The sequence below is a fragment of the Heterocephalus glaber genome, unplaced genomic scaffold, assembly GCF_053883595.1.
Source record: "Heterocephalus glaber isolate CG9 unplaced genomic scaffold, H.glaber_assembly_v1.0 deba00001613, whole genome shotgun sequence".
Taxonomy (NCBI): Eukaryota; Metazoa; Chordata; class Mammalia; order Rodentia; family Bathyergidae; genus Heterocephalus; species Heterocephalus glaber.
In genome coordinates this window covers 28,113,946-28,258,124 of record NW_028258384.1, presented here as the reverse complement: position 1 = coordinate 28,258,124, position 144,179 = coordinate 28,113,946, and the positions used below count along the sequence as shown (strand labels likewise).

General features: G+C 37.0%; 1 protein-coding gene and 1 pseudogene across 1 annotated transcript; both read left to right on the top strand.

The window, feature by feature from the left end:
* The first annotated feature begins 34,237 nt into the window (after positions 1–34,237).
* LOC101696516 (AT-rich interactive domain-containing protein 1A pseudogene) lies at positions 34,238–77,476 on the top strand (annotated as a pseudogene).
* Positions 77,292–129,912, top strand: Zmat1 (zinc finger matrin-type 1). Its single transcript, XM_021250480.2, has 7 exons — positions 77,292–77,574; positions 95,431–95,537; positions 100,612–100,713; positions 100,788–100,962; positions 102,479–102,724; positions 122,645–122,744; positions 128,433–129,912. Exons 1-7 carry the CDS (start codon positions 77,511–77,513, stop codon positions 129,715–129,717), a joined length of 2,079 nt encoding a protein of 692 aa, XP_021106139.1. The 5' UTR covers positions 77,292–77,510; the 3' UTR covers positions 129,718–129,912.
* Positions 129,913–144,179: the final 14,267 nt, after the last annotated feature.

The window sequence follows — 144,179 nt, the reverse complement described above, 5'->3', positions numbered from 1 at the left end:
ATGAGGTTTTGTATGCTTCAGTTGCACCTAAACTTTCAGTCTTCATTCCACAAACTAATTATGTAGATTTTTAATGTTTATGAACCAATACTTCTATTTTCTTTCTAAATCTGCTAACAGAATATAGCCAAAAATTCACGACTATGACAATGGATTCAATATATTAAAATACTTCCTCAAATAATATAGTAATGTATTAATAGTATGCAAAAGTAACTTTGGGAAAATATTTGTATGGCATATTGACAAATACAAGCATTTTGAAACAGCCAATGAAAATGAAGTGAAATATCAAGTTTTACTGAGCTTGTGCATGGTTTTACTCTGAATATGCGTTTTGACAAAAGCCTTTGATTTCCAGAAATTTTGCTGCAGAAGTGTAAATCAACCTAGTAATACTACTCTAAGGACTTTGTCTGCCAATAATTTTAATGTGTTTTTGTTCAGTTCCCTTGAACTGAAATATTTTTTTCAATTCATTTAATAAAATATATCTAAAATTACAGAATAATGATGAATAATTTCCTCATAAGGCTTATTTGTTCTTAATTCTGACCCTAATGATGATTATGTTATTATTTCAACATGAAAATTATTTTACAATTTATTATATAATAGCAACAGAATTTAAATCATCTACTGATAAATATCCCCAGATTTTCTTTATTTTCATGCATCAAAGTGAATTATTTTTCTATTTTAACAATAGTGAACTGTTTATATATTATTGTAGGGACACTGGGTAGTTTTTTAATGTTCATTTTTTTGTATTAAATTCTTTTATTGGTACACTGTAGGTATACAACACAATTACATTTCTCATTGGGAAATTGTACCTTTACATGATGCATCTTGGTTCTTATTTTTTCCCCATTCCTAGCCCTCCCTTCACCCCCTCCACCCTTCCCTAATTACAAAGACTTTATTTCCATTTTTTCCATTTCTCATCATTTTTCCTTTCCCTTCTTTCCTTTCCCCTGCCCCTCCCACTAACCCTACCCCTTTGCACCTTTTCTTCCTATTTTACATTATCGATTATTCATTCTAAGCATTGGTACATTTTAGGTATACAATATAATGACATTCATCATTGGAAATTTGCACCTTTACATAGTCTCTCTTGGTTCTTATTTTTCACTCTTGCCCAGCCCTCCCTTCAACCCCTCCAGTCTTCCCTATTTACAAAGATTTTGTTCCTATTTTTCCATTTTCTCATATTAATCCCATTCCCTTCTATCCTTTCCCCTAGCCCTCCCACTTCCTTCCCCCTTGCCCCTTTTCTTCCTATTTCACATGACCTATTATACATTTAGTCCTTATTTACACTTTCAGTTTCTCACACCAGAGAAACTATTCAGTATTTACACATGTGTGTCCTATTTATTTCACTTAAGAGTATTGCCTCAATGTGCATCCACTTAGCTATAAATGTCTCTAATTTCTCATTTTTTATGGCTGAGTAGTACTCCATTTTATTAAAAAAAACACATTTTCTTTATCCAGTCTCCAGTTGATGGGCATTTGGGCTGTTTCCAAGTTTTAGCTATTACAAACTGTGCTGCTATGAACATGGGTGCAAATATATCACCTTGGTATGATTCTTTTAATTCTTTGGGGAATATCCCCGGCACTGGAATAGCGGGGTCAAATGGTACTTCCAGTCCTAGTTCTTTGAGGTATCTCCATACTGATTTCCACAGTGCTTGCACCATTCTACACTCCCACCAGCAGTGGAGCAGGGTTCCTCTTTCCCCACAGCCCCGCCAGCATTTGTTATTGGTTCATTTCATGATAGCAGCCATTCTTTCTGGAGTGAAGTGGAATCTCAGCTTTGTTTTCATTTGCATCTCTTGAATGACCAGTGATGTTGAACATTTTTTCATGTATTTATTTGCTATTTCTACTTCTTTATCTGAAAAATGTCTGTTCATTTCAGCTGCCCATTTTCTGATTGGGTCTTTAAATTTGGGAGGTCTGATCTTTTTAAATTCTCTATAGATTCTAGATAGTAGACCTTTGTCTGAGAAAAAGCAGGTGAAGATTTTTTCCCACATTGTGGGCTGTCTCTTCACACTGGTGGTGGTTTCTCTTGCTGTGCAGAAGCCTTTTAATAAAAAGAGATCCCATTTGTTGATTGTTTGTGCTAGTTCATGGGCAACTGAGGTTTTGTTCATAAAATCTTTTCCTACACCGATGTCTTCAAGGGTTCTACCTAACCTCTGTTCCAACTGGTTCAGAGTTTCTATTTTAATATTTAGATCTTTAACCCATTTTGATTTTAGTTTAGTGCATGGTGAGAGACACAGGGCTAGTTTTAATCTTTGGCAAGTTGAAACCCAATTTTTCCAGCAGCATTTATGAAAGAGGCTATCTTTCCTCCAGTGAGGGTGTTTGGCGCCTTTGTCGAAGGTGAGATGGCTGAGTGTGTCTGGTGTTGTTTCTGCATCTTCTAATCTGTTCCACTGGTCCTCGGGTCTATTTCTTTGCCAGTACCATGCTGTTTTTATCACAGTAGCTTTGTAGTAGAGTTGCAGGTTGGGGATTGTGATACCCCCTGCCATGTCTCTGTTACCTAGAATTGCTTTTGTTCTTCTGGGTCTCTTCTTGTTCCAAATGAATTTTTGCATTGTTTTCTCAAGGTCTATGAAGTATGTTGCTGGGATCTCATTTGGATTGGCATTAAATCTATATAGCAGTTTTGGAAGTATGACCATTTTCACTATATTAATCCTTCCTACCCAGGAGCAGGGGATGTCTGAACACTTTCTGATATCATCTTCAATCTCTATTTTCAGAGTGCCATAGTTTTCAGAGAAGAGGTCTTTGATTTCTTTGGTTAGGATGATTCCTAGGTATTTCAGTTTTTTGGATGCTATTGTGAAAGGAATTATTTGCCCTATTTCTCTCTCAGTGAGTCTGTCATTCGTGTAGAGGAAAGCTCTTGATTTTTGTGTGTTGACCTTGTAACCAGCTACTTGACTGAATTTGGTTATTAAGTCTAGAAGACTTTGGGTGGAGTTCTTGGGGTCTTCTATATAGAGTATCATGTCATCTGCAAATAATGACAATTTGACTTCTTCATTTCCTATCTTTATTCCTTTTATTTCTTTCTCTTGTCTAATGGCCATGGCTAATGTTTCCAGAACTATATTGAACAAGAGTGGTGATAGTGGACATCCTTGTCTTGTTCCTGATTTTAGTGTGAAGGATTTCAGTTTTTGACCATTTAGTATGATATTGGCTGTTGGTTTTTCATAGATGGCTTTTATCAGTTTGAGGTAGAGACCATCTATTCCAATTTTTGTAGGGTTTTTATCATAAATGCATGTTGGATTTTGTCCAATGCTTTTTCTGCATCCATGGAGATAATCATATGGTTTTTGTCCTTGGCTCTATTGATATAGTATATTACATTGATTGGTTTTCATATATTGAACCATCTCTGCAACCCTGGGATGAATCCCACTTGGTCAGGGTGTATGATCTTCTTGATGATCTTCTGCATTGTTTGCCATTATCTTACTAAAGATTTTTGCATCTATGTTCCTTAGTGAGATTGGCCTATAGTTCTCTTTTTCCGTTGGGTCTTTCTCTGCTTTGGGGATCAAGGTGATGCTTGCTTCCAGGAATGAATTTGGGAGTATTGCTTCCCTTTCAATTTCATTGAAGACTTTAAACAGCAGTGGCAGTAGTTCTTCTCTAAATGTCTTGTAGAATTCAGCAGTGAAGCCATCAGGGCCTGGGCTTTTCTTAGGTGATAAGTTTTTAATTACATTTTCAATTTCATTGGTTGCTATTGGGTTGTTCAGAATTTTTAGGTCTTCTTCATTCAACTTTGGTAATTCATATGTATCTAGTAATCTGTCCATTTCTTCTGTGTTGTCCATCTTATTGGCATATAGGTTCCTGAAGTAGGTCTTGATGATCCTCTGGATTTCTGCTGGGTCTGTTGTAATTTCACCCTTTTCATTCCTAATTGCATGGATTTGGGCCTTTTCTTTCCTTTTTCTGACAAGGTTGGGTAAAGGTTTGTCAATTTTGTTGATTCTTTTGAAGAACCAACTCTTGGCTTCATTGATTTTTGTATTGTTCTCTTAGTCTCCATTGCATTGATTTCTCCTCTGATTTTTATAAATTCCTCCCTTGTATGAGCTCTGGGGTTGTCCTGCTCTTCTTTCTCTAGAAGCTTGAGGTTCAGCATCAGGTTGTTTAATTGGGCCCGTTCTGTTTTCCTAATATGCATATTCACTGCTATGAATTTCCCTCATGAGACTGCTTTCATTGTGTCCCATAGATTCCTATATGTTGTATTGTCATTGTCATTTAATTGAAGGAACTGTCTGATTTCTTCTTTAATTTCCTCTGTGACCCATTGGTTATTCAGAAGTGTGTTGTTGAATATCCATGTGTTTATGAAATTTTTTGAGTTTCTTTTGCTATGGATCTCCAATTTCATCGCACTATGGTCTGATAATATACAGGGGATAACTTCAATTCTTTTGCACTTACTTAAACATGTTCTATGTGTGAGTATGTGGTCTATTTTGGAGAATGACCCATGTGCAGCTGAGAAGAATGTGTATTCTGATTTTGTGGGGTGGAACACTCTGTAAACATCTGTTAAGTTCATTTGTTCAAGAGTTTGATTGAGTTCTAGTATTTCATTACTTATTTTTAGTCTAGTTGATCTATCTATTTGTGACAGTGGGGTGTTGAAGTCCTCCACTACAATTGTATTAGTTCATATATGACTTTTCATGTCCGTTACTATTTGTTTTATATAGTTGGGTGCACTAGTGTTTGGTGCATAGATATTTATGATTGTCATCTCTTCCTCTTGGATTCTTCCCTTTACAAGGATGTAGTGTCCTTCTTTGTCTCTCTTAATCAGTGTTGGTTTGAAATCTACTTGATCTGCCAAGAGGATTGCTACTCCTGCTTATTATCGGGTTCCTGTCGCATGGAGTATTGTGTTCCACCCTTTAACTTTCAGTCTATGAGTGTCCTTTTGAATTAAGTGTGTTTCTTGTATGCAGCATATTGTTGGATTTTGCTTCTTGACCCATTCTTCCAGTCTATTTCTTTTGATTGGTGAATTGAGACCATTAACGTTGATGGTTATAACTGAAACATATTGACTTGTCATTGCCATGACTTTTTCTTTTTGTTGCATTCTCCCCCTTTATATTTAATTTCTTGTCATGCCAGATGGGTTCATTCTGCTTTGCTTCCTGGGGTTGTGGTCCTCAGTGTCTGTTCCTAGGATATTGTGTAAAATTCTTTGGAGTGCTGGTTTGGTATTCATGAAGTTCCTAAAGTGCTCTTTGTCATGAAAGTATCTTATTTCTCCATCCATTTTGAAAGCTAGTTTTTCAGGGTACATCAATCTGGGTTGGAGGCTGTTTTCTTTTAGGGCTTGGAATATGTCCCTCCAAGCTCTTCTTGCCTTGATGGTTTGTGTTGAGAAGTCTGCTGTGATTCTGATGGGCTTTCCTTTGTATGTGATTTGTTTCTTTTCTCTGACTCCTTGGAGAACTTTGTTCTTCTGTTGTGTTTCTGGAATCTTAACAATTATATGCCTATGTATAGATTTTTTTTGATCAAGGCTATTTGGAGTCCTATATGCCTCACTTATCTGTATGTCAAGCTCTTTTCCCATGCTTGGGAAGTTTTCTGCCATTATTTCTGTGAAGAGATTTTTTTACATCTTCTCCACTCTCTCCTGTTTCTTCATTGAGCCCAGTCAGTCTTATGTTATTCTTCTTTGCATCATCTAGCAGCTGCTGGATTGATTTCTCATGTTCCCTTATAATTTTGAAGCAAGTTTTCTTTTCCTGGTCACTAATTGCAATCTTATCTTCTATATCTGAAATTCTGTCCTCACATTGGCTCATTCTGCTGTGGAGACTTTCAATGGAGTTTTTCATGTCCTGGAAATCTATTTGCATCTGTTTTATGGATTCCGTTTGTTTCTTATGTTGGGATTCCATCATGTTCCTGAGCTCCTGTCTAGATTTATTAATCATGTCTTGCACTAGGGGCACAATTTCTCCTGTTATCTGAGAAATTATTTCTGATTTCATTTTTTCCAGATACCCTTTTTTTGCCAGTTCAGTGGGTCCAGGTGGTTGAGTATCAGAGTGTTCCATCTCATTTCCCTTTGGGGTTGCTGTAGGTGATCTGGTAGTATGGTTTTGAGACTTACGTGTTTTCTCGTTTCAACTGGGGCAGGGGGCTGTTAGCGCCTGCACGGACTACCTCCTCCAAGCTGGGAGAGGTGGGCCAGGGGCCAGGAGCAGTGGTAGGGATGGTGACCCAAAAGCCCTTTCCTATGGGCTGCGAGTAGCCAGAGGGATGGTGGCCGGGAAGCCCCTTCCTCTGGACCCAGAGTGGTGGGAGGCATGGTGGCCTGGAAGCCCCTTCCTCTGGGCCAGGAGGAGCGGGACAGAAGGTGGCCCAAAAGCCCTTTCCTCTGGGCTGGGAGCAGTGGGAGGGATGGTGGCCAGGAAGCCCCTTCCTCTGGACCAGGAGCAGTGGGAGGACGGCTCAGAAGCCCCTAGCTCTGGGCCGGGAACAGCGGGACTTAGTACCTTGTTCTGGTGGTCTGGTGCCCTCTGCGTCTTTGTAGTGTGGAACCAGGTGGCTGCCTGTCTGCAGCAGGGTGATTCGGTGTCTTCTGTGCGACTCAGGACCTCGGTAGGGCAGGCACAGACCTTCCTGTGTGCAGCGGGCTGATTTGGCATGTTCTGTGCAACTCAGGACCTCCGTAGGGCGAGCCTAATGTTCATTTTTTAATAAATGAAATTATATTGCTAATATTTTTATGTTGGATTACTGTGTGCTTATTTATAAATACAACTGGTCAGAACTTTTTTCTAAACACTCTTTTCATTAATTATATTATTATATTTTTTCAAATAAAATTTTGATTGTTTTCTTCATAATTTAGAACTATTTAATTAGCAGTGGAGACACATTTTTTTCTTTAATGGTCTGACAGATAATATCCCTGGAATCCTCGATATTTGTGATGGTAGCTTATTAGTTACCACAATTTCTTCTTTTCTTCTTATTCTTTAAATTTGTTAATTTTTATAGTTTTTCCATAAATTCATACATTTTATCAATATTTTGAATGTGTTATTATAAATTTCCACAGTGATATCTCAGTAATTTAAAAATATTTTCTATTATATTATTTTATTATCCCTAAGTAGTTTACATAGAGATAAAATTTAACAACTTTCCCCCCAGCCAATAGGTTTCATTTATTCACAAATTTGGAGGTTATTTTTCCAGGACCTAAGCATTATAATGCAAAAATTGTATCTTGGTAAATAGTTAAGGATATAATACACACACAGCCAGACCTTTGTACCATATAATGTTTTATTTATGAGAGAGAGAGAGAGAGAGAGAGAGAGAGAGAGAGAGAGAGAGAGAGAGAGAGAGAGAGAGAGAGAGAGAATTTGTTTGGAGACTGGATTTTGCTATTTTTCCATACCAAGTCAGTGAAGATTTCTTTCTTTCTAACTTTTTTTTAAAAGAACTGAAAGTAAAGGCTCATAAGCCAACTCCCTTGTTTTATAAAATGACCATGCTCCCCCACGTCAGAGTGATACTCCTCAAGCAAAGCTGGCCAAAGACTTAGAAAATAGCAAATTCTGGATTGGAAGACAAATATCCCAAATGTAGCCAGTATCATACTTCTGATATTATGGACTAGGGCTATGAAGGCTAGAATCTTTCAGAGGCCTGAACCTTTCATCTCTACAATGTTGGTGAACTGAGGGCATCTTTTCAAAATGGTTTTTAGCAGAGGCCAAAGGAAGCTTCTAGACTTCTTGTTTTCTAATCAGCTCATGACAGAAGAAAGACTTTACAATGACATCTAAATGACGTGCTTTATTGATTTCTTGTTGAGTGCTTTAGTCAGTTTTCCCATTGCTGTACACAATATCTGATACCCACAACTTAAAGAAGAAAAGATTTGATTGGCTTGTGTTTTCAGTACATGATGGGTTGATTCCAAGGCAGGAACACCATGGTGTAAGGACATGGCATAGCAAAGCTGCTTAGTTCCTGGGAGCCAGGAAGTACAACAGGTAAACAGTGCCAGAGAGGAACTAGCAAGGGACCATATAATAGTAGGTTACATTTCCATGATCCACCCAGACACACCCAGTAACATACTTTTAATAATCTGCTAAGCATTTCTTCATCCAGTGAAGTTGACATATCAGTATTAATGGTCACAATCCACCTCTTGTCAACTTTACAAGGAAACACATCTCCTTAAACCACAATTAATCTACCAATGAAAGCAATAATAAGTTCATAATTATTCCTAATATAATACAAGTAACCCAGGTACAACCAAAAACACAAGAATCCCTTGCCCAAAGTCTCAACATTTCCAACAGTTTTTCAAAAATCCAAGTCCAACTCTCTTCTGAGATGCAAGGCAAACTCTTAGCTATGAACCTCTGCAAAAATAAAAAGTGTTACATAAACCCAAGGTACAATGGCACAGCATTCCAATTCCACAAGGGAGGAATAAGGAAATAAGAAAAATTGGACCAAAGCAAGACTAAAACTCAACAGGGCAAGAATTAAGAGTTGTAGCTCTATATCTGGCACTTGGGGCACATGGTGTTAAAATGTGAGATCCAAAGGACTTAGGCAGCCCCATCTATATGACATTCCTAGTTATAGGCCACATGCCCTCTCTCTTGGGCTAGTTCCACTCACAACCTGTAGCTTTCCTTGGCAGACTTTCCACATTCCTGGCATTCTGACTTTCTGGTGTTTCCACTTCAACTTTGGCTTCATTCCCAAAGTTCCCTCTAAAGGATTACCTGGACTTCCTTTGACTCCACAGCTCTTGCGTTCTGCATGCTGGTAAAACCAGTGTTACATGGATGACACCAAGTGGAAACAATAGCCAGGCTCCCTTGGACCATGGCTGCAGAAGACTCTGGGGTGCTTGAATGGCTCAGCGGAGTGAAATGATTCCTGAGGAGACAATTCCTTAGGAGGCCCTTCTGAGACGGTAGCCCAGGAACTCTTCTTAAATGAAATGTTTACACTTTTGCACCTTTCAGTCTTCAGCGTGTGGTTTCTTGCTGATTCCTGAAATGTCCTCAAGGAATCTTCTTGTCCTTGTACACAGTACTTTGCTTCTTTCCAATGGTGCTAATCTCTTCAGCAACACCTCTTTTGGCTTCATCTGAGTCAAAATTCAAGTTTTTCAAATTTTTCTGCTCTGCCTTTTCCCTCCAATTCTCACTTTAAATCTGGCTAGAAGTAGCCAGCAGTAACCATGCCACATCCCAAATGTTTGGCTGTCTTGAAATTTCCTCCACCAGACTGATTAGTTCACTGCATTAATCTCTTTCTCCTACAAAGTCGCAGGACAGGGGCAACATGTAGACGGATTTTTTTCCCAGAGTGTAACATTCCTGGCCTCTAGTCCAATTGCCATTGGAATCTATCCCCAATTGAAACTGTCTGAGCCTGGCCTTTACTCTCTGCATCCCTGTCCACATTCTGGTCTTCTGACTTCTGATCAGAGTCACCCATCATGCTCTGATTACACCATTCTAGGGCTTCTCTTGCTCACATCTCCAAGCCTTTCTAGATTCCTCCAATAAATCAATTTCAAAGTCTTTTAAACTACATGAACAAGTACAGTCAAAACAACACTTCACTTTTCTGGTAAAAATTTTCGTATTAGTCAGCTTTTGCATTTCTGAACACAATAGAAGACACTACAATTTGAAGGAGGAAAGATTCATTTGCTTCATAATTTCAGTCTATCACTGGCTAGCTCCAAGACAGACACCATGAGGGAAGGACATGGAGGATCAAAGATGCTCAGTTCATGCCAGAAAGGAAACAGAGCAAGGTAACAGTACCAGAGGAGAACAGGTGAAGTACCACATGTAATATCCAATATCAAGCCTCCATGGCCCACACAGACACATCAAGGTGTGTGTTTTACTAATCTGTTAGGTGATTTTTAATCCAATAAAGTTGATATATCAGGATTAATGGTCACATCGAGTTTACTCAAGACCTTACTGAATATAAGGCCTAGAAACAAGCCCTATTTCTTTACAGCCATTATCTTTTTCCTAAAGTGATGGATAACTGAGCTGTTTCGCCCAAGGTTGAGGGAATAAAAGGTGTAGACAGTCCCTTGGCCACCAAGGCAGACACTAAGCTGAATTACACCTGAGACTCACAGACACAGGGATCTGTGGAGTCTGGTGTGTGTTGAGGGAGATTCCAGACTCATTAAAAGGCTGGCAATGATAGAGACAAAAACTTAAGTGAGTCCCATCAGCACACAGGTCTGTGCCTAATCCTGAGGCAAGTCCACAGGATCTGTCTGTGAGTTCTGGCCTGCATACAGAGGCTATGATTTGTACCTAGGGCTGGATTTCTCTATGATATGCCTAGTACTAAGTTCCAAGAAAAAAAAAACCCTATGCACTTTTGTTCCCTGCTCCCCAGTAGGTATAATCTTTCTCCTCCTCTGCTGCCTAAGTAGAGGCTGTGAGCCCCCTGGCTGATACCACTCTAAGAAATGCAGTCTACAGGTACCGGCATGGAGGTAACAGTTGGAATTGGGGAGCTCTTACCAGAATAAATTTTCACTATAGCAGGTTCGGTGCTGAGTTTTAAGTCTAGGATCTGGACTTAATTATCTTTCTACACCCTAAGCAGGAGGTGATTCTCTCCATAGTACTTGTATTTGGGATATGAGCGATACTGGCCATTCTTTCCTTTATGCCATCTTCAATGTGTCTTTTTATCATACTGAAAGCAGGGACTATGATCTCTCATCTGATGTTCTTAGCTCTTGTGAAGGTAGTCTGGTACACTAATGCTACTCAACTTGGTGTGCCTAAGGGAAGATGGGCACTGAAGGATCTTACTCAGCTGCCATCTTGTTCTACCTCCCTAAATAATTTTTGTATTACTAAGTTGCATGCAGTATTTGGAATATACTTACACTAAAAATTGTATTTATCATTAGTAGCATAATTTAGCTGAGTCTCTCATATTTTGAGAATTCTAAAATGTAGATCTCCAACAACTTCTATAGGGCATATTACCAGCAAGTTCCAATTAGTCAATAACACATTGACCTCTGTGATTTTTGGTGAGCCATGGTTGTGTTTTCTCCAACAAGATCCTGATATCAGCCAGAAGAGATGCATATCATATAATATTACTACATTTACTTATTCAATATTTAATGATCCTCATACGGAAGGTCAGGATCTGCCAGTATATTTTATTCTTATGACCATGGTACATGTCTCTACTGACCTCCAGACACTGCATCATTCATAAATATCTCTGCCCCTACACACATGTATTATCATGTAAGAATATCTGATCAACAGGGAAAGTGGATACAATCTAAGCATGATATATTCATATATGGAACTGTCATAGTGAAAGCCATTAATTTGTACAATTAATGTGAATTAATAGTTATAATAAAATAAGAACTATCTGACTCATCTAGTTTATTTCAGCCAGTATATGAGCCTTACTTTCCAACTTCTAAAAGAAAAAAAAACCTGTAGAAGAATGGGAGAACAATGGGTTTAAAGTCAGAAGTGAGTTAGAATTCCTACTCTAACTCTCCTCAAGTTGTCTTTGGAAAACAAAGCTAACATTTCTGACACTTTTATCATGAGATTTTTGTTCAGATTTCATGGGATCATCTGTGAGTGGGCCCGATCCCCTGTGGTTCATTTTTACTCCTTCATTTGCCTCGTCTCTCAAACCTAATGTCCTTAATGAGTACTTGCAAATTCTTATGTAAGTAATATGAAGAATAAGGAAGAAATATGTAAGCATGTATTAATTTCCCAGGCTGGTACTTTGTTTTTCATAACAAAGTACCACAAAATAAGCGGGTTATACATCGAAAATATAGTGTTCCACAGTTCTGAAAGCTAGAAGTCAGAAATCAGGATGTCAGCAGAGTTGGTTCTTTGTGAGGGTTCTGAGGGAAAGATTTGCTCCAGGCTTTCTCATTGGCTTATAGATGATCATCTTCTTCCTATGTCTTTTCATATTGTCTTCCCTCTATTGATGTCTCTGTATCAAGATTTGCCTCTTTTATAAGGATATAAATTATGTTGGATTAGGTCCCACCCTGATAACCTCATTTTATTACCTCTGTAAAGACCTTATCACCAAATAAGTTCATGCTCTGAGGTACTGAGGGTTAGGATCCCAACATATCTTTCCTGAAAGGAAAAAATTCAACTCATAACAAAGGATGACTGCCAGATTTTAGATCATAAATGGTGAATGAGTAAAACAATTTAACACTACAGTTCATCTCTATAATCTTTATAGATGGAGGGGCTCATGAATGGGAGGAAAAAAACATGGATCCTTACCTATAGAACTTAAAATTAGTATTCTGTTGATGTTATACCAAAGAATAATAGGACAATTATCACGTTGCATCTTATAGATTTATAATTAGCAAGCAAGAGACTGAAGAGTTAAGATAAACGTAGGAAATTTGGGGTTAGACCTTGATACATGTCCCATTTTCTCACTCTAGGATTTTATATAAAGATGTAGGATCTTAGAAAAGGGAAACCACAGATCTGATTCTTAGAAAATAAAGATGATAATTTTCACATCTCATAGTACTTTGGTGAAATATTAGTGTGTTTTAGTCACTTCCTCAAGCACCAGGCAGCTGCAACTTAAAGGGGAAGACATTTATTTTGACTCGTGGTTTCAGTCCATGGTTGGCTGACTCCAAGGCAGAAACAAGATGTCAGAGAGGCATGAAGGAGGAAAAGGTGCTCAATCCATGGTAGCCAGGAGGCAGGGGGAGAAAAGAAGAGCCAGGGAGAAGAATACACCCTTCCAGGTTTCACCCCAGGTGACCCACCTCCAAACCAAGTCCCACCTCCTAACAGACCTACTTCCAATCAAGCCTCATCCCTTAACAGCACATTCAGCTACTGAACTTTTTGGTGGACAAATCCATTGATGAGTATGATGTCCCCTTGATCCAACTACCTTCAAAACATATGAGACTTTTGGGGGGACATTTTAGATCTAATGCATGACACTGAGAAGATCAGGCACACAGAATTCCTTGACAAGGCAGAGAATCTTGTGAACATCCACTGCTTTGGAGGCAGTATCAATGGGCTTTATAAAAGCAGTCTTAATAATAATATTGATTGTGATAATTATTTCATACAAGCTTAAGTAAACTTTGATACAATTTTAAACTATAAAGTCTATATCAATTTAAAATCATTCCCTGTTTAATGAGACTCCATTCTTTCAGTTACAAGTTCATTTTATTGCTTATACTTATGGTGCTGTATTATACTCAAGAATTCATTCCTTTTAGAGTTAGGTTGTGATCTATTCTATGTTCAATATAATTTCATTATTGTGTATGTGAATATACAATAGTTTCAGCATTATTTGTTGAAGAGATTACATTTTATATATTGAATGATCTTCCCAATCTTATCAGAAGTCCATGGATTGCAGGTGTATGCATTTCTGGAATTTCAGTTCTATTCCATTGGTTTATATGTCTATCCATATGCTAAAATCACAATTTTGATTGCTGAAGCTTTGTAGTAAGTTTTAAAATTGATAAGTGTGAGGCCTCTGACTTTATATTTTTCAAAACTATTTTTGCTATTTGAGGTCTCAGTAATACTTTATGAATTTGAGTACTGACTTACATTTCTGAAAAAAGATCACTGGAATTTTTATAGAAATTGAGTGTATAAATTACTTTGGCAGTATTTGTATCATAATAGTAAATCTCTAATCCATAAACCTGAGATGCCTATCCATTTATTTAGCTGTTCTTTAATTTCATTCAATGATATTTTGTAGCTTTCAGTGTATGTCTTTCATTCCAATTAAATTCATTCCTAAATATTTTATTCATTTGGGTGTCATTCTACAGTGAATTTTCTTTTTAATATCCTTCTTAGATTGTTCATTGTTGATGTGCAGAAACATAAGTTATTTTGATATGTTTATTTTTTGTATATTGATCTTCTCCCTTGCAAATATGCTGAAGTTGCTTATTAGGAATTGTACATTTTTGTGGATTATTTGCAATTTTATATATATATATATATATATAGGATCATATCATCTTCATATAGAGATTATTTCATTTATTCCTTTCCAGTTTTACCCCTTTATTTCTTTTTCTTGTATAATTTCTCTGGTTAGAACTTCTACTACAATATTAAAAAGAAATAGTGAAAGCAGAAACCTTTATCTTGTTCATATATTAGAAAGAAAGCTTTCAAGCTTTCACCATTTACTATGATGGTATAGCTGTGTGATGAAATATTTTTAAATGTTATAGTTGATGGGAGGTAAGTGTTAGCTCTCACCTCTTATTAATGAAAATAATAAATATTTTGACATTTATTGGACAAAACATCTTGAAATATAAAGCTTTACCTGGATTTTAAAAATCAGCTTTCAGAACTTTGTTCTCAGAAATGGATAAAAATAGGTACAAAGAGTGTATTCATTATTATATCCATAATGTCATGCTATTGTTTACTTTTTTAGGTTTTTGGTGAGATCATGAGCTTTTTCCCATTTATACCCTCATAAAATGGCTTTTTAATGCTCTTAAAGATAACTTTTTAATATTGAAAGAAAACTGACCCATAATAATAGATCCCTCTTTAAAAGGAGCCAGCTCAATTTCACAAAGGCCCAGAGAATCCATACCTCTGCAGCACTGGAACTCAGCCTTCTCAAGGGACAATAGTGATGCAGAGATTTCATCAATGGAGACACCACCTGGGCAGAAAAGTTTTCTTTCCAGGACTTCTATTTTGCCTGGAAGAAAGAATTAAGAAATATCTTGGGTCACCTTTTTCAGAAAGTTCTTTCTAATGTATCACTTAAATTAAGCAATGAATATAGTGGGTTTTTCCTAGACAGGGAGTCAAGGGATAAGCTTAGATCTTTATGTTCATGATTTGATGCATAACATTTATATCACTTCCTCATCTGTACAAAGGATAGACATAAAATGGCTTCATGAGTAGTGTTATGGTTTGGGTCTAGATATCCCCCCAAAGCCTCATGTGGTCAGGGGTGACTTTTTCAGAGGTGGCTGAATCTAGAGTGTGTGATGCTGGGGATTAAAGGTATGTGATTTCCAAACCAGAACACTAAATTACTAAACCAGTACACTGATGGGTTTGGCACCATCCTAATCCCGTAGCCTAGTAGTCTAGATAAGATAAAAGGGTCAGAAAGATGCTGTTAAAGCCTTTTGTTGCTTTTTCTAACTTCTGCCTGTCTGCCAGGGCATCTTGCCTTGGAGAAACCAACTACAGACTGAAACCTCTATGAACTGTAAACCAAATAAACCTTTCCTCCTTAACTTTGGGTGTCAGGTATTTTGTCTTAGCAATGAGAAAAAAGTAAATAAGACGGGTAGTATAGTGAAATACTGTATAGATGTGAACTACAGATGCATTTAAAAATATCTGTTTTCTTGATTTAAGATTAAAAAAAACCTCTGTCTTTGGTGCCTTTGAGGTATACTTGGGAAATACCTATATGCATGAAGAAAGCCAATTAACTTTCTTAACAGAATCTACATGACAGAATTCCAAAGGTTCCCAAACTTTAGAGGCTATTAAAATCACATTCCTAGGCTCCATCACAGATTCACTCAGGTTATCTGAGGGTTGTCCAGGAATCTGGATACTTATAAAAATCCCAGATGGGCCGGGGATTTAGCTCAGTGGCACTGTGCCTGCCTTGCAAGTGCAAGGTCCCGAGTTGGATTCCCGGTACCAAAAAAGAAAAAAAACCTGATGATTCTGTTATTGTGAGATTATGAGTATTTGCGAACCATGCATCTAACCATGCACCCTTGTCCTCACAAGCTAGTGTTTATGGACCCTTCACAGAAGCCTAAGAAAAGACTATAAGCAATGGACATTCATGAAAGCAAATTATTATTTTATTATTATACTTATTCGTGTTTATTAATTTTACAGATTAATGGGTTTTATTGTGACATTTCCATACATGTTTCCTTAGTTACTTATCTCATTGCTAGAACAAAATACCAGACATCCACTAATTAAGGAAGGAGAGGTTTGTTTTGGCTCACGTTTCAGTCCATAGTAAACTGGCTCCAAGGCAGGAAAGCATGCCAGAAGGACATCGTGGGGGAGAGCTGTTCATAGCATGGTAGGGAAGAAGCAGAGAAAGTCAAAGAAGAAGCCAAGAAAGGAGATATACTCTTTTAGGTCACACTTAAAGTGACCCACCTCTTCCGATCAGAACTCACCTTTTAACAGGGAGTCAGCTGTATTGCCCCATAATTCAATCACCTTTCAAAATCCCCACCTTTGAGTGCATGAGGCTTTAGGGAGACATCTAGGTATAAATTATAACATTCTTCCCTTAGGCTCCAAAAGATTCATGTGTATCTCTTTATGCAAAATACATTTAGTCCATCTCTAAGAGTTGCCAAAAGTCCTAACTTTTCCAGGGTTGCTGAATAATCCAAGTCCTCTGAGATTTAAGGCAAACTCTTAGCTATGAGCCCCTGCAAAAATCACAAAGTAAGTTAAGCACTGTTAACATATACTGGCACAGAATAAGCATTCCCATTCCAAAAAGGACACATAGAGGGATAGAAACCAATGGGTCCAAAGGAAGAAAGAAATCTAGCAGGGTAAACATTAAATGCTGTAGTTCTGAGTCCAGCACTTGAGGCAAGTTGTGAGGACATGTGCACTCCAAAGAACTTGAGTGTCCCTGCCTTTAAGTCATTGCTGATGGTTATAGCTCTCACAGCTTCTCTCACAGGCTGGCTTTGTTCATTCCTTGTGGCTATTCTCAGCAGATGTTCAAAGTTCCTAGCATTTCCAACTTTCTTGGATCTACACTGTGCTTTTGGATTCATTGTCACAGTTTCAGGCACTGTCCTTTCAGGGGCACACTGCATGGAATCCCATGCTTTCTTCTGAAATCTGGGTGGAAGCCTTCATGATCCCACAACTCTTGCATTCTGCATGCCTATAAAACTGGCACCATGGGGATGACTCTAAATTCTATTGCCAGCTCAAGCAATAGATAGGACCTTTTGCATCATGACTGCAAAGGCCTCTGAGTCCCTGTGAATGGAATCCCAGGGAACAAATTCCCTAGATTGCCATTCTGGAACATGGTGCCTTGGGGATCCCTTCACAAATGAAAGCTTTACAGCTTTTTCCCCTTGAGCCTGGGATGAGTAGGGTCTTCTGGATTTCTCACAAGCATTCACGGCATAATTTTTATTGTCCTGATGCAAAGTATTTGGATTTTTTTAAATCCTTGGCCCAAGTGAAACCTCCTGGGCCTCTCCACCTGCCTTTTGTTTAAAACCAGCATTCTGGTCTTCCAAGCTCCAATCAGAATTTCCCATTAAAGTCAGCTTAGAGTATTCTACGGCTTCTCCAGCTAGCATCTCCAAATCTTTCCAAATGCTGCCCATGAACCAGTTCAAAAGGCTTCTGAACCTTTTAAAAACTTATTTTACTCACCTTAAAGTTTAACTTTTTAGTTGGTCAAATATTACTGCCCTTTTTTGGTATGTGGTTAGTGGTGTTTATAGATATGGTTTTTAACAGGTTTTTATTGTATGTATATATCTGATTATTTTAAGTTCTTACTGGTACTACTGGTGGTTGATTTCTCCTCCTCTCAAACTCATGCTGGGAATGGAACACATTATCTGGAATATCTCTGGTGAGTTCTTTTCCACCAATCTATTCCCCAGCCCAATTGAGGGAAATTGTATTGTACTACATTCAAGACTTAGTCCTACTCAAACTTTGATGATACCTCAACTTAAAAAACAAAGACAATAAAACTCTGCTGATAACCAAACCCCAAGCAGGCACAGATTGGGTAGGGGAGTAAAGATTTAATTCTGGACATTCAAGGACTTAGTAACAACAGATAGAAAATAATATAACTGTTACAGCCATCCCATTTGTGAGAGACTCGAGCATAGCTTGCTCCCAACCCTCTCAGACTACATAGTGCTGACAAATCTGGAGGAGAAACCACATAGAATACACTTTATATACCCTACTGTTTATATCAGTTACTTGAACTGGCAGAGAGACCCTACTTACAGGAGTCCTAGAGAAAGTGAGTCCTCAGGTTCTGACACAGTACACACAAAGTCAAACTCATAAAACACAACCTAGGAAGGCTGGGGATTTAGCTCAGTGGTGCCCCACCTGCCTTGCAAACAAAAGGTCCTGAGTTTAATCTCTGGTACAAACAAACAAACAAACAAAAAACAAAGAAAACCCCTACAACCTAAGAAACCATAGAGAAAGTAGAGACAAAAACAGTTTGAAATTAAGTTCAGCACTACACAATAAACCAGTATCCCAGGCATATTACCAAGAGAAGGCTGTGCAGTATGAAAACCCTTATACTAAAAGTAAAAGAGTCTCCTGTTTGTTGGGGCATGTGTATGTGTGTTTGGGGGGACTGAGGGGTCTGTGGGGACAAAACCGAACTGGCCATGGCAGCAGGAGGACGGGACCCCTAAGGGCCAAACATGAGCTGGGTGGGGTGGGCACGACCATTGAATGTAATATATGTTTGGAGACCACTCGGGAAGCTGTGGTCAGTGTGCATGGCCACCCATACTGTTGGCCCTGTCTGCATCAGTGGCTGGAGACACGGCCAGATCGGCAAGAGTGCCCAGAGTGTAAAGCCGGCATCAGCAGAGAGAAGGTTGTTCAGCTCTATAGGCTAGGGAGCCAGAAACCCCAGGATCCCAGACTGAAAACTCCACCCATCCCCAAGGCCAGCTGCTGGCTTCAGAGAGCAGTGGGGGTTCCAGCCATTTGGTGATACCTGGGCTTTCACTTCTCATTTGGTGTTGGTGATTTTCCCTTCGACTTTTTTCACCGCCTTCTTCAATATCCACGAGCCTTCCCACGGGGATGCAGGTGTGGATCTGGGACAGGCTCACCCAGCCCCCAGCTGGCAGGATTCCCTCTTCCTGTTTCTCACCATCTTCTTTTACTGGATGCTCAGTATTTGAGCTGTGTCTCCTTCTTGCCCACCTCCAGCCAGAAGAAATCAGTATTGGGTGTCTCTGCTGACCCTTCATTACTTCTAGAACCCCATCCCCAACCCTCCATTTTTTTTGGTCAAGGCACTCCCTGGGAGTGCGTGGGGAGAAGGGTGACAGCTGTGTAGAAGAGAAGAGAACCCAGTGCTCTGAATCGCTGACCTGGACCCCAGCCATGGCAAGGAGGACAGACAGAAGGGAGTGTCTCTCTGTTCTCTCTTCTGTCCTCTCTCCTAATTATTTTTCTTTCCCTCAGATTTCTTGATTTGATGTTGAAAGGTGGGGAAATCTCCTTCTGCTGTCCCTCCTCTTCCTCTTGTTGATTTAGTTTAATTTTCCTCTCCCCAGTATCTAATATGGGTTGTGATTGCAAGTATTCACCCATCCCACTACCTGTTTATTACAAATTCAATAAAAAATGTGAAGTGTAAAAAACAGTGAAAGACATGTCCATCTTAGATGTGCAAATCTCAACATAGAAAGACAAAATCAAGACAAGACATGAACAAAAAAAAGATACAATGACTTCTCCAAAAGTTTATAATTCTGCAATAGTGAACCAAAGATATAAAGGTAGATGAAATCTCATTGAAAGAATACAAAAAATCAATTTTCAAAATTATGAATGAACTCAAAGAAGATGTTAATAAACTGTTGAATGAATTAAGAAAGGCTATGCAAAATATAAAAGAGCATCACAATAAAAAGATAGATTCTGAAAAAGAAAAAAACTGAAATCTTAGAAATGGAAAGTTTAATAATTTCAAATCAAAATCTCAATGAAAAATCTCTCCAATTCACTAGAGAAAGGAGAAGACATTATTTCAGAGCTTGGAGACAAGGCTGATGAATAATCACATTCAGACAGTAGTGAGGAAAAAATAAGAAATTATAAATAAAATACACAAGATTTTGGAACAGGATTAAAAGAATGAAATTATGAATTTCCAGTATGTAAAAGGGCCTTGAAGCACAGTCCAAAGACATAGAAAATCTACTCAGTGAAAGTATAGCAGAAAATTTCCCAAATCTTGGGACAGTTAAGGACATCCAGGTACAGGAAGCATTTAGAATGCCAAACAGACATGACCAGAAAAGAACCTCTCAAAGACATATTACAGTTAAACTACCAAAAGTACATAAAAAAGAATATTAAATATTGCAAGAAAGAAACGTCAAGTCACTTACAAAGGCAAATGTACCAGAGTAACAGCAGATTTCTCTGCAGAAACTCTAAAGGATAAAAGGTCATGGAGTGATGTATTTCAAGGCCCGAAGTAAAATAAATGCCAACCTATCTTATTAAATCCAACACAGCAATTAATCAGAATCTAAGGAGAAATAAAGCCCTTCCAAAATAAGTGTAAAATAAAGGAATTCGTGACCACTAATCCAGCACTGTAGAATATAAAGGAATCCTATATACATAAGCTAAAGTGCAAGTAAGCAAGTGGGAATTAGGAAAGAATTAAACATTTAAAAAACAGCAAGAATTGTACATACCTTTCAATAATAATGGATTTAATTCTTCAATTAAAAGATACAAGCTGGAAGACTGGAATAAAAAGCAAACACTAGTTGTTTGCTGCCTACAAAACACACATCACTGGAAAAGACAGATACAGACTAAAAGTGATAGAATGGAAAATAATATTCCTTGCAAATGAAATCCAAACCAAAGCAAGAGTAACCATACTCATACCCATCAAAACAGATTTCAAGAAAAAATTGGTCAAAAAAGATGATCTGTATATATTGGTGAATTGAAAAACCCACAATGAATATATAATCATTATAAATACATATGTACTCAATGTCAGTGCACCCACTTTGATATAAAAATCACTACTCCACATAAAAAGACAAATAAATTCCAATACAATAATAGTGGGTGACTTCAATACTCCACTCTCACCAATAGGTAAGTTAACCAGACCATAAAATATCTGAATTAAGCCACATTCAAATGGACCTAATAGACATGTATAGAACATTCTATCCAACAACTTCAAAATACACATTTTTTTCAGCAGCTCATGGTACTTTCAAATGAAAATGGAAACAAAATATACAATAATCTATGGGATAAAACAAAGCCACTTCTAAGAGGGCAGTTTACAGCTATAAATGCCTACATCAAAAAATCAGAAAGACTTCAAATTAATAACCAAATTATGCATCTTTGACTTTTAGGAAAACAAGAACAAGCCAAACTCAAATCCAGTTGAAGGAAAAAAATAAAATCAGAACCAAATTAATGAAATAGAAACTGAAAGAACAATATAAAGCATCAGTGAAACAAAGAGTTGGCTATTTGAAAGATATGACCGATAAACTCTTAGCCACACTAATCAAAAGAAATTGATAACCCAAATTAATAAAATTAAAGGAGATATTATCTTGAGGATCATTAGGAAATATTTTGAAAAACCTACATTACAATAAGATAGAAAATCTAGAAGAAATGTATAAATTTTGAGGCACATATGACCTACCAAAACTGAAACAAGAATATGTGAAAAACGTAAAGAAATCAACAACAATCAAGGAGATTGATGCAACATCAAGGTAGACAAAATACCATAAAAAGTCTCCCAACAAAGGAAAAGCACAAGACCAGGAAAGCACAGGATCACATAGATTCACTGCTGAATTTTACCATACCTTTAAAGAAAAACTAACTCCTGTATTCCTCAAAATACTCCTTGAAAAATAAAGGGAATAATTGCTTCCAAACTCATTCTACATTAGTATCATCTTGATGTCAAAACTGGATAAGAACACAACAACAAAAGAAAATGACCAGTATGCTTGATGAGCATAAATGCAAAAATCTTCAATAAAATTCTTTGTAATAGAATTTAATAACATTTTAAAAACATTATACACTGTGACTGAGTTGGTTTCATCCCAGGGATATAAGAATGTTCCAACATATGCAAATCAATAAATGTAATACCCCACATAAATAGAATCAAGTATAAACATAACAGGATTGTAGCACTGCTACCACCCTAGAGGAAGAGGCTTCTATACCGCCATAGCACCCCTTCCAGTGCAGAGGAGGAGGCTTCCTGGCTGCTGTACCACTGCTCCCAGTGCAGAGAAGGTTAGCTGCATGGGTACCAGCAGCACGCAACCCACCCTCCTCCTTGAAATGAGAAGACCCGTATACAAAGCAAAAAACCAGACTTCCAGATCACCTAAAGCAATGCCAAAGGGAAACGGGAACACTCTGATACTCAACCACCTGGACACCCTGAACTGGCAACAAAAGACAATCTGTAAAAAATGAAATCAGAAATACTTTCTCAGATAACACCAGAGATTGTGCCCATAGAGCAAAACATGATTAATAAATCTAGAGAGGACACAGATAAAAAACAGAGGACCTGAGGAACATGATGGAATCCCAACACAGGAAATAAATGGAATCCATAAAACAGATGCAAACAGATTTGCAGAAAATTAATAACTCCATTGGAAGTCTACCCAGCAGAATGAGCCAATGTGAGGACAGAATTTCAGATATAGAAGATAAGATTGCAATTAGTGACCAGGAAAAGAAAAATTGCTTCAAAATTGTAAGGGACCATGAGAAATCAATCCAGCAGCAGCTGGACGATGCAAAGAAGAATACCATAAGACTGATTGGAGTTAATGAAGAAACACGAGAGAGTGCAGATGACATTAAGAAAGCTGTTCACAGAAGTGATGGCAGAAAACTTTCCAAGGAGGGGAAAAAGCAGGGGACATGAAGATAAGTGAGGTATATAGGACTCCAACTAGCCTTGATAAAAAAATAATATCTACACATAGGGATATAATAGTTAAGATTCCAGAAACCCAACAGAAGAACGAAATTCTACAAGCAGTGAGAGAAAAGAAACAAATCACATACAAAGGAAAGCCCATCAGAATCACAGCAGACTTCTCAATGCAAACCCTCAAGGCAAGAAGAGACTGGAGTGACATGTTCCAAGCTCTAAAGGAAAACAGCCTCCAACCCAGATTGATGTACCCTGCAAAACTATCTTTCAAAATTGATGGAGAAATAAGACATTTCATGACAAAGAGCACCTTAGGAACTTCATGAATACCAAACCAGAACTCCAAAAAATTTTAGGCAATATTCTAGAAAAGGGCAATGAGTATCACAACCACAGGAACCCCAGCACAATGAATACATTGGGCATGACAAAAAATTATACACAAAGGGGGAGAATCCAACAGAAAGAAAAAGTCATGACAAAGATAAGTCAATATGTATTAGTTAGAACCATAAATGTTCAGGGCCTGAATTCACCAATCAAAAGAAATAGACTGGCAGAATGGGTCAAGACGCAAGATCCAACAATATGCTGCATACAGGGAACACTCTTGATTAAAAAAGAAACTCATAGGCTGAAAGTTAAAGGGTGGAAAACAATACTCAGTGTGACAGGAACCTGAAAAAAGCAGGAGTAGCTATCCTCTTTGCAGATCAAGTGGATTTTAAACCAACACTGATTAAGAGAGACAAACAAGGATACTACACCCTTGTAAAGGGAACAATCCAAGAGGAAGAGATAACAATCATAAATATATATTCGCCAAACACTAGTGTGCCCAACTATATAAAACAAATACTAACCTACATGAAAAATCAAATAAGCACTAATACAATAGTAGTAGGGGACCTCAATACCCCACAGACACAGATAAATCAATTAGACAAAAAATAAGCAATGAAATACTAGAACTCCATCAAACTCTTGAACAAATGAACTTAACAGATATATACAGAGTATTCTGCTCCACAAAATCAGAATAAACATTATTTTCAGCTTTTCATTCCCCAAAGTAGACAACATACTCTCTCATAGAACATGTTTAAGTAAGAAGCGCAAAGGAATTGAAGTTATCCCCTGTATATTATCAGACCATAGTGCAATGAAATCAGAGATCAATAGCAAAAGAAACCACAAGAATTTCATAAACACATAGAAATTGAACAACACACTTCTGAAAAACCAAAGGTTCACACAGGAAATTAAAGAAGAAATCAGACAGTTCCTTCAATTAAATGACAATCACAATACAAAATATTGGGATCTATGGGAAACAATGAAAGCAGTCTTATGAAGGAAATTCATAGCAGTGAATACTACTATTAGGAAAACAGAGCGAGCTTAATTAAACAACCTGATGCTGAACCTCAAGCTTCTAGAAAAGGAAGAGCAGGACAAACCCAAAGCTCATACAGGGAGGAAATTATGAAGATCAGAGCAGAAATCAATGCAATGGAGACTAAGAAAATGATACAAAAAATTAATGAAGCCAAGAGTTGGTTCTTCAAAAGAATAAACAAAATTGACAAACCCTTTGCCATACTTGTCAGGAGAAGGAAAGAAAAGGCCCAAATCCATCCAATCAGGAATGAAAAGGATGAAATTACAATGGACCCAACAGAAATACAGAGGATCGTCAATACCTACTTTGAGAACCTATACTCCAATAAGATGGAAAACACAGAAAAAATGGACAGATTCCTAGGTATATTTGAATTACCAAAGTTGAATGAAGAAGAACTAAAAACTCAATATCAACCCAATATCAACCAATGAAATTGAAAATGTCATTAAAAACTTACCAACTAAGAAAAATGAGGATCCTGAAGCCTTCACTGCTGAATTCTACAAGACATTTAGAGAGGAACTACTGCCACTACTGTTTAAAGTCTTCAATGAAATTGAAAGGGAAGCAATACTCCCAAATTCATTCCTGGAAGCAAGCATCACCTTGATCCCCAAAACAGAGAAAGACCCAACTGAAAAAGAGAACTATAAACCAATCTCACTATTGAACATAGATGCAAAAATCCTTAATAAGATACTGGCAAACAGAATGCAGAAGATCATCAAGAAGATCATACACCCTGATCAAGTGGGATTCATCCCAGGGATGCAGGGATGGTTCAACATATGCAAATCAATAAATGTAACACACTATATTAATAGAGCCAAGGACAAAAGCTATATGATTATCTCCATAGATGCAGAAAAAGCATTTTACAAAATCCAACATGCATTTATGATAAAAAAAAACCCTACAAAAAATTAGAATAGATGGTCTCTACCTCAATCTGATAAAAGCCATCCATGAAAAACCAATAGCCAATATCATACTAAATGGGCAAAAACTGAAATCCTTCACACTAAAAATAGGAACAAGACAAAGGTGTCCTCTATTACCACTCCTGCTCAATATTTGGAAACATTAGCCAATTAGACAAGAGAAAGAAATAAAAGGAATAAAGATAGGAAACGAAGAATTCAAGTTGTCATTATTTGCAGCTGACATGATACTGTATATAGAAGACCCCAAGAACTCCACCAAAAGTCTTCTAGACTTAATAACCAAATTCAGTAAGTAACTGCATACAAGGTCAACACACAGTAATCAATAGTTTTCCTCTACATGAACAACATATTCACCGAGAGAGAACAGGGCAAACAATTCCTCTCACAATAGCATTCAAAAACTGAAATACTTATGAATCAGTCTAACAAAATAAATCAAAGACCTCTTCTCTGAAAACTACAGCACTCTGAAAAGCAAGATTGAAGATGATATGCCAAAATGGAAAGACATCCCATGCTCCTGGATAGGAAGAATCAACACAGTGAAAATGGCCATATTTCCAAAACTGCTATATAGATTCAATGCAATCCCAATTGAAATCCCAGGAGCATATTCCACGGACCTTGAGAAAACAATCTCCAAATTCACTTGGAACAAGAAGAGACTCAGAATAGCAAAAGCAATTCTAGGTAACAGAGACATGGCAGGGGGTATTACAACCCCAATGTGAAACTGTACTACAAAGCTACTGTGATAAAAACAGCATGGTACTGGCAAAGAAACAGACCTGAGGACCAGTGGAACAGATTAGAAGATGCAAAAACAATTCCAGACACACTCAGTCACCTCATCTTTGACAAAGGAGACAAACACCCTCAATGGAAGAAAGATAGCCTCTTTAATAAATGGTGCTAGAAAAAGTGGGTTTCAGCTTGCCAAAGATTAACACTAGACTTATATCTCTCGCCATGCACTAAACTAAAATCAAAATGGATTAAAGATCTAAATATTAAAACAGAAACGCTGCAATGGCTGGAAGAGAGGTTAGGTAGAACTTTTGAAGACATTGGTGTAGGAAAAGATTTTATGAACAAAACCTCAGTTGCCTGTGAACTTGCACAAACAATCAACAAGTGAGATCTCTTCTTATTAAAACTTCTGCACAGCAAGAGAAACCACCAACAGAGTGAAGAGACAACCCACAATGTGGGAAGAATTTTTCACCTGCTGTTCCTCAGACAAAGGTCTACGATCTTGAATCTTTAAAGAACTTAAAAAAATCAGACCTCCCAAATTTAAAGACTCAATCCAAAAATGGGCATCTGAAATGAACAGACATTTCTCAGACAAAGAAGTCAAAATAGCAAATAAACATGAAAAATGTTCAACATCACTGATCATTCAAGATATGCAAATGAAAACAATGCTGAGATTCCACCTCACCCCAGAAAGAATGGCTGCTATCATGAAATCAACCAATAATAAATGGTGTCTGGGGTCTGGCGAAAGAGGAACACTACTCCACTCCTGGTGGGAGTTTACACTGATACAACCACTGTGGAAATCAGTATGCAGATACCTCAAAGAACTAGGACTGGAAGTCCCATTTGACCCAGCTATTCCCCTGCTGGGTATCTTCCCCAAAGAATTAAAAGAATCATGCCACGGTGATATATGTGCACCCATGTTCATAGCAGTACAGTTTGTAATAACTTAAACTTGGAAACAGCTCAAATGCCCATCACTTGCAGAATGGATAAAGAAAATGTGGTGTTTTTTTTTAATAAAATGGAGTACTACTCAGCCATAAAAAAAAGAGAAATTAGACATATGTACGGCTAAATGGATGCACATTGAGGTAATACTCTTCAGTGAAATAAATAAGATACACATGTGTAAATCCCGAATAGTTTCTCTAGTGTGAAAAACTGAAAGTGTAAATAAGGACTAAAAGGTATAATAGATAATGTGAAATAGAAGAGGTCAAAGGGGAAGGGGAAGTGGGAGGGGTGGGGGAAAGGAATGAAGGGTATGGAATTAATATGAGAAAATGAAAAAATGGAAACAAAGTCTTTGTAAATAGGGAGGGATAGAAGGGTTGAAGGGAGCGCAGGGGAAGGGGGAAAAATTAAGAACCAAGAGAGATTATGTAAAGGTGCAAATTTCCAATGATGAATGTGAATGTCATTATATTGAATATGTAAAATGAACCAATAAAATTAAATTTAAAAAATAAAATAAAATAAAATTTAAAAAATCACACAATCTCAATAAATTCAGTAAAAGGCTTTGACAAAATTCAACATACTTTGTGATAAAATCCCTGAGGAAACTGAATATAGAATGATCTTATCTCAACATAATAAATTCTACATATGAGATATCCACAGCCAACATCATTCAGAATTGGGATAAACTAAAAATGTCTCCTCTAAAATAAGATACAAGACAAAGCTTATCCACTCTCAATACTCTTATTCAATATAGTACTTGAAATTGCAGCCTCAGCAATTAAGCAAAACAATAAAATAAAATGAAAACAAACATGTAAGGAAGAAGTTGAAATATTTCCACTAGCAGATAATATGATCCTATGTGTAGAAAGCCCTAAAGACTCTTCCAGAAGACTTTTAGATCTCCTAAACATATTCAGCAAAGCAACAGGATGGAATATCAGTGTAAAAAATTAATAGATTTTCTGTTTACCAATAATGAACCTATTAAGAATGACACCCGCACTCAGGCTGTGGATTTAGCTCAGTGGTGCAGCCACCTGCCACGCAAGTGCAAGGTCCTGAGTTCGAACACCAGCACAAAAAAAAGAAAAAAAAAAAAAAGAAAGAAAAACATCAGCAAAACAATGTTATTCACAATAGATTCAAAAAAATAAAATAAATTACTGAGGAGTAAACCTCACCAAGGGAGTAAAAGATCTCTACAATGACAATTACAAAGCACCAAAGAAAGATCATTGAAAAAGATGCTAGAAGATGGACAGACTTCCCATGTTCATGGACTGGCACAGCTTTTATTGTTAAAATGGTCATATTATCATTTAATACATTCAATGTAATCCCCATCAAAATATAAAGGATACTCTTCAAATAATTTTTAAAAAATTGTAAAATTCATGTAGAAGGACAAAAGATCTAGAATACCCAAAGTAATCCCAAACTAAAAGAGCAATGCTGGAAGTATCACAATATGCAATTTCAAAATACACTACACACCCATAATAACAAAAACAGCATGGAATTGCTGTAAAAATAGACATGTAGACCAGTGGAATAGGGTAGAGGACACAGAAATACATCCACACAGCTACAACCATATAATTTTTGCCAAACTGGCTAAAACCTGATGAAAAAGAGTCTTTTCAGTAAATAGTGCTGGGAAAATTGGATAGCCACATATACATGATCAAAATGATCTCTTCACTTAAATCTGTACAGAAATCAACTAAAAATGGATCAAATACCTAAATGTAAGACCTGAAAATCTGAAACACAGGGGAAATACTTAAAGATGTGGGCACAAGCAGCAACTGTAGTAGGCTCCCAATAGCTCAGTGAGTAATAGCAAGAATCAATAAATAGAATTGTATCAAATTTAAAAGCTTCTGCACAGCAATGAAAACAACCCAATGAAGAGACATCCTACAGAATAGGAGAAAATCTTTGTCAGCTGCTCTTCTAATGGAGGATTAATATCCAAAGTACATAAGGAGCTCATAAACTTCACAATGAAAGAACAAATAATCCAATGAATAAGTGGACAAATGAATGGAACAGATGCTCTCAAAGGAAGTACAAATGGCCAGTTCCACCACACCCTAGTTAAATAGCTATCATGAATAATACAAAAAAAAAAAAAACAAATGCTGCTAAGGACGTGGCAAATAGGGACTCTTACACTGTTGATGGGAATGTAAATTGGTATGGAGCATCCTTAAGAAACTAAAAATAGAACTACCATATGATCTTTCTATACCACTCCTTGATATATACCTGAGGAAATTAAAGTCTTAAAAGCAGACAGTTTCCAACCCAGATTAATGTATCCCTGAAACTTTCTTTCAAAAGAGATGGAGTCTCAAGAGGTTTATGACTACTAAAGCAGCACTCCACAAAACACTCAAAAATATCCTAGACAGATTTGCTGAAGTTAAAAGAGGCCAAAGATTGAGATGGAATGACTACATCAAACAAGGTGAGTAGATAAACAAAAACAGGAAAAGAAAAACAAGAGTCATCAACAGAGAAAGAACACAATGATAGGAATTAATCAACACCTCTCAGTAATAACTGTCAATGTTAATGGCCTCAACCCCCCCCATTAAAAGACATAGATTAGCAGACTGGATCAAAAAATAGAATCTAATAATCTGTTGCATTTAAGAAACTCACTTAATCCAAAAAGATATCCATAGACTAAAAATCAAAGGCTGGAACATAGTATTTCAGGCACCAGGACCCTATAAACAAGCTGGGGTAGCAATTTTACTCTCAGAAAATTTAAATTACATACTAAAGCAATCAGAAAAAAACAAAGAAGGTCACTATGTACTAGCTAAGGGAATAATCTAACATAAAAGGATAACACTTGTAAATATATATGCAATTAATATTGGATCACCTAGCTTCATAAAACAAATACTGCTGGACATAAAAGATGGAAAAACCACTAACACAACAATAGTGGATGACCTCAAAGAGATACTTTTGCAAAGAGATAGATCAACCATATAAAAAATAAAGAAATATTAGAGCTTAATCACAGCCTTGAACATATGGAACTAATAGATATCTACAGAGTATCCTACCCTACTACAAAAGAGAACACATTCTTCTCTGTAGCACACAAAACTTTCTCCAAAATAGACCACATGAGTCCACGAAACCTGCTTAAATAAATATTAAAGAATGGAAACCACCCCCCATTTACAATGAAACTAGAAACCAATCACAGAAGAATTTTAAATCACAGAAATTTTTAAAACACCTGGAAATCTAATAAAATGTTCCTGAACATGCAATGGGTCATAGATGAAATCAAGGAAGAAATTAAACAATTTCTAAAAGCAAACAACAATGTCAGTATAACATTCCAGAACCTATGGGACACAAAGTAGTCCTAAAAGGGAAGTTTATTGTTTTGAATATTTTAATAATCAGCATCTTTCATTTTCAGAAAAATAGTAAAGTCAGTCTAAATAATACATACCAGTAGGTGTATATTTTTATTACCACTATTACACCAGTAAATTAAAGCTCAGAGAATTTGGAGAAATTGCTCAAAATTCTACTAGATTATTGGAGCAAGAATTTGGACCCATGTCTGATTTCAAAGACCACACATTTTCAAATACATACATCCTGTCATTGAAAAGGGGAAGTAGAAACCTAAAGATGTGCTCAAACCTCATGCTATCATATTCCACAGTATTTATAACCTTCCAAACCTAACTGGAACCACATTTTTTATTTTCAATTTTTTAACTTTAACAAATTTCTTGCAAAATTTAGAAAAATACAGAGAATTTTTGTATGTTAACTAGATTTTCCAAATATTATCATGTTTTATATCCACAGAAAAATTACATAATTCAAACCATTAACATTGGCACAAACTTCTTTAGGGACTCTGTGATAGTTAATTGCAATATATCTACCTGAATGGATTAAAAATGCCTAGCAGATTAGTGGAGTACAGCTCTGTATGCGTCTGTGGATGATGACATGCAGGCAGCAAACTGAGGAGGAAAGGCCCACGCCAGATACAGTCTGTACTAACCAATAGGCTTGTAGCCTGGATGGAATGAAAAGGGAAAGAAGGGAGTCTTACATTTTGCCTGTTTGGAAGAGCTCTAGTCTTCACCATTGTCTTTGGATGATTGCCTCCAGTTCCTTTAGGCTTCTACTGCAGACTTTTACAGCCTTCCAACACAGACCCAGACTGACACTGGACTCTGCAGTGAGCTCTAGGCCTTCGACCTTCAACTGGATCCTACAGCTCTCCTGCTTACAGACATCCATTTTGTATTCTTCCACCCTCGATTCTGCAGGTGGCCATTGTAAGCCTACTTAGTAAAACCACTATGTATCACATTTTTATATTATATTATATCTGTAAATCTGTACCTCTCATGAACCCTAACTGATATAGACTCCTAGGATTATTCTAGTATATCTAGTTGACACTTAGGTTAAATAGCGTATGATTAAGAACAAAAGCTCTGTTACTGGACAGATATGGGTTCTAGTCCATATTCTTTTACCAGATCATTGTGTGGCCTTTGCCACATCATGAAACTTCTCTGAAATTCTGTTTCCTAAACTACAAAATAGAAATATTAAGATCTCTGTATTGAGCTATTATAAAAATTAAATTCGATAATATATGGGAATCTCTGGCACATGGTAAGGACTCAGTAGATATGAAGCATTATTGTTGCTATAACAATCCTCCTGTCTCAACCTAGTTACTAGCATTGAGGAGAGGATCCTGTCCTGCTCACAAGAAGACAACTACTACTACTGTAACAGGCACTGCAAAATGGAACTTTAAATGTTAAAGTTTTTTTTCCTTTAGAGACAAGTGGCTTCCTGAGGCCTAGGGTACAAACAGCTTCTCTAACCTCTCTTCAGCCCAAATAAATGAACAGAATATACAGGCACTGACATCAGAAAGTCTGGAGCCCAGTTTCCTTTTCAAAAGAAAGAGGACAATGAGATGAAGATGGCTAAAAGTGATAAGGCAATTTTGGAGATATGCATTATCTCTCTGTGCTCCCTCTCTCCTGCATTCCTTACTATAAAAACGTCTTTGCCCACATATACACAGTGAGATGGTGATTTGATGCAAATAGGCCCCTCCATATCCTCAGAGCTTGCTTTGAATAAGTTCTTTTTTTGTTTTTGTCTAAATACAGGGCCTACCTTGATTTGGTCAGCAGCAAGCAGATGAACCTGAGTGTATGAACCCAAGTGCCCAAACACTACCACATAGCAAAAGGCCACCATTATACCTCTTTTTCATCACCCAAAGTAAGAGGGATGATAAGGCATCTGGCATTGCAGCTCCAAGGCAGGGCCCCATCATAAAGCATTGGCTGTCATCTCCCTGGCTTTCAAGACAATATAGCTGACACCCTTGCATTTTAGCTTGGGTAAATGAAGACTCATTTGCTTCATGTGCTAGATGGGTTCCTTATGGAAAAATTGTCACTTCTTAGGGCACAAATTTTCTTCAAGAGTGTTAACTAAGGAACAGGTGCAACCTTCAAAAAGGGGAAATAGGAAAGGAGAAAAAAATGGAGAGTGAAAAATGGATGACGAATGAAATGATGAGGAATATGATTCAAAAGAGAGCATGACAGCAATAGAAATGCACCAAATCAAGGTTTCTTTACTATATTTAGTCATGACGCTTAAAATTATGGTACCCCGAATGGTATAAACAGTCCAGGTACAATGCTATCAACTCCTGGATCTGGGCACTGTCCCTCCTTTTAGCTGTTGTGCACATTAACTTCTTCAGCAAAACTTCATACTAATTTAAGGACCTTGTTATGGTTTATATCTAAATGTCCCCTAACAGCCTCATGTGCTCATAGGCAGGGCTTTTGGAAGGTGATTGTATTATGGGCACATTGTAGCTCACTTTGCAGTTAGGAGGTGGGGTCTTGTTAGAAGAGACAAATCATTATGGATGTTATCTGGTAGACTGTGTCTCCCTCCAAGATTCCTTACCTCTACCTGCTTCATGCTATCATGATCTAAGCATGTTTCCCCTGTCCAGGCTCTTACACCATGCAGTTTCTGTGTTTGATCCTGCAGGACATGGATGGCAACTTTTAAAATGTGAGCTGAAATAAATCTCTCATCCTTTAAGTTGCAAGTGTCTGGTATTTTGTACTAGCAGTGAGGAAAATGACTAAGACATGCTGCAAATATAGTAAGTTAAAATCTCCATGTCATACTGGAGATTTTGATCACAGGCACTGCTGCCTACTCACAGCTTTCCCAGATTGTCTATATTGCAATGATTTTTTTTATAAATCTAAAATCGTATCTTCACCTTTAGTCATGTTGGGTTGCTTTAAGTCTGAAGTGTCAAAGTCAGGGTCATTTGGATTTTTTTTTGGTACTGAGGATTGAACTCGGGACCTTGCGCTCATGAGGCAGGTGGTGAAACCACTGAGCTAAATCCCCAGCCAGTTTTTGATCATGCCATCTTTATATTGCTATACCAAATTTTGAGTCATCTCCAAATATGAGAGAATATAAGTTAATGAAAGTAAGGACAAAAGGTGCTAGGACCTATGCTAAGACTATTATCATAAGATAGGGAAGAAAATATGAGTGTCAGAGAGGAAGTAGTTTGAGAGGAAGTATGCATAATCATACTAGCTATCACTGTAAATCTATGCCCACACTCACCTCCATTTTATCTACCCCAAAGTGAACTATTAAACAATCTTGCACTCAAGCAGCTCTAATATTTGATATCCACAACTTCTACCATTTCTATCTACAGTTTCCCTCTTTATGCTTCAAGATTTCACCAGGAAACCTATACTTCCTATTAAGTAGCATTCTCCATGCCTGGGTCAGAGAAAGACAATACTCAGGTGCTAGACCTTACCTTCTGGCTCTCACCACTTAAATACACATCTAACAAGTCCTGATTCTTTAATAATTCACCTGGTATTAACTACAGCTATATTAAATCTGTATGAATAAGTTCCCTTGTGCCTTAAAACATACAAATAACTGTTTGGAACAGTAGAAACTTAAAAATAGGACCCACTAGTACTACAATAGTGACTTCACCATGGCTTGGTTGACAGGAAGTCTTTTAACTACTTTTAATATAGTTATTTATCTGGCCTTAATCAACTCACAAATCATTTCAGTATTTTACCATCTTATCAAGAATGACATCATCAGCCCCTCCTCCCTCCTCCTTTCTCCTACAGCAGAAAGCAGAGAGTCACAGCGGGGCCAGGCCCTGGGGAGCAGAGCCTCCACTGCCCCCCTCATTCCCAGCCATCCAGTCCAATGGATCAGATGGGCAAGATGAGACCTCAGCCATACAGTGGGACTAACCCATACTCACAACAACAGGGACCTCTGTCAGGACCGCAGCAAGGACATGGGTATCCAGTGCAGCCTATATGAGTCCCAGACTCCACAGTGGTACCCAATGACCATGCAGAGCCGGGCGCAGAGTGCCATGGATGGTCTCTCTTATGCACAGCAGATTCCTCCTTATGGACAACAAGGCCCCAGCAGGTATGGTCAGCAGGGCCAGACTCCATATTACAACCAGCAAAGACCTCATCCCCAGAAACAGCAGCCACCCTACTCCCAGCAACCACCATCCCAGACCCCTCAAGCCCAACCTTCATATCAGCAGCAGCCGTAGTCTCAGCCACCACAACTCCAGTCCTCTCAGCCTCCATATTCCCAGCAGCCATCCCAGCCTCCACATCAGCAGTCTCCAACTCCATACCCCTCTCAGCAGTCTACAACACAGCAGCGCCCCAGAGCCAGCCTCTCTACTCACAGCCACAGACATAGTCTCCCTACAAGCAGCAGCAACCTCAGCAGCCAGCATCCTCGATGCTCTCCCAGAAGGCTGCATATCCTCAGCCCCAGTCTGAGCAGCCCCAGAAAACTGCCTACTCCCAGCAGCACTTCCCTCCACCACAGGAGCTTTCTCGAGATTCATTTGGGTCTCAGGCATCATCAGCTCCCTCAATGACCTCCAGTAAAGGAGGGCAGGAAGATATGAACCTGAGCCTTCAGTCAAGACCCTCCAGCTTGCCTGATCTGTCTGGTTCAATAGACGATCTCCCTATTCTAACAGAAAGAGCTCTGAGTCCTGGAGTGAGCACATCAGGGATTTCCAGCAGCTAAGGAGAGCAGAGTAATCCAGCTCAGTCTCTTTTCTCTCCTCATACTTCCCCTCACCTGCCTGGCATCCAAGGCCCCTCCCCATCCCCTGTTGGCTCTTCCGCCAGTGTTATTCAGTCAGGACCACTTTCACCTGCTGCAGTGCGAGGCAACCAGATGCCACCTCGGCCACCCAGTGGCCAGTCAGACAGCATCATGCTTCTATGAACCAATCAAGCATTGCCCAAGATCGAGGTTATATGCAGAGGAACCCCCAGATGCCCCAGTACAGCTCCCCCCAGCCCAGCTTGGCCTTATCTCCACGTCAGCCTTCCGGAGGACAGATGCATACAGGCATGGGTTCCTACCAGCAAAATTCCATGGGGAACTATGGTCCCACAAGGAGGCTACCCCAGGCAGCTAAAGTATAATGCCTTGTCCAGTGCCAACTATCCCAGTGCAGAAATGGCTGGAAGCATAAACCCTATGGGTGCTGGAGGTCAGATGCATGGGCAGCTTAGCATCCCACCTTATGGCACACTCCCTCTGGAAAAAATGAGTCACACCTCCATGGGCAACAGGCCTTATGGCCCTAACATGGCCAATATGCCACCTCAGGTTGGGTCAGGGATGTGTCCCCCACCAAGGGGCATGAATCAAAAAACTCAAGAATCTGATGTCTCCATGCATGTTGCTGCCAACCCGAGTATGAATCAGGGGGGCATGATGGGAACTGGACCTCCCTATGGACAAGGGATTAATAGTATGGCTGGCATGATCAACCCTCAGGGACCCCCATATCCCATGGGTGGAACCATGGCCAACATTTCAGCAGGCATGGTAGCCAGCCCAGAGATGATGGGCCTTGGAGAAGTCAAGTTAACTCCAGCCACCAAAATGAATAACAAGGCAGATGGGACACATAAGACAGAATCCAAATCCAAGAAATCCAGTTCCTCTACTACCACCAACGAGAAGATCACTAAATTATATGAGTTGGGTGGAGAGTCTGAGAGGAAGATATGGGTGGACCGTTACTTAGCCTTCACAGGGGAGAAGGCCATGGGCATGACAAACCTGCCTGCGGTGGGTAGGAAGCCTCTGGACCTCTATTGTCTGTATGTGTCTGTGAAGGAGATTGGTGGATTGACTCAAGTCAACAAGAACAAAAAATGACGGGAACTTGCAACCAACCTCAATGTGGGCACATCGAGCAGTGCTGCCAGCTCCTTGAAAAAGCAGTATATCCAGTGTCTCTATGCTTTTGAGTGCAAGATTGAATGGGGAGAAGACCCTCCCCCAGACATCTTTGCAGCTACTGATTCCAAGAAGTCTCAACCCAAGATCCAGCCGCCCTCTCCTACGGGATCGGGGTCTATGCAGGGGCCCCAGACTCCTCAGTCAATGAGCAGTTCCATGGCAGAACAAGGAGACCTGAAGCCACCAACTCGAGCATCCACACCACACAGCCAGATCCCCCCCTTGCCAGGCATGAGGAGCAATTCAGTTGGAATCCAGGATACCTTTCCTGATAGAAGTGACCCCACATTGCAAAAGCAGAATTCCATGACTCCAAACCCTGGGTACCAGCCCATTATGAATATCTCTGACATGAGGGGCGCATGTCCTACGAGCCAAATAAGGATCCTTATGGCAGCACAAGGAAAGCTCTAGGGAGTGATCCCTTCATGTCCTCAGGGCAGGGCCCCAATGGCAGCAGGATGAGTAACCCCTATAGCTGTGCTGCTGGCCCTGGACTCAGAAATGTGGCTGTGGGACCATGACAGCACTTTCCCTATGGAGGTCCTTATGACAGAGTGAGGACGGAGCCTGGAATAGGACCTGAGGGAAACACGGGTACTGGGGCCCCCCAGCTGAATCTCATGCCTTCCACCCCAGATTTGGGGATGTATTCTCCTAGCCGCTACCTCCCACAGCAGCAGCAGCAGCAGCAACGACATGATTCCTATGGCAACCAGTTCTCCACTCAAGGCACCCCTTCTGGCAGTTCCTTCCCCAGCCAGCAGACCACAATGTATCAGCAGCAGCAGCAAAATTATAAGCGGCCAATGGATGGCATATATGGCCCTCCTGCCAAGTGGCACAAAGGGGAGATGTACAGTGTGCCATACAGCACTGGGCAGGGGCAGCCTCAGCAGCGATTGCCCCCAGCCCAGCCTGCCAGGCAACAACAAGCTGCCCAGCCTTCCCCTCACCAAGATGTGTACAACCAGTATGGCAATGCCTATCCTGCTACTGCCACTGCTGCTACTGAGCGCCGACCAGCAGATGGTCCCCAGAACCAATTTCCATTCCAGTTTAGCTGAGACCATGTCTCTGCACCCCCTGGCTCCAATGTCCAGTAGAACATGCCACCGCAGATGATGAGTGGCCCCATACAGGCATCAGTGGAGGTTGCTCAACAGGGCACCATGTGGCAGGGGCGTAATGACATGACCTAAAATTATGACAACAGGGAGAGCACAAGCTCTGCCCCGCAGGGTCCTGCATATCATGGTGTTAACTGAACAGACGAAATGCTGCACACGGATCAGAGGGCCAACCATGAAGCCCCATGGCCTTCTCATGGCACACACCAGCCTCCATATGGTCCCTCTATCCCCGTACCCCCCATGACAAGTCTCCATCCATCTAACTATCAGCCCCTGCCATGCAGAATCACATTCCTCAGGTATCCAGCCTCACTACCCTGCCCTGGCCAATGGAGAATCGTACCTCTGCTAGCAAGTCTCCATTCCTGCACTCTGGGATGAAAATGCACAAAACAAGACCACCAGTACCTGCCGCACATATAGCACCTGACCCTGTGCAGCCCCCAATGATTCGGCGGGATATCACCTTCCCACCTGGCTCTGTGGAAGCCACACAGCCTGTGTTGAAACAGAGAAGGTGGCTCACAATACAAGACATTGGAACACCAGAGGCACAGCGCAGGTAATGGCGTCCCTTGAGTCTGGGCTCCTGGCAGAGAGAATGTGGGCATTAGACACCATTAACGTTCTACTATGTGGTGACAACAGCATCATGACCTTCAATCTCACTCAGCTCCCAGGGTTGCTGGAGCTCCTTGTGGAATACTTTCCATGATGCCTGATTGAGATCTTTGGCATTTTTTTTCTTAAATTCTTTTACTGGTATATTTTAGGTATACAACACAATTACATTTCTCATTGGGAAATTGTACCTTTACATAATGCATCTTGGTTCTTATTTTTTCCCATTCCTAGCCCTCCCTTCACCCCCTCCACCCTGCCCTATTTACAAAGACTTTCCATTTTTTCCATTTCTCATCATTTTTCCTTTCCCTTCTTTCATTTCCCCTGCCCCTCCCACTACCCCTACCCCTTTGGACCTTTGCTTCCTATTTTGCATTATCAATTATTCATTCTAATCATTGGTATATTTTAGGTTTACAATATAATGACATTCATCATTGGAAATTTGCACCTTTATACAATCTCTCTTTGTTCTTATTTTTCACCCTTGCCCAGCCCTCCCTTCAACCCCTCCATTCCTCCATATTTACAAAGATTTTGTTCCTATTTTTCCATTTTCTCAAATTAATTCTATCCCCTTCTTTCTTTTCCCCTAGCCCTCCCACTTCCTTCCCCTTTGCCCCTTTTCTTCCTATTTTGCATTACCTATTATACATTTTAGTCCTTATTTACACTTTCAGTTTCTCACACCAGACAAACTATTCAGTATTTACACATGTGTGTCCTATTTGTTTCACTTAAGAGTATTGCCTCAATGTGCATCCATTAAGCTATAAATGTCTCTAATTTCTCATTTTTTATGGCTGAGTAGTAATCCAGTATATTAAAAAACCCCATATTTTCTTTATCCAGTCTCCAGTTGATGGGCATTTGGGCTGTTTCCAAGCATTAGCTATCACAAACTGTGCTGATATGAACATGGGTGCACATATATCACTGTGGTGTGGTACTTTTAATTCTTTGGGGAAGATCCCCAGCACTGGAATAGCGGGGTCAAATGGGACTTCCACTCCTAGTTCTTCCAGGTATCTCCATACTGATTTCCACAGTGGTTGCAACAGTCTACACTCCCACCAGCAGTGGAGCAGGGTTCCTCTTTCCCCACAGCCCCGCCAGAATTTGTTATTGGTTGATTTCATGTCAGCAGCCATTCTTTCTGGAGTGAGGTGGAATCTCAGCATTTTTTTTCATTTTCATCTCTCGAAAGACCAGTGATGTTGAACAGTTTTTCATGTATTTATTTGCTATTTCTACTTCTTTGTCTGAGAAATGTCTGTTCATTTCAGATGCCCATTTTTGGACTGGGTCTTTAAATTTGGGAGGAATGATCTTTCTACATTCTTTATAGATTCCAGATAGTAGGCCTTTGAGGAAAAGCAGGTGAAGATATTTTCCCACATTGTGGGTTGTCTCTTCACACTGGTGGTGGTTTCTCTTGCTGTGCAGAAGCTTTTTAATAAGAAGAGATCCCACTTGTTGATTGCTTGTGCTAGTTCACGGGAAACTGAGGTTTTGTTTATAAAATCTTTTCCTATACCGATGTCTTCAAGAGTTCTACCTAGCCTCTCTTCCAGCCCGGTGCAGCACTTTTATTTTAATATTTAGATCTTTAACCCATTTTGATTTTAGTTTAGTGCACGGAGAGAGATATAGGTCTAGTTTTAATCTCTGGCAAGTTGAAACCCAATTTTTCCAGCACCATTTATTGAAGAGGCTATCTTTCCTCCAGTGAGGGTGTTTGGCTCCTTTATCAAAGATAAGATGGCTGAGTGTGTCTGGAGTTGTTTCTGCATCTTCTAATCTGTTCCACTGGTCCTCAGGTCTGTTTCTTTGCCAGTACAATGCTGTTTTTATCTCAGTAGCTTTGTAGTGTAGTTGCAGGTTGGGGATTGTCACACCCCCTGCCATGTCTCTGTTACCTAGAATTGCTTTTGCTATTCTGAGTCTCTTCTTGTTGCAAATGAATTTGTGGATTGTTTTCTCAAGGTCCGTGAAGCAGGCTGCTGGGATCTCAATTGCAATTGCATTGAATTTATATAGCAATTTTGGAAGTATGGTAATTTTCACTACATTAATCCTTCCTACCCAGGAGCAGGGATGTCTGTCCATTTTCTGATATCATCTTCAATCTCTCTTTTCAGAGTGCTATAGTTTTCAGAAAAGAGGTCTTTGATTTCTTTCGTTAGGTTGATTCCTAGGTATTTCAGTTTTTTGGATGCTATTGGGAAAGGAATTGTTTGCCCTATTTCTCTCTCAGTGAGTCTGTCATTGGTGTAGAGGAAAGCTATTGACTTTTGTGTGTTGACCTTGTAACCAGCTACTTGAGTGAATTTGGTTATTAAGTCTAGAAGACTTTTGGTGGAGTTCTTGGGGTCTTCTATATAGAGTATCATGTCATCTGCAAATAATGACAATTTGACTTCTTCATTTCTTATTTTTATTCCTTTTATTTCTTTCTCTTTTCTAATTGCAGTGGCTAATGTTTCCAGAACTATATTGAACAAGAGTGGTGATAGTGGACATCCTTGTCTTCTTCCTGATTTGAGTGTGAAGGATTTCAGTTTTTGACCATTTAGTATGATATTGGATGTTGGTTTTTCATAGATGGCTTTTATCAGTTTGAGGTAGAGACCATCTATTCCAATTTTTTGTAGGGTTTTTATCATAAATGCATGTTGGATTTTGTCAAATGCTTTTTCTGCATCTATGGAGATAATCATATGCTTTTTGTCCTGGCTCTATTGATATAGTGTATTACATTGATTGATTTGCACATGTTGAACCATGCCTGAATCCCTGGGATGAATCCCACTTGAACAGGGTGTATGATCTTCTTGATGATCTTCTGCATTCTGTTTGCCATTATCTTATTAAGGATTTTTGCATCTATGTTCTTTAGTGAGATTGGCCTATAGTTCTTCTTTTCGGTTGGGCCTTTCTCTCCTTTGGGGATCAAGGTGATGCTTGCTTCCAGGAATGAATTTGGGAGTATTGCTTCCCTTTCAATTTCATTGAAGAGTTTAAACAAGTAGTGGCAGTAGTTCCGCTTTAAATGTCTTGTAGAATTCAGCAGCAAAGCCATCAGGGCCCGGGCTTTTCTTAGTTGATAAGTTTTTAATTACATTTTCCATTTCATTGGTTGATATTGGGTTGTTTAGAATTTTTAGGTCTTCTTCGTTCAACTTTGGTAATTCATATGTATCTAGGAATCTGTCCATTTCTTCTGTGTTGTCCATCTCATTGGCATATAGGTTCCTGAAGTAGTTATTGATGATTCTCTGGATTTCTGCTAGGTCTGTTGTAATTTCACCCTTTTAATTCCTAATTGCATGGATATGGGCCTTTTCTTTCCTTTTTCTGATAAGGTTGGCTAAGGGTTTTTTAATTTAGTTTATTCTTTCAAAGAACCAACTCTTGGCTTCATTTATTTTTTGTATCATTCTCTTAGTCTCCATTGCATTGATTTCTCCTCTGATCTTTATAATTTCCTCCCTTGTATGAGCTTTGCGTTTGTCCTGCTCTTCCTTTTCTAGAAGCTTGAGGTTCAGCATCAGGTTGTTTAATTGGGCTCATTCTGTTTTCCTTATATGTGTTTTCAATGCTATGAATTTCCCTCATAAGACTGCTTTCATTGTGTCCCATAGATTCTGATATGTTGTATTGTCCTTGTCATTTAATTGAAGGAACTGTCTGATTTCTTCTTTAATTTCCTCTGTGACCCATTGGTTATTCAGAACTGTGTTGTTCAATTTCCACGTGTTTATGAAATTTTTCAAGTTTCTTTTGCTATGGGTCTCCAATTTCATCCCACTATGGTCTGATAATATACAGGGGATAACTTCAATTCCTTTGCACTTACTTTAACATTTTCTATGAGCAAGTATGTGTTCTATTTTGCAGAATGACCCATGTGCAGCTGAGAAGAATGTGTATTCTGATTTTGTGGGGTGGAAGACTCTGTAAACATCTGTTAAGTTCATTTGTTCAAGAGTTCGATTGAGTTCTAGTATTTCATTACTTATTTTTCGTCTAGTTGATTTATCTATTCGTGACAGTGGGGTGCTGAGTTCCCCCACTACAATTGTGTTAGTGCATATATGACTTTTCATGTCCGTTAGTATTTGTTTTATATAGTTGGGCACACTAGGGTTTGGTGGTGCATACATATTTATGATTGCCATCTCTTCCTCTTGGATTGTTCCCTTTACAAGGATGTAGTGTCCTTCTTCATCTCTCTTAATCAGTGTTGGTTTGAAATCTACTTGATCTGCCAAGAGGATAGCTACTCCTGCTTTTTTTCGGGTTCCTGTCGCATGCAGTATTGTTTTCCACCCTTTAACTTTCAGTCTATGAGTTTCCTTTTGAATTAAGTGTGTTTCTTGTATGCAGCATATTGTTGGATTTTGCTTCTTGACCCATTCTGCCAGTCTGTTTCTTTTAATTGGTGAATTGACACCATTATCATTGATGGTTATAACTGAAATGTATTGACTTATCATTGCCATGACTTTTTCTTTTTGTTGGGTTCTCCTCCTTTACATTTAATTTCTTGTCATGCCAGATGGGTTCATTCTGCTTTGCTTACTGGGGTTGTGATCTTCAATGTCTATTCCTAGGATATTGTGTACAATTTTTTTGGAGTGCTGGTTTGGTATTCACGAAGTTCCTATGGTGCTCTTTGTCAGGAAAGTATCTTGTTTCTCCATCATTTTTGAAAGATAGTTTTGGAGGGTACATCAATCTGGGTTGGAGGCTGTTTTCTTTTAGGGCTTGGAAGATGTCACTCCAAGCTCTTCTTACCTTGATGGTTTGTGTTGAGAAGTCTGCTGTGATTCTGATGGGCTTTCCTTTGTATGTGATTTGTTTCTTTTCTCTGACTGCTTGGAAAACTTTGTTCTTCTGTTGAGTTTCCAGAATCTTAACAATTATATGCCTATGTGTACTTTTTTTTGATCAAGGCTCGTTGGAGTCCTATGTGCCTCACTTATCTGTATGTCAAGTTCTTTTCCCCTCCTTGGGAAGTTTTCTGCCTTTACTTCTGTGAAGAGATTTTTTATGTCATCTGCACTGTCTCCTGTTTCTTCATTGACTCCAATCAGTCTTATGTTATTCTTCTTTGCATCATCTAGAAGCTGCTGGATTGATTTCTTGTGTTCCCTTATAATTTTGAAACAATTTTTCTTTTCCTGGTCATTAATTGCAATCTTATCTTCTATATCTGAAATTCTGTCCTCACATTGGCTCATTCTGCTCTGTAGACTTTCAATGGAGTTTTTCATCTCCTGGAAATCTATTTGCATCTGTATTATGGGTTCCATTTGTTTCCTATGTGGGGATTCCATCATGGTCCTCAGCTCCTCTATAGATTTATTAAACATGTCTTGCACTAGGAGCACAATTTCTCCTGATATCTGAGAAATTATTTCTGATTTCATTTTTTCCAGATCCCCTTTTGTTGCCAGTTCAGTGGGTCCAGGTGGTTGAGTATCAGAGTGTCCCATCTCATTTCCCTTTGGGGTTGCTCTAGGAGATCTGGAAGTCTGGTTTTGAGACTTATTTTCTTGTTTTCTTATTTTGACTGGGGGGACGTGGGAGTGCTGTTGACATCCGTGCGGCTCACCTCCTCTGAGCTGGGAGAGGTGGGTCAAGGGCCAGGAGCAGTGGTAGCGATAGTGGCCTGAAATCCCCTTCCTCTGGGCCGGGAGTGGCAGGATGGTTGGCAGCCCAGAAGCCCCTTCCTCTGGACCAGAAGCAGTGGACGGCAGCTCAGAAGCCTCTACCTCTTGGCAGGAATTCTTCAAATGCTGAGAACTTGATTAGCTTCAATACAGTGGTCTAGTGTTCTGGTGTCCTCTGAGTCTTTGTAGTGTGGATCCAGGTGGCTGTACAGAGAAGAGGCCAAAGGAGTGGGGGGGGGCAGTGGATTGCTGCCAGGGCACAGGCTGATTCGGTGTTTTCAGTGCAACTGGCGACCTCAGGACCTCATCTGCAGACCTGCCTGTCTGCAGCAGGCTGATTCGGTGTTTTTGAAATCTTTATACTATATGTTCTACATGTTAAGAATAAATGTACATTAAATCTTGGTTAAAAAAATGACATCATCAGATACTTTGAAGTTGCTCTGTTCTTTTTGTTGTTGTTAATGTTCTAAAGATTGAAACTGGAGCCTCTGTACTGAGGTATATCCCGTGTCTTTTTTTTTTTTTTAAGACAGGGTCTTGTTAAGTCACTAAATTGCCCAAGGCTCATTCAAACTTGCAGTCCTCCTGCCTCAGCCTCCCATAGTGCTGGAACTGTAGGCATGTGTGACCACACCTGGCTGAAGTTGCTCTGTTTTAATAAATATTTACTTAATCAAAAATACTATGTTTTGGAGGATACTATTTTTATAGTTGAACTCAGATACATTCCAGATATAAATTGTTCAATTTTTTTCTACAGACTCACAAGTCTGTTTTATATTTCAGTCTAAATTTTTACTAGTAACTGAAATTGAGCATTAAAATAGAAAAATTATGGTAACATTATAGAAATGCTTTATAATCTTGGTTTATTAATACCTTGATTTTTCTCATTTCTCATGCACTGCAACTCCAAGAGCAACCAAAAAAAAAAAACCGGTAAGGATGGTATGATGTAGTGAAACACAAATACTATCTGAGTTTAATCTTGGATTTGTCACCAAAGTGACATGAAATTTTGATAAAATTTCTTCACCTTGTTGGGTATCTCTTTGAAAGAAGAAATAGTGACCGGGTTATAGGTTCTTGTTAGATTGTTTACTGAAAGTGGTCACTTAAACTGCCTGGGCATGTGTGTTACTTCCCAATTTATCAGTTGCTTACTCATTACCTCAATGCATTTGGAGGAGGGCTGCCTTTGTCTAAGATATTTTCTTCAATAACAGACTCTTGTTTTGTGTTTCACAGTATATCCAATTCAGCCTGTCTGTGAGGTTAAAAAAAAATGACTCCTTGTATTCTTACAGATGCTTTCATCAGCCCTTGGCATTCACTGTCTGGGTGATCATTCACCCATGATAGGTGAGGCCTTAGTGTCTTGAACAGACCCAGAGCCACAAAGATCAAGTTTCAAGGACTCATTTGTTGTTTTATTGAGCTTACCAGGCTTTTGGATTACTAGGAAATTGATTACTGGGAATTGGAGTACTGGAAAGACTATGGACTGATTTCCATCTTGTTTACCTTAAGTTGATTGATAGTAATTCTGTTATGGCCTTTGTTCTCAGCTTATGCTGTATTTATTACATGTATTAAAAGAAAAACTTTGGGCAAACTGAAATTAATATTTTATTTGAGCAAAGAATGATTCATGAATCAGGAAGTACTCAGAGCCAGAAAAGGTTCAAAGATTTCACTCCATAGGGTAAGCTTATAGGCAGAGCATGGAAGAAAAGTAATCACTTGGCTAGCTACAAATAGGTATTTCCCTCCTTTAGGCATAATGTGATGAGGCATTTGCTTTATTTGAGCATGATGTGATCAGTTGACTGTCTATGAGTGTCTGAAACTCAGATGTTTGTTATAAAATATACTTCTAAATTAGTTATCTGTGTGGCTCATTATGCAGTAACTCAAACTAGGAAGACAGCCTCAGCCCAATGGCTTGATGTTTTTTAAAATTTAACACATGGCTAGATGGGTAGTTAGAGAGTTAAACTTGAGCAACTAATATATATTTGCTCTTGGAAGCCAACTTCAACCAAAATATATGTCTCCCAACAAACACAAAACTGAATAATGTGTTAATATTGCCAGTCTTTGATTACCGCTATTAAATATAACTATTCATTGGAGAGAGGCATGAATCACTAGACTTAGTTAATAGTTTTAAAGTCAAAGGTTTATAATGATAAATGAAGCCTAAAATGGCTGCACTTCAGTTTAGGCTGTGGCAGAGTGATTTCTGTGGACATTAAGTCTAAGTTAACAAAATTTCAGTGCAGGTGCACCTTATCAGTCTCAGTGTAAATAACTGATATAACCAAGATCAGTGCTGGCCAGTATAAATAACTTATATAACCAAGGTCATTACTGGCACATAACTACTGGTGTGTAGACTCCCACATATGGCTGGACTGCCATGAGGGCTGGAGGGCAGGCTAGAGTCCTGAGGACTGGTTTGAGTGTACACTGGCTGGGGGCCTCAGGAGTGGCTAAACCGATGGACTAGATGGACTATGGCTAAGCAGTTGATTAAAGATGTCTAATCCGTTCTATGGATTCTTTGTGTCTCTTTGGGCTGCCCGAATCTCAACTTAACCTCCCCAGTCTGAACTGGTGACAAGAGAGTTGGTATAGTTGGCAGAATTCGTCACAGCCTGGGCCAAGTCAAAGCCTCCTTAAGAGGAGGTACCCACAGCAAAGGGTTAAAAGAAGAGACCAGACTGCAGCAGAATGTTGAAAGAAGAGATATATGCTGCTTGTAAATTGTGTCCAGAAAGAATGCATGCTGCCAAGATAACAGAGCTCATTGACACAGATAGCTCAGGTATTGAGGAGATCAGATCAAGGCCTGCCCAGTGATGATACAGAAAGTGAAGCAGTGAGCCACAGCTTACTAAGGTCATAAGGTAAAGAAGTGTGGCAGCAGGGCTGAGATGAGGGCAGAGCCCAGGATCTAAATTTGAGTCCATATCAGAGCTGGAGGCAGCCCCAGGACCCAGACTGGGGCCACTATAAGGAAAGCAGCAGGCAGAAGATTCTACCCAAATGACTGAGTTATGGCTCCTGGACCCAAAGATAGACTGGCTTATGGCAACAGCATAGAGAGACTAGGAAGACTTCTTCAGCCAGAGACCATGACTTATCATGGTCTTTGGAACAGACTGTATCCTGATTTATGGTACTCCTGATACATTCCTGGGTAAGACAGTCTACACAGATGACTGTGAGGGACATACCATCAAAGTGAAACCAATGACTGTGACTCTAGGTATGGGCTATCTGCCACTTCAAGGCTATACCTTGCACATCTCCCTGGTACTTGAATTTATCTTGGGAATGGACATGTTCCAGGGGTTGAGAGTCAATAACTGTTTGCCCTTATATGGGAATAAAGCCAATGTATGTTCACTGTGTTGCCACAGGGTTGGTTGCACAGCCCAACTGTGTACCACGGGCTGGTGGCAAAGGACTTGGGTGCATTTGCCACAGGATATGCAGTTATTTCATTATGTTGATGATTTTATGTTACTCTCTGATTCTCTTGTAGTCCTGGAGCATGCTGCAAGTGGTTTCCACCAACACCTAGCAGTATGCAGATGGGCCATCAGTAAGGCTAAGCTTTAGGGACCTGAATTCTCTGTCAACTTTTTGCAAACTGTCTGGTTATACCAGAGGCTATTACTGATGAAATGTAGAAGTGTCTTCACCTACCACACTGAAACAGTTACAGACTTTCCTAAGGCTTCTGGAATATTAGAGGGCTTTTAGTCCCCATTTTGCCCAGATCTTAAAACCCTTGAAAAACCTGAATAAAAAGGGCATAGCCTGAGATTTGACAAAAGACACTGAGCAGGCATTTGGAGCAGCAAAGTGGGCTTTGCAGCAGGCACAAGACCGACAAATACCCAGCCCCCAGACACCCTTATGAGCTAGATGCTCATATAATCACCAAGGGCTTCAGATGAAGATTGTAGCAGCATACCAAATGGCTACTAATGCCTTTAACATTTTGGTCACAATTATAGAAGGAAGTGGAGATCCACTATTCTCTCAAAAAGAAATAGTTCACCAGGGAGGAGCCCATGAAGGTGTGAACCACCTACCTATTGGCCAGGTGGCTATGCTCATAGATATCTGTCCCCAAGATCAGGGTTATTCAAGTTCCAAGACTGGCCAGACAGAGAGAATATTTAGAGCAACAGAGTGCAGACCACAAGCTCCTTTTCTGTTGAGTTACAACAGGTGTTAGGGCCAGTGCAATATAGACAATGCTGCACCATCATTCCACCCACTCGAGGAGCCAGAGAAAACACCCTACAAGGAGGGTCAGCTACGGATAAGTGCCTGATATGCAGATAGGTTGAGCCATGTGCCAGCCACCCAGTACATGGCTGTTGCTGTGTAGCCAAAAACAGGCAGTATTTAGTTTGATACTGGTACTAGGCAGAGTAGCCAATGGCCTCAGCTGAGGGTAATGATTACCTGAGAGGAGGACCCTCTTACCACATGTACCGACAGTTAGGTGGTATATAGAGGCCTGATGTTGTGGTTTTCTATGTAAAGGGCCACAGGGTGGCTAGTTGGCCATCAGCCTGTATGGCGGTAAGCTATGTGGTAAGACGTATAAGAGGTAGGCCACACAAAAGAGGATAAATAGTAAAATAGGCCAGAGCATGGCCAGCACTGGACCTACAGAAAGGCCAGCAGGGTCACCTTGTATAGTTTTCCAGATTGTATACTGCACCAAAGTCCACAAGAAAAAAAGAAGGGCTTGACCAGCGGGGAGAGCCATTTTCTATTCCACACAAAGACTCTATCCAGAGCAGGGACAGCCCAACAGGAAAAAGGCCCTGTGTTCAGCTTCTGAAAAATCCCAGGGGTTCTGGGCCCAGGAAAGGGAATAAAGAAATTTTCAAGGAGCTAGAGAGCTAATTTGGCTCCCAGTCTTGGGCCACCTGAGTGTGTGTGCCAGCCTGGCCCCCAAAGATGACTATATGCATGGGCATACAAGAGAAAGGGACTCTATTATGGCCTATAATAAGTTCTCCTAGCATTGCTGTTAGGATATATGGGGACAGGATTGGCCCTGTGAGCCTGCATACCCTCTATGCAATCACCTGAAAGCCTGAAAGCCTGAAGGGGATGGATGGTAAGGAAAAATGGCTACACTTTGGATCAGGCTGGATTGGGGGGGGATGATTTCCTGTCATTTACTATACCTTTGAATTTAATGAAGTTACTCTATAATATCTTGTGTAAATAGGAACTATGATGCATACTAGATAAAACTGTTTTAAGAATTAAACAAGATAATGTAGGCAAAGTTACTGGTATATAGTAGGCACACAACAGTTATCTTCCTTCTTTTAGCCTTTATACGTTAAAATAATGCTCAGAATTTACAGATATTGTGACTGGATATGACAAAGAAATTTGATTATCACAAAGTTACACTGGTCATACGAAGATGGAACATAGGAAAATTTTGCAATATTAAATTAGTTAATATCATTAATAGCTAGGTTAGTATTGACAGGTTGATAATGCAATTAGTAGACTAGCTCCAGACATAAGATTTACTTAGGACAAGACTGAACATTTCAGTATAACTGGTAATTCACAATCTTCTACATCTAAATTAAAAACTTCTGTATCCTATATGTTAGTTAAGGAAAAGGTCACAGTGAGTTACATTTCTAAGAAAAAATGGTGTATTCCTCTCAGTATTTCATTGCATTCACTTTGTTATTTTTCTCCATCATTCACTGGTTGTTCTAGACCCTTTCTTACCAAGAGTTTATTTTCATCCTGCAGACACATTGTCATATGCTCACAAAGATATTTCCACAAGAATACCCATTCTAGCATTTTGGTAATAAAATACTAAAATTCCTAAACATTAAAGGGGGACTATTTAAATTAATGAAATGCTACACATTATAAAATAAATATGTAGATCTTTATGTATAGATATGGAATACGTTTTATAACTTAAGGAAAAGGGCCAAATCACGTCGTGTATGCTATTATTTATGTGCATAAAAAGAAAGATAGATAGATCTATCTATCTCTCTCCATATATATGTGAGGCTTCTGAAAGAACTGATAAATTGATTAAAATGATTGTATCAGGGCAGGTAAACTGGGATAACTGTGTTTCAAGTTTTGAATGGAGAATTATTTTTCCTTTATAAATTGTTTTTGTACTATTTGGATTATTTTAACCATGTACATGGATTACTTCTTCAAAAAATTTTTCAAATGGTGATTTTCTTCCTTCAATTAAAATATATGCATGTTTATTGTAGAAAATGTAAATTCTCAGGCTTTTCTCATGGCTTTTTTTCCTTATCTCTTCACTTTGTTCTTCCCTAAGTTCACTTTTCTACTTTCTTAAGACAAATTCCTCTTTGATCTTGGCACTATATTTTTTTCTTTGGATCACTACTGTTTTGTCTTTCCTACTGGCCTTTAAGTGAAAGTTTCCTCTTTTTATTTTTGCCTGTATAGGAACAACATCATTTTCATAAAATGTAAAGTTATGCATTCAAAAAAAGACTTACTGGGCACCTCTCATGTATGAGGCACTATAAGAACTTCAGAGGAGAATATACTACTAATCTGTTTTTCCTTTTCCTTTGCAGAGTCCATGGAATAACATGTCTTATATCTGAAACACAGCCAGCCCTTCCTCTCTGTGCTTGGACCTGAATATTCATTTTACAACCTGCTCTTTCAACCTCTTTCTAAAGAGGCCAACCCCTCTTTTTTCCAAAAAGGACTAAATTAAATAGAATAAACTTGGTTTCTCAAAGCTTTTCATGTATCTTTTACAACTCCTATAGGTATGGAATGTGTCAGCTTTAGTTCCTGTCCCTTCAATTTAAATGTCACTTGTTAATGACAATATGGGCAAGTCTTCTAACCTGAATTACAAAGTGAACATTTCTCTGATATAAAGATTGTTGTTTTGCTTTAATGTTTCTAGATTCAAAACTGTTAACTTCTAGCCATTATAAAATTTCAAAAGGGTAACTTTATTTAAAAAGCCAAATTTAAAAAGTGAACAGAAAAAAATTGACAGCATTCTCAAAAGAAAGCACATTCTAAAATTTTTTAAAGGCCAGGTTTTGTGCATAACTGTCTGTGTTTTGACAAATCTCTTCATTTGGGAGCTCAGTTTCCTCATTCAAAAAAGAAAGAAGTTGAACTAACTTCTGTGTTTCTTCAAGTAGTGACAGCTTACTATGTTACCCATCACCATTCCTTCTTCTCCTTTGGATTTATCCCAGCCTGATACTCCCATTAGAATGTCATCTTTTCTGATTCAACCTAAATCTTAAATTGGAATCATTTTCCTGAACTCCTATATAAGTACATTTAAATATGAACACAGTAAATAGTTTTAATTCAGCCTCTTCATAATAAATCCACTTATGGTTTTCCTCTGTCTTTAGCCTTTGCCCATGCTTTCCACAATAGAAATATTCGCTAAGTCCTCAAGGTTGAAAAATCAACATTCCTTTTTCTCACTTGTCCCTTTACTGACTCCTTCTCTCCTGCATTTAATCCTTATTCTTCAACTCCCCATTTACATTGTATTAGTTTTGAGGTACCTGAAGAGGTATAACTTATCACCTGCTTGTGGCTGGGGCCTTTATTTTGTCTAGGTTGGGCCCATAAATTATGTCCTGGGCCCTTAAATTGCCTGAGTTGTTAAACTATGTCCATGCATCAAAAGAGTCTTTATCTGTTATTTTAGTTCAAACATGGAGCTAACTAGGAACTTGAGCCCTCTCTTCTGAGAGAAAGAGCCTGTGGGGTATAATCTACATAAAAGATGCTTGTTATGAATAAGAGAGATTTAGCTACATTGTTTTGGAAACCATGGCTAATTGCCTTTTAAAAATCTTTACTCACTTCCAGAGTTCAAATCAACACATTCTGTTGCAACAAATTTGAGCAAAATCTGTATTAGGGTTCTAGTTTGTTGGCATTTCCCAAATCTTCCACTCAGGCCAGAAGGTTCTTTAAGAATTCTGAGACCAGTCAGGCAGGAGGATCGCTGTGAGTTTGAGTCCAGCCTGGGCTACATAGTGAGTTCAGGGCCAGCCTGAACTACAAAGGGAGACCCTGCCTCATAAAACCAAAAAAAAGAATTTTTGAGACTTGAAGATCATGAAATTAGAAATCAGTAATCATAAGTAGGAGTGATTTGTGAGATCACCCAGAACTTGAATAAAAAGAAAATATTTTACTGAACTACAAATTAAGGGTAAAAGATATGTAGACCATGTTTAGAGTACCAACCATAACACTCCGCATGATCCACTGATCAATATTTGAATGTTTTCTGAGAAATATTCTTGATATAAATAGGTATTTAGGAAAACACACTGAAATGATTTGTCTGAAACAAAGAAATGATGTAAGTTAACAGAAGGCTAAAGAGTAGTATGATGAGTAAAGTTATTATTTTCTTCTTTAGATGCTAACAAATTTCTAATCTTTGGTCTCCAGCATTCATGCCTTAAGAGCATGAGTTGACTGTCTAGTAGTGGTGGAATGTAAATACCTCCTACTAAAGGCTTGGGCTCTGAGGATGTGATGGAAGAATTTAGAAGCAATCTTACACTTTACTAGCCCTCCTGAGCTAAGATCAGACAAGAAGATAAGCTGTCCTTAGTCTCATCAGCTCTGCTGGTGATTTTGCTGTTGGCAACATCTGTAGCTCTCTTTGGGTCTCACAACTCCACTATTGTCAATAAGAGCATACATTATATCCTTTCCCCTTTCCAGAGTCTTTCTTTGGCAAACCTAATTAATCTAAAGTTCCTACTCTAATCTTTTAGAATGTAAATATCTCTCTTCAAGGGTCTAAACTTCATCCATTTGAAATGTAAACACCTAAGAAAATCTCCCTGGCACCTTAGGTTTTAATCCGTTTCTTAAAGAAGAAGTAAGAGATTCTATTATTCCTTGGAATGAAAGCAATTAACAAAAACAAAGAGCTATTTCAATTTGAGAATGAATTTAGGATGAACTATAATGAAAAAATTATACAAAATTGTGCTGTTTCCAATCCCTTTCCCCATAAAAGTAACTTTATGTTAGCCAATCAGTTTTTTTATTGTTCTGACTCCATTCAGAAAGTAACTTTCAAAGGAACTTTGAAACAATGAATCTACTCTGTGTTGTCTCTACTTTCTTTAGTCTCTTTTAAACCCAATCTCTTCTTTTTTTAAATTTTATGGAATGAATTGTTGCCCAATTGTAGAATACCAAATAAAGTAAATTAATAACTTTAAATTAAATTCTTTTTAATTTTGTCTTTTGATAGTAGACTCATTCAGATAGCTTATGTGTATACAATGTGAATATGCTTATTTAATAAAAACATTATTCTTGCTTTTCTATGTTTTATGGAGAGTACTCTGTGTTGGTAGAATTATTATTTCCTGAATAGTATAGATATCCAAAGAGTTGAGATGGGGTAATGAACAGGTTAGAAGTCAAGAGTCTGAGCCATGCTGTGCCTGGTTACCTAGATGGGTAAGCCGCTAGAAAACTGAAATTACACACAAGTCAGAGTCACAACAAAGAACAAATCAAAACATGTCTTCAAGTGGAAGACAAGATTGTACACTATGTGCAATAGGGTAAACCTAGGCACAAAACACAAGTAGATAAGCTGAAGAAATTCAAGGGAGAACATACAGAAAGGACAAGGAAAAGTGAGTAGTCAAAAATTTAAGTAGAGTCAGGAATTCTACAGAAGCCAAAGTAAGGTAAAACAAAGAGGAAATAATACTGTCCCCTATGTAAGGGTGGAAATACAAGTCAAGCTGTCCTGGCCAGAAGACTAAAGTATTTTCCACATGATGACTGTCAATTGCAGGGCTAGCCTACACCAGCTAGAAAGAGGGTAAGGGAAGATCAAGATTTCCACTTAAAAAGTGAAAGTGTTATTATTTCATTGATAAGAAGACCTACTTTTCAGTTACTTTTTGGTAGTTTAGGAAGAGTGATATCGCAAACAATGTGTGCAGCAAATCTAAAGAAAGCTCTTGAAGCTAATTTTAATTTAAAAATTGGACATAACAAGGAAACTGGTTAAATAAGTATGTAAACTTTATACAACAAAAAATGATGTCCACAAACACATCTCCAAGAATCATACTTAATCTCCAAATAAGGAAAAAGCAAGTTGATAATTTCACCTAAAATAATACCACTACCTTAGATGCAATTGGAAAAGCAATAATACCCTCCCTAAAGTCTCAGCAGTTCCAGTCTTTTTCAAAACCCTAAGCTCAAGTCTTTTCTGAGACTCACAGTAAAATCTTAGCTGAGAAATTGTAAAACTCAAAAACAAGTTACATATCCCAAGGTACAATAGCACAGAGTAAACATTTTCATTCTAGAAGGGAGGAATAGAGTAATAGAAAAGAATCAGACCAAAGCAAGACTGAAATCCAGCAGGGCAAACATTAAGTGCTGTAGCTTGTTATCTGGCATCCAGGGCACATGGTGGTGAGTTGTAAGTTCCAGGGGGATTGAAATGCCCTGCCACTATGGCTTTTCTGCTTGTAGACCACACAAACTCTCTATTGAATCTCCACTTCACTTTTGGCTTCATTCCCCCAACTTCATGGTCTACCCTCTTAGGGGCTCCTTGCCTAGACTCTCAAGGCTTCCTTTGAATTCTGAGTGGAAATGTCCCTGACCCCACAACTCTTGCTTTCTGCATGCCAGTACAACCAGTGCCACATCAACAATGCCAAGGTCTGCTACCACTGTGGGGAATATCCTGTCCCTCTGGACCATAGCAGCAACAGTCTCTGAGATCTTGGATCCTGAACACAGTGAAAGGAATCCTGGAACCTATTCCCTAGGAGGCTTTTCTTGACTAGGGAACCCCTGAATTCTCTTCTCAATTTGAATGTTTAAAGTTTTGCACCTTTGAGCATTTAATGAGTTGGGTCTTGCTGATTCCTGTGATGCCACTAAGACATCTCCTTGACCTCATACAAAGAACTTGGTTCTTTTTGAATGGCACTGATTGATGCAGGAGCCAAGTTTTTCTTGGCTCCAACTTTACACATGATTCTTTCTAGGCCAAAATTTAAGTTTTTCAAATTTTTATCCCTGCTTTTGCTCCCATTCTCACTATAAATCTGGTAAAAGTAGCCAGCAGTACTAATGCTACAGCCTGGATATTGGTTTGCTTTGAAATTTCATTCACCAGATCAATTAGTCCACTCCCCTTAATATCATTGGCCAGCAGAGTCTCAGGACAGGGGCAAAATATAGACAAATGTTTCGCTAGAGTGTAACACATGTGGCCTCTAGACTAATTGCTAATGGAATCATTTTTCCCAACTAAAACCTCCTGAGCCTGGCTTTTACTATCTACATTCCTATTAGCATTCTGGTCTTCTGAGATCTAACCAGAATTGCCCATCAAGGTCTGCTTACAGCATTCTAAGTCTTCTGTAGCCTACATCTCCATATCTTTTCAAACTCTTACCACAAACCAGTTCCAAAGTCTTCTAAACCACATAGATAGGTACAGTCATAGCAATGGCCCCATTCACAGTAACATTTTTTATTAACCAGTTTCTTGTGACCAAGACAAAATATTTGACATCCACAACTTAAAAGATGGGAGATTTAATTTGGTTCACAATTTCTGGGCAGTCAATCCATTTTCAGCTTACTTCAAGGCAGAAATATCATAGTGGAATAAAAATGATTAGTTCATGACAGCCAGGAAGCAGAACAGGGGAACAGTGCCAGAAAGGAAGGGGCCAGGGAACAAGTATGGACTCCTAAATCAAGCCTCCATCACCCACCTAAACACACCCACAAGTGTGCTTCACCAATCCCCTGGGTGGATCCCAAAGCCAATCAAGTTGTCTGTCGCTCCACCCTAACCACCACAAGGTATTATACACTAGGTAATCCATAAACTGAACCTGCTAGAGAGATGATGAGTCTAAGACAAACTCTCATTCATTCTTTATATGTATTTCATGGGCTGCTGATCTTTCTTCTTTCTCCTACGATCCCTGCCAATCTCTTTGTTTTATTTGAAATGAACTTTACCAAATAGGATGGTGATATCTTCTTTACTGAGATTAGCATGAAGTTGCAATGAAGGAATTCTGTTGTACCTTTTAATTTTTGCTAAGTGTACCTAAATCTTTTCTAAATGAGACTTTGGGAGAAATTGGTGGGTACTCTGCTCAATCTTTCAAAGGCTTCAGTTAATGTTTGAGTCCCAAGAATAATCCCTATATCTAGAATCATGGGATTATCTTGCCACATCCACCATTTCCACCAAACTCTGTGAGTATTCTAACGATATAAAGCTATCTGGAATTTTTAATGTCCAAGATACTTCTGGAGAATGCTTAGTATAATTAAGAGGTCTTATAGGGTGAAACTGAAGGAAAACCATAAAAACACACATATCTGATAATTAAAGGTGCCAGTTGAAACAGCAGTTTTAATGATTACAGGTACCAGTTTGATCTTTAGCATTTTAGTCTTGAAGTTCAGTGTTTAGGTTGAACAAACATGACTTCTGCTTGTGATTTCTTTCACTAAACATAACCCCTAGAATATCCATCTCTAATGAGCTGTTGCTCATAGCTGGGTAAAGATAAGCTCATGGCTATGACCAATCGCTCCCCAATTTCTGGCAACAATTTTTGTTTCCTCCCAAGAAGTGAGAGTCTTCAAATAAATTAATATGTTGGGCCTGTTATTTTAAACTAGGAATTTTTGTGAGGCCTCAAAAATTTTCACCAGTCTTCTAAGTGAATTTTTAAAAGCCCTCCTCTATTGTGTTAGTTACCTTTCTCTTCTTGCTGAGACAAATACCCAACACCCAAAGTTAAACGGGAAAGGGTTTATTTAGCTCAGAGTTTGTAGAGGTTTCAGTCCATAATTGGCTGGCTCAAAGGCATAGTGGCACATAGCAGAGGGGTGTCACAGAGGAGAAACAGTTCATAGCACCCACACAGTAGCAAAAGCAACAAGGGAATTTATCAGCATCTTTCTGTCCCTTTTATCTTATCCAGACTACTTAGGGTGGTAGCACTCACACCCTTAATCCTAGTCCCCATGAGCCAGCATCACACCATGAATCAATCACAAACTCTAGCCACCTCTCAGCCACCTCTAAAAAAGCTCCATCTAAGACTTCATGAGGCTTTAGGGGAACACCTAGCCCCAAACCGTAGCATTGCCTCCCTGGCCCCCCAAAGACTCATGTACATTCCTTTATGCAAAAGGCATTTAGTCTGTCTCTCATAGTTGCCAAATCCTAATAGTTTTAGCATTGCTGAAAAGTCTAAGTCCCAAGTCTCTTCTGAATTTGAAGGTAAACTCTTAGCCCTGAGCTTTTGTACAAATGAAAAGAAAGTAAAACACTTCAACACACAATGGAACAACATAAATATTACCATTCCAAAGGTACTGTTGGACCTCGTCCCCGGATTAGATTAGCGACGAACTCTCAAAGCACGACACAGTCCTGGGATCTTACTGGAGAACTTTATTTTCTGGCCGGACCCATGTACACTCCAACCAAGTCAGAGGACAAAGGCCCCAAATGAAATGAGGACTGCATATTTAAAGGGAAAAACCACAGAAAAAGTCCCTCACACACAAAAAAAGAGGGGAAATAGCCCATCAGGGGCCCAGTTTGCATGACCATTCCCCTTACCCATCCTGAGAACAGCCATCTGGAGAACTACCCAAACACCCAGAGGGAGTCAAGGAATGCTGCACAGACTCATCTCCTAGTATATACTCTGGGTATATGGGCCCCTTTGCCCCAAACCCCCTATCCAAACACTGGGGAAACTACAACACTGCAGTATCTTCACCAGCACTCACCAAGGTCAGAGGACACTCCCTCCCCACCAGCCTGATTCTGGGCAGTAAGTGAATGGTTAACTCTGAGTCCACTCAGCTGCTTGTCTTTTTCCTAGTCACCATCTGGAACCCCACAGTAGCACTGGGCCCATCTAAATTCTCACTGAGTGCCACAGGCACAGCCCAGTCACCACAAGTAATGTTAAATTGTTCCCATACCACCAGGACTTCAATCTGGGACCCAAAGCTGACACTAGTACTGTGACAAATAGGCTACAACCTCCCCTCCCTAATAAAAGGAGGAGGTTGGATTCTGGGACAGACCTAAAAGCTAGTCATACCTGGAGGACAGCTCTGAAAAGTAGACATTACCTAAAGATACCAGTAATATCTTGATATTGATACCAGAAAGATACCTGATACCAGCAATAAAGCTACCTACCATAAGCAATCTGCGAGCCTCAACACAGAAAACAAACAAACAAATAGAACTCTAAAATTCCCAAATCCCTCAAAGTAATTTGAGGTATATTGGGATGGAGTCAGAGGTCAAAAGCCACACAGCCAAAATAGTAGCAGTGGAACCAACAAAATGAATTGATAAGACCTTTGGAAAATTCAAAGCAGAGATAAAGACAATCCTAATGATCCTCAGAAAAACAAATGTCTAGAGAAAACAGTAATAAAAAAACTCGAGGAGCTGAAAAAAGAGATTTAAGCCATGAATACCCAGCATAGAAAAGAATTGGAACCCATAAAAAAAGTTGCAAACAGAAATCCAGGATATTAAACATTGTATTGAAAATGGGGGCAACAGAATCAACCAATGTGAGGACAGAGTGTCAGACCTAGAAGACGTGGCTGTGGATGGTGATCATCTAATTAGCAACACCTTGAAAATAACAAAGGAATATAAAACAGGATTCAGCAGTGGCTAGAAGATGCAAAGTATACTAATCTAAGATTAATTGGAATTAATGAAAAATCAGAAGATACCACAAAAAACATAAAAAACTAATTTACAAAAATTATAGCAGAAAATTTTCCAAGCATGGAAAAAGAATTTGACATGCAGAGAAATGAAGCCTATAGAACCCAAAATAGCCGTGATCAGAAAAGATCCATGCCAAGACACATCATATTCAAGTTTCCAGAAATACAACACAAGAACAGAATTCTAAAACTTTTAGAGAATATAAATCACTTCTAAAGGAAATTCCATCAGAATTACAGCACATTTCTGAATACAAACCTTAAAGTCAAGGAGAACATGGAGTGAAGTGTTTCAAAACCTAAAAGAAAACAACTTCCAACCCAGACTGATGTATCCCACAAAATTACCTGTGAAAGTTGATAGAGAAATAAGATATTTCCATGATAAAGAGCACTTAAGAAATTCATGACCACAAAACCAGCATTCCAAAACATTCTCAAGCATTTCCTAGAAAGAGACAGTGAAGCTAGCAATGCCAAAAAGCACAATACAATAAATCTACCAGGAAAGGGGAGCAATTAATTAGAAGGAAAATAAAAGGAACAAACAGCAAGAAAATAATATGACAAGGATAAGTCAATACCTATCAGTTATAACTATCAATGTAAATGGTCTCATTTCAAATATGAAAAGACACAGATTAGCAGAATGAATCAGGAAACAAGATCCAACAACTTGCTGTATACAAAAAACACATTTAAATCCCCCCCCAAAATCCATAGACTGAAAATTAAAGGATGGGAAACAATATTCCATCTAACAGGAACCCAGAAAAAGTAGTAGTAGCTATCATAACTGCAGACAAAGTGAATTTCAAGCCAAGACTGATTAGTAGAGACAAGAAGGTCAACTACATGTCAGTTAAGGGTACAATTTAACAGGAAGACATAACAATTATAAATATATATGCACCAAATACTAGAGTATACAACTTCAGAAAACAAACACTAACAGATGTGAAAAATTAGGTAAGTACCAATACAAAATTAATGTGGAACCCCAGTATACCACTCTCACAAGTAGACAGATCAAATGGAAAAAAATAACAACAACAAAGAAATATCAGAGTTAAACCAAACCTTTGAATGAAAGGGCTTAATAGATATCTACACAGTGTTCCACTCAACAACAGAATGCAGTCTTCTCAGCAGCACAGAGACTTTCTTCAAATTAGACAACATACTAGCCAACAAAGCATACGTAAGTAAATCCAAATAAATCATGATTATCCCATGTATATTATCAGATCATTGCGCAATGAAACTAGAAATCAATGACCAAAGACACCAGAAAAACTAAACCAACATATGGAAATTAAATACTCTCTTGAATAATCAATAGGTCACAGACAAAATTAAAGAAGAAATTAGACAGTTCCTACAATCAGATGATAACACTAGTATGACCTATGTGACACAATGAAAGCAATCTGAAGAGGGAAGTTTATAGAGATGAATCCCCACATCAGAAGAGCAGAGAAAGCTGAAATAAATAATCTAATGATACACCTCAAGATTCTAGAAAACAAGAACATTACAAAACCAAAGCTAATATGAGGAATAAAACTATAAAGATCAGAGCAGAAATTTAAAAAATTGAGACTAAAAAAATGCAAAAAATAAATAAATCAAAGTTGGTTCTTTGAAAGATTAAACAAAATAGACAAACCCTTAGTAAGCTTCACCAAAATAAGGAAAGAAAAGACATAAATCCATACAATTAAAAATGAAAAGGGCAAAGTCATAACAGATTTTGCAGAAATCCAAAAAATCATCAGTAACAACTTTGAGAACATGTACTCTAATATAAGGGAAAATTCAAAAGAAATGGATGAGTAATTCAGTATCAGTCAATGAAGTTAGAGAAATAAAAAAGAGAAATACCAACTTAGAAAAGCCCAGGCCTCAATAAATTCACTACCAAATTCTACAAGAACTTTACAGAAGATCTAATGCCCCTGCTTCTCAGTCTTTAATGAAATCAAAAGAGAAACAATTCTCCCAAGTCGTTTCTGGAAGCAGGCATTACCTTAATATTAAAACCAGAAAAGACCCAACCAAAAAAGAGAACTATAAGTCAACCTCCTTAATCAACATAGATGCAAAAATCCTCAATAAGAAACTAGCAAATAGGGGCCAGGGATTTAGTTCAGTAGCACCGTGCCTGCCTTGCAAGCGCAAAGTCCTGAGTTTGATCCCTTGTATCAAAAAAAAAGAAAAGGAAAGAAACTAGCAAACAAAATGCAACAAGTAAAGTCATCAAAAAGATTAGACACCATAACCAAGTAGGATTCATTCCAAGCATGAAGGGATGATGAAGGGATGGTTCAGTATATGCAAATGACCATATAAACAGAAGCAAGGACAAAAATCACATTATCATCTCAAATAGATGCAGAAAAAGCATTTGACAAATCCAACATCCATTCATGATATAAACCCTGAAGAAAAAATAGGAATAGAAGGTCTTTATTTCAATCTGATAAAAGCTATCTATGACAAACCTACAGCCAACATCATATTAAATGGAGAGAAGCTGAAAGCTTTCACTCTAAAATCAGGAACAAGATAAGGATGTCCACTATCACCACTCCTGTTCTTGAATATTAGCCAGAGAAATTAGACAAGAGGAAGAAATAAAAGGGATATGGACAAGAAAGGAAGAAGTTAAATTATCATTATTTGTTGATGAGATGATCCTCTACATAGAAGACCCCAAAAACTCCACCAAAAAACTCCTACAATTACTAACCAAATTCAGTCACATAGCAGGTTACAAAGTCAGTGCCCAAAGATAAATAGTATTACTGTATACCAATAAAAAGTAGGGGAAGGAAAGAAGGGAATAGAATTAATATGAGAAAATGAAAAAATGGGAACAAATTCTTTGTAAATAAGGAGGGCTGGAGGGGTTGAAGGGAGGGTAGGGGAATGGGGAAAAAATAAGAACCAACAGAGACTATGTAAAGCTGCAAATTTCCAATGATGAATGTCATTATATTGTATACCTAAAATGTACCAATAAAATTAATTTTAAAAATCTCAATGAGAGAGAAATTAGGAAAAATATACCTTTTCAATAGCATCAAGAAAAATGAAATACTTAAGAATTAACCTAACCAAGAAAGTGAAAGACCTAGTACTCTGAAAAAAGAGATCAAACAGGGCTGGGGATTTAGCTCAGTGGTTCCGGTGCCTGCCTTGCAAGCACAAGGTCCCAAGTTTGATGTCCGGTACTCACCCCCCAGAAAAAGATCAAAGAGGATATCAGAAAATGGAAAGGTATTATTTGCTCCTATTTAGTAAGAACCAATGTAATAAAAACGGCCATACTTCCAAAACTGTTATACAGATTTAATGTAATCTCAATTGAAATACCAATAGCATTTTTCAGAGAACTAGAGAAAGCAGTCCAAAAATCCATCTGAAGCCAGAAGAGACCCAGAATAGCAAAAACAATTCTGGGGAACAAGTTCAAGGCAAGGGTCATCACAATCCCGGACTTCAAGTTCTACTACAAAGCTACAGTGATGATAATAACAGCATAGTATTGGCAAAAGACAGCCTTGTAGGTCAATGTAGCAGAATAGAGGATACATATACAACTCCAGGTACACTCAGCTACCTTATCTTTGACAAAGGGGCCAAATACTTTCACTGGAGGAAAGATAGCCTCTTTACTAAATGTTGCTGGAAAAACTGGCTATCCATGTGCTGAAGATTGAACCTGGACCCATTTCCATCACCATCTACTAAACTAAAATTAAAATGGATCAAAGATCTAAATATTAAAATAGGAAATCTTAATCTGCTGGAAGACAAAATAGGCAAAACTCTTGAAGACATGGATATAAGCAAAGACTTTCTGAACAAAACCTCATTTGCAAAGAAATAATACAAAAAATCAGGAAATAGATCACATCAAATTAAAAAGATTCTGCCCAGAAAAGAAACCACCAACAGAGTGAAGAAACAACATACACAATGGGGAAAAGTTTTTACCCAGCTAATCCTCAGACAGAGGAATGATATCTAGAATATATAAAGAACTCAAAAAAAATTAGATCTCCCAAATTTAAGGAACCATTTCATAATGGGCATCTGAAGTGAAAATACACTTCACTGAGGAAGAAGTAAAAATCCCCAATAAATACATGAAAAAAATGTTCAACATTGCTGGCCATTTAAGAAATGCAAATTAAAACAACACTGAGATTCTATCCCATTCCAGATAGAACAGTTATCAAGAAATCAAATAGTAACAAGTGCTGCGGGTAAGAAGGAACCTTTCTCTATTGTTAGTAAGAGTGTAAACTGGTATACCCATTATGGAAATCAATGAGGAAATCAGTCAAAAAACTAAAACTAAAAATTCTATTTGACCCCGCTATTCCCCTTCTAGGTATCTTCCTAAATGAGTTAAAGTCACCATGCTACAGTGATATACGCATACCTGTGTTTAAAGCAGCATAATTTATAATAACTAAATCTTGAAAACAGCCCATATGCCCATCAACAGATGAATGGATAAAGAAAATGTAGTGTTTGTATACCATGGAGTACTTCTTTGCCATAAGGAAAGATAAACTCAACGCATTTTGAGGTAATTGGATGCACCTCAAGGCCATAATCTAATGTGAAATAAATCAGACACACAAGTTTGAATATTACATTGCTTCTCTTATGTGAGAAACCCAAAGAATAAATGAACAGAAAAAAAAGGATAAATATTAGGAAGTAGGAAGATCTTTTTCAAATGGGAAGGGAAATAAGAAATGGAGGGGAAAGAGTAGAGAAGGAAGGGAAAATGGATTTTTAAAGAGATTTGAAGAAAAAAATTGAAAAAGAGCTTTTGCAAATTGGCAGGAAAAGAAGAGTTGGTGGGAGTGGCAAGGGAGGAGAGAGGAAGGGGATAAAAAAAGAATTAAGATGTGCTATGTACATGTACAATCTCCCCATGATAAATGTAATCATGCACTGAGAACATGAAACATTTTAAAAAAAATCTTTATGTTGGCTCCCTCTTTTTCACCCTTAAATAATCAGTTTAGTAGTAACCTCATTGTGAAGTCTTACTGAATTTCTTGTATTTACCTAATTACTCCTCTGTGGTAACTCCTTTTATCCTGGATTACTCCTATCATAACACTTCTTACGTGCACTGTTATGTGAAAGATTACTTGTCTGCCTACTTCATGAGGTTATAAGCCCCTAGAGGGTAAAAAGTGTGCCTTCCTATTTATCTTTCTATCTCCAATACCTAGTTCGCTCCTGGAACATAGTATTTATTAAATGTGTGGACTGAATAGATTGACTTGCTTAAATCAGAGCAAAGGTGAGAGGTTCTTTTAGCTTTTCTCTTCTCCCTCAAAAAAACCCTTTCTCCTTATTTGATTTCCCCTCCCCAAAAAATACAGATTTTTTCCAGATCATAACATACTCAACCCGTATGTATTGGACGGTCTACCCTTCATATCCTCTGCCCATATTGCTTAAATGGATTTATATATGGAATCATAATGGTCTCTTTCTCTTTTCAAAATTGTCACATTAAATGACATAAAAAGAGGCCTATAGGAGTATTCAATTTAGTTAATGTATCTGCTCATCCATGCAGACTCAGATAAATTGGAGGAGGGATGGCCTATCGCAATTGATCCAGTTGTAATGGAAAGTGAATAAACCCTATTGTTATAGCTGCCCTACTGGATATAAGAAAGTTCCTTGCCAGTAAATATTAGGTGCAGATATGGAAATTCATGACAGTAATTATTTGGTATGACCAAAGAAATATGTATTACTCACACAGGGTGAAATCCTATTGCAAAGGGCTAAGAGGATGACACTCTGAGAGAAAGTCAATAAGGAGAGAGAAAGAAAGTAAATACATAGGAATTTTATAAAAAGGAATCCCACTGGCATGAGATTAACAGAAGCAGCTACCAGAAAAAGGGCGGCTAAGCTTGTAGGATATGTGTGTAAAAGTAGTGAGCCTTATCAGGATACTAAAAGAGGCAACAGACAGAGGTAGGAAATGTGGCTTAGAGGTTTCTGACACATAAATACCAAAGAGGATACAAGTTTTTTCTCCCGTGGTCTGCAGAATTATGCTTGATGTTTGAGTTAGCATAGCAACCTCCCAGGTTTCATGTAAATGAACTTATTCTTGGTCTGAAAGAGACCACATTGGCAAAGCCAATTCAAAATAATTAGATCAGTAGCTATTGTAGCTACTATTCAAAAAACATAATGCCAACTATTATTGTACACAGAAGGAAATAGCTAGGACAAAAATTAATTGGGATCTCAGAGATTTTAAAGTTGTCTAGTAATAGTATTTATTACTTTGGTTTGTTCCATTTGTTTAAATATTCTGCAGATATTTCTGTGTTACTGACCTACATATAACAACCGGTGGCCCCCTTTAAAACCTAAACTTTGAATAACAGCAGGTAGTTCAATGATAATCTTCAGTAAGCTACCATAGCAACTAGAGAGCTTTGTGCCACATTAAGATTCTAAAGTTTGAGCTGCTAGGTGGCTATGTTCAAGGAGTTCTGACATTAGGGTGGCTTGTAGAATTGAGTCTATGTTACAGAATTGAAAATATCTAAATTTATGTCTATTATGCCAAAAATGATGATGAAGATCAATATGACAGAAAAAAGATAACTTGGTGCTTCTTCTTGTGGGAAGGTTGGATGAGATAGGTTGTTATGGATTGCATGTTTATGTTCTCCTACAATTTATATGTTGATATCATAACTCCCAGCGGGATTATATTTGGAGATGGAGCCTTTGGGAGATAAATAATTATGTCATGATAATGGAGCCCTCATTATGCTATTGGTATTTCATTCATTATAAGTGATATGAAAGAAATTTCCTCTCTCTTTTCTTAGCTATGTGAGGACACAATAAGAAGGTGGCAATTGCAAACCAGACTGTCTAGAATCCTGAAATCCAACTTTATGGCTTCCAAAACTGTGAGAAACAAATTTCTATTGCATTCTATGGTGTTCTTTTATAGCAGCACAAACTAAGACAGTGGTAGATTTTTCCCATCGGCTATAGAGTGACCTGAGTACTAAGTATGCATAAAACAAAAGTCAAGTTGCATAGGGCAAAAGAGAGTGATGGAAGAGTAGAACGTGTGGCCCTGCTGAACAGGAAAATCAGCAGTGCAAGGGGACTTAAGGGGTGAAATTTCTGGTGGATAAAACTATCTCCGTGCAGGTAAGTGAGGGCCAAATAGTCTCAATGAAAGGGTATGGCTGCATGTAATATCAGTTGATGGGACAGAGAGAAAAGATATGAGGTCCATGAAAGGAATGTAAATGAGGTCACAGAAATGCTGGACAGAAATACAGAGGCCAGAGGGTGAGTGGGAAGGATGACAAATTGTTAATGTGTATATGAAATATCTCCAGGGGAGTAGGAATTATTTATATAAGTGGTTTTCCACACAGGGGTGCTGGGTAGTAGGCCCAGAATTTTTGGAAGTTTAACTTTTAGGTGGTGTATTGTTACATATTGTTCAGCAGGCCAAAGAAAATAGAAAGGGAGGCCAGTGACCAGGGAACAGTGAAGAACAAGTTGAGAATTGCTGAACAAGGTGAAATAAAAACTCAGCAGTTGTGGGAATCACAAGAATCAGAGTAGATATTGAATAGTTACAAGAACATTTATAGACAAATCCACATTAAGAGGTGGGGTTTTAGGCCTTTGTGCAGGTTTGAGGTTGGAAGCAGAGAAGAGATCAGAATTTTTCTTTGGTGTATTTTGGCATGGAATTATGGAAGAGGGACCTTTTAGAGTGCCAGTTATGCTGAGATCATCGTCTAGGATGGGTTGATCTCCTTGGAAAAGATAATCATCTTGTTAGTGTTGGACTACTGGTCCGAGGTCATCATTCCTAAAGTATGGCTGTTGGTATAGCTCTGATGCCAACTTGTGAATGTTATTTATAAGGACCCTAGTAGGGTAGGGCTAAGGGCACTTTGACATTAGTCCAGAGCTAGCTTTAAGACTTTGAGCCATATATTTTGATTTGAAAAAGTTACTACAGATGTAGCTAAAGATTTGCCTTTTTCCATAGGAGTTATGGAGTCATTACTTGTGCAGAAAATATACATTGATTGACTACTGAAAACAAGAAGGATGAAATGAAACTCAAGGATTTTGGTATTGATCTGCAGTGAAACCATTGACAAAATAAGCCATAACCAAAAAAGGCAAACACAGAATGAATTCTCTACATTTTTGGGCTTTTATCATATATGCCCTGGTGCTTTCTAGGAGGTACTTGTTTACTGTGATGGGAGATGTGAGTATTGCCATCACAGATCCTGTAGTGGCTCTTCATTCAACATTGCTGTAATCCTATTTAATAATATTACTTCTGTAAAATACGATTTTTTTCTTCTGTGGAAGATACACACAGTTGTAAATACTGGATCTATTCCCTGCATTGAGGAATCTCTAGTTTATCAAACTTTAAAACCACCATACTGGAGTATGACAGTCTAATTGGCAAGCAGTTTTCTTGTAGAACATAGAATAAACTTTTGAGGTAGAGATGAGTTCTGATTTTCAGTGATCCCTATTCTATTATCTGTCCACAACCCAGGAGCTAATCTGGCATCATTTGTAAAAGGACAGAAACGGTGAATAGGCATCATTATTTGAAAAATAGTGTTGCATTTGGCTATTGTATTACTAGATTCAGAAGGGCAAGTGCCCCTTTTATGGCTAGAAAAATGATGACAAAAGATTCAGGAACAAAGCTACAAGCACAAAAGACATCTAATTTACAGAAATATTCAATAAAAGCAAAACTTCTCGCTGTTTGCATAATTAATCAGTTATGTATTTTTCCTAAGAATTTACTTCCTCATTAGTGAAACGGAAATAAAAATATACATCATATAAACTATCATGAAGGGTAAAATAAAGTATATATCTTGTGATATCATGCCTGACACTTAAATTCTCAATATATATTAGCTGTATATCATTAATTCTTTTTTTCTTTTGAGACAGGATATCACTATGTAGTTCAGACTGGCTTTAAACTCCCAGTGATCCTCCTGCCTCAACCTCCCAAGTGCTGGGATTACAGGTGTGCACCACCACACCCAGTTGAATATCATAATTCTATTCCTTCCAGACAACTAGAAAAAGAATGAAAATCAGTGGAGACTGGGAAAGTTTAATGCATTTTGTCCAATGCTTCTGTAATATGAATAGATCTATATAGAGTCTCTCCTGGGAAACGAGTGGTCTAGGAAGTGTCTTGGGCTGTCAGCTCTGGTAGTAAGTGGTTGGCCTCTTTGGCATTTGTTCATGACCGTTTAGATAATCTCTAAGAAGATTGAGGCTTTTTTTTTTTTTTACAGGTTTCTTCTTCTTGTGAAACCTCACCAGAATTTCCCTTCATGCTATATGGTCATGGCAAAGTCAACTTGTTGTAAAAAAAAAAACTCGTCCAGCCTCTCCCTATTACCCATTTTCAAAGCCACTCTCACAGTTTTAGTTATAGCAGCACCTCATTTCTTAGTACCAATCCTTACTTTAGTCTGTGTGGGCTACTAATTCACCAGACTAATATATAAACAGCAGAAACTTACTGCTTAATATTCTGGAGGCTAGGAAGTCCAAGATCAAAGTGCCAGTAGATTTGGTGTTTGTTCATTCCTCATAGATGGTGCCTTCTAGTGTATTCTCACATGGCAGAAGAGCAAAAGGGTGAAACAAGTTCCCTCAGGTTTCTTTTGTAAGGACATTCATCTTGTCTGGTCATTTCCCAAAGTACCAGCCCTTAATATTAACACATTGGGGATTTAATTTCAAGATATGAATTTTGGAGAAACGTAAGCATTCAGGCCATAGCAAATGTCCAATAATTTGTGGACATGATTTAAAATAATCTTGCTTCTTTCTTATGCTAGTATCTTCCATCTTTTTACCCTACTAATTTCTCATGAGAAGTACCAACAAACAACAATGTTTTAAACTTTTTTGTTTTTATTATCATTAAGCAAGTATCTGCGTGTCTTCAATGATTGAAGAAAGTTTCCATGGTCCTTGTACTCTGGGAGTTCCAGGGACTGGTGAGTGACTATGTGCCAAGCACTGTGCTTACTCCTTGACACAGACTCCCCCAGTTATTCCTTATGACATCATAACTGTGATGTAGAGTATTACCATGTCCATTCACTGCATGATATCTTGTGTAACACAGTCATTGTATGGGAAGATTTATATTCTAATTAATCTCTTTGTGATAATATGTTCAATATTATTGCATTTAACATTGGAGCTATCTTTGAAAAGAACCTCAGGTAAAAATATTGGAATTGACTCCTTAAGTCTTCTACAGTATATACTTTAATGTGTAAGACATATATATATTAATAAATAAAGAGCTATGGAGAAACTGCAAAAGTTTTTTTAAAGTCATATAGGTTCAGGAAATGGAAAATATTGTTTGATTTTGTGTTGGAACAAAGACTTCGTTTATTCACTGAGCTCTTGTGGCCCTGATGGTCTTGTGAAAATCATACACTGGTTGTGTTGCAATCACTATCTCCATCAATTACAACCTTACTTTACAGGTGTATTGTCTCTTGGGAATGGAAGTCTATCTGGAAGAGCAAGTCTGTTTGGCATTTTAAATTTTAGTGAGGAAGGACAAAAATATATTTCATTCATTTATTGTTATTTGAGTGTACAAGGAGGCCTCCTTCTACAGTTATGAGAAGACACCATATACTGTATAAAATCTAGGAGAAGAGTTAGTATCCTTGAGCAGTATACACACTTTAGTTTGATGGGGACTTGTGGGGACTCTCATTGGATACTATATTAAACTGGATTAACTTTTTGTACAATGATAACCAATAACATTAATTCAGGGTGCTTTAAACTATTTTAATCCTCTTCTCATAAAGCAGGCTATCAGAGCTACTGAATTCAAGGCCTCTACTCTTGCTAGTAATTAGCCCCAAAGTGCCTTTCAAGGCCACCACATCTCAATATTATGAACCAGAGGGTGTTTATTTAAAACAATTCACCTAATGCATTATTCTCCACAATTACAAATATTTGACAAGGTTGGTGAAACTGAAGCTGATAGGCGAGGTAAAAGAGGGAGTTGAAGGGATTTATTCAAGATTGTTATAGTTACTGAACTAGGTTTGTCATTGAGACTCAGAAAGGTTTCCTGAATTCATTTTAGTGGCCTCCTAAAGCAGACAAATTACTGGCTTTGTTTCTTACTAAATGGAATCTCATATTTCAGGGAAACTCTGTATGCAGGAACCTGTACAGAACAGGGTAAGGGAGACAGAGATGGGGCCAGAGAGACAAAGAGGGAGAGATGGCAGGGGGAGATCTCATTATTTTCAAGATTCATGGGCTATATAATGAGTTACCTAATGGATCTGGCAAAGAACAAAACAAGAATTTCATAATTTTCTTTCATGTATTTCCTTAACTCCCCTTTTATTGTATAGTGTGATTTAAAAGAAAAATTTTCATTGAGTTCTAAAATGAAAAGGTTATATGGAAAGACAAGACATTATACTAGGAGTGCTAGACAAGGAAATGAATTTAGGAAACCCATGCAAGTGTACTTATAACCTCCATTTTGCCACTTATGGCTGTTCTCTTCCTGTGCCCTTTTTTGAGCAGGTTAGTAGACTGCTAACAGGAACTGACTGATGCCAAATGGCTAGGTTAATCTGTCTATTCAATTGTTTAATATCTCATCTGTGATAGATGGTTTCTAGTGGGTCTTAATACACAATAAAAAAGATTTTCACTTGTTACTTACTACACATGCCTCCTACCTATACTTTCTTGTACCTGATATGCCAATATTTCTTCCTCTTATGACCCACACTAACTCAACAAGTCAAGTTCCACTGCCTGTGAAATCATATATATTTTTACCTTCAGCCAGTTTTTTTTTGAACTGAGGCAAATGACCAGATGCTCTGCCCACAGATATGTACTCTGAAAAGCTTTCTCCTTAAACTAGAAGTCATTCAGGATTACCTTTGAAAGAGGCTTAGTGTAGTAGCATTCCATCTTTAGCTTTTACTGAGCTAACCTGAGGCAGTAAGCAGAGAGGAGAAATTCCCAGAAGGAGGGACCCTGAAGGCCAGTGGAATAAAGAGGAAATTGGCTCTCTAAAAACCACAGATAGCGTCCCCTTCTTACAGCTAGAACACATCCAGGAAAGACAAAAGGGCACATGTGCTATAGGTTTCTGGGGTCTCAAGATAAGCTCTCTAGAAACAATGAGCACCCACTCTAAAGATTAAACCATGTCTGGGGAAGCATATGCTATAGAATATCCTGCATAATTAAAGTGATCCTAAGTCAGTTGTAATGATTTAATTAACTATAACCTCATTTACATTGTGGTTTCAACCCTCCCTCCCAGGATTTGGACACCACAAAATTTCCTCAAAGGTCCATATAAGGATAAAAACTTCCCATCCCAACCGAAAAGAGACCTGTCCCTATTTGGAGTGAATTGTCCCACCAGTTCGAAGAGCTATTCCTTCCCTATAAAAACCACATATAGGCTCTGATGCCTGGCTTCTTTGGGGCCATGAGCTGTTTTCACTGGCCTGCCCATCCTGAAGAGCATATTTGGGCTAACAAATCTATGCTTTCACTTTTACCTCTGTGTGTACCACTTAATTCATGTTTGGGATACCAAGCACCTAGGACAGCCACCAACCCTGACAACAAAACCATCCATAAATCAAGCTTGGTCATTTTCCTTCTCTATTTGATGGTCATAAGGAATCTCCCATAACCATAAGGGTGAGATGAGACCTGAGGAATTGGTAGTGTTGTTGATAAATTGGAGTCTTGGACACCCTGCTCCAGTAGTTTTACTGCATTTTCTGGACCTGCCCATGTCCAGTCTCAGCTGTACCACTTCTGATTTACAATTAACTGTAACTGGGTCCACTCAAATTTATAATTTTGTGGGTCTTACAGTAAGCATCTTATGGTTGGAAATTCTGGCTATATACTCATGTGATGCTGAGGTACTCTGTCTTTACCAAGATTCAGTAACATCCCAGAGACATTTTTAAATGATGTCTAATTTGCCACTGCAGATGGCATGGCCTTGCTCCAGAACATCAGAGATTTTGTTGGAAATCTGTTGAAAGTTAATAAATTCCATATGCAATCTGTTCCTTCCAGCTGTAAATCAATATCATAAGATCTATTGGGTCATATAGTCCAAACAGCAGAGTAAACTTGGACCCCAACTTGGACTTGTTGCAGAGTCTTTTCCTACTCTTGCCCATACTTAATGTTGATAGCCTCACGTGCCACTTAGAAAGTGGATCAGAGCAATATTCCAAGTTGTAATTCACTTCCTTCACAACCTAGAGAGGGTCATCAGATACCGTGTTTCCTACTTAGTAGTGAATTTCAAAAAATGCTACAATGTGTGCTGTGTTTTCATAAGGTTGGCCCAATGGTATGTCCAAGACCATTAGACCTCTGTAAAACTCATTAACATGAACTGGTGATATTTTTATCCCTCATCCTCTGAAGTACATACATAAGTTTTACTAAGGACTGAAGTCTACCTACAAATTCTCATTAGATCCAATTAAAATGGTGTTATCAATATAATGTGTCAAAATAAAGTTCTTGCAAAATGTACACGATCCACATCTCTTCAGGTTTTGTTACAACACAGTAGGAATCCTAACTCATTCAAGAGCAAAGCCATAAATTAATTTTGCAATTCAAATTATGTGAGTATGAACTGCATCTGGTCACTGTTTATGGTAAGGATAGGAATAAATTCATGTGCTACATCAGTGGCCATGTACAGTGTACCTAAAGCCACATTAATCTGTTCTAGCAAAGATACCACACTGTCTTAGTCACTTTTCTTGCTGCTGGGACACAATATCTGACATCTACAACTTAAAGGAGGAGAGGTTTACTTTAGCTCATGGTTAAGGTTCATGGTCAGCTGGCTCCAAGGAAGAAACAGTATGGCAGAGGAGCATAGTAATGGAGAAAATGCTGCTCATGTCATGGTAGCCAGGAAGCAGAGAAGAAAGGAGGAGACAGGGATGAAGATATACCTTTGCAGGTCATGCTGCCCCCCATTTCTGAACCAAAATCCACCTCATAACAGCACACTCACCTGCTGAACTCACCAGTAGATGAATACTCCCATGAATACAGTGTCTCCATAGTCCAAGAATCCTTACAAAGCCCGTAACCGAGTGCCTGAGAGCTTAGGGAAGACATTCCAGATCTAAACCACAACACAAAGTTTCATTAAGTCACCAAGTCTCCCAGACTTGGCATGAACTTGCAGTCCTCCTGCCTCAGCCTCCCAGAGTGGTGAGATTACAAGTGTGCACCATCATACCTAGCTTATTTTATGCATCTTATTTGTATATCTCAATTTATCTGTTTGCTTTTCTTTAATTTTAGTGTTGCTGAACAATTTGGATATTTGCCATTGTTTCTCATCATTGAATCATTTGTTGATAAAACTGAACATTTCTGTTCTTCCTAGTCGAATTCATTTTTACATCAATCATATAAGTCATATACCATGAAAGTATAATAATTTTTTCTGTTTTCTAATGTTTTTAAATGTATTATGTGTCATAATAATGAGTTTTTAAATTTTCTCATATTATTCAAAATGAGGCAGGCATATTACATTTTACTGTCAATATAATGCAAGGACCAATAACATGCTTTTAGTGTTTTAGTGACTTCTCATATATGCAAAAATATGTTCCTTTACTTATTTTTGTTACCTTTAACCTCCTCCTTATACCTAACTCCCACCCTCATCCCCTTCCTTACCTCATTGTATAGCATGTGAGGGGTTGGCAATTAAAATTCTCTTCCCTCTGGCCCAATGGTATAAACAGACCATTTAAATTGCTAAGTTAAAATGGAAAAGTTAATTTCTCTCATAAGACTGCGTTTTGCATTCTTTAAAAGGTATTAATGAGCTCAGTATTAATCACCATTGTGTAGTGATTGAGAAATTATCAGAAATGTCTGGCCCATAGCAAGCTTTCATAATTTTTACTCTCTACCACATTCCACTTTCTCTTTCTGTGAAAGAAATTACAGTACTTTGGCATGCATTTAATAGCATTACTGTCACAGAGCAATGATAAGTATAAGAGAAAGAAAGGAAAGTGTGGGCTTATTGTCATAGTGTATGACTAAAATCTGGTGACATTTTCATGTTATAGTGTAACTTAACACAATGGATTTGCTTTTTGGAGAATGCAAAGCCAGTAAGTGCAACCAGAAGATAAATAAGTAAAGAGAATTTTTTTTTACAGGAAATCAGAACACTGAAGATCATTCTTTAAGCACTGTGTCCCCAAGCTTTTACTGAAGCAACTCATATGAATTCCTGCATGACTGATTTGCCACCACATAGAGGCATTTTCTTTTTGTTTGTTTGTTTTTTGGTACAGGGGATTGAACTGGGAAACTTGTGATTTCCAGGCAGACTGCAGAACCACTGAGCTAAATCTCCGGCTAGGCAGACACATTCTTGAGCATGCTCAGTTTGATGTAATTCTTTTTCATAGATCCTATGTTCAGAAAATGGTGGGCTTGCCCATCCTGGGTGGAGAACTTAGTATTATAATAAGTAAAGTTCACTTCCAGGTCAACTAAAAGGGTGGGACAAGTTTAGTTGGTTCAAGGTGCATGATTAGGTGACCTTGCAATTTTGTATGGCAGGCTTTGTCAGAAACAAGAAGCAACTTTAGAGGCGGACTTAGTTATTTTAAAAAACCAGTTTTTTGTTTTGTTTTGTTTTTTTCCTGTAAGCTTAGGTGATTGTCTGCCCTGAAAATACTGGCCTAGATCCTAGCAACAGCTAACAAAATACTGGCCTAGAAGCTAGCAATAGCTGAGGATTGGGAAGAAGATTAACTACTTTCTTTTATTTCATGTATTATATTCTCATTTTTACTATTTGAAAAGCAGACACAGAATTTTACATGGATCCTAAGAAAGATGAAGTAATTCCAGAATTTAATAAATATCTGTTGAATGCTTTAATTGATGCTACACACAGGTCAGGGAACAGCACAGAATCACTGTTATTCTAATCTCACAGATTCTCAAAAGCCTGTCATGAAAGAATACTAAGCCCACTCCCTAAATTTAATGTTTTATCTCACCTGAATTCCACATAAAATGGCTTTTATGTCTATTCTATATAAAAAAATCATGTTGACCGCCTGCTGTGCAAGCACAAGGACCCGAGTTCGATCACTGGTACCCCCCCAAAAAAAAATCATGTTGATACATGTCACTGATGAGGCCTAAACCATACACACAATACTGCCGGCCTAGACTTCTGGGAAATGTAATGTATAGGATTCCAGCTTCTACACACAGGAAAGCATAAAAGGGATGAAAAGACTTCCCAGTGCCAGCTGAAAATATGTAGGAAAGTTCCCAGAATTTTACTCATCAGACCTTTCCAATTCCTTTGAGTACCCAATTCCTACATTAATCTTTTCTATTTAAAATTCCTAGTGAACTTCTTTTTTGCTGACTAAATGTTGAGTGACATTCTCAAATATTCAGATTTAATATGAACTGTGATTCATATTTTGAGAATGAGTGTTTCTGTGGCACTTCCCCTTTCATATAGGAAGGTACAGAATCGCATCCCGTTTTTATACTTACGTTATCCCACTATTTCAGCATAATATTTCTTATATTTATTTGATTAAAACTTATAATAACTTATGAAAAGACAAGATGGAAGATTAGAGAAACTACCCATGGACTCAGGTAATCTTGGGTAAATTAATAAACCAGAAAAACTACATAAAGACAGGGGTTTTTTGGGGTTTTTTTTGCAGTACCAGGGATTGAACTCAGGATCTTGTGCTTGCAAGGCAGGCACAGTGCCCCTGAGCTAAATCCCCAGCCAATTTAAAGATAATTTCTTATGAGCCCAGCACTCCAACTTTCTGAATTTGTTACTTAGTTTCAACCAGTTAGAAATGCATAGCCACTACTGTCAGTCTTCAAAGTTTTCCAGAGCTTTTGGGGGGAGGGGGACAAGAAACATACCTTTTAAATGTTGTTGAGGAAGTAAATAAAAAATTGTACAAGTAAAACAACACATATCGGTGAGCTAGAAGTATTAACTAAGGGACATAGGCCTGAAGGGCTACTGTTTTTTGACCTTTGTCTTAGGACTTTACTAGGCTGAAGCAGGAGGAGTTAAAAATAAAATGAGAAAATATAAAATATCTATAGTCTCAAAATGGCCCCAGGCAATGGAGAAGAAAGGCAAAAAGTATAATTCATTACAATAAAAATATGCACCAGATATAGGTGCAATTCAGAAGAGGGTGGCATGAATTTCAAGCAAGAACAGAACAAGTTAGCTAGAGGGGGTGATTTCATATCTAGGTTTTAAAGGATGATAAGATATGATGAGGACTTGAAATACCGAGTGGAAGTAAGAGGGGACAAAAAAGCATACTCAAGAGAAACTTTTGCACAAATGTACCAGGATGTAAACCCATTCACAAGGAAGTGGATGGGATATTGTACACCATTTATAGGGGAAAACTATAAATTCATGTGGCAATGTGGATGTATTTTAGAAACAAAATACTGTATGGAGTGAAAGAAACAAGCCCCAGAATGCTGGAAAAAGAAATTTTTTTGTGAAATTTGAAAACTGTCAAAACTAAACAACGGTTCTGGGGATGTAGCTCAGCGGTACAGCACTTGCCTGGCAAGCATGAGGCCATGAGTTCGATTCTCGGTGAAAAAAAAAAATCCCCAAACTAAACAACGCTATGTAGGCATATATGACAAGAAAATATGCTAAAAGAACAAGGAAATAATAAATATACACTAAGATTAGGGGGAAGTTGAGGGAAAAGGTGATAAGGAGTATTAAATTATCAATAATACCACGGTTCTTCAACTGGATACCAGATTCATGGGAGTTTATTGTAGCTTACGATGGGTGGATGGTAGATAGCAGTCACTTAAAGAACCATGAAGACGACATGTAGTCACTAAAGATTTTGTTTATGTCTGTTCTCTGTACTAAGGAGCTGGACAAGATATATTTTAGGCATAGTTTGGAGGTGGAATCAATAGATTTCCAGAATTTTTTTTTCTTAAATTATGTTAGAGCAGCTCTGCCAAGGGAAGAGGCCTCACTGTTAGAGGCACAAATACTCTTTCATCCCTTGCTTTTTTCCTTTGCCCTTGGCCATCATCACTTACCCTTAAGGGAGAGGGTGACTCTAAGCCTTGGAGGAGGGGGGGCATCTTGAGGGTATACATTGTTCCCACTGGTGGACAGAAGGAGCTAGAAAGAGGCTTGGGGGAAGCTATGAAGAGGGGGAGAGGGGCGGGGCTAAAAGGAAGGCGGGGCTAAAAGGAAGGCGGGGCTAAAGAAGCCGAACCAGAGCAAGGAGCCAGTGGAGTTGTACGCACCTCACCCGCGCTGTGCGAAGGCACTGGGTCGCTGGCAGAGGAGTCTTACCCTCAGGAAGCTACCGTCTCTACCGCCTCTTCCTCCTCCTAGGCCGCCTTCAGCGGCAGCAGCCGGCGGTGGCGGAGGCAGGGCTTACACTTGCCTCCTCCGCTACCTCCACCTCCGACTGCCAGCCTGCGTAGCGACGGCGGCGGCGGCCGCGGCTCCGGCTCCGCTATGTCGGCGGCGGGGAGGGGGGGCAGTAGTTTTAAAGTAGACACTCGCCCTTGCCTCAGAGAAGGTGAGTTCCCGTCTCGGGGTGCGGGAGCGGCTCCATCAACTTCGCTGCCTCTTGTCAGCCCGTCCGAGATCGGGCTGGGCGCGGTTCGCCACCGCCCCACCCCCCACCTGCTGTGGCGCAGTAATGGCCAAACTCGTCCTGCCCTGTGGCATTAGTCCGGAGCGTGCTAGATGGACTGTAGCAGTGAGGGGTGCCCTACCTTGCCCCTTGGCAAAAGATGGGGTCCCCCAGGCAAAAGAACTGCAGGTACTCAAGAGGCAAGAGTTTGAAGGGGGGAAAAAACCTCACATAATCTTCGGCCCCGCCAGATTGTTATTTTGCTGTAGAACGCTGAAGTGTGATTTGGGAAGAGTGGAGGCAAAGTAAAAGTGCCCTGGATGCAGAGGGTCAGGGAAAGGGAAGGAGTGTTAAGGAAAGAATGGCACAGAGATCAAGAAGGAAAGGTCAAATAAATGAGGACGAAAATTCGGTTTTGGTGAAATTAAACCTCTGCAGGGTAGAAACTCCCCGTAGGATGTTGGTGGAGAGATGAGGTCAGGATTTGGGGAGGTCAGCCTGCATACTTGAGCTTGCAAGTAGGAGCTGCTGGATTTTAGGATTTAGGGACTGCTGGCCAGTGCTGTACAGGAGAAAGGCAGAGAGTTTGGCAGATTTGAGAAATGACTTTGAAAATTTCTGTTTTGTTTTGTTTTCTGCTTGAGATTGTGTCGTAGTAAAGCAGAGTATACGGGCCCATCTTTAAGGTACTTTGGATTTGAGTAAGTGCTGTTGTACCTACCAACACATTACTCCTAATAAAAAATACTTCTTAAATATATATATATATATATATATATATATATATATATCTTGAGTATCTCAATACAAGAGGCTTTAGTTTACATAAAGTGGTGTATACATGTAAACAGCCTATTAAAGCACACTGTAAGATTTGCCATTGAAATGTATTTTAAAGCAATTTTGGAAATTTTTTAGAAGCTGGAGACAGATTCCTCTACAGAAGATCTCCGTAGACAATTTTGCCATCATAAATTTCGTGATTAATTTCCAGTATTTGCTGACCTTGTCTTGCTAACTTACCTCCAGAGTGAAAAGTTGTGGATACTAAAGTGGCGTGAAATAAAACTTAAGTTCCTTTTTTTTTTTTTGGAAAAAGATAACCCATTAAAATTATCCCATAAAAATTATTTTTACTTTACATTTGCAAATGATATATCCCTGTGTACTATTCTATAATCTTTCACACCTTTTACTTTGGTGGAATGGCAAAAAAGTAAAAACAAATCCCCCCACAATACTTGCAATAAGCACATTACATAAATGCCACTTACTAAATATGGAAGTTACTGATACGCTGCAATATGATGATGTCTTATTTATCGATGATCTTAGTAAAGGCCACCTTTGGAAGACTAGTGTCTTCAATCAACCTAGATTTATACCATTGTTCTAGGATGAAGTTTGTGAATTTTTAACTTCTATACAAACTTTCTGTCCATAACCAGCAAATAAGTGATGTAAATTTTTTGTCCATAACCAGGAGTAGTTAAGAGTAGTTTTATAGACATCAAGATTACCACTCAATTTGACTCTCATGACCTGTTCACGGTAATATAATGTTTAGGACAATTTTTCATAGAAATTTTGACCTGCCTCTCTCTGTAACTGATTTTGTTGTAGTATCTTTGGATATATGCAAATATTAAAGGCCTTAAGAGATACAAGTTCATAAAATAACAATATTTTATCTATATTATTGCCAGGGAATAAAATGAAGAAAACCCTGGCTTAGGATTCTGATGCAGTAAACATAAATTCTGTTGCTAATTAATCCACTAGACCTTGTCACCCTGAACAAGTCCCAAGCTTCCTGGATTTGGGTTTCGATATTTCTGAAGTAGGGAAATTGGGCTAGATAAATGTTGAGGTTAATTTCAAGTCTGAGATTATGAACAAGGATTTGGGAGCTCTGCATTGATAATTCTTTCAGTGGCATTGCCATATCTATGCACTTCAACAGTAATTCATAAATTACAAGAGAACTTGGCCAATAGTTACTACCCGACATTCTCTGAGTAATGAAATCTATGTTGTATCAGAGTGTTGAGACAATTTTCTAGGATATGAAAGCCAAATACAATTGATATCTAAGAATTATCACTTCATTTTAGCTAAATATCCTACATTAACTGTTTGAGTAAATTAAAGCTCTAGGACCAGGGATTTAATTCAGTGGTTCTGCCGCCTGCCTCGAAAGCACAGGGACCCGAGTTTGATCCCTGGTACCAAAAACAAAACAAAACAAACAAAAAATTAAAGCTCTTACCTTTTAACAAATGGTACATATTTGATATGCTACACTGTCCAAAACACTAGTGAGGCTCAGTGTTTTTCTTTAGATATTTATAAAATTCATAAGTGATTACCAGATATAGTGAATAAAGGAGAAAAGAGAAAAATGTCAATTAGTTGTGTGCCGATACCTTTTGCCTATTTATTTTCTCTAAGGCCTACTCAGAATATGGCTCCAAAAGATGTCAAAGAATTGTCAGGTAGGGGCTGGAGATTTACCTCAGTGGTTCTGCCGCCTACCCCGAAAGTGCAAGGACCCGAGTTCGATTCCTGGTACCAAAAAAAAAAAAAAAGAATTGTCAGGTTATCAATTATTACACATCTACTCCTGATGAGATCATTAAAAGTGGTTTGAAAAGGCCTTTGGTGATCCATTTTCAGCTATAGATAACACTCAAGGATTGCATGGGATTGGCAATGAGAAAATGTCAGTGGAGATTAGAAATTGTCAAGTATAGAATATTAGAAACTCAGAAATTATTAATGAGATATTGAGCAGTAGACTTAAAAATGGCAAGTGAACAGGCATATGAAAAGACACATGTACACTCAAAATTCATGGTAAGGGGAATCATAAAATGCAGAACAATTCATATTTCCTTATTTCTCAAAAAACATTCATGGCTCACAAATGAATTTTCACCCAGTAATAATGTTACCATGTGCTAATAGTAAAAACCAAAACAAGAATAACAAAAACCTCCCTTGCTTATTTATTTCTTCCTTTTCAGAAAAATAAATTATGATATAGTTCCTGTCTTAGATTGGAAGACGTTCTGGCTTTTTATTTATGATTAACCTATTTGCACTGAAATTATCTAACAGGATTTTCCTTTTTACTTCATATTATTCAGTAGTTTCAAGTTATATGTTAGTAATCCCACGATATGAAAACCAGTTAATACTACCCTTTCCTTCATTTATTCAGGGTCATTTATTGAACACTTGTATATATGTGCGCCAGGCATTTCTTAGTGCTAAGGCTATACAGACAAATAGACACAGCTATATGAAAGAGCTCAATCATTGTGTTTTGTAGTAAAATTATTAAATAAATAAAGAAACAGGGAAAATGTATTTTTAAATATGGCTAGTTAGGCTCCTGAACTATCAAGACTGTTCCTTTATTATTATAAATCTGCCATCTGATGATGTTGTCTTACACATGATAAGCACACTGCGACACATTATGCTATAAATCTAATGTTGGTGTCTGCAAAGAGTAATCAGTAAACTGTTAGAATTATTTTCTCTGCTTTTTTAAACTTTTACTAGTACATGTTTTCAGTACATAATGATTACGTTCACTGTAGGGGATTGGTACGTGTACATAACACATTCCAATTCCCTTCTCCCACACCGCATCCCCTTTTATTTTTCCAGCATCAGATTCATTTATTTATTTTATAAGACCTTGTAAAATTAATTATCATATACATGTTGAAAACCAGACTAATAGTCTAAAGAACTATTAGCATTAACTCACTGAATTTGGCAGGTTGAGGATGTGTGGAAAGAGATTAGTGACCATTTGTTATTTCCTAGCTCTCTTATCTGTATTAGATATCGATACATGAAAATATTCAGTTTGTTACAAAGACTAACTGAGGCAAGGCTCCTATTTTATGCCTTACATATCTCTTAGGATAGAATTTTAATTTTTCTCCATCTGAAACCAGTCTTACCTATTCATTCACATTTATAAACCTGATGAAATGAATGACATATATTTAGTGGCTTTCTCATGCAAAGTAGCTGTCAGGAGATCAAGTAAGGTAATGGATTATACAGAACTTTAATTCAGTTTCTGACTTTGCAAACCTGATGCCTGAACTCAGCAGCCACAGAGGCTTGTAATTATGGTGGTCAATCATTTGTTTTAAATAAAAACAACACAAATATACATATAACTAAATTGTCAATTATTGTATTTATTTTCTCTTTTGTAATTGTTCACGTGCCATGAGAAACACTTCATTTCTGTTTGATTATAATTATCTGTGTGAAACAGCTAACATTTGCCAAACTCATAAATCAGATACTAATCTAATAACTTGAAAAACTAAGGATGTAACATAGCGTTATAGCTATGAATGTTAACCATTCTGACAGGTAGTTCTTAATTTCTAGCACAATTAATGTTTCTGAAAAACTCCTTAAATGGAGTGTGGCCTTTAAGGAGAAAGGAGTTTAAAATGCCTCAGCAAGTTTAACACAGTTCCTCATTCTTCTTTATCTTAATATTGTGCTCTGCTCATTCTTTCCTAAGATTATGGTAGTATTAAAAAATTGCGAAAGTCAGAACAGCTCTTACAAACATTCTGTTTAATCAAGAATGTTTGAGGGAGGATATCTCTAAAGATGTAATCATAGAAAATATAGCACACATGCTCTTTGCACAATTAAAATGCTAATTTCTCAGTTTTGTCTGTGGCTAAGAATGAGATTTGTGGTTCTAATATTGCAGTCAATTCCTTTGAGATTTTCTCCTTTTTGTCAAAAAATAGTATATAGGAGGAATTTATTTACCATTCTAGATTTTTTTTTGTGACAGAGTCTCACTTTGTAGTGCATCCTGGCTTTGAACTCACTGTGTAGCCCAGGCTGACCTCAAACTCGTGGCAATCCTCCTGCCTCTGCTACCCAGCTGCTGGGATTACAGGTGGGCGTCACCACGTCTAGATTTATTTGGGTCAAGATGAGTTAGACTGTAAATTCCAACTTCAGCAAAGCATTAAAACAGCTAGTAGAAAGTTTTGCCATAAACATTTGTTGAGTTGTCAGGAGGAGAAAATTATATACTTGTACAACTAATTCTAATTTTTATTTAGGAACTTCAAAGAAATATTCATTTTATTTAGTATAGCCAATTATATCTAGAGTCACCTTATTGGAATAAATTTAAACTTATGAGAGTAATCTAAGAACATTTCACTAAACTGAGAAAATTTCTTTGCCATAACCGATGACGCATAATATTCTATTTCCCTTCAGAGATCCTGTATGGTTTATAATTCCATAAGCAAGGGTGAGCCAAAATCATTTTTTGTGACTCAAGCTATAAACATTACACTTTTGTCACAAAATATATTTAATCCTATACTTCTCAGTATCATATAATAGTATTAGTTAGAAGACACTTTCAAATATGATAATTTGAATATTCACAGTTGCATTTTTGGATGCAGAAGTTAATGATATTCTTATAACAGTGCAGCTATTTGCAATAGGCTGCCTGATCCAACAAGAGTAACTTTAAAAAGTTTCTTCTGTCAAGTTGTTCCTTATTTTTTATATCATTAAAGGTATATATTTGGGACAAGTTGATTTGAATATTTTTTAGTAATGCCCAATTCCATAGAATGTGAGCTATTACTATTCATAATTGCAGTTTACTGACTTAAGAACATCTCTCTGCTATTGCTGTTGCCTTTCCCAGATTACTGTAATTTTTAATGAAATACATTTGAATCTAGACTCCTTTATTTATATAACCTCAATCCTTTATTTCTGATAACTTCTGTGTCCCTTTCTTCCTCATTTATGAAATAAGAACATTAGGTTACATTAATTCTAAACTAGAGAAGGTTTTGCCTCAAAAGGGACATTTGGAGATGCCTAGAGACATGTTACGTTTTCACAAGTAAGGAATGCTGTCAGCATCCTATTGGTAGATGCCATTAAATATCTTACAATGCACACAACAATAAATTATCTGGCACAAAGTGGCAATAATGCCAAGGTTGTGAAATTTTGAACTAAATGATGTCTTAAATAACTGTGGTCTGAAATAAGGTGATTATACATAATATTAAGTAAAAAGTTCAAAGTTTCTAGATTTGTAAACAAGCAAATTTTTAAAAAATTATTCATACATATTTGCAGTACATCTTAGAGAGATTGGAATCATCTTGGGGAGTGGGTACATGTACATAATACAATTTGTTTCTTTTTTTAATTCCCTTTCCCTTCCCTCCCCACTCCCTCCCTCCTCCTTTAATTCCCCTTTCCCTATTTTTGTTCTTTTTGATATTACTAATCTTAGCTTATGTTTATGGTATATAATGTTTACATTCATTGAGGTTACTAGGTTCCTGTACATCACATATCTTTATTTTACTTATTTCCTCTTCCCTTTTGTCTTAGTTACTTTTCTCATCGCTGAGACAAAATACCTGATACCCAAAGTCAAGGGAGAAAAGGTTTACTGGGCTTACAGTTTGTAGAAGTTTCAGTCCATCATCGACTGGCTCCAAGGTAGGGTGGCATGGTAGACAGGAATCGTAGAGGAGAAGCAGTTCATGAAGGGCAGAAAATAGCAAAGCAAGCAAGCAAGGGAACCAACAAGCGAACTTAGCAGCTTCTTTCTGCCCCTTTTTATACTCTATCTAGACTACCAGGATTAGGGCGGTGCCAAGCCAGTCAGTGGACTGATTTAGTAATCACACACACTTAATCCCAGCATCATGCATTCTAAATTCAGCCACCTCTGAAAAAGTCCCAAGTATGACTGCATGAGGCTTCAGGGGACATCTAGACACAAGCTGTAACACTTTCCCACTGACCCCTCGCCCTTAGTCTCTTGAACTCTTGCCCATTTGCAAGAGATACATTTCCTTATCTTCCTCTATCCATCCTATATTAATCTCTTTAATGGTTCTTGCCTTACTCAAATGAGAGATAGTACATGGTATTTAAACTTCTGTGTCTGATTTATTCCAATCAATATTATATTTTCCAGGTTCATCCATTTTCCTACAAGTATTTCTAATCTGTCCTTTTTATAGCCAAGTAGTATTCCATTATGCATAGATACCACATTTTCTTTATCCAATCATCTGTTAATGGATATACAGGCTACTTCCAGGATTTAGCTATTATGAATTGTGCTGCTATAAACATTCATGTGCATGTATTGTTGTAGTATAATGTCTTAAGCTCTTTAACAGACGATAACTAGAAGGGGATAGCTAGGTTATAATGGAATTTCTAATTTTAGTAATTCGAGAAATTTGTGTACTTCTAGATTTCCATAATGGTTGTACTAGTTTACATTTCATCAACAATATAGAAGGGTACCTATTCCACGCTAGCCTCACTAGCATATGTTACTTTTTGATTTCTTGAGGTTTGCCCTTCTTTCTGGAGTAAGATGGAATCTTAATACTATTTTAATTTGCATTTCTCTAATGGCCAGAGATATTGAACATTTTTTCATGTATTTGTTGGCCATTTACTTCTTCCTCTGTGAAGTGTATGTTCATTTCACTTGCCCATTCTTTTACTGGGTCTTTTATTTTAGGTGGTCTACTATTTTGAGTTTCTTATATATACTCGATATCCGTCATCTGGCTGAAGAATAGCTGGCAAAAATTTTTCCCAATCTGTAAGTTGTCTCTTCACTCTATTAATTGATGCTTTTGCTGTACAGAAGTTTTTTTTTAACTTGATGTAAACCCATTTATTGTTTCTTGCTGTTATTTCTTGTGCAGTTGTGGTTCTGTTAAGAAAATCCTTTCCTATACCTCTGGGTTCAAATGTTTTACCTATTTTATCTTCTAGCAGGTTCAGTGTTTTTTTTTTAATGTTTAGATCTTTGATTCATTTTGATTTTAATTTAGTACAGTGTATGGTGAGATATTTTTATAAAGTGCATACATGTGTTGAACATTTTTAAAAGTATTTTAACTCATTTAATATTTGCCAAATCCTAAGAATCAAAATTACATATTATATTTCTGTACTTAGGTGAAAAAATTAGAATAGTCAAAAAATTTGCTCAATGTTACAGTTTTGAGTAGAGATGGGATTTGAATTTGTTTGACCAGCTACAAATCCTATTTTTTCTCTCACTACCCAGTTTGCTACCTCATTGTGACCTCCTTTTCTAAATTATTATCTTTTCAGATCATGTGAACATTTCTTATAGGAAGGAAATAAAAAGATGGAACATTAGGCTTGGTTTGTTCTCCCACCAAAGGCTGCAGCTACACCTAAGTGTAATCAAAAACATTGCATCTTAGGACACACATGTCTAAATACCAAATAGTTTCTCTGGTGTGAGAAAATGAAAGTGTAAATAAGAATCAAAATGTATAATAGATAATGTGAAACAGGAAGAAAAGGCCTGAAGGGAAAGAGGAGGTGGGAGGTGTAGGGGAAAGGAAATAAGGGAAAGGAAAAACTATGAAAAGAAAAAATGGAAACAAAGTCTTTGTAAATAGGAAGGAGTGGAGGGCTTGAAGGGAGGGCAAGAGAATGGGGAAAAAATAAGGACCAAGATATATCATGTAAAGGTACAAATTCCCAATGATGAATGTCATCACATTGTATACTTAAAACGTACCAATAAAATTAATTTAAAAATTGCATCATGTATACCAACTCTATTCTCAGATCCCGTTTATAATTTGTCACAAAACTACTCTTTCATTTCAAGTGATCTGCAAAAATGTTATTCAAAAGAGGTAGTAAAACAAAGGTTTATCGCTTGTTCTCACAGTTTTCTCTGAGCAATGAGTTGACTACAGAGAAACTGGCTAGGACAAGATATCTTGTTCAGGACAAGATATTTTAATCTGTTATTTTTGTTTTTCTCTTTATTAAAAATTTGTTTTGTAAAATAAGCACACCATGAAAGTTTCCTTTCTATGTATTTTGTGCAATTATTTGACACTAAGTAAACTTACAGTGTTGTGCATCCTTTACTACTATCTATCTCCTAAACTTTTTTATCTTTCCAAAATGAAACTCTGTACATGTAGGTCAGGTTTGTTATATGACCATATTTCTCCATTCTGAAAACTTTCTGATGTATCTGATTTCCGGAAAATAGCATAAAAGTTATGCTTCATTTTTTAGTAGTTGAAATCCTGAAATTTAGTTTATTGTGACTACAAAGCAAGGCAGTTTTATCCTCTTTACCCTGAGTTTAAGTCAGACTATCCATTAAGCACTGGTTTTATTTTATCTTTTCTATATCCTATCAATTTAAGCCCTCACTCTGTTACCAGATTTAGTCACTTTTCCCATTTTGAACCTAATTTTTTAATCTACTTTCTTATTCCTCATTACTTTTCTTTTATGTTTAAGTGTAAAGCAATGAATCAGCAAAGCAGGGTGTGGTGGCACATGCCTGTGATCCCAGCACTCAGGAGGCTGAGGCAGGAGGATTGCTGCAAGTTCGAGGCCAGCCCGGGCTACATACTGAGTTCAAGGTCAGCCTGAACTGCATAGCAAGACTCTGTCTCAAAAACAAAAATCAAACAAACCAACAAAACAAACAAGAAATGAATCAGCATCAGAAATTCCAGTATGTTTCTAAGACAATTTATCTCAGTCCATGTTTGAGAGTATGTCCTTGTGCCATTAAGGTTTCACTACCAAGTTTCACTAAACTGGGCTTTGATTCTGAGTATAAAATATTGCTTTGCTATCTATACGTCTTTTCCAATTTATAGTAGTATAAAAATTTAAAAATACAAAAGGATAAAAAATAGTTCAGAAGTGCTATGCTAGAAATATTAAAATAACATGCCTGAAATTAACCAAGAGGTATTTATTTTACCATGTTCAAAGACATTTATTTGCTGCAGATGAGAAATAAAATCATACTTTGCACTGTTTAGTATATTGTTATTTGATATTCTAATGTATAATTTATTTATATTTTCAACCCTAGTCCTCTTAACTTCTTACTAAATTAGATTGAAAGATATATGATTGTCTTAGGTACTTTTCTCTTGTTGCTGAGACAAAATACCAGGCACCCAAAGTTAAAAGTGAAAGGGTTTATTTAGCTTAGTTTGTAGAGGTTTCAGTCCATAATCGACTGGCTCAAGGCAGAGTGGAACATGGCAGAGAGGTATCACAGATGAGAAACAGTTCATGGCACCCACACAGTAGCAAAAACAACAAGGGAACCTTAACAGTGTCTTTCTGCCCTTTTTATCTTATCCAGACAGCCAGAATTAGGGCCCTGGCAAACCAGTAAGCGGACTGATTTAACAACCACACTCCCTTAATCCCAGTATCAAACACTCTAGATTTCAGCCACTTCTGAAAAAACCCTATGACCAGATGAGGCATTGGGGCAATAGCTAGACCCAAACCATAACAGTAACCATCTGCTATGAATTTTGTGTATTTATTGTCAGAGAAAACTACTTATACTTAAATAATAATCAAAATACTAACTTTGCTAAACCAGATTTTTCTCATTAACCATAATAAAGCATTACTCTTGGTAATAGAAATGCTGTACAAGCAAGAAAAACCACCAGCAGTGTGAAGAGACAACCCACAATGTGGGAAAAAATCTTCACCTGCTTTTCCTCGGACAAAGGTCTACTATCTCGAATCTATAAAGAACTTAAAAAGATCAGACCTCCCACATTTAAAGACCCAATCAGAAAATGGGCACCTGAAATGAACAGACATTTCTCAGACAAGGAAGTAGAAATAGCAAATAAATACATGAAAAAATGTTCAACATCACTGGTCATTCGAGAGATGCAAATGGAAACAACACTGAGATTCCACCTCACTCCAGAAAGAATGGCTGCTGTCATGAAATCAACCAATAACAAATGCTGGTGGGGCTGTGGGGAAAGAGGAACCCTGCTCCACTGATGGTGGGAGTGTAGACTGGTGCAAGCACTGTGGAAATCAGTATGGAGATACCTCAAAGAACTAGGACTGGAAGTCCCATTTGACCCTGCTATTTCACTGCTGGGGATCTTCCCCAAAGAATTAAAAGAATCATACCACAGTGATATATGTGCACCTATGTTCATAGCAGCACAGTTTCTGATAGCTAAAAGTTAGAAACAGCCCAAATGCCCAACTGGAGACTGGATAAAGAAAATGTGTTTTTTTAATAAAATGGAGTACTTCTCAGCCATAAAAAATGAGAAATTAGAGACATTTATAGCTAAATGGATGCACATTGAGGTGATACTCAAATGAAATAAATAGGACACACATGTATAAATACTGAATAGTTTGGTGTGAGAAACTGAAAGTATAAATAAGGACTAAAATGTATAATAGGTAATGTGAAATAGGAAGAAAGGGCAAAGGGGAAGGAGGTGGGAGGGGTAGGGGAAAGGAAAGAAGGGAATGGAATTAATTTGAGAAAATGGAAAAATAGGAACAAAATCTTTGTAAATAGGTATGGAGCAGTTGAAGGGAGGGCTGGGCAAGGGTGAAAAATAAGAACCAAGAGAGATTATGTAAAGGTGCAAATTTCCAATGATGAATGCCATTATGTTGTATACCTAAAATGTACCAATGATTAGAATGAATAATCGATAATGCAAAATAGGAAGCAAAGGTCCAAAGGGGTAGGGGTAGTGGGTGGGGCAGGGAAAAGGAAAGAAGGGAAAGGAAAAAGGATGAGAAATGGAAAAAGTGGAAATAGAGTCTTTGTAAATAGGACAGGGTGGAGGGGGTGAAGGGAGGGCTAGGAATGGGGAAAAATAAGAACCAAGATGCATCATGTAAAGGTACAAGTTTCCAATGAGAAATGTAATTGTGTTGTATACCTAAAATGTACCAATAAAAGAATTTAAGAAAAAAAAAAGAAATGCTGTACATAATTTTCCAAAGAAGTATTTTGGAGAAAACCAACTTTCGGGTTAAGATATAGACAAGGAAATGAAAATAATGGAAGATTAGGGGAAGAAATATTGGACCTTTTGATTTTTTAATATCCTCTAGTCTATAGTAACTGTATAGTTGCTTAAAATTTTAAATCATTTTTGTACCTTATGATAGTCTCATTATCCAGAAGCAGCTAGGACATTTATGTCCCTTGTAAGTGTCTGCTCACACTTCTGTTTTGTATTCCTATCTAAAATACATTTTCCCACTGATCACTATAAAACATATAAAGTCAAATACAAAAGAAACTTCTGAAATAGAAATATGAAAGGTTGTGTTATGCTCTTAGTGATACAGCTACTTAACAGTAGAGTAACAACAATAATAGTCTCTTTTATTCTGGTGACTTTCACAGTTTTTACTGGTTTTGGGAGTAAGAATCAGTACAGTATATGCCCACATTCAACAAGCGATCAATAAAAATACAATTGTTTCATACTCTAATGAGTTAAGAGAAAAAGCATGGAAGAGTATAAAGAAGAAAAGGAAAATGGGAAAGATACAAACCTCCAGGTTTCTTCAGCTCTGTATTGCTTCCTGTTCCTACCACAATCAGTTCCTAGGTCCCAGTTCTTTGCTGGAACATGGATTCAGGACATGTAGTAAGTGGTTACTAAACATTAGTTTCTGTCCTGGCCATCTTCTTCACAGCTAACAATATCTGCTTACCTGACCTGTAATTTAACATTTATCCCCTGAGATTGGCTTTTCCTCCAGGCCTAATGCTGTCTGAAAAATAACTATACTATCACCATTCTCCTCTCTCACTTTTAGAATTGGCTATAGGACATTTTTTATATTAGTGCACATTAATTAAACAGAATAATGAACTTCGTTGTGGCATTTTCATCCGTGCATGTAAGACACTTTGATCATCTGAGAGTTCAAATCATGTCTCAAGTAATGGGAAGTTGGAGGTAGCTAAGTCTACACAAACATTTATGTAGCGTCTCTCATAAATCAGGCATGTTTCTTATGATTGCCAAACCTAGAAAGGAAGTCTGTAAGTCAAGACTTTGAGCTTTTTAAGAACTAGCTATCAGGGAAATCTTAGGCAGACTTAGATTTCAGTCCTGGCTCTGATGCTTACTAACTATTTGACTTTGAGAAAACTAATGTTTCTAAGCCTCAGGTATCACATTAGAAAGGAATGATCATCATTTCCATGTCAAATTTAGGGGAAATGCAGGCTGAGGAGAATTGGCAGTATAAGAGTGACCTATGAGAAATTAATTAAGTAATTCGTTTAGAAAGCCACCTTCCACAATCCTGATGACAAACTCAGGATCCAAAAAGATCTTGAAATACTGGAATAACTAGTTGAATCTAACAAGATGAAATCTTAAGTGGGAGTAACACAAGTATATACTGGGTCTGTTTGGGAGTCCAGCAAAGTGTCTGTATAGCTGTCCTGGAAAAACACAGTTTAATCAGCTTCAAGTGAAATAGAACCATATATTTTAGTCAAAAGTTAGCTGTTTCTGTCAGCAGGATAGTGTAACCATTTGTGAATCCATCTTAGGCTCCATTAATAGATAAATATTCAAAATATGAATCTGAATATACTGAATATCACTGAACAGTACAATTTTAAATGGTGGAAATGATAGATTCTATTTTTTTAACCACAGCTTTAAAAATAAAGGTATTTATGACTGTTATGGCTTGTGTCTAGATGTCCCCTCAAAGCCTCATGCAGTCTTTTTCAAAGGTGGCTGGATCTAGTGTGTGATTGATTCATGGTGCAATGCTAGAATTAAGGGTATGACTACTAAATCAGTCCACTGATTTGGCACTGCCCTAAACCCAGTAACCTAGATAAAGTATAAAAGGGGCAGAATAAAGCTGTTAAGGCCCCTTGTTGCTTTTGCTACCTTCAGTCTGCCATGAACTGTTGCCACTCTACCATGTGCCACTCTGCCTTGGAGCCAGCCAATTATGGACTGAAACTGAGCTAAATAAACCTTTCCCCCTTTAAATTTGAGTGTTGGGTATTTTGTTTCAGCAACAAGAAAAATGACTAACACAATCGCATTTTACTTGTTTGCTGTTATCATGACCCCATTAAGTGAATGTACTGAAGAAAATTTACGAATGGCAAAGCTTTAGACAAATTTTAAAAAGACCAGAAATCATGCCATATGAAGGATCTAGGATTGCTTCACAAAAGGGATAAAGAGGTAGGGAAATAAAAAGTTATAATAATCTCAGTACTGAGGAAATATTAGGAAAGGACTTATACTTACCATATCTTTAAGAAATTAAACTAGGTCCTGTGGAATTTCTACAATAATAGTTCACTTCTGTAAAGTTGGGGCTTGCAAAAGTGGGGCCTGTCTTAAAAAATCACAGCCAAACAGACTCCTGAGAAGTTTGCTTAAAAACACAGATTCTTGTGTTTTAACCATGAAGAATTAAAATAATACCAAAGAATATTTCCTTCCTTCCTTCCAAAACCTCTACAGGAGTGACTAAAGCATAATTTAACTTGATTACTAACATTATAGATGACAACACCTTTCTGTAGGTTGCCTTACTCACCAAATAAATGTTGGACAGCAATTACGTTAAGAGTCTGACCCTTTCTCATCAAACAGTGATGGTTGATCATCAGAATCACTTGTGTAAGAATTGAATCAGTCATAGAAATTTTTACTTTGATTCAGGATGTATGATTTTGAAAAGCTGTGAACTTGTGAACTTGATGTGAAACACTGATAAAGAAAAAAATTTCCATGAAGAATGAAAATTTGAGTAGATGTGAACATATTTGAATTGACAAGGAGAGCATGCTACTTAGATCAAATTGAGCCAAATCCTTTTAAGTACATTTAAATGTGAATCATCACTCTATTATCTTCCTCAGAATTGACACGAATGAGCGATTTGCTGGAGAGAGGCTGAGATTTTGGAAATTTATGACATTTGTTAAAAACTGGCCAAGACTTTGTTTGAGGAAATGAATCATTAAGTCTAGGCAATATTATTCTAAGGAAAAGTTGTAGGGGAACCAGTAACTTCATGAACTTCATAGAAGTTTTCTGGAACATCAGTAATGGAGTAAATACCAGCTTTGGCATTTACCAGGTAGAGTGTCAATTTCAAACTCTACTATTAGTGGGGAAACTTAGAATTAAGGGTTGATCAAGAGAGAAGTCAGTGTAAAATTTTATGAATTCTTGAATCTTTCTTTAAATTGGTGGTACTCTGATTTTTAAAGAAACATTCCTTCTGTAATATGTTATATTTCCATCAAAGGATAATATTTAGTTATTATTATTAAATATTTTAATGGGAAGCTCAAGATTATACCATTATGCTCCATTCCGCATAATAGTTAATTCTAATACAAGGGAAGTCCTGAAATACATTTTAGTTGCCCTTTTTACTTTGATGATGACAAGGTCAAAGTTAAATAAATTGTATTTTTCAGGTAACCTCAAAATCAATTGAGATGATACTGGAATTTATAGGGATAAATTTGTAACTATTAAGTCATTTCTGATATGTTTCTAATTACAGTTATTCCTAGCTTGAACATGTAATTTTTGTATTCATTAAGTTTATTGGTGCATTTTAGGTATACATTATGGTCACATTCATCATTGGGAATTTGTATTTATACATGATGTATCTTGGTTCTTATTTTTTCCCATTCCCCTGCCCTCCCTTCAACTCCTCCACCTTCCCTATTTACAAAAGCTTTGTTTCCATTTTTTCCTTCTTTACTCCTTTTTTTCTTTTTCTTTTTTCTCTCACCCCTGTTCCTCTTTCCCTTTGAATATTTTGTTCCTATTTCACAATATCTGTTACACATTTTGGTCCTCATTTACACTTTTGGTTTCTCACATCAGAGAAACAATTCAGTATTTACACATGTGTGTCCTATTTATTTCACTTAAGAGTATAGCCTCAAGATACATCCATTTCGCTATAAATGTCTCTAGTTTATCTTTAGGGCTGAGTAGTACTCCATTTTGTAAAACAAACAAAAAAAATCCACCATCATCTTTATCCGATCACCAGCTGATGGACATTTGGGCTGTTTCCAAAATTTAGCTATTACAAACTGTGCAGCTATAAACATGGTTGTGTATATATTGCTGTGGTATGGTCTGCAGGGCTCATTTGGAGCCTAGGATCATGGGTGCTAAAGTTATGCCTAGAGCCACTGAGCCTAATCTGGAGCCTGGGGTTTCTGGTACTGTCATAAAGGTTGAGTGTGTTGACTTAGATTAACAAAGGTAAGCCTAAGTCCTAGAGTTTCAGGAGTCAGTGTGGTATCTGGGTACACAGGAGTAGTCCTGAAGCCTGAATCTGTGGGGGCTGGTCTAGCACTAGGGTTTAGGGGAACAGCTCTGGACCCTCATCTTCTGGAGAATGGGGCTACAGGGACCAAACCGGAAGGTGAGGCTACAGGGACTACCCTGGGGCTGCAGGATCTTGGCTGGCACTGGGGCATGCTTAACAGCTCAGTCAATGGGTACAGAACTAGAGCCAGTATCCACAGCATCTGGTTTAAGGGTTGGGTCCATGTGCGTGAGCCTGATGCCCAGGGCTGCAGGAATCAACCTGATTTTAGGCCTGGCCTAAAGCATGATGCTGTAGTAGATGCCAGTATGGTACTAAGGGCTGTTCAGAGTCCAAGGCCACTGAGGCTGAACTGGCATTAGAACAGCCTGGAGACCGAGTCTGTTGCAGAGACCTCTGGCCTGGGGTAGCAGTACCTGGACTGACACCAGAGGAGCTATGAAGGCTCATTCTGCAGCTGCCAGTCTCTAGTCTGGGGCTGTGGAGACCTGCTTCCTGCTAGGTTTTACTGGGGTGGGTAGACCCAGTGTTGACGTTCAAGACAAAGCCTGGTTCTCTCTTCCCTCTTCTTCCTTCACTCACTAGTTATTGCTTTTTACGCTATGTCACCCGGGATTTGGGGAGGGGTGATGCAGGTAACACAAAACTGACCTTCTTATACTCTTCAGTGTACCCTCTTTCTGTGGTGTACCAAAGTACTGTAATCGCTTGCCTGGTTTCCTTAGTGCTTGTGAAGGTATTTTCATGGGTACGTAGTTTTTCAGATTGAGGTTGCTATGGGATGATAAGCACTGGAGAGCAAAATTTTGATGTTTTGTGACTTATATCCTGTAGGTAAACTACCAGCTTTTGGCACAGTATGTTGAAACTATTAAAGACATCAGTTAAAAGTGAGGACTTTAAGTGTAAATACAAAAATATTTGGCATGAGTTACTTATTACAGTGTAAAATCCTATCACATAAATTTCTGGACTTTATTATATATGAACATTATATCTTTAGGGGGCTTATATGATATTTGTTTAGCGAAATGAATGCCCTAGTGTTTATACAATGATGCAGGATGTTTACCCATCATGGACAAAGATGATTTGTGGTTCCATGTGACTTTTAGACAATATTGGAACTATATCTCAAGGTAATTGACAGTCTTAAGACAATACATTTCTTAGGTTTTTGTGCCATAAAACGCAAAATATCAAGGCTGGGGCTTTTAATTCACCCTTTCATTATTGATTACCCAAGTCATTCTGTAAAGCTTATGAAGTTACTAATGTTCTTGTGTCCTTTATTAAGAGGGTCATCACCTAGACTTACCATCCTAAATGAATATAACCCTTTCCATCATTAGACATAAGAGGCATACTTAATATTTGCGTATAAAATTGCATACTTGAGAAACAAGTTATTACTATAGCCTAAAAAACACTCAAATTTGAAGAGAAGTAATATATGGTTGAGGAATTAAAATATTTCCAAATATTCATTAATGAGCTATATTATCTTACTTCATCTTACTTTGTTCATAGATGCCACTTGGAATGAAGAAGAAAAGACTGAACTTTTTACAGATAACTTTTGTCAAGTATGTGGAGTGGTGCTGCAGTTCAACTCACAAAAGATTTCACATTATGAGGTCAGTGAAGAATAATGAGACTAGATTGAAAGCAAGTTTTTAAATGTGCCAAAAATGAACTTCATATAAATCATTTTATTTGATTATTACAAGAATCCTCTGAAATAGGTGGTATTATTTCCCTTTGATATTTGAGAATCCTGGCTCAGACAGAGAGATGGTAACATATTACTTTAAAGTTTGATGAATTCAGATTTAAACTCAAGTTGTTTTGACTCCAAAGCTTTTTTTCTTTTTGCACCATCCTGCTTCCTCTTGTATTTATTAAGTCACTGTATCATTTGTTCTTATAGTAAATATAAGCCAAGCAGTATCATACTTGCATAGGAAGCTATAAATGTGAATAAAAGATCTTATAGAACTACCAGAGTCTTCATTTACCATAAATGAAAACTATAGAAACAAAATAAAATAGTCTTGCCTTTAAATTAACCACATATTTTTGGGCACTCAATTATAAAATTTTAGTTCTACGTGAGAATATGAATACTTTTCTTACTCTTTTAGTTTATAGATTAGAAAACAGATCCAGAGTAATTCTTTTGTGGTTGTTTATTGGCATGATTAAGCCTAAAAATGATTTCTCCTAATTTCATAGGCTGTGTTCTTTCTTTTTATTTATCATTGCCTCACATTCTGCATTGTCTGATGAAACATTAAATTTATTTCATATCTGATATTTAGATTACTGAAGTACTAGATATATGTTCTTCAAACAACTGTATTACCAGCTCTACTTTTTTAAACACCTCATCTAGTTTTGCCATATCTAGTCTTATTGGTAACTATATTTTAGTCTTTATATTGATGAAGATTATATTACTATATTTACTGATAGGGAAATTGTGTTGGCTAGGGTTGTGAAGAACTAAGCTCAAGTCATAATTCCACCATTTACTAGTTGTGTAACTGGACAAGTCATATCACCTTTCTGGACATATTTCTGGAGCCTAAAATATGGAGGTAGCAAAATCTCTTCTACACATGTGAGAATTAAGTGAAATCAGACATTGAAGAGTGATTAACATTTTCTCAGACCCCATAAATCAAATATTTAGAATTAGTAAAGTGTGACCAGTGGCTCTGTGAAAACTGCAGTCAGAACTATTTGAATTTAAATCTCAAAAATAGCTTTTGGTGCTATTCATTGTTAAAAAACCCCAGCAAAATGAAATTTCAGTGATATTTGCAGTTAGGTTGTTGAGCCTATTAAATCATCAAATCAAAACTATACATGACTTTCTGTATAATTGAAAATTTTTCTATGTAAATGTTCTACTTTAAAAGCATGACTGTTTTTCTCTTTTATATACAGCTTGGTTATACAGCTCAAGGTATAGAGCTCAAGGTAGCATTGTACATGTAAAATATGACAATTCAATAAGATTATTGAATTTTGAGGTTGTATTTATCAATATCTCCCTTTGTATCTATGCTTGTATTTGAGAAAACAACCCGTACACTTTTGTCATGTAGATATTTCTGTTTTCTTCTAAACTTTGAAAAGTTTTACTTCATACATTAAAATATTTAATCCACCTGGTATTAATTTTTGTGTGTGGAAGATGATAACATATTTTCATATGGGTGCCAGATGTAACCAAAACTATTTATTATATGAGGCATGATAAACAATATGAAAAACGTTTAAATTTTTAAAAATTGTTGCAGTAAAAGATGCATTACCCTTAATTCCCTTCACAGTATTCTCTATCACTTTGAATACACTTACCCGATCATTCTTGCCACTTTCTAAAGCCGTTCTGGAAGTCCTCTTTCATGAGAGTCTTTATTTGCACTTTGTGGCTGCCTCAATGTTCTGAATCAGCTCAAAATATTTACCATTCACGGTCATTTTGACTTTGAAGAATTCACATGGTGCTAGCTCCAGTGAATGAGGTGGATGAGGACACAACATATTTTTATAAGCCTGCCTTTCCTGGGTCACAACATTCACTGTATTTTTTACCAGTAAAGATACTCACGAAAGAGCACTTGCAGAACTACTTTAGAGAGTGACAGGAACAAAGAGATAAATATGTTCAAACCATGGCAAGTATTTTGATGGGAATTAATAGCAATGTATCTTTTGCTGTAATGGTGTTTTTAAATGTAAGCATTCACCATATGTTTGTATTACCTCTTGTATAGTCCAACCTTGCTTCACTAACTTGTAGTGACACCTGTATCATGTATTATTTTCCACATATGTTGATCTGTTTTGATGCCATTTTTCTGTTTTATTGTATTGGTTTTTCTATCTCTACAACTATTTCTACAACTATTTACTATCTACAACTATTTATAATAAGTCATAATAGCTATAAGGAAAATTTATATGACACAAAATTCATAAAGTAAGATAAAAGATGAATCACTGATCGGGTGGTATTTCTAACCCAAAGGATTAATGTCTAAAATATATAAAGGACTATAAATTAGTTAGAACAAGGATCCAAAAGAAAAAGAAAAATTAATATGAATGGGCTATAGAAGAGATACCCAATTTCACTAGTGATCATACGGGAAATGCAACATAAAGTGATAATGAACTATCATATAAAATCCATAATATACTAGCAAACAATAAAATGTAATACAACTTAACATTTCAGAAGAATACACAGAGACAGAAATACTTAGTGCATTTGATGGTGTAAAGTTTTCCAGGATTTCACAATAACTTATAAGGTTGAAAATCCACATACTGTATGATCCAAAATTTAAGACCTAGATATCTACTCTAAAGAAACTCTTGGACATATATATTAGGTAATATGTTTTCATATGTTCATGGAAGCAATGCTTATAACAACAAACAGAAGCATAACTGTTTTCAATAGGGGAATGGATGGGTTAGTATTTGGAATAGATTATTATACAATATCTAACACGAATGAACTACAGGTGTATGTATCAATATGGATAAATATTTGAAATGTAATATTGAGGTCTCAGAAGCAATTTGCAAAAGGATATATATGTGTTTTACTTTCTCATTGCCGGGACAAAATAGCCAATGCCCACAAATTAAAAAAGGAGAGGTTCATTTTAGCTCACAGGTTGTAAAGTTTTCAGTTCATAGTTGGCTGGATCCAAGGAAGGGTAGTATGGCAGAGTCTCCCAGAGAGGAGAAAGAGCATATAGCAAAGTAGGCAAGAAGCAGTGAGTGGTCAAGGGAAGTGGGATACATATATCATGCCCACAGTGAACCAGTGAGTCAACTCTTCCCACCAGTCTTCATCTCCCAACATCACACCCAACTATAAACCCATCAGTGCCAAAAAAAAAAAAAAACCAAACCCATCAGTGGACTCATCCAGTGATGAGTGTCGCACACCCATTTTCCATTCACCTCCCAAAAGCCCCATTTATGAATGCACGGGGCTTTAGGATGACATTTAGATATAAGCCATAACAGTTTTGAATGGTTCGGTGTTTGTAATTTTGTAAAAGTCAGCATTACATAAACTTTATGGGTATCTGCATATGTAGTGTATAAGCTTTCCATCACTGTGACAAATATCTGAGATAAACAATAAAAGGTTTATTTTGGTTCATGGTCTCAAGTTCAGTCCATGTTCAACTACCTCCATTATTTCTGGGCCTGTGATGAGGCAGAACACCATGGCACAGGAAGGCTGCTTACCTGATGTCAGACAAGAAGGAGGGAGTGAGGGAGGGGGAGATAAGAGAGGAGGAGACCAGGAACAAAGTACACTCTGCAAAGGCATGCTCCTCACTTACTTTCTCCAGATAGGCCTCATCTCTTGGAGTATCTACCATCTCCCAATAGCACCATGAGCTGAGGACCAAACTTTCATCACATGAGTTCTTGGAGGACATTTATGATCCAAACCATAACAAGTAGGAAAAAAACAAAATCATGAAAGTAAGTGATACACCTCAGCTTTATCTATGGAGATAAAGAGAGGAGGAAAAGATTGTGGTAAAGGACTGTATTTGAAAATTTTACCACTTTTAAAAAGGCGATCTGAAAGAAATAGAGCAAAATTCAGGCATCTGTTGAAACTAGATGGGTGGATTTGGGGCTTCGGCCATATTCTTTCCTGTTCTTTCTTCATGATAAATATATTTCACAATTTAAAATTCCAGCCGGACATGATGGCACATGCCTGTAATCTCAGCACATGGGAGGTTGAGCAGGAAGATTGCCACAAGTTCAAGGGCAGCCTGGGCTACATAGTGAGTTCAAGGACAGCCCAAACGACATAGCAAGACCCTGTCTCAAAAACTAAATTCATAAAGAGAGTGGTTACCTCAACATGTTCAGGAAATGTTAGTTTCCCTTCTACATACACCAGACATCTTGGGTATTATGCATTTGGTGATACATTTGTCCTAAAGTGGCTTGAACTCAAGATAGTTTATTTCCTTACAAAAAATAATTTGAGAAATGGGGTGATATGACAGCTCTGTGACATCATGAGAAACCTAGGCATTTTCTGTGTTTCTGCTCTAATGAACTGCCTTTTGTCCTAAAAGTTACCCATGGTTCAAGATGAACTCCATTCTTCGCGTCTTAATTCCAGAAGCAAGATAGAAAAAAGGCTTATCCCCTAGTCTTTTAGGCAAACATCCCCAAAGTATATCTTATTGGCCATCATCTAGTCACATAACTACATTTTGCTGAAAAAAGCTGGAAAGTATAATGTTTACATTGCCCAAGACTTGTAACTAAGGAAAAATAAAACATTTAGTATGGGGTAGCAACTGGAAGTCTCTATAAAAAAACAAGATCCTAAAAATTATTGGTTTCTGTATTGCAGCATTATTTTAATTTTAAATGAGAATTAGAGGGCCAGGGATTTAGCTCAGTGGTGCTGCCTCCTGCCTCACAAGCACGAAGTTCTGAGTTCGATCCCTGATAACCAAAAAAAAAAGAGAGAGAGAGAGAGAGATTTAGAGAGTTAAAAGCATGTGAAGCTCTTTCATAAACTTAGTATGGACAAAATATAATAAAACTCATAAGTACTCTCATTCCACTCAGAGAAGTGTTAATTTTGAATGATTGTTACTGAATAAACAAAGTCATGTTTTATCTTTTTTTCAGAGTGAAAAACATGCTCAGAATGTTAGACTTTATTTTCAAATGCATGGGGAACAAAATAAAGTACGTAGTAAGAAAATGAAGATACATGTTAGGAATTTTAAGGTGAGTGGTTTATATTGATGTAATTCTAAACTTTGAGTTATTGAATCATTCTAACAAGATTGTGCTTACTTCAGGTACATAGGACTGAAGAACTGGACAGAGATAAATTTTGTGACCTCTGCAACATGATTTTTAACTCCTCAGTTGTTGCTCAGTCTCACTATATGGGGAAGGTTCATGCTAAAAAACTGAAGCAATTAACAGAGAAACGTAATCAGGTACCTCCATCAGCATTTCAGCCAGAAATGGGTAAGTTTCCTTTCACCTCTTTATCTTTGGGGTCTATCTTATTTTCTCCAACTCTGCCATCTTTTTTTATTAAGGAGAATTTCACTTCAGTTGAAATAATTTGATTATTATTCTTCTACTCCGTTAGTCACTATGTCCTTATCTATTGAAATTATAATGACTAAATGAATTTTAAGAAATGTTATGATGTTTTCCTTTCAGTTTACTAAATCCACATAAAGCCAAGTGATTTGCTATATGGCTATTAATAATAATGAGCCAGAATTTAGTCACTTTATGATGAAACTATAAAATCCTAAGTCTTTCTTATTTCTTACCCCTTGACTTTTTTTTTTACTATAGGACTTTGCAAAACATTATGTTAAATGTGTGTTCAGATCAGTGTCTTTACCATAATGTAGTTACAGGTACAGCCTTTCCTGACTGTAATTTTAGGCAAAATAAAAAGAAACTGAATCGCCTACCATGATAATCCCCTTCTACCTGTAAATATAAAGAAAAAGTACCATTAGCATCATCAAACAATAGTTACTGTGTATTTGTGTTATGTTAAACCCAAAAGATACTAAGAATTATAAAATATTACCTCTTTCCTTCTTCCAGTGATGTTGGCCTACCAGTACATAATGAGAAATCTGGCCTAAAAGTGCCTGAGATGACAGGGTACACCCTGAAAAACCCAAATAATGTTTTGCAAAGCTTACATGAAAAAGAAACAACAATGATTATCTTCTGTAATAAATAATTTACCACATTCATAGTTGCTTTGTTTCTGTAGTACTAAGGCATGCATGGCATGGAAAATCCACTAACATTAATTTCCCACACATATAGTCATCACCAGGAAAAATCAGTGCTACAGAAAATATTATGAAAACTTACTGTTTTCTTAATAAATGAAACAAGAATTCAATTTTAAATTTATTCTAGTCTAATGGTTGTATATTTGTTTTTCTGCCTATAAATCTAAAGGACAGAATTACTGTGTCCTACAAGAGAAAAATTTATTGATTTGCCCTTAAGAAGGAGAATAACTGTAATTGTGAAAAATCTGTGTAGTTTTATAGTCTTAATTGCATAGATTTTATTCTGATTCAAATGTCACGAATTTAGACAGAATAGATGCCTTAATGTTTTACTCAATGAAACCAACTTAGAGGTTGCTACCATCTGTTTTACTCCCACTGATTTCAAAGAATCACCCTAAGATGGCTCTCATGCCTTTATTGATTCCTCAAATGAATATAGTTAGAATATTTCTTTCCTCCCATGTCTTTATTGGAGAAACTTGGTAACAGACTAGTATTGAAATTCCATTCTCACAGAAAGAAATTCTTTTTTATTTGAGTAGCACTGTCCAAAATTCCTGTGCTGAAAAAAGTCTGGAGAGTGAGTTTTTAGAGAATTCCAAATTTCTCTAATACTTTAAAATGCGTGCAGCTCTAACATCCAAACACATGTCAATCACTTGTCATAATAACTATTTCAGCTGGTGTGCCTGTTTCTCCCTCTACAGAGTCAACTTTCCTGAAGCTCCTTGCTGTTAAGCCTCCTCCAAGTAGAACTGTGCCATCCTCTTCGGGCAGTGCTCTGCATTTGAATAATCAAAGCACATATTGCAAACTCTGTCCTGCTTCCTTTAATAGTCCAGTAATGGCCCAACAGCATTATGCTGGGCAAAAACACAAAAGAAATGAAGCTAGGAAGAGGTTTATAGACAAGATAAGAGAGAAACATCTTCCACCAAGATCAAATGCACATGGTAAAGAGGAAAATTATCACAAAACTCTTTTAATTGCATGTTTCAATTTTATAAAATAACCTATCTTATTTATATGTTATTTTATTCTTATTGACTGAGGGGTGGTATTCATGGAATCACAGAATTTTGTATAAGTAAGGACTTTCAAGTCCATCTAGTTTTATCTGTTTGTTTTCTAAAAAATGAGACCCAGAATGGTTTACATGGCCCTTATTAAATGAAAAATCAAATACAGTTACTCATATGATTGCATACTATCTTATTTTTTCCCATTAATTTTATGGGTACATGTTAGATATACAGTAGAGTTACATTCATCATTGGGATCTTGTACCTTTACATGATGTATCTTGGTTCTTATTTTTTTCCCCATTCCCCTGCCCTCCCTTCACCCCCTCCACCCTTCCCTATTTACAGAGACTTTGTTTACATTTTTTCCTTTTCTCGTATTTTTTCTTTTCCCTTCTTTTCTTTCCCCTACCCCTCCCACTTCCCCTAATCCTTTAGACCATTTCTTCCTATTTCACAATATCAGTTGAATATTTTGATCCTTATTTATACTTTTAGTTTTTCACACTCTCAGAGAAACTATTCGATATTTACACATGTGTATCCTATTTATTTCACTTAAGAGTATGGCCTCAATGTGCATCCACTTAGCTATAAATGTCTCTAGTTTCTTGTTCTTTATGGCTGAGTAGTACTCCATTTTATATAAAAAAAACACATTTTCTTTATCCAATCTCCAGTTGATGGGCAATTGGGCTGTTTCCAAGTTTTAGCTATTACAAACTGTGTCACTATAAACATGGGTGAGCATATATCACTGTGGTATGATTCTTTTAACTCTTTTGGAAATACACCCAGCAGAGGGATAACTGGGTCAAATGGGACTTCCAATCCTAGTTGTTTGAGGTATCTCCATATTGCTTTCCACAGTGGTTACACCAGTTTGCAGTGCAACCAACAATGAAGAAAGGTTCCTTTCTCTCCACACCCCCGCCAGCATTTGTTATTGGTTGATTTCTTGATAGCAGCCATTCTTACTGGGGTGAGGTGGAATTTCAGCATTGTTTTCATCTGCATCTCTCGAATGACCAGTGATGTTAAACATTTTTTCATATGTTTATTTGCTGCTTTTAATTCTTTGCCTGAGAAATGTCTGTTCATTTCAGATGCCCACTATTGAATTGGGTCTTTGTATTTGGGGAGTCTGATCTTTTTGAGTTCTTTATGTATTCTAGATAGTAGACCTTTGTCTGAGGAGCAGCTGGTAAAAATTTTTTTTCACATTTTTGGTTGTCTGTTAGCTCTGTTGGTGGTTTTTCTTGCAGTGCAGAAGCTTTTTAATAAGATGAGTGAGATCCCAGTTGTTAATTCTTTGTGCTAGTTAGTTCCAGTGCTACTGAAGATTTGTTCATTAATTTTTTCCTTGATTGCATACTATCTTAGATACATAAGAAAGTATTTTAAATAAGTATCATGCTGTGACATCATTTATTCACTAAGAATGGTTTAAGTATCTTTTCGGTGGTAGCATAGCCATTCTTGGGAATACAAATTGGAATGTACCATTTTTATATGAAGAAGCAAGTACTTAAACTAGTTGGGTTAATAACACTTTACTGCAAGAATCTACAGACATATATGTTTGTGTACATATTTTTGGTAACTAGAGGAGTGAGATATCATTGTCTATATAATCTTCATAGGTTTTGATGATTATGATTTATAGAAGCGGGAAAGAGAAAGGGTGAACAAAGGGCTTGGAGCTAAGAAAGAGTGGCAAGAAATTAGATACAGTATTAAGGCTGATCTGATTGGAGTGATCCACTTGATCTTCTAACTATGTTTTTATTCATTTCCCCCCTACACTTCTCACTACTAGTGTAATTTATATTGTCTTTTCCACCCACTTCTTTTCCTCAATTCACTGCTGTTTTTCAATTCTTTCCTCACTAGACCTTCTTTCATCATGTGATAATGTACATTATTTCCAACATCTTGAAGCTCTATTCTTCTTTGTTCCTGGCTGTTTATCTGTTTTCTACATGGGCTATTTTTTTTTGTTTGTTACCTTGATTTGGGTGGTTTCATTATTCCATTCTTGACTTTACAAACGTAATTCAGTCTGTTCTTGTTTTCATCCCTCATCTCTATGCTTATTATCTTTCTGTCACACTTTTGACTCATATATATAGATGGCAGCTAATAATTCACCTGGATATCTCAAAGCCATTTCAAGTTTGCTTATCCAAAGTAGAAACTTGTAGTTAATTGCGAATTCCCCATCTTACTTTCTCACCTCTGAGACGCAATACCTGAAACTCACAACTTACAGGAGGAAAGGTTTATTTTGACTCACAGTTTATAGAGATTTCAGTCCATAGTTGGCTGGCTCCAAAGCAGGGGAGTTTAGCAGAGGAAGGAAGGTTCTTCACAACACGGCAGAAAGGAAGCAGAGGAAGAGATCAAAGGAGTAGGTAGAGAGATAAACCCTTCTTTTCCACCCCGCCAGTGATCCACCTCCTCTGAGAAGGTTTTACCTCCCAATATCATGTTTAGCTATAATCTCATCAGTGGGTTAGTCAGTTGATGAGTATCATGCCCCCAAGATTCAGTCCCCTTCTGCAATCCCCACTTATGAGATCATGAGGCTTTTAGGGGCATCTAGATAATAAATTGTAACATTCCCCAGTTCCTGGTACCAACTTCTTTAATTTCTATATTTAATGGGGTACCAAGCCATGACTTTTACATCCTAAATACTACTGCTCCCTTATCTCCAAATATGCTCTTTGCACACTTGCTTAGATCCTTAACATCATTTCTAGAGTTTTGCTACTCAGACTGTTGGTTGGAGATCAGCATCATTGGAATGACCTGGGAGGCTGTTAGAAAAAAATAATCTCAGGATCCACTGTATTAATCACAATATACATTTTAACCAGATCCCTGTGTGATATGTACTCAATAAACATTGAGAAACATTATCCTAGAATACTGCTACAACCTGCTAACTACTCTACCTGCCTCTAGTTTTACCTCTCCACCCACCCTTAATTTAACCATTAGAGTACCTCACTTAAAATGCAAATATTTCCATGTAATCCCCCTTCTTTAAAACCTTCATTATTTCTCTATCTTCTGTGGATAAAATCTAAGCTCCATAGCTCTTTACTTGTTCTTGCCTGCTTTCTCCAGGCTTATCCTCTGCTACTTCCAGACATGATCTGTGTGAGTCAGTATCTGAAAACTGCGTGTGGTTTCCAGAAACCTTTACCTTATTTCTTGTCTGTATGTCCTTGTTCATACTGCCACATTGCCTGGAATAGCCCAACAACCCTCTTATGGCTAACTCTTACTTATTCTGTAGCAGGCTGTCGCTGTTAACTTCTTTCAAGGCTAATCTTCTGTGCTTCTTTAACCATCATAGGTAAGGATCCCTCCATGTGTTTTTACCTTTCATTACAGTGTAAGATCTTTGAGAGAAGACCTAACTCATCTATATTCCCAGTATCAGAAATAAAAGTGGTACAGAAGCAGTCCTACCTCAATAGAGATTAGTATATAAATCAGCAAACTACTTTGTGTTTGTATTATTTCAGTTTCCTACTTAATGTGATTCAACATATCCCAAAGAGTTTCAATATGTGGTTTTATCTAGAATCTCAAAGAATATTGATTTAGGCACATTAGAAATACAAGTAGTAGAGCTTCTCAAAGTAGGAGATGTTTGAGAAAATGACAAATTTCTATTTTTTAACAGGACATTGTCCTAATGCTGAGTGGAGAGTATCTGAAATAAATGGTATTCAGTTTAGTAGCATACAGCAAATTTGAACTGAGTTAACTATCAGAAATATTAGCACTCTTGTCACTATTAAAGGAAGGTTATGTTATCACTTTAAAGATTCAGTGTTATTAGAGTGAAAGAAGAATAATTTTGTAAAATTATCTGGTGTTGGGGAGGGGAATAATCATCAGCATAATTTAATCCAGTCGTGGAAGTCATTTTATACTAGCTTGTGAAAGTAGTGCTCAAAGAGTAGATTTACCCAGTCTTAACTACTGCCTTGAGAGCAGTGAACATTTGAGCATTAGAAAAAGGAAAATCTAGCCGGGTGTGGTGGCGTACCCCTGTAATCCCAGCACTTGGGAAGTTGAGGGAGGAGAATTGCCATGAGTTACAGGCCAGCCTGAATGACATAGTGAGACCTTGTTTCAAAAAACTAAAAAAAAAAAAAAAAAAGGAAAATTTTGAGAATTTCAAAGAACAGTAACAGGAGAAGTCCATATTGCAAGTGAGAAAATGGTAAGACAGAAACAATTTAACATATGCTTCCCTATTTCAGTCTTTACCCATTTTCTGCTGTCTCTTTCTTTTTTTTCCATCTGCTGTTGCTTATATTTCTCTTATATCTGATTTCTTTCTAAGCACCCCATATCTTAGTAGCACAGAAAAGGTTATCATAACAATATGGAACTAAAATGCATATGTATTTTTTAATTTATTGTACTTGTTTTGTTTGTCTTACTAATTTCTAGCTCCATTATTACCCATAGATGCCTTACCTTCACATGTAATTCAACATATCTAAAATTGAATTAATAATCTATTAAACCAACCTCAATTTCCCAAGTTTTCTTTGTTAGTAGTACTGCTGTTTATTAATCACCTACACTTGAATCTTTGCAAGCATCAATGACTACATAATTCCCTGGATGCTGTCCACCAGCAAGTATTATCAGATCTCCTTAGAAATATTTTTTTCTGCACTTTTTCATTAAATTTCCACTACCATCACCTCACATATTAATGCTGTAAGAACTTTCTTGAAAGCTTTACTTGTACTTCATTGTTATACTGTCACTCTTTATTCGAACATTTTAAACTGTGGATCAGTTCTGTTTTCCGCTTTTTTCTACTTCTATATACAGACTACTACGATGCTATGGAAAATTATATAAACTTAGAGGTTGAGTACATATTCAGTCTTGGTATCCAACCTATTTGTGTATTTAGTCCTTCTTAATCCTTTTCCACCACTTTCCTCTTAGTACTGATTCTAAAACTGTATCACTCTCCAAGACTCTTTTCCCAGCTCTATATGTACCTCCTCACACTTCTTAGACAAGCTTCTTTCTTAGTTCAACAAGAAAGAGTTGGCCATCAGATGCACATTCCTAAGTATCATGTCTTAATCAGATCCTACTGTGACCCTGAGTCCCCCTTTAATTACTATACTCTCATCTTCCCTTCTAAGTTTTTTTTTTAAATGTATTCTGCTCTTACTGCCTTCACTTATTATTCATTCAGTCCCCAATTCACTACCATTTGTTGGCCCGCATTCCCTTAGCCTTTATATCACCACTCTTATCACTCCCCTGAAATTATCCCTGACGGGGTCATAGTGATCTGCAAATTTCTAAATCTAATGGCCACCTTTATTTAACCTGTTTGATATCACTCTCTCTGGTTCATCCGTATAACTCTGACCTTTACCTTAGGGACTTTTCATAGGTTCTTCCTTTACCAGCTTAAAGAGTGGCACTCTCCAAGGTTTTATCATTGTGTTGTTGATCTTGTGCCCACACATAGATTATCCGCAGAAGACTTCTTGCATTCTGATTATTTTAACTACTTTCATGTTCTGATATCACCAAAATCTCTCCGGCCTGTCTTTTGCCTTTCGAACTCCTGTGTGGAACTTCCCATTGGATACCTTTACATGGAATCTCACAGTTATCTCAGACTGTGTGTTCAGACTTGTACTCATATTGCTTAACTTTCCCACTCCGTGAAACAAGACTTTCTTCTGAAGATCCAATTCCAGTTAATGGGATCAGCATCCACTCAGTTAGCAACCAGGATTCTGAGAATTATTTTAGACTCCTCTAGATTCCTCCCTCTCTTCTCATTTCAGTCAGTCACAAAGTTTTGCTAGTTTTGGTGCTAAATATTTCACCAGTTTCCCTGTTTCTCTCTGTACCTACTAAGACCTGTCTAGTCCATGCCCTCATTATCTTTCCTAGTCTATTATATAGTCCTTTCATATTGAGATGTCATTTCCAGGTTTGCTCCTCTTAAAATAATTTTCTATATTGCAGTGGAAGAAGACGACCTTCTAAACCATGACTAAGCATGTTATGTAGTATTTAAACCACTTCAAGGTTTTCTAACACACAGGAAAATGGTCTATGCTTCTTAACATGACATGTTTAGTCTTTCTTTCATCTGACCCCTTTTTACCTCTCCCATCTGTTCCCTTGTATTTTACTTTACAATAATTTCAAATTTAAAAAAATTCTTGTAAACACACCTGTGCTTTTTTTTCATGCTGTTTACCAGGCTCTTCTTGATTCTTTTCATCAAATTAACTATTTCTCATCTTTCCAAGTTTAAATCCGGCATCATCTCTTGGAATAGCCTTTTTTAGACCCCCCTACCTGTACTAAGTGCTTCTGCATCATTGTGCTCTCCTACCTCTTAAGTATACCTCTCTTACTTTTACCAAATAAGGCTGAAATCCTTTGTTCATATATCTCTTTCTCATACTGTAGTTGTAGGGAACCTGGCTGCTTAATGCATCTTGTATTTCTAGTATCTAGCATGATGCTTGGTGCCATAAAGGTACCCAGTGTTTGTTGAACAGATTGTTTGAATTCAGCTCATCATGTTCAATTTTGTGTCTGTCACCCTGGTACTGTTTTCATTCCAACGTGCTGATATCTACTTTCCTTATCGTTTAAATCCTTCCTGTCCTCCATGATACATCACAATTTCCATCACCACTTTAGCTTTTGGTATTTTTCCCTTTCTCTGATATTTTTATAGACTTTACCATTAATTGATAATTATATCAATTACAGCTCCTTAGCTCCTTGAGACAAGGAGTTATATTTTCTTTTGCAGTATTCTTCTTGATGCTTTACATGGCAATGAATATATAGTTTTTCCTTAATATTTTCTAATTGTTCATTGAAAGGCATTGTCACCTAGGGATAAAGGTAGATTTAAAAATGTGTTTGAACTCACATGCTCAGTTGTGCCTCAGATTTATCAAATATAAAATGAAAATAATGTGGCATCACAAAATTGAATAAAGATGAAAGGAAATAATATATACCATATCTGTACATATATAGTGCCCATCACAGAAGAGGTTCTCAGCAACAGTTACTTTAAAATGTTCTGTTTTCTTGTCATAATTTAAGCACAGGTAAATTATTGGACATTTTCTGGGGGGGTTTTCATAAATCCCAAATTAAGCTGCTTTCACATAGCACGCAAATCGGTTTTCTTTCCCCATTTAAGATATTAGACCTGCAATTCTTCAACCTTGTCAACACAAGAGAACTGTGTGGGAAGCTTTTAGAGAACTCAATTCTCAGGCCATTCCTCTAATCAATTAAATTATACTTGGAACCTACACGTAGAATTCTGTTTTCTCTTTGGAGAAAATCACTCCTGAGTGATTCCAGTATGAAACCCCCTTGAGAAGTATAATGTTAGACTGCAAAGACATGTGCTTTCCAAATGATGCCTTGAAAACAAAGATCTTAGTTCAAAGTGTTACGAGATAGGGCTGGGATTAGGAGATCAGAAGACTCCACAAATGTTAGGTTATAGAGAGTTAGAGAAAGACATGAGATGCAAAGAATCCTGAGTGAACTCTGAATTCAGAAAAAGGGAATCCTGGCAAGGCTGAACAGGGCTAAAGAGCAGTCAGTGAATAAACTTCCTATCTTCACAAAAAGTATTTATAAAGTTTTTATATATTACTTCATAAGATGTCTATATTATATAAAAAGATCATCAGTGTGTGAAAAAGTCAAGTGCTAAAGTAATAGTAATTACACAATAATTCTAGAACTGCCTCTGGATCATTCATTCATGACTGGCAGCTCTTCTAAAGCCCTGTATTGCCTCTATTATGATTTAACATGTGAAGAAAGAAAAGAAGAACTAAACAGAAAACTATGTATATCATACATTGTAATCATAAACACTAAAAAATCCATAAAGCCTTTGAAAAGTAATTGTGTTTATAGTCATCACGAAGACCATGACTCAATCTTGGGCAGGTACTCAACAATGGTTGCACAGTAAAATATGGAAAATTTTGAAAAAGCAAGTAAGCCTTGTTCTACCCCCTAGACAGTCTGTTTAACTGATCTGATATGGATCTGTAGCCTGAATATTTTTGCACATGATTCTAATGTGTAACCAGTATCTATAAATACTTATCTAGTAAAACCAGGTCTCTGCCTGTTGCTACATAACTTGAGTGCCCTCAAAATAAATATATGGTATAGGCCAAGATAATCTGAGCCTTAGTTTCCATACATATAAAATATAAAGATAGTAATTTCCTAAAATGAGTTGTGAAGGTATGCAGTCCCCATCGTTGTCCTTACCTTTGCAGGATATCCAGAATCTTTAGTCAGTCAGCCTCAAATCAACAACTCATTAATTGCAAACAAACTTGGAAGATGCTGATACATAAGATAGGAACTAGAAAAATATTTCTTAGTATATTTCTCACAAAGTCTCTGATAGTAATAACTTGGGGTATTCATTAAAAATTAATTCCCCCAACTATACTGCTACTCTGTATATAACTAAAAAATTAAAGTCAGCATACAATAGAGATATGTGAATACCTGTGTTTATTGCAATAAAATTCACAATAACTCAGCTATGAAACTGCCTCTTGGCTTTCCAAAAACTAATGAATAAGTAAAGATAATTTGGCATATATACATAATGTAGTATTATTCAGCTATGCAAAAGAATAAAATAATGCAATTTACAGCAAAATGGATGGAACTAAATATCATCATGATAAAGTGAAATAAGCCATACTCTGAAAAATGAATATCTCATGCTTTCTATCATATGGAATCTAAAAGAAAAAAGAGAAATGACATGAAAATAGAAGGAAGACTATTAGAAGGGCAGTCAGGGAAGGATCAAGGAAGAGCAAGGGTGAGAAATGAGATTGTGTGGAAGTGATCAAAGCATGTTATATGGATGTACAGATATGTAAAAATGAAGCCCATTATTCTGTGTAATAAATGAAAAACTTAACTCTCTGTCCCTATCCTAGAAAAATGAATCATGTTCTCCAGGGAGGGTCCTGGAGATCTTTTGTTGTGTTTTGTTTTGTTTTGTTTTTTGGTACTGGGAATTGAACTCAGGGTGTCCTGTTTGCCAGGCAGATGCTGCAGTGCTGAGCTACATCCCCATCTGAATCTGTATTTTTAAAATAAAGGCCCCAAGTGATTCTTATCAGAGATAAGTAAACATTGTCATTTAAGTTGTATCTTCATCCTAGTATTTATGCTGTGAGGAAACATATATTTCCATTTCCCACTTTTTCTTGACATCTATCACCCAGAGTGTACGTTCCCTGTTATAAAAGCATATGGGAAAAATTATGATCAGTAGGTGAGTTAGTGCGCATGAATTTGGTGCACAGGGAGAAAGGATAATTTTGAGGAATCCTTCATTGAAATTTTTTTTTACAGTTTACTGACTTTAATATTGTTGAGTCACTCCACAACATATATCTTCAGGAACTTTTCATTTCCACACTGAAATTTTTTTGAGCCTTTATTAAAAATGTAGTTTAAATTCAGCACGAAGCAAGCAAGCACAAGTGAGATGAGACTAAAGTACAGCCAAAGTGTGTAAGTCACAGATTTTAATTCTACACAAGTCTTAATTGAAAATACTGCAACTGTGATAAACCCTATTTAAATATATAACCACCCTTTTCACATTCATGTTTTTTAGTTGTTAATGACTTATTTTTTGGCATAAAACATTTTAATTATTAAAGTATCTGACGCAGTATTATGTTGAACAATTTCTTCCAATTTCACAGTATCATTATGCATTTTGGTCCTTATATACAATTTCAGTTTCTCACACCAGAGAGACAATGTGATATTTACACAAGTGTGTCCAATTTATTTCATTTAAGAGTATGGTCTCAAGGTGTTTCCATTTACCTAGAAATATCTCGAGTTTATCCTTCTTTATGACTGAGTAGTACTCTTAATAGGTTAAAAAAAAAAGAAGTCTTCTATCTTTGTTGTTTTTTTGTTTTGTTTTGTTTTGGTACTGGTGATCGAACTCGGGTCCTTGCGCTTGCAAGGCAGGCAGCAGAACCACTGAGCTAAATCCCTAGCCCTATCCATTCATGTCTTGATGGGCATTTGGGCTGTTTCCAAAATTTAACTATTAAAAACTGTGTTTCTGTAAACATGGGTGCGCATATATCGCTGTGGTATGATGCTTTTAATTCTTTCAGGAAGATACAAGGAGAATAGCTAGGTCAAATGGAACCTATAGTCCTAGTTTTTTGAGGAATCTCCACAGTAATTGCACCAGTCTACACTGCCACCGATAGTGGAGAAAGGTTCTTTTCCCCACAGCCCAGCCAGCATTTTTTATTGGTTGATTTCTTGATAATAGCCATTCTTTCTACAGATGGAATCTCATTGTTGATTTTGTTGTTGTTGTTGTTGTTGTTGTTGTTTTTCATTAAGTTTACTGGTACATTTTAGGTATACAGTACAGTTACTTTCATCATTGGGAACTTGTACCTTTACATGATGTACCTTGGTTCTTATTTTTTCCCCATTCCCCTGCCGTCCCTTCACCCCTCCACCTTCCCTATTTACAGAGACTTTGTTTCCATTTTTTTCTTTTCTCATATTTTTTCTTTTCCTTTTTTTTCCTTTCCCCTACCCCTCCCACTTCCCCTATTCCTTTAGACCTTTTCTTCCTGTTTCACATTATCAATTATACATTTTGATCCTTATTTACACTTTTAGTTTTTCACACCAGAGAAACTATTCAGTATTCACACATGTATGTCCTATTTATTTTGCTTAAGAATATGGCCTCAGGCCTGGGGATTTAGCTCAGTGGTTCTGCCCCCTGCCTCCCAAGCGCAAGGTCCCTAGTTCCATCCCTGGTATCAAAAAAAAAAAGAATATGGCCTCAATGTGCATCTATTTAGCCATAAATGTCTCTAGTTTCTCGTTCTTTGTGGCTGAGTAGTACTCCATTTTATTAAAAAACCCACATATTTATTTGCTATTTGTACTTCTTCATCTGAGAAGCACCTGTTCATCTCGGATCCCCATTTTTGAATTGGGTCTTTAAATTTGGGGGGGTCTAAATTCTTTATATGTTCTAGATATTAGTCATTTGAGGAACAAATGGCTAAAATATTTTCTCACTCTGTGGGTTGTCTTTTCACTCTGTTAGTGATTTATTTTGCTGTGCAAAGGCTGTTTAATAAGATGAGATCCCAGTTGTTGATTATTTGTAGGATTTCCCATGCAGTCTGGGTTTTGTTCATGAAGTCTTTGCCTACATCTATGTCCTCAAGAGTTCTACCTATTCTCTCTTCCAGCAGATTTAATGTTTCTGCCTTAATATTTAGATATTTGATCCATTTTTATTTTATTTCAGTGTATGGTGAGAGACATGGGTCTAGTTTTAGTCTTTGGCATGTAGAAAGCCAGTTTTTCCAGCACCATTTATTAAAGAGGCTAGCTTTCTTCCAGTGAACATGTTTGGCCCTTTATTCAAAATAAGGTGGCCAATTGTGTTTGGAGTTGTTTCTGCATCTTCTAATTTGTTCCTTTGATCCTTGGGCCTGCTTTTTCCCACTGCTATGCTGTTTTTATCACAGTAGCTCTGTAGTATAATTTAGTCAGGGATTGTGATACCCCCTGCCTTGCCTTTGTTGTGCAGAATTATTCTTGCGATTCTAGGTCTCTTCAGGTTCCAAATGAATTTTAGAAATGTTTTCTCTGGTTCTGTGAGGCGTGTTGCTAGTATTTTGAATGTGATTGCATTAAGTCAGTATAACAATTTTGGGAGTATGGCCATTTTCACTATATTGGCTCTTCTTACCCCAAAACAAGGGATCTTTCCATTTTCTGATATCCTCTTTGATCTCCTTTTTCAGAGTACTGTAATTTTCAATATAAAGATCCCTTACTTCCTTTTTTAGATTGAGTCTAAGTATTTCATTTATTGGATGCTCTTTTGAAAGGTGTTGCTTCCCTAATTTCTTTCTAAGTTAGTTTATTATTTGTTTACAGGAATGTTATTGATTTTGTTTTTTGCTTAAATTCTTTTATTGGTACATTTTAGGTATACAATACATTTACATTTATCATTGGTTGCTTGTACCTGTACATGGTGTATCTTGGTTCTTAATGTTATTGTTTTTTGAGTGTTGACTTTATATCCAGCTGTGCTACTGAATTTGGTTATTAAATAAAGCAGTCTTTTCGTAGAATTTTTGGCACTTCTATGTAGAGTATCATGTCATCTGCAAATCATGATAATTTAAATTCTTCCTTTCTTATCTTTATTCCTTTTATTTCTTTCTCTATCTAATTGCTCTGGCTAATGTTTCTAGAACTATATTGAATAGGAGTGGTGATAGTGACATCCTTGTCTTGTTCCTGATTTTGGAATGAAAGCTTTCAGTTTTTGACCATTTAATATGATGTTGGCTGTTGGTTTGTCCTACATACCTTTTATCAGACTGAGATAAAGACAATCTAATCCAATTTCTGTAGAGTTTTTATCATGAATGGGTGTTGGACTTTGTCAAATGCTTTTTCTGCATCAGATGAGATGATCATGTGATTTTTATCTTTGGCTCTGTTGAAATTCTGTATTACATTTATTGATTTATGTATGTTGAACCATCCCTATGTCCCTGGGATGAATCCTACTTGGTCATGGTCTATAGTCTTCTTGATAATTTGCTACATTCTGTGTGTCTGTATCTTATTTAGGATTTTTGTGCTTATGTTCATTATGGAGATTGGCCTGTAGTTTTCTTTTTCGGTTGAGTCTTTTTCTGGTTTGATATCAAGGTGATGCTTGTTACCAGGAATGATTTGGGGAGTATTGCTTCCCTTTCAATTCCATTAAAGAGTTTGAAGAATAGTGGCATTAGATCATCTCTAAATTTCTTGTAGAATTCAGCAGTGGAACCATCAGGACCCGGGCTTTTCTTTGTGGTTAAGTTTTTAATTACATTTTCAATTTCATTGACGGATATTGGGTTATTTAGAATTTTTATATATTCTTGATTCAGCATTGGTAATTCATATGTTTCTAGGAATCTTTCCATCTCCTATGTGTTTTCCAGCTTGTTAGAGTGCAGGTTCTTGAACTAGATATTGATGATCTTCTGGATTTCCACAGGATCTGTTGTAATTTCAACTCTTTTCATTCTTAATTGTGCAAATTTGAATCTTTTCTTTCCTTTTTTGATAAGATTGGCTAAGGGTTCATCAATTTTATCTGATCTTTCAAAGAACCAACTCTTTGATTTATTGATTCTTTATATCATTTTCTTAGTCTCAATTGCATTAATTTGTGCCCTGATCTTTATACTTTCCTCTCATATGAGCTTTGGGCTTGACTTGTTCTTTTGCTAGACATTTGATGTTCAAAATTAGGTTGTTTATTTGAGCTCATTCTGTTTCTCTGATGTGAGAATTCACCATTAAAAATTTCCCTGTTGGGACAGCTTCATTGCATCCTATAAGATCCAGTATGTTGTATTGGCATTATCATTTAATTGTAGATACTGTTTAATGTCTTCTTTAATTCAATCTGTGACTTATTGGTTGTTAAGGAGAGTGTTATTTAATTTACATGTATTTATGGAGTTTAGTAGTTTCTTTTGCCATTGATTTGCAGTTTTACTGCACTATGGCCAGATAATATGCATTAGATAATTTCAGTTCTTTTTCATTTACTTAAGCATGTTCTACGGGCTAGTGTGTGGTCTATTTTTGGGAACCTCCCGTGTGCAGCTGAGAATGTGAATTCTGATGTTGTGGAGTGTGGAACACTCGTAGACATCTACTAAGTCCATTTGTTCACAGATGTGGATTAGTTCTGATATTTCTTTGTTGATTTTTTTGTCTAGTTGATCTATTTGTGACAGTGGGGTATTAAGGTCCCCCATTAAAATTGTACTAATGTTTATTAGATTTTTTCATGTCCACTAATATTTATTTTATATATTTGGGTGCACTGGTATTTGGTGCATATCTACTATGATTATTATCTCTTCTTCTTGGAGTTTTCCTTAACAAGTATGTAGTGATCTTCTTTGTCTCTTTTGATCAGACTTGGTTTGAAGTTTACATTGTCTTCAAATAGAATAGCTACCCCTGCCTTTTTCCAGGTTCCTGTCACATGGAATATTGTTCTCAATCCTTTGACTTTCAGTTTATGTATTTCTTTTTTAGTTAAATGTGTTTCTTGTCTGTAGCATATTGTTGGATCATGTTTCTTTTTTTTTTTTTTCTTTTTTTGTACCGGGGATCGAACTTGGGTCCTTGCACTTGCGAGGCAGGCGGCAGAACCACTGAGCTAAATCCCTGGCCCTTGGATCTTGTTTCTTGATCAATTCTACCAGTCCATTTCTCATGATTTGTGAACTGAGACCATTTACATTTACATTGATGGGTATGATTGATATGTATTGGCTTATCCCTGTCATGTCTTTTTCCTGTTGTTGGTTCCCTGTCTTTCCTTTCTGTTTAATTGCATGTCTTGCCTCGTGGATTCTTTCTATTGGTGTTCTAGGCATTGTAGTCTTCATTATCTCTTCTAAAAATAGTCTTCAAAACATTTTGGAGAGCTCGACTGGTGGTCATGAATTTCTTCAGTTCTTTGTCATGAAAATATCTTATTTCTCCATTGATTTTTTTTTTCATTAAGTTCATTGGTACTTTTTAGGTATAAAATACAGTTACATTCATTGTTGGGACCTTGTATCTTTACATGATGTATCTTGGTTCTTATTTTTTCCCCATTTTCCTGTCCTCCCTTCACCCCCTCCACACTTCCCTATTTACAGACTTTGTTTCCATTTTTTCCTTTTCTCATATTTTTTTCTTTCCCCTTCTTTCCTTTCCACATACCCTTCTCACTTTCCCTGCTCCTTTAGACCTTTTCTTCCTGTTTCAATTATCAATTATATCATTTGAACCTTATTTACACTTTTACTTTTTCACATCAGAGAAACTATTCATTATTTACACATGTGTGTCCTATTTATTTCACTTAAGAGTATGGCCTCAATGTGCATCCATTTAGCTATAAATGTCTGTAGTTTCTTGTTCTTTATGGCTGAGTAGTACTCCATTTTATTAAAAAAAAAACCCACATCTTCTTTATCCAGTCTCCAGTTGATGGGCAATTGGGCTGTTTCCATGTTTTAGCTATTACAAACTGTGCCGCTATAAACATGGATGTGAATATATCACTGTGATATGATTCTTTTAATTCTTTTGGAAAGATACCCAGCAGAGGGATAGATGGGTCAAATGGGACCTCTAATGTTAGTTTTTTTGAAGTATCTCCATATTAATTTCCACAGTGGTTGCACCAGTCTGCACTCCCACCAAAAATGAAGAAGAGTTCCTCTCTCCCCACAGCCCCGCTGAAATTAGTTATTGGTTCATTTCTTGATAGCAGTCATTCTTTCTGGGGTGAGGTGGAATCTCAGCTTTGTTTTCATCTGCATCTCTTGAATGACCAGTGATGTTGAACATTTTTTCATGTTTATTTGCTATTTCTACTTCTTTGTCTTAGAAATGTCTGTTCACTTCAGATGCCCATTTTTGAACTGGGTTTTCACATTTGGGGCATTTGGGGTTTTTTTGAGTTCTTTATATATTCTAGATAGTAGACCTTTGTCTGAGGAACAGCTGGTAAAACTTTTTTCCCACACTGCAGGTTGTCTCTTAGCTCTGTTAGTGGTTTCTCTTGCAGTGCAGAAGCTTTTTAAAAATGAGATGAGATCCCAGTTGTTGATTCTTTGGGCTAGTTCCCATGCTATTGAGGTTTTGTTCATAAAGTCTTTTCCTATGCCAATATCTTCAAGAGTTCTACCTAACTTACCTTGCAGCAAATCTCCATTAATTTTGAAAGATAGTTTTGCAAAGTACAGCAATCTCTGTTCAAGGCCGTTTTCTTTAAGTACCTGAAAGTGTTCCTCCTAGCTCTCTTTGGCTCTCTTTGACTTAAGGGTTGTGTTGAGAAGCCTGCTGTGATTCTGATGTGTTTTCCTTTATAGATAATTTTTTTCTTTTCTGTCAGCATTTAATTTCTGTTCTGTGCTGAATTTCAGAAATCTTCATAATTATATGCCTTGGTGTAGATTTATTTTGGTCATGGCTAATTGGAGTTCTGTGTGGCTCACTTATTTGTACATCAAATTCTTTTTCCACATGTGGGAAGTTTTTTGCCATTACTTCTGTGAGCAAGTTTTTATGCCATTTGTGCAGTCTACACCTTTCTCATTAATTCTGATCAATCTTCTTTGCATCATCTTGCAGCTTTTGGATTTATTTTTCATGGTCCCTTGCTATTTTTCAGATATCTTTCTTTTTGTGGTTCCTAACCACAATCCTATTTCCTGATCTGATATTCTGTCCTTGCCTTCATTCAATCGGTTCCATATACTTTGAATGGAATTTTTAAACTCCTGGATATTTATTTGACTCCGTTTCATGGATTCCATTTATTTCCTATGTTGGGCATTCGTGGTTTCTAAGTTTTACTAAGGTCCTGTATTATTTTTCAGTGTCTACTCTAGTTTCATTGAGCATGTCCTTCATTTTGATTGTCATTTCTTTTTTTAACCTGAGAAATTATTTTCTCTGTAACTTCATTCATTTCCTTTTTTACTCTTGCTACTATCATTTCAAAAAATTCAAGTGGGTGGCTTCTGATTTCCTCTAACTCATTGTCCCCTGGACTTGTTTTGGGTGGCTGGAGTTCTGGGGTTGCATTTTGCTTCTGTGTCTTGTCATTTTCTATTTTTAATTTTATTTTGTTTTCTGTGTTGATGCTTGTAAATTTCCCTTGGCAAATACCTTTGTACTAGTGTAGAGGCTTCCCTACAAAATGTCTTTTCCTCAGAGATGTCTTCTTGGGCATATCTTGTTTTTGGTCTTTGGGATAGACATCTCAAGATCCACCTTCTTAACTCACTAAGGATGAGAAGTTGCTATCTATTTGGCTCATCACCCAGTCCTTTGGAACTGGACTTTGATGATAGTTATGATCCCAGACAATCACAATGTTGTCATAAAAAGGAGAACAACTCACTACAATAGGTATGACATCCTGGCTAAAGTAGTACAATTAGCAATAACAATAGCATCAAGCACAGCCTAGAAACTGACAAACTGTGGTAACTAATTTGGTACCTTTAATGGTAGGAACAAGATCTACAGTTATATAACAAAATCCAACATAAACCAGGACTTTATATGCAATGAGTTTCCCCTTAATTGAGTGATTTTACCCTATAAGGGTGAAATTTAAGAGGAATAGGGGACAAAACAGAGATAAATGAAAGGAAATATAGTAGAGGCAAGGCTGGAGGACAGAGGATGATCATCCAAGCTTTGGGAAACTGGAGAAGAGAGAAAGTATGAAGGATAAAGCAAAAGAATACCGAAGTGGACCAGGAAGACAGGAGACAATTTTCACTCACATGAAAATATCATAAAATCAAGAGAAATAGTTGAGGAAAGAGAGAAAGAAGATAAATACAGCAAAATAAAAATAAAGGTAAAGGCCTAAACAAGATAAAAAGCAAATAAACAACAAAAAAACACCAACCACGCAGAAAGAGAAAAGTGAAACAAAGAAAAACATAAAATTCCTATGGTGTCCATAGTCCTGTGGTAGTGTCCAAGGCAGGAAATGTCCCAAAACTGTGCTGTGTAACTCCAATAAGTCTGAAGTAGGATTAGTGCTCTCATTACAGGGCTAATCTTGTCCTCTGTATGTGGGAACTGAGGCCAGAGTCTTCAGCCAGCAGTTTTCTGGATGTCCCTTGATGGCCCATCCACATCTTACTTTGATTGTCGATATGTCACTATATGTCACTCTCAATTGCTGTGGCATCCTCAGGCAGGGACAGCCCGGGGCTCCTCCCAGTCCCGCGTACAGTTGGCTCCTCCTGGTATTTGCACAGCCTCCTCTGTTCCACCCCACTGGCACATCTCTATCCTGTTACACCACTTGTTGAAGGTGGGGGGTTGCTGTTGCCCAGGGCTGTTCGGTTCCACCTTCAGTCTCTTCTCTAGCAGGTTGAGTGCTGGCCTCCCAAGGCTGTTTAAATCCTGTGCATCTGAGTCTTTCTCTCAAGCCCCTGGTCCTCACTCACTTCTTTCACTGCCTTCACTGTGCTGTGGTCCCTAACTGTGTTGTTGCTAGGGTTTCCAGTTAGTTACTAGGGTGCACAGCAGAAAAAACAAAGCTGACGGCACATGTGTCAGAGATGGAACAATTTCCTGGTCACTTGCTCCTATGTGTACCTGCGAAATTTGCTGCCAGGATGCAGTGTCTTCTGTGTGGAGAATGAAGGCAAAAGAAGCAAGGTGCCTTATATCACAAATCTATCCTGTGTGGCTTGAATTAGCCACACTTTTACAGTCCATCAGTTTCTTGGAGACTTCCAAGTATGGTGATTTTTGCTCCTCAGCATGCAGGTGGCAGTGCTGCTAGCAGCCCTGTGGGCTGGTATGCTGTTGTATGAAGTCCTGTGTTATGTATTGTTTGATCTACAAGTCTCTTATTTCAGATTGACTTTGGCATCAGGATGTATGTCCTTCCCTTTCTTCCAATTACTTGTCTTTTTAGTTGATTTTCTCTGAGTAGTTCCAACGTGACTCTTCCTCTGTTCAGCCATGTTGAATTATCCTGAGCTGTTCTGGTACCACAACTAAAATATATGTCAATAATGAACAGAGTCTCATGCCTTTCAAAGTCATCATCTGTCCCCTTGATAGCAACCTCTTGTTTCCATGAATAATCTTTACTGAGACAAGGTCCGTGCATTTAATAACGATTAATTTAGCTTCCTTTAAATGATTAGTCTGCTGTTTGATGTAAAAGGAGATGACTTTGGTTGTCCCCTAAATCTTTACAGTATCAATTTATTGCCTCCTCTTTAAGGTGAAATTACTTTTATATTTGACTTATTAATTGGCTTCTTCTGACCAAAGAAAAAGTGAAGGCCGATGATTTTAAGAAAATAAAAATTAATTTATCTCCTGCTTTTAATTCTGACCAAGAAGGAGAATAGTGAGGTAGCTATTACACAGTTCTTATTTTATAGTTCTTGATTTTTTTTTTATTTTTTATTTTTTTTTGGTACCAGGGATCGAACTCGGGACCTTGCGTTTGCGAGGCAGGTGCCGGAACCACTGAGCTAAATCCCTGGCCAGTTCTTGATTATTTTGAAGTGGTAGCTAGAAGTTTTGTTTTAGAATTTTGCTTTCAGCTTTTATCTTGTTAGTGGTGCTCACTGGACTTTTCTCCTTTTTAAAATCTTTGGAAATTACTTTTGGTAACTAACGCACTATACTGATTCCAGGTAAGAGGTAAAAATTTGCTTTTGTATTTCTTTAATCCTTTGGGACATTTCAGATTCTGGTTGGATGGGAAAAGAATTAAAGGCAAACAAGATACTGATTTAGGGACTGAGTGAAAGGATTGGTTGGGCATTGCTAAATTTGAGGTACCTGCTACACTTCCCTCTAGCAACATTTAGCGAGCAGATAGCAGATTCTTAGGGAATATGTCATGAATAGGGAAGCAGTGTGCTGTAAAGAAGTTTGGGCATTAAATTAAGAGATATGGGTACTCTAAAAAGCTAACTATACTACTAAATGCCTATCTGACTTTGATTACATCATTCTACCTCTCCAGGCCAATTCTTTATTGGAAAATTTCAAGACAATCATATTTAATAAGTACTAGTCCAGATAAAATATGTTATTTTCAGTATATACATGCTGAATATCTTAATTTAAACTCTGTTTTTGCAGCATTAAATATGAGAACCTATGTTTGCCGTATTTGTAGAATCACCTTTACGTCTTTAGATATGTTCTGGTTGCACATGCAAGGAAGAGAACATCAAATCAAGTAAGTGGTTTTGTTTTTTGTGGGTTTTTTTGGCAGACTGTTCCCATACCAAATATCAGAGCTTCTAGTCAAGTATCATTTTATATACTTTATAAACTTTGTAGGTATTCGGTTCCTATTGATTGAACCTAGATATGGTTGGTGATTTTTGTAACATATTGTACACCAGTGTCCCCAAAGGAGTTCTCTAGTCATGATAATATACTGTAGAGCTAGCTTATTTTTACTCATCTTGACCAGACAGCATAGTCCTTCTTTGGTGACATGCTGAAGGATCATTCTTGTGCTAACCATACAAATTTAAAGCATCTATAGAAGCTTGGCTTAGTTCTAAGGTTTCAGTCATCCAGTCATCATTCTGCCAGTGAGGTATAATGGTTAAAAACAAAGCCTTAAGATAAATGTAAACATCCTGTACTCCAAACATGTACAAATAAAAAGAATATGAAAAAATGAAAGGTCGAGATGTTAGATGCGAATCAGAATATTATATCCATCTTTCTAACAAGTGTAAATTTGGACATCTCTGAAATAATATTGTTATAAGTAAATATAATAATATGTGTAAAGTGCCTGACCTGGCCCATAATAGGAGCTCAATAAATATTTAGTTCTATTTTAAGGGAAGGAGAATTGCGTGAAAAACTGAGAAGTGGGTAAGTCACATAGTAGGACAGTCATTTAGCTGTTGTATATATATTTTAATAAAAGCTAATCAAATTTATTTATGGGGTAACTAGGATATAAATATTAAAAGTAGTTGGGATTAGAAATACTAAGAAAGGTAAGTAACTACACAGCTAGTACATTGTTGGCTTTTTAAAAAATCAATTGTATTGGTACATTTTAGGTATACAATATAATGTCATTCATCTTTGGAAATTTGCACTTTTACATAATCTCTCTTGGTTCTTATTTTCTCCCCAACCATCAGCCCTTCAATCCCTCCATCCTTCCCTATTTACAAAGACTTTGTTTCCATTTTTTCATTTTCTCATATTAATTCCATTCCCTTCTTTCCTTTCCCCGATTCTTCCCACTTTTCCTTCCCCATTGCCCCTTTTCTTTCTATTTCACATTGTCTAATATATCCTTTAGTCCTTATTTGCACTTTCAGTTTCTCACACTAGAAAAACTATTCAGTATTTATATGTGTATCCTATTTATTTCACTTAAGAGTATTGCCTCAATGTGCATCCATTTAGCTATAAATGTCTCTAATTTCTCATTTTTTATGTCTGTGTAGTACTCCACTTTATTTTTAAAAACCACATTTTCTTTATCCAGTCTCCAGTTGATGGGCATTTGGGTTGCTTACAAGTTTTAGCTATTACAAATTGTGCTGCTATGAAAACTGGTGCAAATATATCACTGTAGTATGATTCTTTTAGTTCTTTGGGGAAGATCCCAGAAGGGGAATAGCAGGGTCAAATGGGACTTCCAGTCCTAGTTCTTTGAGGTATGTCCATACTGATTTCCACAGTGGTTGCACTAGTCTACACTCCCACCAGCAGTGGAGCAGGGTTCCTCTTTCCCCACAGCCCCGCCAGCATTTCTTATTGGTTGATTTCATGATAGCAGCCATTCTTTCTGGAGTGAGGTGGAATCTCAACGTTATATTCATTTGCATCTCTCGAGTGACCAGTGATGTTGAACATTTTTTCATTTGTTTATTTGCTGTTTCTACTTCTTTGTCTGAGAAATGTCTGTTCATTTCAGATGCCTATTTTCTGATTGGGTCTTTAAATTTGGGAGGTCTGATCTTTTTAAATTCTTTATAGATTCGTGATAGTAGGCCTTTGTCTGAGGAACAGCAGGTGAAAACTTTTTCCCATATTGTGAGTTGTCTCTTCACAGTGCTGGTGGTTTCTCTTGCTGTGCAGAAGCTTTTTAATAAGAAGAGATCCTACTTGTTGATTCTTTATGATAGTTCATGGGCAACTGAGGTTTTGTTCATCAAATCTTTTCCTACACCAATGTCTTCAAGAGTTCTTCCTAACCTCTCTTCCAGCTGGTTTAATGTTTCTGTTTTAATATTTAGATCTTTCATGCATTTCGATTTTAGTTTAGTGCATGGTGGGAGAAAGAGATCTAGTTTTAATCTTTGGCAAATTGAAACCCAATTTTTCCAGCACCGTTTATTAAAGAGGCTATCTTTCCTCCAGTGAGGGTGTTTGGCTCCTTTGTCGAAGATGAGATGGCTGAGTGTGCCTGGCACTGTTTCTGCATCTTCTAATCTGTTCCACTGGTCCTCAGGTCTGTTTTTTGCCAGTACCATGCTGTTTTTCTCACAGTAGCTTTGTAGTATAGTTTCAAGTTGGGGGTTGTAATACCCCCTGCCTGTCTCTGTAACCTCTTATTGCTTTTGCTATTCTAGGTCTCTTCTGGTTCTAAATGAATTTTTGGATTGTTTTCTCTAGAAATATACTGTTGGGATTTCAATCGGGATTGCATTGAATCTGTATAGGAGCTTTGGAAGTATGGCCATTTTCAATATATTGTTTCTTCCTACCCAGGAATAAGGGATGTCTTTCCATTTTCTTATATTCCATTTGATATCTTTTTTCAGTTTTGTAGTTCTCAATGTAGAGGTCTTTTGCTTCCTTTGTTAGACTGATTCCTAGATATTTCATTTTTTTTGGAATGTACTGTAAAAAGGATTGTTTCCATAATTTTTCTCTCAGTGAGACTGTTATTTGTGAACAAGAAGGCTATTGATTTTTGAGTGTTTACCTTGTACCGAGCTACTGTACTGAATCTGTGAATGAAGTCTAGAAGTCTTTTGGCAGAGTGTTTTTTTTTGAGTCTTCAATGTAGAGTATCATATCATCAGCAAAAAATGATAGTTGAACTTTTTTGTTTCCTATCTTTACTCCTTTCATTTCTTTCTCTTATCTAATTGCTGTGGCCAGTGTTTCCAAATCTATATTGAAGAGCAGTGGTGATAGTTGACATCCTTGTCTTGTTCCTGTTTTTAGTATGAAGTCTGAAAAGTTTTTGACCATTTAGTATGATGGTGGCTGTTGATTTTTCATAGATAGCCTTTATCACATTGAGATAAAGACCCTCTATTCCAATTTTCTGCAGGGTTTTTTTTTTTATCATGAGTAGATGTTCAGTTTTATCAAATGCTTTTTTCTGCATCTTTTGAGATGTTGATATGGTTTTTGTCCTTGACTCTGTTAATATAGCATATTACATGTATTGATTTGCATATGTTGAACCATCCTTACATCCCTGGGATAAATCTGACTTGGTCAGGGCATATGATCTTCTTGAAGATCCTCTGAATTCTGTTTTCCAGTATGTTGTTGAGGATATTCACATCTATGTTCATTAGGGAGATTGGGCTGTAGTACTCTTTTTTTGGTTGGGTCTTTACCTGGTTTTGAAATCAAAGTAACACTTGCTTCCAGGAATCAATTTGGAAATATTGCTTCCCTTTCAATTTCATTGAAAAGTTTAAAGAGTAGTGGCATTAGTTCTTCTCTAAATATCTTGTAGAATTCAGCAATGAAGCCATCTGGGCCTGGGCTTTTGTTTGTTGGCAAATTTTTAATTACATTTTGAATTTCACTGATTGTAATTGGGGTATTTAGAATTTTTATATTATCTGCATTCAACTTTGGTAATTTGTATGTATCTAGAAATCTGTCCATTTCTTCTGTGTTTTCCATTTTATTAGAGTACTGGTTCTCAAAGTAGGTATTGATGATCCTCTGGATTTCTGCTGGATCTGTTTTGACTTCACCTTTTTCATTCTTAACAGCATGGATTTGAGCCATTTCTTTCCTTTTTTTCATAAGGTTGGCTAAGGGTTTATAAATTTTATTTATTCTTTAAAAAAACCAACTCTTTGATTTGTTGATTTTTTTTGTATCGTTCTCTTAGTCTGCATTGCATTGATTTCTGCTCTGATTTTTATAATTTCCTCCCTTGTGTGAGCTTTGGGTTTGTCTTCCTCTTCTTTTTCTAGGAGCTTAAGATTCAACATTAGGTTGTCTGTTTGAATGCTCTCTGTTGTCCTAATATGGGCATTCACTGCTAAGAATTTCCCTCATAGAACTGCTTTCATTGTGTCCCATAGATTCCCGTATGTTGTACTGGCATTATCATTTAATTGCAAAAACTGTCTAATTTTGTCTTTAATTTCCTCTGTGACCCATTGGTTGTTCAGGAGAGTGTTATTCAATTTCCATGTGTTTGTGAAGTTCTTGTGCTTTCTTACGCTATTGATCTCCAGTTAAATTGCACTGTGGTTTGATAATATGCATGGGATAAATTCAGTACCTTTGCATTTACTTAACCATGTTCTATGAACTAATATATGGTCTATTTTAGAGAATGACCCATGTACAGCTGAAAAGAATGTATATTCTGATGAGCTCCAACAGAGCAAATCTATCAAGCAAGGCAAGAAATTAAAAGGAGAAGGAGAAAAAATAAATAAAAGCCAACAACAGGAAAATAACATGACAATGATATGTCAATACATATCAGTTATAACTATCAATGTTAATGGTCAGCTCACCAATAAAAGAAACAGACTGGCAGAATGGATTAAGAAGCAAAATCCAACAATATGCTGTATACAAGAAACATACCTAACTCAAAAAGAAATTCATAAACTAAAAGTAAAAGGATGAAAACAATTCTCCATGCCATAGGAACCCAGAAAAAAGCAGGGGTAGCAATCTTATTTGCAGACAATGTAGATTTCAAACCAAAAGTAATTAAGAGAGACAGAGAAGGTCACTGCATCCTTGTAAAGGGAACAATCCAAGAGGAAGAGATGACAATCATAAATATATATGCACTAAATACTAATGATCCCAACTATATAAAACAAATATTAAGGGACATGAGAAACCAAATAAGCACTAATACAATTATAGTGGGGGACCTCATTATCCCACTGTCACAAATAGACAGATCATCTAGACAAAAAGCAACAGGAAATAGTAGAACCGAACCAAGCTTTTGAACAAATGGACTTATATCTTATTTTCTTTATCCACTAATCTGTTGATGGGCACATTCAAATTGAACTATTATGATTTTTGCTGCTAAGAACATGGATACACATGTATAACTGGAATATGATGTCTTTACCTCTTTTGGGAAGGTTCCCGAAAGAGGTATAGCTGGGTCAAACGGAATTCCTATTTTCAGATTTTTGAGAAATCTCCATACTTATTTCCATACTGGAGGTAGTAGTTTACATCCCCACTAACCATGTAGAAGCACTCCTTTTTCCCCACAACCTTGGTTGTTTTTTGAGTTCTTGATGATAGTCACTATTAGAGGAACAAGACAGAATTTCAGTGTTATACTGATTTGCATCTCTCTAGTGGCCAGAGATGTTGAACATTTTTTCATACATTTGTTGGCCATATGTACTTCTTCTGAGAAGTGTCTATTAATTTAAATTGCCTATTTTATTGTCTTTTATTTTGAGAGATCTAAGTTTTATGAGTTTTTCATGTATTCAGACATGTTGATCAGTGGAACAGAATACAGAATAAAGAATGCAGACAAAGTTATTATGCATTTTATAATGAAGTAGGCTTTTAAAATTTTGTTTGGACTTTTGTTATTTTGATTTTTAGAGTAATATTTTTGGAAGCAAAGAAAATATTCAAAATAAAATATTCTAATAAAAAAAACTCTGTACTGTTTTCTTTGCAGGGAATCTCTTGTTATCAGTCTAGCAAAGACACAAGATGAATGTGCAAATTACATCAAACTAAAGAAATACAGAGAACAAGAATCCAAGACTCATTTCAGAAAAATGGAAGAAAACTCTTTGGAAGCTCATGGGTCCAGAGAAGTAGTTGATTACAGACTTACAAATAAAATATTTGAACAAAGATTCCCATCTGATACTTGCCAGACATACCCAGGACCATACAATAATTCACAGGCAGTGAAAAACCAGTTACCTCATTGCTTACCAGCTCATTCAGAGAAGACATATGACTCATTCCAAGATGAACTTGAAGACTATATCAAAGTGCAGAAAGCTAAAGGACTAGATCCACAGACTTGTTTTAGAAAAGTAAAAGAAAACTCAGGGGACTCTGGATACAGAGAAATGTTTGATTCTGGACCCAGACAAAAAATACATGAGCAAAGCTTTTCATGTGAGACTTTCCATACCTACCAACAGCCATACAATAGTTCACTAGTGGATGGTCAGTTACCTCATTGCTTATCAGCTCATTCAAACAGAACATATGACTCTTTCCAAGATGAGCTTGATGCTTATATCAAAGTGCAGAAAGCCAGAGGTTTAGAGCCAAACTCCTGTTTCAGAAAGATAGTCAATACCTCTGTGGAAACTCATAGGTATGAGAAAAGGTCTGATAGTGGACCCGGACATAAAATGTTTGAGCAAAGACTTCCAGTTGAAACCTTCCAGACCCACACAAAACCATACAGTAATTCCCAAGTAGTAGAAAACCAGTTGCCTCATCCAGGTCATGACAGCAAACAGACATTTGATTCTTTAAGCTATCAACTCACCAGAGACGATTTTCCAGAAAAACCAGTACCCCTGAGCTTTAATCATCAAGAAAATAACTCTAACCCATACAGCACAGAATGCGAAGTTTACAAGCATTTCTCATTAGAAAACCATACTAGTGACCTTCGAGCAGATTATAAACAGCGACATCAGAAGAGACAACAGTATGTGGAGAAAGGCAAAGAAAGACCAGAGAAGGAACAGTCCAAGCATAAAAGGAAAAAGAGTTACGGAAAAGATTTAGACAACGAGAAGAACATGCAACAAAGCAAAAGGAAACAGGATAAAATCAGAGTCAGTTCAGGAAAGCTTAAGCATCAAAAAAAGAAAAAAAGCCATGATGTAACTTCTGAAAAAGAACATAAGCACAAGGAAAAGAAAAAGAAATCTGTTGAAGAAAGGACAGTAGAGGAAATGCTTTGGGATGAGTCAATTCTTGGATTTTGAACTTTTGGTTTATCCAAGGATTATTTAAAGAAAACGGCATAAATTTAGATAATGACAGGAGCATCAAGTGAAGAAAAGGAGTGATAGATAATGCTAGACTGGGAAAAGCTTAATTGTGTGTGTGTGTGTGTGTAAAACTTTAATTGAAAGAGGAAACAAACAAAAAAGCCTAAATCTAGTCTTTGAAAATTAACATAAGAGAAAACTATTGAGGAAAAGACAAGAGTCAATATTTTGGGGGAGCCTACTCTTGTATTTTGAAATTTTAGTATTGTGTACCCAAGGATAAATTGAAGAAATCAGTTAAGAAAAAATCTTTTGACAAAACAAGTGCATCGTATGAGAAGAAGAATAGATAGATTGTAGTCCAGGGAAGTAGATTAGTCCCCTTCTTCCCTCTCTGTCTCCCTTCCTTTTCTGGTAAAATGTGAAATTTTATTGAGAGAAGAAACAAACAAAAAATCCTAAACTTAGCCACTGAGATACAAGAGTATAACATAAAAAGTACATGAGAAAATAAAATTATTAAAGAGCAGAAAGAGCCAGTGCTTTGGCATGAGTCTAATCTTGGTTTTTACACTTTTCAATTTTGTTGACTTATAGTTGAAGAAATAAGAAAGTTTGGTTTCAGTAAGTTTGTTTTATTCAAATTTTTCTCTGTGGACAGTAAATTTCTATTTTTAAAAAAGCCAAATGAAGTAAAAGTATTCAGTATTCCTTTTCCTCAAATAACTTTTCATTCTGTAAAAAATTTGAAAATATTAAATATTTCTTACAAAAGAAAATAATTTTCCTAAATGTAAATGAGGTTGTCTCTACTTTGTTCATCAAAGTGCTGTGATAGTGAATTATGTATCCATTTATTTTAAATTAGAGTATTACCAAGCACTGCACTATACAGCCAGACCACCCTGAACACTCCTGATTTTGTTTGATCTTGAAATCTATTTAGTGTCAGGCCTGTGGGAGAGCAGGCATTATAGAATAGATTCCTTTTGAGGTTTGTCTTAGTGTTGATGGTATTTTTTATTGCTGTGTGTTTATTTATGTTTCTTGGTTTTCTCAAAGGAAAATGTATGAAACAATTTCAACTGATATTTTTTGTTAAACACGATGTGCAGTATTTTTTATTTGTAATTCTGAATGTGGAAAATTAGTCTATAATCTTAGATGATACATTCTAAAAGTTGTCAAAAGTGCTGATACGAAAGTATTGTATATTCTGTAAATGTTTATAATAAAGTGTTTCAATTTTTACATATTATTTTATGTAAATGATCATTTTCCATCCAAAGATGATTGATCTAAGAGTAATAGGGGCAATAATGGAACAGTTTGCACTTAGTATTTTGGGGGAGATCACACTGTCAAACTTTAATAATTTCATTTCTTCTTCATCTTGCACAGTAGAAGTTAGTATTCCATCTTGAACTCACTGTCAGGTTAGAAAAAATATGATCAACTAAACACTTGCAACTAAAGAAGGGAAAAATTTCAGTGGTAGAGGGCCATGAAAGTTTATTACTTTTAAATTGTTTGATTTTGATTAAATGTTTTTTACTCTGATTTTCCCTTTATTGCGATCACCACTAATAACCATTTGCCACTGTGGTATAGCACAAAATGTAATGGCTTGAGAAACCAAATTAGAGTATTCTGGTCCCAATTGTACTATAAAGTTGCTTTTTGATCTTGTAAGAATACCTGTAGAACCCCACATGAAGTCATGCAGCAATAGAAAAAATGGGTTATAGTTTCTTTGCATACTAAACTTATCAAAATAAGTAAATTTTGATGATGGCATATCTTTATTTTATTCAAGGCATTAAATAGGAGTTTTTGAGAGTTGAATAAAATAATGCAAATGTGCTAAAAAGTATTGGCTGTATTCATATGTAATAGAATTAATAACACCAAAGAGTGAGATAGTCCTCAAATCAAATTTTTTCTTGAGACTTTTCATGTAAGATTATTTCAGCTGAGCGTACTGGTGCACACCTCTGTAATCCTCCTCACTCAGAAGACTTGAGATCATTTTGGGGTACATAGGAAGTTTAAGGCCAGCCTGTAATACATATTAAGACCTTGTCCCCAAAATCCAAAGGCATACCAATCCTCCCTTTTTATTAGTACATGCTTCTTATATGTAATAATGGATATCATTTTGGCATATTCATATATACATGTAATATTTTGATTTTTTTCTACCCTACCATTTCCTCCTTGCTCTTGTATCCCCAATCTCCTTTACAACCTCTCTCTTCTCTAATAGTTTCTCTTCTACTTTCATTTCATTGTTCTTTTTAAAGATTTCACATATGAAAAAAAATGTGATATTTGTCTGAGTCTGGCTTATTTCACTGAATACCATCTCCAGTTCCATCGATTTTCTTGCAAATTATGTGATTTCATTGTTTATAGCTGAGTAATATATATTTTATTTAACCATCAGTGGACATCTATAGCTGAGCTGTTGTGAATTGCACTGCAATAAACATGGATATATGAATATTTACATTGTATACTGTAATTCTTTTCAAGAAGTGATATACCTGGATCCTATCATAGTTCTTTATTTACATATTTGAAGTACAGTTATACTGATATTCATAGTGGCTATATTTACATTTCCATCAATAGGGTAGAAAGGTTCATTTTTCTTCAGATCCTCACAAGTATTTACTGTTTTTTGTATTCTTGATGATAGCCATTCTGAGCAGGGTGAGATGAAATCTCAATGCAGTTTTAATGTGCAGTTCCCTAATGGCTATATATGTTGAATACTTTCATGTATTTATTGGTCATTTTTTTCCTTAAATTCCTTTATTGGTACATTTTAGGTATACAACACAATTACATTTCTCATTGGGAACTTGTACCTTTACATGATGCATCTTGGTTCTTATTTTTTCCCCATTCCTAGCCCTCCCTTCAACCCCTCCACCCTTCCCTATTTACAAAGACTTTATTTCCACTTTTTCCATTTCTCATCATATTTCTTTTCCCTTCTTTCCTTTACCCTGCCCCTCCCACTACCCTTACCCCTTTGGACCTTTTCTTCCTATTTTGCATTATTGATTATTCATTCTAATCATTGGTACATTTTAGGTATACAATATAATGACATTCATCATTGGAAATTTGCACCTTTACATAGTCTCTCTTGGTTCTTATTTTTCAGCCTTGCCCAGCTCTCCCTTCAATCCTTCCATTCCTATTTACAAAGATTTTGTTCCTATTTTTCCATTTTCTCATATTAATTCCATTCCCTTCTTTCCTTTCCCCTCCCCTTCCCCCTTCCTTCCCCTTTGCCCCTTTTCTTCCTATTTCACATTACCTATTATACATTTAGTCCTTATTTACACTTTCAGTTTCTCACACCAGAGAAACTATTCGGGATTTATACATGTGTGTCTTATTTATTTCACTTAAGAGTATTGCCTCAATGTGCATCCACTTAGCTATAAATGTCTCTAATTTCTCATTTTTTATGGCTGAGTAGTAATCCAGTATATTAAAAAACCCCATATTTTCTTTATCCAGTCTCCAGTTGATGGGCATTTGGGCTGTTTCCAAGCATTAGCTATCACAAACTGTGCTGCTATGAACATGGGTGCACATAGATCACTGTAGTATGATTCTTTTAAATCTTTGGGGAAGATCCCCAGCAGTGGAATAGCAGGGTCAAATGGGACTCCCAGTCCTAGTTCTTTGAGGTATCTCCATACTGATTTCCACAGTGGTTGCACCAGTCTACACTCCCACCAGCAGTGGAGCAAGGTTCCTCTTTCCCCACAGCCCTGCCAGCATTTCTTATTGGATGATTTCATGATAGCAGCCATTCTTTCTGGAGTAAGGTGGAATCTCAGCATTATTTTCATTTACATCTCTTGAATGACCAGTGATGTTGAACATTGTTTCATGTATTTATTTGCTATTTCTACTTCTGTGTCTGAGAAATGTCTGTTCATTTCAGATGCCCATTTTCAGATTGGGTCTTTAAATTTGGGAGGTCTGATTTTTTTAAATTCTTTATAGATTCTTGATAGTAGAACTTAGTCTGAGGAAAACCAGGTGAAGATTTTTTCCCACATTGTGGGTTGTCCCTTCACACTGCTAGTGGTTTCTCTTGCTGTGCAGAAGCTTTTAAATAAGAAGAGATCCCATTGGTTGATTGTTTGTGCTAGTTCATGGGCCACTGAGATTTTGTTCATAAAATCTTTTCTTACACTGATCTCTTCAAGAGTTCTACCTAACCTCTGTTCCAGCTGGTTCAGCATTTCTATTTTAATATTTAGATCTTTAATCCATTTTGATTTTAGTTTAGTGTATGGGGAGATATATAGGTCTAGTTTTAATCTTTGGCAAGTTGAAACCCAATTTTTCCAGCACCATTTATTAAAGAGGCTATCTTTTCTCCAGTGAGGGTGTTTGGCTCCTTTATCGAAGATGAGATGGCTGAGTGTGTCTGGAATTGTTTCTGCACCTTCTAATGTGTTCCACTGGTCCTCAGGTCTGTTTCTTTGCCAGTACCATGCTGTTTTTTATCACAGTAGCTTTGTAGTATAGTTGCAGCTTAGGGGTTGTAATACCCCCTGCCATGTATCTGTTACCAGAATTGTTTTTGCTCTTCTGGGTCACTTCTTGTTCAAAATGAATTTTTGGATTTTTTTCTCAAGGTCCATGAAGTTTGCTGCTGGGATCTCAATTGGAATCGCATTGAATCTATACAACTGCTTTGGAAGTATGGCCATTTTCACTATATTAATCCTTCCGACCCAGGAGCAGGGGATGTCTGTCCATTTTCTGATATCATCTTCAATCTCTATTTTCAGAGTACTATAGTTTTCAGAGAAGAGGCCTTTAATTTCTTTTGTTAGGTTGATTCCTAGGTATTTCAGTTTTTTGGATGCTACTGGGAAAGGAATTTTCTGTCTTATTTCTCTCTCAGTGAGTCTGTCATTGGTGTAGAGGAAAGCTATTGATTTTTGTGTGTTGACATTGTAACCAGCTACTTGACTGAATTTGCTTATTAAGTCTAGAAGGCTTTTGGTGGAGTTCTTGGGGTCTTCCATATAGAGTATCATGTCATCTGCAAATAATGACAATTTTACTTCTTCATTTCCTATCTTTATTCCTTTTATTTCTTTCTCTTATCTAATTGCCATGGCTAATGTTTCCAGAACTATATTGAACAAGAGTGGTGATCGTGGACATCCTTGTCTTGTTCCTGACTTTAGTGTGAAGGATTTCAGTTTTTGACCATTTAGTATGATACTGCTTTTGGCTTTTCATAGATGTGTTTTATCATTTTGCGGTACAGACCATCTATTCCAATTTTTTGCAGTGTTTTTATCATAAATGCATGTTGGATTTTGTCAAATGCTTTTTCTGCATCTATGGAGATATTCATATGGTTTTTGTCCTTGGCTCTATTGATATAGTGTATTACATTGATTAATTTGCATATGTTGAACCATCTCTGCATCCCTGGGATAAATCCCACTTGATCAGGGTGTATGATCTTCTTGATGATCTTCTGCATTCTATTTGTCAGTATCTTATTAAGGATTTTTGCATCTATGTTCATGATTGTGATTGGCCTATAGTTCTCCTTTTCGGTTGGGTCTTTCTCTGCTTTGGGGATCAAGGTGGTTCTTGCTTCCAGGAATGAATTTGGGAGTATTGCTTCTCTTTCAATTTCATTGAAGAGTTTAAACAGTAGTGGCAGTAGTTCCTCTCTAAATGTCTTGTAGAATTCAGCAGTGAAGCCATCAGGACCCGGGCTTTTCTTAGTTGCTAAGTTTTTAATGACATTTTCAATTTCATTGGTTGATATTGGGTTATTTAGGAGTTTAGATTTTCTTTGTTCAACTTTGGTAATTCATATGTATCTGGGAATCTGTCCATTTCTTCTTTGTTTTCGATTTTATTGGCGTATAGGTTCTGGAAGTAGGTATTGATGATCATCTGAATTTCTGCTGGGTCTGTTGTCATTTCACCCTTTTCATTCCTAATTGCATGGATTTGGGCCTTTTCTTCCCTTTTTCTGACAAGGTTGGCTAAAGATTTGTCAATTTTGTTGATTCTTTTGAAGAACCAACTCTTGGCTTCATCGATTTTTTTTGTATCATTCTCTTAGTCTCCATTGCATTGATTTTCCCTCTGATATTTATAATTTCCTCCCTTGTATGAACTTTGGGATTGTCCTGCTCTTCTTTTTCTAGGACCTTGAGGTTCAGCACCAGGTTGTTTAATTGGGCTCGTTCTATTTTCCTAATATGCGTATTCACTGCTATGATTTTCCCTCATAAGACTGCTTTCATTGTGTCCCATAGATTCCGATATGTTGTATTGTCATTGTCATTTAATTGAAGGAACTGTCTGATTTCTTCTTTAATTTCCTCTGTGACCCATTGGTTATTCAGAAGTGTGTTGTTCCATTTCCAAATGTTTATGAAGTTTTTCCAGTTTCTTTTGCTATGGATCTCCAGTTTCATTGCACTATGGTCTGATAATATACAGGGGATAACTTCAATTCCTTTGCATTTACTTAATCATGGTCTATGTGTGAGTATGTGGTCTATTTTTGAGAATGACCCATGTGCAGCTGAGAAGAATGTGTATTCTGATTTGGTGGGGTGGAAGACTCTGTGAACATCTGTTAAGTTCATTTGTTCAAGAGTTCGACTGAGTTCTAGTATTTCATTACTTATTTTTTGTCTAGTTGATCTATCTGTTTGTGACAGTGGGGTGTTGAGGTCCCCCATTACAATTGTATTAGTGCATGTATGACTTTTCATGTCCTTTAGTATTTGTTTTATATAGTTGGGTGGACTAGTGTTTGATGCACAGATATTTATGATTGTCATCTCTTCCTCTTGGATTGTGGATTGTGCCCTTTACAAGGATGTAGTGTCCTTTTTCATCTCTCTTAATCAGTGTTGGTTTGAAATCTACTTGATCTGCTAAGAGGATAGCTACTCCTGCTCTTTTTTGGGTTCCTGTCACATGGAGTATTGTTTTCCACCCTTTAACTTTCAGTCTATGAGTTTCATTTTGAATTAAGAGTATTTCTTGTATACAGCATATTGTTGGATTTTGCTTCTTGACCCATTCTGCCAGTCTATTTCTTTTGATCGGTGAATTGAGACCATTAACATTGATGGTTATAACTGAAAAGTATTGACTTGTCATTGCCATGACTTTTTCTTTTTGTTTGGTTCTCCCCCTTTACATTTAATTTCTTGTCATGCCAGATGGGTTCATTCTGTTGGGCTTCTTGGGGTTGTGATCCTCAATGTCTGTTCCTAGGATATTGTGTAAAATTCTTTGGAGTGCTGATTTGGTATTCATGAAGTTCCTAAGGTACTCTTTGTCACAAAAGAATCTTATTTCTCCATCCATTTTGAAAGCTAGTTTTGCAGGGTACATCAATCTGGGTTGGAGGCTGTTTTCTTTTAGGGCTTGGAATATGTCCCTCCAAGCTCTTCTTGCCTTGATGGTTTGTGTTGAGAAGTCTGCTGTGATTCTGATGGGCTTTCCTTTGTATGTGATTTGTTTCTTTTCTCTAACTGCTTGTAGAACTTTGTTCTTCTGTTGAGTTTCTGGAATCTTAACAATTCTATGCCTATGTGTAGATTTTTTTTGATCAAGGCTATTTGGAGTCCTGTGTGCCTCACTTATCTGTATGTCAAGCTCTTTTCCCCTGTTTGGGAAGTTTTCTGCCATTACTTTTTTCAAGAGTTTTTTTTATGTCATCTATACTCTCTCCTGTTTCTTCATTGACTCCAATCAGTCTTATGTTATTCTTCTTTGCATCATCTAGCAGCTGCTGGATTGATTTCTCATGTTCCCTTATAATTTTGAAGGAAGTCTTCTTTTCTTGGTCATTCATTTCAATCTTATCTTCTATATCTCAAATTCTGTCCTCACATTGGCTCATTCTGCTGTGTAGAGTTTCAACGGAGTTTTTCATCTCCTGGAAATCTATTTGCATCTGTTTTATGGATTCCATTTGTTTCCTATGTTGGGATTCCATCATGTTCCTCAGCTCCTCTCCAGATTTATTAATCATATCTTGCATTAGGAGCACAATTTCTCCTGTTATCTAAGAAATTAGTTCTGATTTCATTTTTTCCAGATTCCCTTTTGTTGCCAGTTCAGTGGGTCCAGGTGGTTGAGTATCAGAGTGTTCCATCTCATTTCCCTTTGGGGTTGCTGTAGGTTATCTGGAAGTCTGGTTTTGAGACTTATTTATGTGTTTTCCCATTTCAACTGGGGGGTCAGGGGGGTGCTGTTGGAGCCCACATGGCTCACCTCCTCTGAGCTGGGAGAGGTGGGACAGGGGCCGGGAGCACCGGCCAGGGTTGTGGCCCAGAAGCCTCTTCCTCTGGACCAGGAGCAGTGGGATGGTGGCTCAGAAGGCCCTACCTCTTGGCTGGGAGAGGCATGATGGATGACGGCCCGGAAGCCCCTTCCTCTGGCCCGGGAGCTGCCGGATAGATGGTGGCCCAAAAGCCCTTTCCTCTGGGCTGGCTTATTGGTCATTTTTAACACTTACTTTTAGAAGTGTCCATACAGTCTATTTTCCCATTCATTGTTTGAGCTGTTTCTTTAATTAGGATTAACAGTTTTTAGTTCTTTATTCTGAATATTAATCCTGTCATTCTATAGTCAATCTCTTCACTCTATTATTTGTTACCTTTGCTTTGTGGAAGCTTTTCTATTTGCTGCAATTCCTTTTATGAATTATTGGTATTATTTCCTGTGCAATTGGAATCCAATTTAGGAAGTCAGTGGCTATGCCTATACCTTGAAGTGTTTTCCCCTATATTTTCTTCTCATAGTTTCACATTTTCATGTTTATATTTAAGTCTTTCATCTGTGTTTTCGATTTTTTTTGGGGGGGGAGGGGGCATATCAGGGATTGAATTCAGGACCTTGTGCTTGTGAGGCAGGCACAGTGCCACTGAGCTAAATCCCTGACCCTCAATTGATTTTTTTTTACAGGATGAAAGGTACAGATCTAATTTTGACATTTTATACTTGAATGTCCAGTTTTCCAGCACTATTTAATCTTTTATAGTATGTTTTTGTAATACATAATAAAGACATTCATCATAGGGAAGAGCCTTTTTTTTCCACCTGTATGTTTTTGGCCACTTGGTGTAAAATCAGATAGCTGTAGTTTCGTGGATTTGTTCTGGTGTCCTCTATTTTATTCCATTGGTCTACATGTTTATTTTTATTCCAGTACCATGTTATTTGTGATACTATGGATTTGAGGTTTATTTTGAAATCAGATATTGTCATACTTACAGCAGTGCTCTTTTTGCTTAGGATTTTTTGTCTAAGTCTTTTGTGCTTCCACAAGAATTTTAGAATTATTTTTTCTAGTTCTTGAAGAATGTCATTGATATTTTAATTTTGGTTTGAATCTGTAGAAACTTTGGTAATATGGCCACTTTAAAAATGTTAATTATGTTGATCCATGAGTCTGAGAGTTCTTTGCATCTTCTAATGTCTTCAGTTTCTTCCTTCACTATACTGTAAATTTCATTGTAGAGATCTCTAGCCTCTTCTATTAGGCTTATTTGGAGGGTTTTTTTTAAGGTATTGTGAATGGAAGTGCTTTCATGATTTTTCAGTGATTTCGTTATTGGTATACAGAACAGCTATTGATTTTTATATATTGGCTTTATGTCCTTCCACTTTGCTGAATTTGTTTATCCAGTGCAGAAACCTTCTGGTGGAGCTTTTGAGATCTTCTAAATAAAGAAAGACATTATTTTTAAATAAGAATAATTTGACTTCTTCCTTACCTATTTAGGTCCATTTATATCCCTTGTATTTTTTTTTTCTCTTGCCTGGTTTCTCTGACTACACTTTCAAGTTCTATACCGAACAGGAGTGGGTGAGAGTGGACATCCTTATCTTATCCTTGACTTTAGGAGAAATGCTTTCAGTTTTCTCCCACTCAGTATTATGTTGGTTGCAGGGTTGTTATATATGGTCCATATTATGTTGAGGTACCATCCTGCTTCATTGAGTTTTTATCATGCAGGGATGTTGAATTTTGTGAAAGGCTTTATATTTGTCAGTTTTCCCATCACTGGAAAAAAAATCTTGCCTACACTACTTAGAGGAGTATATTCTGCTCATGGTTTCAGAGGGTTCAGTTCCTGGTTGGCTGCCTCCATGGGAGAAATGGCATGGCAAGAGTGCATGGTGAAAGAAAACTGCTCATCAGCTCATGGTATCCAAGTAGAATAGAGAGGAAGAAAACAAGAGAGCACTATTTCCTCCAAAGGGACTTTTCCAGTGAGCGCTTTCAAACAGACCCCACCACTTAACAACATATTCAGCTATGAATTCATCAATGGATTAATCCATTAATGAGTATCACACTCCCATGATCCAATCGTCTTCCTAAAACTCCACTTCTGAACATGAGACTCTGGGGGAAAATTTTGGATGCAAGCCATAACAATTTTTCTGCATTTTTTGAGATAATCATGTTATTTTTACCCTTGTTTCTGTTGTATATTAATATTTCTTGATTTGTGTAGAACCATCCTTCCTTGGAATGTAGCCAGCTTGATCATGGAATAAGATACTTTTAATGTTGAATTTAGCTTGGAAGAATTTTATTGAGGATTTTTGGATCTATGGTAATCAAGAATATTGTTCTGTAGATTTTTGTTGTAAAGTCTTTATTGGATTTTGGTATTAAGGTAATACTGGCCTTATAAAATTAGTTTGGAAGCATTTCTTTTTTACTGCATGGAACAGTTGAGTACCACTGGTTTTGGTTTTATTCCATTGTATTCTGATAGGATACACAAAATTATTTCAATGTTTTCTTTTGTATTTTTTAAAACTCGAACTATGACTTAAAATTTGACCCATTTTGAAGAAAGTTTCATTAGCTGCTAAAAAAAATAATGTATATTCTGAAGTTGTTAGAATATTCCTAGGTATCTATTGATTCCATTTTACTTACAGCATAGTTAACTGTGATGCTTCTTTGTTAATTTTTTTTTGTTGTTTAGATGACCTAATCTATCTGTAAGAGTGTGGTATTGAAGTCACCTACTATAATTGTATTAGGATCTATCTGTCCCTTTATGCCTGCTAGTGTTTGTTTTATGACATTGGGTGTGGCAACATTCAGTGCATACAGATTTGCCATTCTTGCATCTTCTTGATGGATTATTCCCTTTGCCAATATGTAGTAACTTTATCTTTAATGACTAATTTTAACTTGAATTCTGCTTTGGCAAATATGAGTATCCCCTGGTCCTGCTTGCTTTGATTCTGTTTGCATGAATATTATTTTCCATCCTTTTATTTTCAGTCTATGTATGTTTTGGCTGATGAGGTGTGCTTCTTACTGGCAATGTATAGTTGGGTCTTGTTTTTTTAATCCAAATTCCCCATCTGTTTCTTTTGATTGAGGGAATTTAAACCATTTAGATTCAGGGTTATCATTAAAATGTATGTAATAATTCTTATCATTCTGTTGATTTTTTTCTGATGTTTGCTTTTTATTCTTTCCTCATATTCACTTGCTTGTCTACATTTTCTTTTTTGTGTGTAGTGTTCCTTTAAGTATGTTCTATAATTCTAGCTTAACAGTAATAAATTCCTTTAGTTTCTACTTGTGTTGGAAGAACTTTATTGTTCCTTCAATTACGAAGGATATTTTGCTGGATGTAGCAATGTAGTTTGGGAGTTTCTTCAGGTCTTATAATACATTCCATTACCTTTTGACCCTCAGAGTTTCTATGGTTTGCCTTTGTAAGTATTTTATTGAAATTAGCCACACACAATTTGAATCTATAGTGGATAGATCATGCAAATATGAAAAAATTAAAACTATATTAGGTGGTGTGAGTAGATAAAGGGAAATGGTATGGTCTTTATTACTGTCTTTGGAAAATTACCAGTGGTTTGCCCTACAAAACTGGTCTTTAGAAGAGAAAATTTCTTACAAACATAATTTTTTGTTAAGTGGAAAAGTTAATTTTTTACTTGAAGCTGGTGACAAGGGTATTAAGCCCAACTTTGAAACATTAGCTTTGCTCCCATCTTCTGTCTCTGAGAACCTGAAGATAAAAATGAACATATATATATATATATATATATATATATATATATATATATATACATTTAATTATTTAAATGTATATATACAGAATACAAAGTAATTTCTATTTCTGGAGTTCAGTGGTAAAACAGTAAACTAAGATAAAATTCAATAGTATAAATAATAAACCCTTGGGCATGGAAGACAGTAAAATACATAGCTTAAAGTATTAATGTGCAAACAATATTGGAGGTGTTTTGCCTATTTGGTTTGAAAGACTAATGTCCAGACATAAATTCATCTGGTATTTGAGGTAAATATATTGAAGAAAGTATTCAGAGCAAGTAAATTAATAGTACCATACTTCAGATATATATCCTGATACAGATAGAAGATATGGAGAGACAAACATAGGCCAGATTTGGGAAATAATTTATATAAGTTGGAGTTTTGGAAAAAATATAGTAGTCTGTCTTGTCTCCACACATTGTGTAAATAACTATCAGCATTGTGCCAGGAAGGAACCTGAGGGGAAAAAATAAACACAGATTCTGTTCCACAAAAAGCTTGCAGTCCAAGAGATAAAATGGACTAATAAACAGGTAATTGCAATATGAATTTGATAAAGGCTACAATAAGAAAGATGAAGTTGCTATGGGTACAAGGATAAGGTTAATAGAATAGTAAATGGATATTCAAGACAGGCTTCATAAAAAAATAAACATCTAAGCAAACCTCAGAGTAAAATGATTTATTTTGTTATATATCCACATGGCTATTAGGCATTTCAAACAATATAGGTAAAATAAATTGTTTCATTGTATCATTACCAATCCTTCATATCCTACTTCCCTTCATTTCTAAAAATCTTTCTTCCAATTGTGCAAGCCCAAAACCGTTTTTGAGCATGTCTTCTCTACATTAGACCATAAGCTGTTCCTCTTGATCTATCACCAAAATCTCTCTCCAAATGTTCAATTCTTTTCTCTTTTCAATGCCATTATTCTGATCAGAAACATTATTTCTTGAAAAAAAAAATGGAAAAATAGGTTTCAGAGCAATTGAAGCATTAGAAGAAATCATTACAGGCTCTGAATTACAGGTAACTAAAGAAATCTGCACAGAAAAATTAAGAGAAAAGAGCAGTGTTGAACTAATTCCTTGAGGGCTTCAGAAGTATTCAGCGTATATTTTCCTCCAGAAAAAAAATCCACATAAAAATAAACATTGATGGTTTCCAAAATCAAATTGAACAAATGAGAAACATTGTGAGTATGAGACAAAGGGAAAACAGACATTAGAGGATGAGGAAGAGTCCAGCAAAAATACATTTCATAAAATATGACACAAAAACTTCTAGAAATGTGAGTAACAACTTGAAAGATAAGACCTGTAGAATGTGAGTGCTGTGCCAGAAAACTATAGACAGGACAGGGAGAGTGGTTGTAAAAGAATTTACGAAGATCAGAATAAGAAAATACAAGCTTTCATTGGATAGAGTACACTGTCAAGAGGTACTGCAGGTGAGTTTTCAAGTCTGGAAGCAGTATCAAGGTTAGAGGTTGGGATCTTTACAAGGGATTGAAGACATGGGAAAGGGTGAGTGTTAGAAAATCTAGATATCTCAGTAATGCAATCTCTGGGCCATCTTATTTCTAGTTAAATCTTCAGGGACACCTGCATTGTGCATAAAGTTGTACATTTAAAGTTTCATTTTGCCAAGATCATTTACTCAGGCCTCACAGAAGGTCCTTTCTTTCTGATTCTTATACTGTCTTGTCAAGGTGTTAGTGCATTACTTCATATGTACTGGGCAGGACATTTTGATATTGAGGGTTTTAAACCTTTTGTTAACAAGGGATAATCCAGGCATGGTGGTGCACACTGTAATCCCAGCCCTTGGGAGGCTGAGCCACAAGAGTCACTGGGAGTTTGAGGCCAGCCTGGGCTACATAGTGAGTTCAAGGCCATTTTTAACTACAGAGCAAAACCCTGTCTCAAACAAACAATCCCCCCTCCCTCAAAAAGAAACCAAAGGATAATCACCACAGTGAATACACCAGAGAAATGAAGGTACAATACAAATGGAAACTCTAACCTACTATTTCTAGATTAGCTAAAAGGATGACAACCTTTAAAGAGTTCAAACAGAGTAAATTAAAATAGACAACAGAAAAACATACACCAAAAACTCATACAACTAAGGAAATAATTACTAAAAATTATAAAAGAAGAATAAGTTGTCATCAAAATATATAGTAAATGTTTAAAAAATTATAATGAAAAACACATTGCCATTAATCCACTCAAGATATTTCCCCTTGTTTGGAACGCACTTTCTCCATCATTCTTGCCACTTTCTGAAGCAGTT

Excerpts from the sequence above, each read along its gene's own strand:
- Zmat1 (XM_021250480.2), top strand. The coding sequence starts at position 77,511 with ATGTCGGCGGCGGGGAGGGGGGGCAGTAGTTTTAAAGTAGACACTCGC. Across the intron at positions 100,963-102,478 it reads AGCATTTCAGCCAGAAATGG|AGTCAACTTTCCTGAAGCTC; the intron begins GTAAGTTTCCTT and ends CTCCCTCTACAG. Across the intron at positions 122,745-128,432 it reads GGAAGAGAACATCAAATCAA|GGAATCTCTTGTTATCAGTC; the intron begins GTAAGTGGTTTT and ends TTTTCTTTGCAG.